Source organism: Neltuma alba, unplaced genomic scaffold, assembly GCF_004799145.2.
Source record: "Neltuma alba isolate B1F8T4 unplaced genomic scaffold, ASM479914v2 tig00007445_pilon, whole genome shotgun sequence".
In the NCBI taxonomy this organism is placed as follows: Eukaryota; Viridiplantae; Streptophyta; class Magnoliopsida; order Fabales; family Fabaceae; genus Neltuma; species Neltuma alba.
In genome coordinates, this window is record NW_021634785.1 from 1 (window position 1) to 120,368 (window position 120,368).

Sequence of the window (120,368 nt, forward strand, 5' to 3'; positions counted from 1 at the left end):
AGTTCCAATTTTTAAATGAAAATTATAACCAATCACTGATTTGCTATGGTTAAATAGTGGAAAAGGAAGTAAAGAATATAACTTTGGATTTTTATATTATTCTGGTTAAATAATAACTCATCATTATTATGAAAAATATAAATTTTAGTGTCTAAAATTTTTGCTTAATTATTAATTCATCCACAGATATTTACTTAGAACAACACGATCTTTATAATTTGGATTAACGACTTATAGGGATTAAATTGTCTCAAGCAAAAATAAATAAATTACAAGAACTGATTTATTCTAAGTAAAATAAGGAATTAAGTTGTTTTAAATCAAAATTTAAAAATCAAATTAATGATTAAGAAAAAAAGATGGGAAACCGGAAATTATATTTATATTATTAGTTAAAAGTTTTATTTCATTATTCTTTCCTGCATGTAATCATGGAAGAAATAAAAAGCCTCATGCTTTATATATAACTAAGCCTTGAAATGGTATTTTTCTTTGAGGTCATTCCATGATGAGCATCAACTATCATAAGTTATTCATTAGAATAATATGACTTCTCAAGTACTATCTCTCACTCAATTTATTAATTTAGATATATTAAAAATTACTAATTATTTAAGTATAGCAGATGTTACATGATGAGATTATCTTTCTAAAATATTTACGTGAATCACTTGATTATATATTAATTTATAAGCCAAACAAATTAGTTTTAAAAAAAATTCTTAATCTTTCTAAATTAGTCAACTGGATTTATATTAAGAACTAGAGACAATATAAAAATTACTACGATGTCGTCCTTTGGTCAATGGATATGATGTTAACCATTTTTTCCATATTGGTTTTGGTTTGAACACATTTTTCCCCTTAAAGTATTCGTAGAAAGGTATTCCGCACCATAAAATTCAAAAATTTGAAGGAGTCATAACTATTTTTATGTTTATGACGTCATATGGCTTGCTAATTGAGCACTGAGTATTTATCACCAGAAGAAGTGTTACTCCACATTAATGATCAAAGGGTTATAACAAATTATATGAATAATTATTAATAAAATCTGTCAATCTTATAAGTATAGACACATTTAATGTGACATCACCTTTAGTTAGCAGTTAGCGTGCGCTGACAGATTTTTTTTTTCTATTTTTACATGAATGCTTAATTGGGAAACTAGTGCAATCTATTTCTTCCTATTTTCTAGCTACATGTTTTGATGTTGATAATTAGGGCAATTTGAAATTTTTTGTTTTTAAAAAGAGAAGTTCTTTATTAACAAGTGAAAACACATAAGAAAACATTGCAAGTTTATCATTACTCCCCGTGGATAGATCTTTTGCTTTTATATCTATGAATACTTAGTTGATAAACCATGTAGTAATACCTTTAGACAAATGTCATATGCTTTAGTGTTAAAAATATTAAAATCTAATTTTGCCTTTGATAAATTTTTTTTTTTTTAACTAAGGCATACCAAGAGGGTGTTTAGATTAGAGACAGTAAAGATGAGGTATAATATATTATTTAATAGGGATAAAATTAAAATTATTGAATTTTAAATGAGAATTAATGAAGTTTAAGATTTCCTTAACATGTGATAAACTTATTGAAAGTGACTTATAAATAAGACTAGAGGAGTATTTTATATAATTTTGTAAACTTAAGTTGGAATAAACGTCAATTAGTTTAATGTAATTTATATTCAAATTGACTTTTGTATAAAATTTCATTTAATAAAATTTAAATTTGTTTGGATGATTAATAAAAAAATAAATTTAGTTATAAAATAATGAAATGAGCATAGATTTTATTAAATAAGTACATATTTATATTATTTGTACATGATGTGATAATTATAAGAGAAGTATTAAAATTAAAATTGCAAAGATAAAAATAATTAATATTATTGGCAAAATTTTGAAATTAGTAAAATACTTAAGTTTTAAGAAAATTGAGAAAAAAGTTTCTCCATTAAAATTTTAATTGTTAAAAAGTATTTAAATCAAAGCGTTTGTATAAAAATTTAATTTGTTACTATTCCAATTAAATTTGTAAAGACTTTTTCTCGAATTTCTCTAAATTTTATTATTAATTTACCCATTTTTTATATTATATATACAAATATATAGTTATTGAGTATTTTTGGAGTAATTTTTTTTATTAAAGTGTGCCCTTTTCTTTCATCTCATGATCATTTTTTTCCTGTTTTGTTATGTGCTTTTTTTCAAAAGTCGATTTGCCCTAATATGAATCCAATCCACGCCTACTTTTGAATAATCCAACTCATGTTACCCTCTTTCAGTTTTCAGGGCGCATTTTGCCTTCCCAGTGGTCGTCCAAATACATGTAAATATCCTAAAGCGAAAATTGATGTGAGGTCACATTAAAAATGGTGGAATTCACAGCAATTTTATTTTGAAAGTTTTCACTTAAGAGTGTTGAGCACTTGAAAGTTTTTTATCCTTATTATTATCCTAAAAGTCGAAATTCATAACAATTTTACCCCATATCATCAAAAATATTAACAATCACTACTATTATTTTTAATAATTAACGTTAGTTTTATAATGATATGGAATAAAATTGTTATGATTTTAAATTTTTTAGATAATATTAAACCTAAAAAAAACTTTTAAATACTCAATATTCTTAAATGAAAATTCTCGAGGTAAATTTACACCTTAGTCCAAAATGGCACAACATTACTCTTCTTTTAAATATTTGTTATTTCAACTAGTCAAATAAAAGGGGATGCAATGCAACGGGATAGAAAAATATCCTAAATTAATTAGTTGAAGTATGTTTTAAATTTTGGGGTTAATTAGTCCGCAAGTCCTTATAGTTTCAACTATTTTGAATCAAATCCTTATAATTTTTTTTCTTTTTATTAAGTCTTTATACTTTTACTTGTTTTTAATTAGGTCCTTGCACTTATTTTTCTTTTTATTAAGTCCTTATAATTTCACTAAATTTTTAATAATGTCCATGTATTTTTAATTTTTATTTATTAATTAAATATAAACTTAATTAAATAGATTAATACTGAAATATAAAATATTAATAATTAATTAAATTAATAATTTATAATAAAATAAAAAATATAATAATTAATTCAGGAAAAATTTTTTTGGAACAATTAATTTTTTAAAAAAATAAATTATTATAATAATTCATTATTTCCAGAATATTATTGTTTATAAACTAATATTAAATAATATATACTATTTTATGCTTATAGAATAGTACTATTAGAATTTATAAAATAAAGAATAAAAAATTCAGGGACTTAATTAAAAATAAGGTAAACTTATAAAGACTTAATAAAAAGAAAAATAAATGCAATGACTTAATTAAAACAGAAAAAAGTATAAGGACTTGAAAAAAGAAAAAAAATTATAGGGACCTGATTTAAAATTGGTTGAAACTATAAGGACTTACAATTAATTAACCCTAAATTTTGAGGATGAAACTTTACTTTAAAAAAAAAGAAATGATAACATTACCAAATTTTTAAGGTAGATAATCTGAGAATTATTTAAGCTTACCAGAGAGCAAACCCAAATTTATGAGACTTGGAAAAAATGCATGGGACCAATAATTAGTAACTAAACAATTATTTTTTAAAATAGAATATATGATCATGTGATTAAAAATTTGATATAAACAATATAAAAAAAAAACACTTGATGTGCATTTTTTTTTTCCAAACTCCTGGGACACTTAACTGAAGACGTGGTTTTTTTCCCCCCTTCTTGGCCAAATCATACGTCTAGCCCAAAAAATAAATTATAGAAACTAACGTATTGATGTTTGGTGATCATAAATATTAATTTTTATGAAAATAAAGTATAGAAACCAAGTTAAAAGTTAGTATTACTTGTAAAGAATGATATTTTTTTAAAATGGAAGATTTTTCTTTTTCTCACGGCAACGAAAAAGGTTTCCCAAACTAATTAATTAGCCAATGCTCCGTTGGGGGAAAATATAAGGGAAATGACACTAAGGTCTCATAAAAGAGAAAATAGTACAAAAAGGTCCACACAAATCTGATAACTATTTAGGAGTCTCAAAAGGACTTGGTTGCAATAAGACAAATCATAAAAAGACAATGTTGTCCCTGCTAAAATGAAATCTGATTTTGAACCCCATTCCTATCTGCACTTTGCTAGCTCACTCTCCTCTCAAAAACTAGCGCCAAATCAACCCTCATCGAAAGCAAGGAACCTCAAATCTGTTTACCTTCACCATAATCATTGAAGATCGTCTAGGTATAGGGCATCATTGAAGCTGTTTATGGTCGAAACAAAGCTGTTGTTGTCAGTATCTCTGTGTTCATCCATGTTCTTCATTTATAGCAATGTATTCCTTTTGTTTCTCTGCAAATTTTTTGAGTTTAAAATGCTACATTAAGACCTTTGGGTTTGTTATTTAAGTTGGGGTTTCATTATGGGTGGATAAGATGATGATGAGTGCTTTATTTTTTGTTATATTGTGGGTGGCTTTGCTCTACTTTAGCATGGCTTAGTGTGAAAAGCTGAAGAAGATGAAAATTGGACTGGGTAGAAACCTCTTCTGCAAAATGCGATATTGTATTGTCAGTGTAGGCTGTAAAAGTTGTCAATGGATGCCACAATACTTGTTAGTAGGGTTGCTTCACTTGTCAATAACAACTGGATGATTGTTGATGCATGTTTATATTAATGATGGCCAGTACGTCTAGGAAGCATCTATTTTGCTTTGTTCATATAGGGGTAAGTTTATAAATAATAGAAAAAATGATATGAGATATATTGGAGGTGGTGCAAGAATAAAATTATACAAGTATAACATATCACAGAAGTTTTTGTACAAATTTATCAAGAATAATCAACAAAAGATCATTGTGAAGTGTAAGGTTGATAGTTGTCCATGGTATATGGGTGCATACTTGATGGGAGCACATCAAGATATTGTGTTTTAACCGTCAGAGCATATAGAAGTGAACACATTTATCTTGCATAGGACAACTTGCTTGTTTCTAACTCGGGAAGGTCAAATTTAACTTCTTCAATTGTGATTGATGACTTAAAGTGCGATATTAACAAGAGTCCAAATCTCAGCAGAGAACATATTGAAATAAGCTATTTTTTATATATGGATGTGAAAGGAATATTTTGTAAATAGGTGTGAATGGATTTTTTTTTTTTGTAAATAGATACATACCAACAATTTGTTTAGTAATTACATTCAACCCATATGGTTCTTTTAGACGGGTTGTAAAATAAGTGTAGTTCCATGTATATGAAAGTGTAAATGAAAGTTGGTTATAAATTGATGTGTTAGACTCTGCTGTCATGTGAGTTGTAACTATTGCATTTTGCATTGTCAATAAACCTGTTTTGACTTGTCACTACTTGTATTATGACTTGTCAATTAATATACTAATATAAGTTATCTAAAATGTGAATTCAAATTATATAATGGGTTTTAGTATCATGAGATGTTTTGAATTACTCTGACATGTTATATTTTGGTTATAATATTGTATATAATTATTATTAAAAGTATATCATTACTGATATAAAATTATAAAATGAATTGTCAATAACTACACCATCGCTTGTTAATGGTGATAATGTCACTTGTCATTCACTGCACTATCACTTGTCAATATAACTGTAGATATAAGTTTTAAAAAATGTGATTTTAAATTATTCTGGATTAATATGACATTTGTTAACCTACAAAAAAATCAATAAATCGTAATTACCATTTGATTTGTCAACGGTAGCAATATGACTTGTCAATGGTGGCACTGTGACTTGTCAATGTTCGTACTGTGACTTGTTAACATTGAAATCAAGGGTATAGAATTTCGCCCAGGTGCGAAGGTGCTGTCGCAGAATCATCCAAGCACTGCGATGCCTATTACAGAATGTCTCTCTGTTTTTTTTTTTGCTTCAGAGGCTGCAGTGGATTGCTTCAGAGGCTGCGACGAATTGAGCGTTATCAAGCTTGTCAACAAATGCACTGTGACTTGTCAACGGTGGCACTATGATTTGTCAATGGTGGCACTGTCATTTGTCAAATTTTGAAAAATTATTATCCAATTAACATAAATTTTGATTATACCTTTTGGTTAATATTTTCATTTTAAGTTACATAGAAATTAATTGAGCATTTTAAATAAATGACACCTTCTATTTGAAAGTTTTTAATATCAGTTGTTAATATCTACACGTTGACTTATTCATAAGGCCATTGTAACTTGTTAAATTTTGTGCTGTTTAATGTCATTTTTAGAGTTACTTTGTTAAACATAATTTAATTGAAAATTTCAAATAAATAACACCTTCATATAAAGTAATAGGCTTCATAGAATTAGATTATCCATGAATTTAATACAAAACAATAATAGTACTTGTTCACTAGTCTATAGATATTAACTTCATAATTTACTTGTTGATGCAACCATATTAAATTGTCAAAAGTGGCAACGTAAATTGTAAGCGCAATCTCATCAACTATTTTTATCATAGCATTTAATAACTTCAATATAAAATGTCATTTTACAAGCACAATCGATATAACCAGTTTCAGTTACACTCTTCATTACTTGTCCCTTCTTTTATACTTGTTGTTCTTGCACTACCTCCAATATATCTTATATTATCTCCTCTATCATTTATAAACTTATCCCCTATATGAACAAAGCAAAATAAATGCTTCCCAGATGTATTGGCCATTATTAATGTAAATTTGCATCAACAATCATCCAGTTGTCATTAACAAGTGAAGTAGCCCTACTGACAACTATCGCGGCATCCATTGATAACTTTCACAGCCTACATTGACAACACAATATCTCATTTCGCAGAAAAGGTTTCTATCCACACCAACTTTCACCTTCTTCAGCTTTTCATGCTAAACCATGCTAAAACAGAGCAAGTCCACCCACAATGTCACCAAAAACAGAGCACACATCATCATCCTACCCACCCATAATGAAACTCCAACTTAAATCACCAACCTAAAGGTCTTAGTGTAATATTTTAAACTCAAAAATTTTGCAGAGAAACAAAAGGAATACATTGCCATAAATGAAGAACACGGATGAACACAGAGATGTTGACAAGAACAACTTTGTTTTGACCATAAACAGCTTCAATGATGCCCTATACCTAGATGATTTTCAATGATTACGGCAAAGGTAAATAGATTTGAGGTTCCTTACTTCTAATGATGGTTGATTTAGCGTTAGTTTTTGAGAGGAGAGTGAGATGGTAATGTGTAAATAGAAATAGGGTTCAAAATCAGATTTTATTTCAGTAGGGACAACATAGTCTTTTTATGATTTGTCTTATTGCAACCAAGTCCCTTTGGGACTCTTAAGTAGTTATCGGATTTGAAGGGACTTTTTCGCAGTATTTTCTCTTCTATGGGACCTTAATGTCATTTTTTCAAAAAATAAGTTGGTGATATGGAAACTACAAACAAATAGTATTATATAATTAAGGTGTAATTTTGCTTTAAAAATTTTCTTGTGGGGGTCATTGGTATTCAACAATTTTTTGACTCAATATTACCTCAAAATTATTACTCTTTTGATCCTTAATATAAAACTGATTTAACTAATTTGATTAGATTAAAGAAGTATGTAAGGTAATTAATTATAAAAAATATGACATGTTTTTCTTAAAATATCATAATCATCTTTCTTAATATTTTTTCTCTTTCACTTATTTGATTATAGTTGAGAGAGTATCCGGAGGAATATATCAGGAACAATGTCATCCTATTCTATCAACAAACACAAACATCTGCTACGTCAAACCTTAAGCCAAATATAATTCCATGTGGGCATGACTATGCTTTCTTTTATACTCATTTTTGTCTCAAAGTTTTCACCAAAAACCAATATTACCTCGGAAGTGTCCAGGAAAAAACAGCATCCAAATTTGATGGCAAAATGAAAATAGAGCATACAAAAAGCTGTTGAAGATGCACAACCAAGTACTACCTTCGTTTTTTAATATAAGAATTAGTTGACTAATTTGAGTAGATTAAAAAAGTTTATTAAGTTAGTTATGTATAATAAATATATGTTGTCTTCTCTAAAATATTTTCATTAATCATGTGTATTAATTAGAACTATTATTTGATAAAATTTTTAACATGTGCAAGTACTATAGAAACAACTTTAAAAAAATAAATAAATATGACAAACAAGATGGATTTAAGGTCTTATATTAAAAAATATATTAAATATCAAATTAATTATTATATTAATGATAAAAGTAGTTAATGACAAATACGATGAATGGCATACATGTAGCGTTAATCTATTCCCTTCTTATTTGAGCATTACCATTGAATGCGTCAAAGTCAAATATGAACTCCAACTCTTATGATTTAACTCGATAAACTTTTGCATACGTATAATTCTGATTTACTTATTTTTTGGGTATTACCGTGAGTATCACAAATACACGAGCACTACCATGCGCTTTTGCCTTGCGAGATGTTTAAATTTAGATATCATACCAAATAAAATATTGGAAAAATGACAAAAAATTATGCTTAAATTTAGAAATCCCAAATAATTATTCATAATGAAAATTTCTTTTTATTTATACATAACTAATTAGAGATTTTTAAATTTACTAAATTGATCATATTGCCCTAAGTAATTTATAAAAGAAAGAAAGAAGAGTAGAGATAGGTTAACAACTCCTTCAACACATTTAACAAATTCTTCAACATTATTAATAAATTTGTTGTCACCTTTAGCAACGGGCTTTTCAGGAAAGTAAAAAATGGAACTTTTATAGTTTTAGTAATACTGTTAATAAGTCATGTAACTATATTAATAATTCATATAATGCTATTAATCATGTGATTTGAGAGCTTTCTACATTTAGAGAGATTAGTCATAGCATCATAAATGAAGAATTTTACAACTCTTGTGGTTTGATTAACAAGTTTGTTATTGCCTTTAATAGCAAGCTTTCCAAGAAATTAAAAGTGAGGCACTTTCATAATGTCAATAATGCTGTTAATAAATTGTATAATAATATTAACAACTTACGTAATACAAACCACGTGATCTAAGAGGTTTTTGCACTTAGAGAGATTAACCATGACATCACAAATGAGAAATGTTAGCCTTTTACGATACAGTTAACTAGTTGTTTGACGCTACCAATAAATTTATTATCACCCTTGACGACAAGATTTATAGGGAATTAAAGTAGCACTTGACAACTCCAATAATATATCGTTTGAGACGAATTTGTTAATGACGTTAAAGAATTTAATAACCGCATTAAAAAGAATTATTCACCTATTGCGTTTGCTTCTCTTTTTTTCTTTTAAAAATTACTCAGGATAATAGGGTCATTTTAATAAATTTAAAAATTCCTCACTGGCCATGTATGATTACAAAGAAATTTTGTCTTATTTTTCCAATATTCAAACACAAATTAAAGTTCAGGTTGGAAAAAAACACACGAACACACAAATTAAAGCCGTGATCCAGCGCGGGTGTCCCGAATGGAGTCCAACACATCAGCCAGCACCTGCATGCGGTTCTGAGCGTACACGTGTCCCTCCCAACCCCTTTTAACTAAGCCCTCGCCTAGTTCAATCGCAGCCTTCAGCGTCTCCTCGGCGTTATCGTGAGCGGAATCGATGATACCAATCTCCACCGCTCGCTTCGCCGTGACCTTAGCAGCTTTCATGATCAATTCACGGCGAGCCGCCGGTGACCCGATCTTGGCCTTGAGAATTGCCATGAACCAAGGCGGAAGGACAAGCTTGATGTCGAGCTCGCTCATGTAGAGAAAGCCCCTATCGCTCCTCATCAAGACGTAATCGTGGCTCAAGGCGAGGATACAGCCAGCGGCGGAGGCGTGTCCGGACACGGCGGAGATCGTAGGCATCGGGAGTGAAATTAGATCCGTGACCACCGACCGGAGCAAGGAGTCCATGAGAAGCTTGCGGTCTTTGAACGACTGAGCTTCGGCCCAGGCGAGATCGTAGCCGTTGGAGAAGAATTTACCGTGCGCGGTGGTGACGAGAGCGGAAGAGGAGGATGCTTCAGATCGGACACGGCGGAGAGCGGAGCGAATAGCATTGAGAAGAGTAGGGTTAAGCCTGTGCTCGTCGGTGCCGGTTAGTGTTAAGATGAAGATGTTGCCCCTCTTCTCCAACGAGCACATTCTCTTTCCTTTTTTTCTGGGTTCTCAGATTATCCTGCTTTGATTGCGAAAGAGAAGAAAGAATCGGGTATTATTAACTGCAAAATGCGAGGGTGAAAGGTCAAAGTTGCCAGTCCGGCTCCAATTCGTAGACGGCGTCGTTAATAAATTCATCCAGTCAACTCTTCCACATGTACGGATTTTCTAATTGGACAGTTTTGAATGAGTTATCCAAGACATGAATAATAAAATCCAATGTCACTGTCATATACTCATATTGGATAAGTGGAACCGGCTGCAAATCAAAATATTCACAGCTTAATTTCTTTAAAATAGAATTTTTTTTTCAAATATTTATATGTTGTTACTACCTCCGGTCCTAATTATAAGAGCTAGTTGATTAATTTGAGGAGATTAATGAAGTAAGTTGAATTAGTTATTTGTCATAAATAGATGTTGTCTTTTCTAAAATATCTTTGCTAATCAAGTGTATTGGTTAGAACTATCATTGTTGAAGGGCTATTTTAAAAAATATATATAAATATGAGAGACAAAATGAATTGGGGTCTTATATTTAGGATCAAAATAAAAGTCAAATAGAATCTTATATTAAGGATTGGAGGTAGTATCATCGAATTTCTTTTACACCAAGAGTGTTTGGATTAACTTATCAAAAATAATTTTACAAATTTTAAAATAAGTATGAGTTTTATTTTGAATTACATGAAAGTCCGGAGGATTCGTAATCTTTGGAATTTTTTAAAGGAGGTGTCAAATTTCTAACATTACTTGACATACGATACAATTAGTACGATGATAGATACTATAAAAACTGAGAAAAGGTAGATTTGTTTCTCTTTATTCCTTTCCATTTGACAGAGGAACAACAAACACATGTCCAAGAAGAAACCTGAACAAAACCATATGAAAAGAGACTGCATGAAGCAGGGTGAAAATGAACCAATAGGGCAATACCCATACGATGATTTCTTCGGCCAACGGTATCATCTTTGCAATTTTCTCCTTTACGAAGAGAATCAGCCACTAAAACCTGTTGATGGTGATGTTACAAGCTATCTATTGGATTAATGGACTCCATCCCTCTTCTTCCACTAGCTGCTAAGAATTTAGCAGCCTTATTCCCTTGTTTAGCTATCCAGAAATAATCAAGACCAGGCCTTCTCTTAATTAAAACAATAATACCAGATAAGATTGCTGAACTCTGTCACTCCACTTTTCTAAAGCAAATACTAAAGTTGCTGAAATCGTTACTAAACTAAGTAGCTTCTATGCAGACATGATTGACAAATTAGCTTCTAGTAGAAATATTTTAAAAACGAGACATATCGTGTGATTGGAAAAGTTAACATAAGTATTCATATTTCATGGTTTTGCTTTTTCTCCCCAAAAACATATACTCATTTCAAAATTTACGATGTGTGACTTTAAAATATATGCACACATATTTCTTGCCTGTTCATTCCCCAATACTCAAATGTGTATATGTAAGTACGTACAAATTGTGACTTAGAAATATAAATTAAAATTATTCTTGACTAATTCTTAGGCTAGCCAATTTCCTTTTTATGAGAAAATCGAATTTGAAATCAATTCCTGGTTTAACCAGTCCAACTAGCCGGTATCCTCATAATGTTGACTCTCAATTTCACATAGCACACTAAATATACTCCACTTTTTAATAAGATCTAATTATTAGATTGATTTTGGTCCTAAATATTAGATCTATTTGTCATATTTATCATTTTTTTCTAAATTATTCCTATGAATACTCCCTCAATCATAATCAAGTGGAAGAGGGAGAAAGGATATTAAGGAAAATGATTATGGTGTTTTAGGAAAAACATGTCATATTTATTATAATTAACTAATTTACCTAACTTTCTTAATCTAATCAAATTATTTAAATAATTTTTATATTAAGGAGTTGAGGAATAATTTATTACCTGGGTTAATATATTTTTGGCCTCACTTAGAATTTTGATTTGTCTTTTAAATTTTAAACCATAAATTTTGATCTTTTAAAGGGTAAAATGGTTCAGACTTTTATTAAATTATAAAGACTAATATTTTAAATAAAAAAATTTTGAGAGACCAAAAACTTATAATTTAATACTTGAAGAATCTAAATCAGAATTAATGCAAATTTTGAAGAATAAAAATTGTACTAACCGCTCAATATTTAGATATCTGAGTTTCACGCAAGGCCCATCAATCATTGGGCAATGGACACTATATAAACGACGAGAAGGCCTCATCAAGAGCCCAAACGAAAAAAGAGAGCCTATTGGAATTACCAATAGCATTAAATTTAGGTTTTATGGTTCAGCTCAACACGTGAGCCCCAACGGATCCACGACGCTACAACGGAACTCAAAGAAGACAACCGTTCCTCTCAAAGTCAGAGATCTCTCGTCGTTGGCGAACGGTCAGTGTCTTTGCCTTGGCTTTTCTCATCTCAGGCCGTATCTGAAGGGACGATCTCCTTCATTACTCTCTCACACGGCAGGATTTCTTATAAGATCATCATCGATTTTTTCATGCTTCATTTCGTAATGATCTATCTGTGCTAAGTGTCTCTTATAGGTCAGAAAATTTTCTATCCTTCGCAGTTGCCGATTATCTCATTGGCGATTTTCTGGAAAGGTATTTTCCAGAGTTTCTTTGGCTTTGGTCGTAGAATGGATACGGGTTCTGTTTCGTGGCTTTATAGAAACCTCATTTGATCGTTTTTACAAGAAGTGATCGCATAGCGGAGTGGATATCGCGTTAGACTCCGGATCTAAAGGTCGTGGGTTCGAATCCCACTGCGATCGCATCACATTTTTTTGCCTCCTATTTCGTTGTGTATTTTCTTCCGAAAGTTTGTGATATATCAAATTTGGAGTTTCAGTTTTTTCCTAGCTTGTCTGATTTTCAGGAGACCTGCTTTCCTCCCCCCCCCCCCAATCGTTGCCTGTATGGTTTATTTTCTGGCATTAAAACCGTGAAAAATCAGAAATACGTTTTTGGATACAATTTGGTAACTGGACCTCCAATTTATTGCAATATGATGATCCTTTGACAATGAATGTACTCCTTTGCACTCTGAAAGGTCACCTGATGCAACTTATCTGTTTTTGTTCCTTCTAGGTATTAGATATATTAGTATTGGGATCCATAATTTAAAATAATTTGAATAAGAATTTGTATGGTATATCCGTTTACAGCGTGTAATTAAAAGATGTGCTTCCTTATTGTTCCCGTATTGAAAATTTGAAGCTGTAAGTTTTCACTTATCAAGCTGGCATTGGAAGGGATTTTATATTGAACTCGTTCAGTACCAGCAGATGGGACAAGAATATTGAGTAATTTTTTCATAGCTCTCAAGTTGTCACTATTACATATTTTGTACATTGCAGGGCAATACTTATCGTTGAGCATTTAATTTATTTCTAACTTATGTGCAATAGTTTGTACGTTGAAACTAAATGCGCTGTCTACTGTTTCAGAATGTCAAATTGATGATTGGCGATTTATTTATTCCCTGTATATACGGATAACACTTCTACAGATGTTTATATTGTACTTTATTATCATTTCCTATTGCCTTATCAATTTGATGTGTGCTATGCCATGCCGCACTATGGACCATCTTACAAACGTTTGACGAGATTTAATGTTTGGCCTTGCGTTATTGTTCTTGCCGGTATGCTCCCTATCCACTATATTGATTTACCTTAATGGTTGATGGATGACTCCTGATAAATACGTTATGGATTTGATACTTTTTTCTCATATATACCAAGTGAAGATAATTCAAAAAATCTATGGCTTAGTGTTGTGTTCAATAACAATAATGTATGCCTTTTCAGTACTTTTTGAGTGCATGATTGGATTTGCAGTTGGTAGTTCCCTAGTTGGTTAGGAAAATACAATGATCTAAAATGAAGCACATTTAAACCCATATAAGATCATAGAAAAGCTTACTACCAAGCTTCAAGTACTGTCTCTAGGTTTTTATGATATATTTTTAGTCACATTCATGGGCTTGGGGATGATGGCGTGAATGGAATGCATAATTAATTCAGTTTGTTTGGAGATAACTTTGCATACTAACCTTGTTTAGAATGTTAAGGCATTTCCTTTTCTAGAGTTACTTAATTGACACATACTGTTATCATTGAAAAGGGCGAAGAGACTAAAACAAGAAAATACTAATTCACTCAACAACAATCACACCAATCAAAGCCCCTATTTATAGCCTTAATAACTAGATTCCCAAACTACCCCTGACCTTATCCCTAATTCCCACGTATCAATACTCCCCCCAAGAAAAAGATCCTTGCCCTCAAGGATCAGTACAAAAGTAGGGGGGACTTAAACTCTTTCCCTAGCTCTTTCTCTTTGATTTTTTTTTTTTTTGGGTTGCATCATTGTTGCAGGCGCAAAAAAGAAAAAGAACTTGGAAGTAAAATGAGCATCAAAACCCAAGCCTGTTGTAGTATGCCCTTAATCCAAAAACCCATTGTGACGTTACATGCAAGCCCAAGTGACATCTGCTGCTGAAACTTCAAGGACTGCATACCCCTCATCCCATCAAAAGCTTTTGGACCCACATATGCTTGAAGAGCCCAAATCCCATTCAGATAAAAAACCTTACGTCCATTAATGTCAAGCCCAATTTTGATGGGATCTTGCTTGCTACCCCGTGAAACATACGTTAGCCACACATGGAACACTTCTTCGTGAACGCACAAGACAAAAGCGCTAGCATCAAGGTTCGTATAGCAGGGAATTGGCACCGCACTCTCCGGTGCCTCTGGAACCTTCTCTGCGAATTTGAAACCCATGGAAACTTGCAAAGCTCCACCCGACCTGTTTGCTTCAACAACTTTGCCCGACCCAAATGCAAAACCATCTCCATCCTTGATGATCTATTCGCTGCCTTCGTCGATCATCGTTCTGCTTGCGGCCTTGTGATCGAAACCCCTCCCCTTGATGAATAATGCGAATAGCTCCGGTGAATGCATTGGAGTTAGCTTGAGCTCGTTGATGAATATTTTGGCCGGTGTGTTCTCTATTCCTCTGATCCAAAATTTCATGTCAGTAATATTGTTGGGTGCCAATAGTGGGGTGACAGTGGGTTTGGTGTTGTTCGAATCAGACGCCATAGTGACGCAGCGGCCAGACAAAGTAAGGATCACAGTAGATGGAGAAAATGCATCAAACGCAGAGGAAGGAGCAGAAGGAGGAGCACCAATGTGGGCTTGCAAGTTGAATTTGTGTCTTAATGATTGTAGAAGTATGTCGGACTTAGTGCTCAAAATGGAATAGAATCTGGATGCCCCAAACTTGGTAGCCCGAGCAGTGAACGGAAAAGACGTTTGCGACGACGTCTTGTGAGCAGAGAGGGATGGTCGTGCATTCTGGTGCGAAGCTTGGGTGGGTCGAAGTTGCAACGGTTTCGCCATGAATAAACGTTTACCATGAAAACGGAGGATACAACATCCATTGTCATTCTCGAGACTTAGCAGAGGTGTTGATTCTTTCAATTTTTGAGCCGTCTTAATCTTGCCAATCGCATGTGCAGCGAAATCATCACGTGCAGAGGACTCATTCTTGTTCCTGTTTGATTCAGCATCGTCCATGTTCAGGTCAGTAGCATCGGCCTTTGATTCCATAAGTTCATCCTCCCGCTCTTTGGTAATAGCAAGGTTGAGTTCTGAAATCGCACCAAATTCTTTTTCGACACTTCCGTATTCCTCTTGCATCTGAGTCTTGAGTTTGAGTCCTCCATTTTCAAGTGCTTCGTTCTGGTTGTCGACATCCTCTGTTTCTACTAGTGCGTTCTTCGTCACTTTAGCTTCAGCAACAGCAATGGTGAGATCGGAAACCTCACCAGATTCTTCCTCAATTCGTTCAGGTTCAGCATGATTCAGAGTCTTGAGCTCCACTGGCTCGATGATTCCATAATCCTCGTCAGTTAAGGAATTAGTTCCTTGGTCAGCAGCAGGCCACATAGAAGAAATCTGAGCAGATAACTCCTTTGCCATATCAGTCAAACGAGCGAAAGTGTGCGTGAGGTCAGTGATGGCGAGAGTATTTTGATCCAACCGGCTGTTGATAGAAGCAAAGGTGGATTGGTGAAGCTCAAGGCGATGCTCCAAGTCGTCGAGGCCTTTATTGACACAGTCCGGCAGCACCATAGTGGTGGTGGAAATCATTGAGGGGACCTCCGGCAATGGTGACGGTGGCCAGAGGCTAGGCTTTGATACCTTTGTTATCATTGAAAAGGGCGAAGAGACTAAAACAAGAAAATACTAATTCACTCAACAACAATCACACCAATCAAAGCCCCTATTTATAGCCTTAATAACTAGATTCCCAAACTACCCCTGACCTTATCCCTAATTCCCACGTATCACATACTAAATTTAGTACTGAGTCTTTTTTGTTTTTTGTTTGGCCTGAATTTAGTACAAAGTCTAAGCTACGGGTTTCTGTGAAATTTATTTACGACACTATCAGCCTATGATCTCATTGGAACCAACTCGATTTGTTGAAATCGAGATGGGATTTTGGCTTTGTAAGCCTCCTAAGTTGCTTTATGCGTTCTTTTCTGTGTTTACTTGAATGTACCTAGACTGGCACATCCACTAGGGTCTATGGGAAAACTCTGGCTGAAACAAACAGTCTAATTCTGGATGGGACTGACTGGTGAAGTTGAACTGGATAAGGGATTTGAATGAGATCACTTATTTTGCATCATCAACCAACTTAACTTTTGGTTTTGTGCGTTTTGGTTGTGTATTATTTGAGGTGGGAAATTAAGAGATATAGTTAAGAAGCAGCTCTTCATGGAAGCGTAGAATTCAGACTATGCCAAACTGGGTTAAAAAGTGAATACTCAGATAGAGTTGCCTTAAGAAACAAGCAAATCCAAGGTGTTGCATAGTAGAATGGAATGGACGCTCTTGTGCTGTTGCCTTGTCCTGACTATGGTTTGTTTTCTGCTTAGAAGGGAAATTTCATTGAGAATAATATGGATGCTATTCCATGATGTTGCAGGTCCATATAGGCTTGAGATTAGGAGATTGGATAGAAGTTTGGTGGAGAATTAGCTGAAGCCATGGAAGGATGTGGTTTGACATTATAGACTGTCGATATTCCAGCTTGACTTTTCAAAGAAAACTACTCGAAAATTGTGCATTTTTAAATTTATTTTTTAAAAAATCATGAAAAATTCAAGACTGCAACATTTTTTTACCCATAAGATATCAAAGTGTCATTAATGATTAAGAGAAAATTGGGAGGTTGGGGCATTTCAGGAGTCCTTAATGGCCCCTGCCCGTATTTTGTTTCTGGTTTCTTTTTTTTTAATATTTCTAAATCTTAAGGAATAAAAAATCGGATTGGATATTGAACTAGTCGAGATAATGGGTCAATGGTTAATGGTCAAACGGTCATATTAAAATAATAGAATTTAATTGGCAATAACAACATAGAATAATATTTATAAATAATAATCACTCAACAAAATACAAAAAAATTATAAAAGTTGTTTAAATATTTAATTATACCAAAAGCAACATTAATAAAAAATTTCTTTGAGCAGCTCAATTCTGAATTTCATCCAAAAATTTCCTTGCACTTCATTTTTTGGGAACTCTCTCTTGTATTTTGTGTGGGCTACCTTTGAATTATTACTCTGTAGTCACCTCTTCTTGATGTCCATCTGCTTACAGCTTGCCCCTCAATCGCTCCATCAAGGCACCCACAATCAAAAAGCAACCAATCCCTAAAAAAGACTTAGACTGACTTCTATACTTACTTTGGTAATTGGGGCTGTGTATTTCTTGCTTTTATTAACCAAATTCTTATTCCTCGCAAGTCGCATTGAAAATTCCGGCTAGGGTTTGAAGGTGGATTTCAGCTAGGGATTTTAGATTTGGGGGAGGAAAAGAGAGTTGCTGAAGATTCGACAAAGGCAAAGATGCTACCCTCCCTTCCTTTTTAGATTCAGTCTACTGTCTGTGAGTTTGTGATTATGTTTAAATTTTTTTATATATATATTTTAAACACAAAACGATGTCATTTCTTAAAGGTAGAAGATTAAAATTATTAAATTGGGCAATTGTGGTTGAAACAGTTTTTTCCTTTCAACCAGACTGAATCAGAGACCTGTTCATTGGTTTTCTGGTTGAATCAGTCAGTCTGGTCTGGTTTTTATTTTCATTGCTAAATCTAATTCCATCAAAGTATTGTTGTCCATTTGAATTTTGTTATGGGATGAACTTAGATATAACTATCACAAACAAATAAGCACAACTCCTATCCTGCTGTTTAAATGTGAACCAAATTGACATGTCCAACATTTATGCTCGTCTGCATATTATTTTTCAGATCCCATTCATTAAAATCAAGCTTAACCTTGGAAGAGCTGAAAAAATGAGGCTAAAATAAATTTAAATAGGGATCATTGATCATGGATTACGATGCTACCATCTTTCAAAACTTTTTAAATTTTATATATCTATTATATATGAAATTAAATTGTGAATTTTGTGTGCTGGGAATTCAGCTTTGCTAAAATTTCATCAAGATACTTATGCAGTACCTCAGTGTTTTCTTACAAACTAAATTAATACTCACATTATTTAAATTAAATATGCAGAGTATAGCCTTATTAAATGTTTTTTTAAACAAAAAACCAAATTCTTCAGGGTAGGATCATAGACACGGAAGAACATAATTTTTTTTTATTAATCTTTTTTCTGTTAAGTACATATCTTTTTATCATATATGACTTTTTTTTAAAATTTTAATACTTAATTATCCAGATAATTTTAAGTTTGATGTGTATTTTCTTAATACTTTGAATTTATATAACTTAGAATGAATGTGAAAAAATGTTCTGGTATCTAATAAGATCAATACCGTAATAAGAATAAGAAAAGTAAAAAATTGGGAAAAAAATTTAAATTAGAGATATTTTTTTTTTCAAGGTGAAGACATGAAACGCCCCGCATCATGTTGACTTGTTCCAGCTGGTCAAAAAAAATATTGAGTTGCTCCAACGAACTCAAATAATTTTCTGTCATTAAATACTTTCAAACAACAAACTAAATTCACTATCGTTAATAATTCGAGGGAGAACATATTAACGTATATAAAAGAAAATTAAAGGATATACATTTCTTAATTTGTTGTTCTGAAAATTAAGAACCGGAGGTACTATTAAAGAAATAAATTGAAAAAGTAAGCTATCCATATATAATTCTACTTTAAATCCTCAATACTGTATTTTATTTGACCAAAACTGACACGTTCATTTGTTCTAATGTTGAAATGCTTCCGATTTTCAGAGCCAGCCGCAGTCTCGTCATGGGCATTAAGCCTTTGATAGCAAGTAGCAACAAAGATGTACTTCAATGTTCAAGGAGCGTTTATAGCCCCAAACCCATTGAATTGGATTGGGTTACCTAGGTGAAAAGAGAGAAGGAAAAAAAAGGGATGGGTTGGTCAAAACCCTACCAGTCACTAAAACCACAAAAAAAAATTACAATACCCTTGACAATAAGACAAGGAGTCACACTTACTCTGTTTTTAGGTCAATTGTAAAAAAGGCCACATTATAATGAATAATGTAGATAACACAATCGCAAGCCCATAACCAAAAATTGTACTTCTTCCTATCTTAATATAAGAATTAGTTTGACAGTCAATTTGATTCTAAATATAAGACCCCTAATTCACTTTGTCTCCAATATTTATTCATTTTAGCCTTAAATAATCCTTATAGCGGTTGCATATGTTAAGAAGTTAATATATATATAGGTAATTCAAACACACATGATTAATAACGGTATTTTAAGAAATACAATATCTATTTAGTGAAAATAATGTTCAAATTTCAACTAGGGCTTTTATTAAAAGCCGGAGGTAACAAAAGCTATGGTTGTTACTAGTCCATTCAGCCTAAAAGAATAATTACTTCAACAGAAACCGCATGTGGATTTCAAATTTGAAATATGCGCAAGAGACAATACCATTGGTCACGAAAAAAATTGTGCTAAAGGGACGATACTGATCAACATTAAGCTCAATGCATACACACAACAACCATCATATAGGAATATAAGACCGTTGACCCAATGATGCCGAAAAGTGCAATGCATAATTTTTTATACAGAAAATCATACCATGCAAACTATGTACGCCAGAAGATAGCAACGTTCTTCATTGTGAAACAATGTATGGAATTAAATCAATTAATCGTGAATTTAGGGAAGCAGTATATTATCATAAACACAGCAATATTGCATACCAACCCAGGGATGGTCATGGCGGTGAACATTATTAGACATTTCATGAGAAAATACGGAGTATTGTTTCAGCAATATGAGGTGAAAATAGAGAGTCTAGAGACCCTTCATTAGAAAAAATAAAAGCAATAGTTTATAATTGTCATAATCATTCAAAAATTTTTAGCCTATGTTTATAATGCAAGATACATCACGTAGAAAGGGAAACTGCATGAAAACTCAGGTCAATTACCTCATCTTTCATTATATTTTTGACCAATTTGTTGCTGAGCTTTTGTGATCATCAATACGAATGATAAACCTAGGCTATGTTTAGATTGTCATTACAAAAGCTAAAAGCACCTGGAAAAGGCTGTAACCGAGGTTGGTGGCTTATTTGAGGAAAAATGATTGTTTGGATGTGTTGCTTTTGGAACTGACTTATAACCAAAAGCTACTTATTTTCGGACGCTCCCTGTTCCAGCTTTTCCATCGTTCAAAATGCAATTTACTGTTACAGGGCAATTAATGGGTATTATTTCTCTCACCTATCATTTTCACCCAACCCCAACGCCTCAGAATACTTGACCCCTCAGAACACTCGATCGAGCAACAGGGAGGCTCCTCTTGCTCTGCATTCGGCCTTCTATCCGTCACTCTCGGCACTCTCTCGCCGTCTCCATCCATGGGTCTCTGTCCGTCGCTCTCTCCGGCGTCTCCATCCGTGGATCTCGGCGGTTGTTTTCCCTCCATCACTGTCGCGACAAATCTGTGTCATCCTTCCTTACCATCACCGGCGTGTGTGTGCAAAGAATCGCGGCTGTCTTCCTCCTCCGGTCAAGGTACTGTGGTTGCCTTTCTTTTCTTTTTCCTGTTCGACTTCAGATCCTCCGTTCTCCTTGTCGGTGCTGACCGTGGTTGAAGGAGGCGGGTTATTTTTTTTCCCCTTTCTCCTCTGGTTGTAGCTGCTGTTGTGTGTGCAAAGAATCATCTCCTGTGTTTTTTTACCCCTTCTCCTGCGGACGTTCTATTTTGACCGAAGCATATGATGGTTTGGCAAGTGCTGGTGTGCCCTTGTCGAAGTGAACCAGTAGAGTGCATGACTTCTCCATTTCTGATCTCCAATCTTTACGCGCAAACCATCATATGCTTCGGTCAAAATAGATATGTGGATATATTTAGCTAGGATATGTGGATGTATTCCGGCTTGGTTGAAGCTTTTGATTCACACGGTTATATTTGGAATGTGGATATATTTAGCATGTATGAACAATCTGAATATTGGAAAAAGAAATCATTCACACGATTGATTATACTACTTGATTATATTGAGAGTTTGGCAAATCTATTGTGTTTTGTGATTCTGTGTTTTTTGTTATCCGTCCTCATTCATGAGCAATTTTAAATTTTTTTTGGTTTTTCCGGCTACATTGAGCACTGGGTTTGAAATTTTGATCCAAACATGAATTTAGAGCTCTGCCAATTTTCAGTGACGTTTATTCCATTTCAATTCATTGCCCATGTTGAGTTGAATTTGTTATGGTCTTGGTTAAGCTGAAAATTCTAGTATTAAGGTTAGCATACCCCAAGTTTGCTTGAATTAAGGCACTTTTGGTGATAAATTGATTTACATAATATTGTGGATTTATACTGCTTCATTATACTATTTGATTCTTGACTAATTGTGGGTTTGATATATATGTAATTTCAACAAGAACTATGAGTAACGATAAAAGCAAAGCACATTGGGATGTGAGCACCACAGGTGTTTTTCTCAAAATATGTGTTGCCCAGATTTATAGCAAACTGCGTCAAGGATCTTCATTTACAAAACAAGGTTGGGACAACATTCACAAAACTTTCAATGAAAGGACAGGGAGAGGATATGAAAAAAAAGCAGCTGAAAAATAGGTTAGATAACTTGAGAAAAGAGTGGAAGACATTTGATAAACTAATTGCTAAGAAGACCGTTATAGGGTGGGACCCTGAAAGGAACACAGTGGTGGCATTTGATGAGTGGTGGGAGAGGAAATTACGGGTATGAACTAGCTTGTGTTAATTTAGAAGCAGTATTATACTTTTGGAATATATTTAACTTTGGTTTACTTTTGACTTTGCAGGAAAATCCAGCATATGAAAAGTTTAGGCACTATGGGTTAAGGTTTCACACTGAATTGGAAACTATATTCAAGGATACTATGGCATCAGGAGATGATATGTGGGCACCATCTTGGACCGGGCCTGAGCCACAGAGGGGTGATCAACCAAATGACTACCAACCAACAATGAATTGGCAAGAAGGTTCAGGGGATAGGCAAGACGACACTGGACGCCGTGCAGGAGTTTCGGACTATTTGGATGGCATCAATTTAACTGCAAACACATCGAACACTGCACCCACTGTACCTTGTGTTTCAGGGAGTCAAGGGAAGAGGAAGAGAGGTGAAGGGTTGGATAGGTACAAGAAGCAAAAAATGCTAGCGACAAGAAGAATAGCAGACTCAGTGAGTTCGATTGAGAAGGCTTAATTAGTACGGCAGAGGCAATAAACAAAATCTCCAACAATGACAACACTACTGAGCTTACCACTGATCTGCTGAGTATGCCTGAAATTGTTAGTGACACTCATCTATGTGTCATCTGTTGTAATCTGCTGGCAAACAAGACATTCAGGGACATATATGCTGGTTTGACAGAAAATCGGGAGGTATTAGTAGCTTGGTTGAAGCACAATGCTGCAAACCCGCCACTATATGCTGCACTCAAGAATCCTTGAGTTGTGCCTAGTGACTTATTGTGATTTCTGTTTATCTATCTTAATGTATTTGGCTATTGTGTGTCATGACAATGTGTTTAATGATTATATGTGTTTCATGACTTTGTTTAATGTTGTGTGTTTCATGACTACGTTTAATGTTGTGTTTCATGACTATGTATAATTATTATGTTACAATTTAATGGCTATTTATCACTTATCTTTTCTCTTCTTTTTTTGTGAAAATAGTACTCACATTTAGTATTTAACTACTCACAGGTAACATAATCCATGTCTGATTCAACGGAGGGTTGGGACGACGAACAGTTTCAATTACTTCCCGCCTTACATGAACACACAACACAATTATCACAATTAAGTGGGTTAATGGATCAGTATGTGACACTTTTTCTGTGCAAACAACCATGCAGAACTAGCAAACAAACAGGTTATTTATGGGTTCAAGAACTTTTGCACGAGCATGAAGGACGGTCTAAAGAAATGTTTCGAATGGAAACAGAGATATTCCATCGATTATGTTCTAAATTGGTTGAACATGGGTTGCAAAATTCTAAGTACATAGGTGTCCATGAATTTGTTGCCATGTTCTTGAATACAATTGCGCATGGTCAGTGTAATAGGATGATTCAAGAAAGATTTCAGCGTTCAGGAGAAACTGTCAGTCGGCATTTTCATAGTGTTAGATGCTTGCCTCAATTTATCTCGAGAAAATATCAGGCCTATTGATCCTGCATTCTCCTATTGCCACCCAAAAATAGCAAATGATCCACGATACTTTCCATTTTTTAAGGATGCAATTGGTGCAATTGATGGCACCCATATAAAATGTCAAGTTAGTCAAGCTAGACAAGACAAATATATTGGAAGGAAGGGATTTCCAAGTCAAAATGTCATGGCCGTATGTGATTGGGATATGTGCTTCATGTTCGTGTTGGCAGGCTGGGAAGGTAGTGCACATGATGCTCGTGTCTTTCAATCTGCTATTTCAACTCCATCCATGAATTTTCCTCATCCATCTGAAGGTATATTTCTGTAAATTTCAAATCAATTATTTTAAAATTAAGCTTCAATTGCATTATTTGGTTGATGATTTTCTAGGCAAATTTTATTTGGTTGATACTGGCTATTCATCACAAGTGGGATACCTTGGCCCGTACAGACGTGAGCGCTATCACCTCCTAGACTTTAATCGTCAGCTAGGATTTAGAAATGAGAATGAGGCCTTCAATTATTATCATTCAAGTTTGAGATGCACTATTGAAAGAACTTTTGGGGTTTGGAAGAATAGGTTTGCAATCTTAAGAGACATGCCCAGATTCAAGTTTCAAGCACAAGTCCGCATAGTTTGTGCAACAATGGCTGTCCATAATTTTATCAGGCAAAATTCTCTAACTGATGACCGCTTTATACAAGTTGAGCATGGAAGTATAATAGATGAAGACAATAATCATCCAGCTGGTGAGGCATCCTCGTCAAGTTCAACATCTACTGCACAAATGAATCGTGTTCGTGACTCAATTAGAGACCAGATTGTGCAAAGCTTACGATCTAATTAGTTATGTCATTTTATTTACTTTAATTAGAGACCAAATGAATTTTCATTTGATTTATGTTCATGTTCGTCTATTAAATACGATCTAATTACTTATGTAATTTCATTTACTCTAATTAGAGACGAAATGAATTTTAATTTATGTTCATGTTTGTCCATTATATATATTTAATTAATTATCTATAATGTGTTTTTAAATTTTTCTTGGTGACATATTTTTATTTTATAATCTCACAAATAAATTATTTTTATTTTATCATAATAATTTTAGATTTTTTTTTAAAATTATTATATTAAAAATATCAAACACTATTATTCAATATAGTATATGCCATTTTCAGTCATTTTACAACTGAACTAACTTTTATTTATCCAAACAACTTTTACTTTTTCAACTAACTTTTTAAAAGCACCTATCTAAACATACCATAACTGACTTTTATTCTAATTTCAGTTAGAAAAGTCAGTTGGACTATAAGTCAGTTTTACCCAACGCCAATCCAAACATACCCCTAGTTGTTTCCTCTCAGCAAGAGAGTCTATCTTTTTGCAGGAAGCATGCAAAGAAGGAGAATCAATAATAGCCAAATTATAAACACATTTGAAAACCACCAAACCAGCAACTTAACAACACTGACATGCCAAACTTATAGTTCAGTCACCTGAGCCTTCATTATTTTTGGTGCACACAAATTGCAAGACTTCATTGCCTCAATGAGGGTGTACAAGAACAGCAGATGAACATCCTAAGCACGACAGGCACAATCTGAATCGGACAAAATATATTAACTGCAACTGACCAAATACTACAACCAATAGTAAAGACTAGAGATGTTTGGACAAGAAAACCAACTTAAAGGAAGCAACAGTAGACTGATTCAGATGTTTTACTAGTGTTTCAAGTAACTGGGATTGTTATATTAATTTGAAGAATCTTTGCAAATTAGGACTTCAACTGATTCTCTTGCCAGGTAGAAGATATGATAAGGATTCAATAATTACCCTGATATAACAAAGGTAGAATCTTATATATTCTTACCTAGGTACTTGTACTGATAATGATATGTACATATATTTTTTACCATTATTTAATAGATCGGATCCTGTTCAGTTTTTTATCACATGAATGCATTGTGGTTATATCTGTTTAAGCACTTTGAAGATGATTGCCACACACACAATAATCTAGTACCTAATTAGATTTTATACATGGATAACATTCATATACGATGGTCTGTGTATCTCTTTTAATATATTGCTCACGTGAAAGATTAAGACATGATATTATCTGGTGTACATGATTTTAAATGATTATTTTAAATTTTAAATTGTCATATCATGTGATTGTCTAATGCAGAATCGACCTTCACGCGAACCCTATTGGAATCACAATTTATTGTGTTCATTGGTTTTCAATATCAGACGCTATGATAAATTTTAGTGAATGCACAGGATCACAAGGTTGCTAGTGTCCCTTGTTTCTCATTGTGTATACAGGGATCTTTATTTTGAACAGTGAACCCTATAAGGGTCTGATAGCAGACACATTAAGTGTCCCCTGTTGCTCACATCAATAACTTATTGCGTTCAACGTGATTTCTTAGCTATATCAGACAATTTCAAATTTTAAATATAACTTATTGTGTTCACGGGATGATATCATCCCTCTCGATGATATCATGTGATTTCCTAGTCCTACAAATGCCTAAATACATAAAAATATCATAATTTTAAACAGGAAGAAAAAACGAATGCCTAATACTACTTCTCAAGTAGACTGACAGATAGAAGAGATGGAGAGCGGAAGGTCATGGTTGATGATAATTACCCCACAAAGTGGCAACATTGATAGTTCTTGCAAGCTGGTTGCACTGTCACATTTTAATCAGGTGCTTGTCTGATAATGCCCAAGCAAGTAATATTGGTCTATGCCAGCTAAATCACAAAATGGAATTAATTATATCATCGCTGCAGGTTCAAATGAATAATAGCTATGCTTGTGTAAAATACAAACACTAAAATAAAGCACCATAAAAACTACAGACACACAGAGATATCAAGTGCAAACATTAAAAGCACCATTAAAGTAGTCATCATCATTGAAGAAGATAAAAATATAATCCAATAAGGTTATAACGAATTGGGCTCTGCCAGTAATCACTTGATCCCGTCTAAGTTAAATTCTAACACAGATAAAAATGTTAAATGTCTTTGTGAAAGCATCTGTATATCTTGCCAAAGCACCTTTAACTACGTTGACTAAGCACCTTAATGTTGGAAGGTCAGCATACAAATTTAATTATGCTCCTGAAAATACTAAGGTAGCAGAAGCCATTGCCTTGGCGATTCAATGGTGAGGAGACGAGTTGGACCTATTAAAATGCAAATCCTCTCTTGTACTACGTTTTATGCCTTGCAACTCAAGTCTGAGGAAACGATTTGAGCTTCTTGTAGCATACCCTTGTGACTAAGTCCAGAAATAAGTTGATAACAGATGCGTTCATTTAGGGAATAGCCTCTGTCAGACATTTCTTTATACCAAAAGTACGCCTCATTGAAATCCTTCACACTGCAACATCCCTTCACCAGTATGTTATATGTATCAGCTTTTGGAACCACTCCTTTGGCCTTCATGTCATGAACAAGATGCTTTACTTCCAACACCCTTTTATCCGCAAGGTATACCAAAATTAAGCTGTTATAAGTTACATTGTCCGAATTAATCCCCTGCTCAACCATCCGTCGGTGCAAAGACATTGCCTTCTCAACATTCCCTTCTTCTTCAGCGTAAGTGCAAATCATCGCATTATATACAACTCGATCTGGAACCAAACCCATTTCTAACATTTCCTGATACAGCCTCTCTGCTGTCACAACCCCTTCCTTGATGCTTGCATTGATCAAAGGATGAAACGTCCTAACTGTAGGTTTTATGCCCACTTTCTTCATATTATCATACAATTCAAGGCATTTATGGGTGTCACCTGACCTAGCATATCCTGAGATCAAGGAGTTGTATGAGATTACATCTGGATTGTATCCATTGCTACCCATTTGCTGGAAAAACTCCTCAGCTTCTGTTATCCTTCCATCTTTTCCGAGCCCATATATGAGCGTATTGTATGTCACAAGAGTTGGAGCTGGTCCATTTTTAACCATTTCCTCAAAAAGTCTCAAGGCGTCTGTCATTTTGCCCATTGAGCAGCTACCTTCAATGAGCATATTATATATTTCTGCGTTTGGAGAAACCCCTCGGTTTGCCATATCCGCAAGGATCAGTTCCGCTTCAAGAAGCTTGCCTCCTTTGCATAAGCAATTTACCAGAAGACCATAGCTCAAGACACTAGGCTCTATCCCTGCCTTTTCCATTTCCTCGAGAATCTGGAAACATTTCTCAAATTGACTCATGCAGCCGTAACCATTAATTAAAATGTTATAAGTCTCCAAACTTGGGGAAACACCCTTCTCTGCCATCTTCTTCAACCATCTCTCTGCCTGGTCCACCTCCTTTATTTCAAAGAACTTGTTAATGAGGGTATTGAACGTCACATAGCTAGCCTCCACCCCACGTTCTTCCATTTGCTCAATTGTCAGTATGGCTTTCTCTATGTGACCCGCTTGGCAGTATGCATTCACTAACACATTGTACACTATCTTACTTGGTATAAATCCACTCTCTGTTAGTTTGGTCAAAACCTCCTTGGCCTTTTCAACCATACCCGCTCTGCATAATCCATCCAACAAAATACTACAAGTATACTCGTTGATCATCTCCCCTTTGTCCAACAAACCATTATTATTTCCACTTGAAACACCATCAAATATAATTTGAGTGAATCCATCCGGCAAAAACTTGTTAGCCTCCATCTCTTGCAACAATGACCTCGCTTCTGCCATCCTCTGTGAATCACAAAGACCATTCAACATAGAATTGTACGTGACAAGATTAGGCTCCACATTTTCCACCCTCATCCTCTCCCTCAAAGCCAAAGCTCTCTCTATCTCTCCCACCTTGCAGTATCCATCAATCAGCGTATTATAAGTAACCAAATTCGGAACCAGCTTCCTTTTGATCATTTCATCAAACAGATTGTGAGCATCTGTGATTCTCCGCTCTTTACACAACCCACCTATTACCAGGTTATAAATAAACGAAGAGGGGCTCACTCCTCCCTCCTCCATGTCATTGATCAATTCGAGAGCCCTTTTTAAGTCCTTCAGCATCACTGCAGCCTGAACAGCTTTGCCGTATGAGAAAGTGTTGGGTTGAATGCCAGACTCCACAAATTCCGGGAATAGATCAAGAATTTTCTTATACTGTTTCAAAGTAATCAAAGTTTCGAGCAACCGATTCACCGAACCTGTCGAAGGAAGCATACCGTCTTTCTTCATCAAGTAGTATAACTCCATAGCTTCATCGACCATCTCGGACTCGGAGCAAGCCCGGAAAAGCAAATTTGAGAAAAGGGGTTTCAAGGAGGGTGCTGAGAGGGAGAAGTAGTCGTGCAGGTCCAAGGGAGAACAAAATGGGTTTTTAGAGAGAACCAGGGATTTGATGAACCTTTGGACAGCATGACCGCGGCCCTTTTCAAGTAAATTTTGAAACTCACGAACTTGTTCAAGCCGTTCTTGTTCTTGTGAATCGGATTGATTATTAAATTCTCCGGAAGGCTCATTTATTGGGGTATGGTGGGTTTCAGCAGGTGTCTCTGAAACAGTTTCGGAGCAGAAGCAAAGGGAAAGTGGAACATGTATGGAATTGCAGAGGTCTTTTCTGAGTGATCCATGCAACTTTCGAAGAACTACAAGAGCAGCGCACCTTCCCATTTGTGATGCCTTACGGGGTCGGTTCATTTTTCGCTTAAAACCTCTCCTCATCTACGTGATGTTTCTGGCACAAAAACCATTTCTTAAAAAGTGCGTATCCAAAATGACCAGTGTCAAGGGCTATAAAGTGTTTGAACAGAACGAGTTTGAAATTAAAAATTAAAATGAAAAACACTTCAAACATTTCCGGAGTCTCTAACATCGCAGATCAATAGAGATGACCGTAGAAAGACAATTTCCGTTCATATAACGGGGAAAAGAGCAGGCAAGCCAGCGCACTGTCAAAAACCAACACGACCCAGACAAGTGGTAAACCAGATGCCAGAAAAGTGAAGCATATCGGTGGCAGCACCGCTGGGAACGGCAGCTTAAGAAAAGGTACCACCGCTGCATGTCAAATCTACCTGTAGTAATCAAACACCGTTATCAAAGATGTTTCTGGCACAAAAACCATTTCTTAAAAAGAAATAAAAATAAAGTAAGATAGATGAGAACATTCCATTCAAACTTTTACATGACTATCTACTGAAGTGAATCCAAAGCACCCATCATAAATCCTCATAACTCAGAGGCATTCATAATAGAAATTAATATCTATGTGTTTACATTAATTATTTTCTTTCGACATCTAATCAATGCTATATCTTAGCTACGAAATTGTTCTTCATCTTTCACTCACTTCAGATCTATAGATACCAGTACCACCCAAAGCATCAAGGCAAGGCAGATCTTCGACAGCCGTGGCAATCCAACCGTCGAGGTATAAATCTTTCCTTATCCTTAATCCTTCTTCGCCTCCTTCTTAATCTCTTAATTTCGATCATTTCTAGGACTCCCATCTGTTTGTTAACAGTCTCACCGTCACTATCATCCTTTCTTTCTATCTTTCGCTCTCTACTTTTGCGGTTTGTTGAAACAAATTGTAATCGCGCTCAAAATAGCTGCCATGATGATTCTTTGAAGATATTTACATGTTCTCACCTTCACAACAACGACAATTTTCCGGGCGTCTGGATACTTCTTAACACGATTGTTTTGCAGAGAAGATCATGGTTTTGATAAAAACCATTCAAACACCTAGTTAAAACCCAAAAATTCTTATTCATTAATTTTACCATTAATTTTCTTCTCATATTACATTCTTGGATCATTTTCACAACTATAATGAAAGGACATGAGGCATGCTGCTCTGTAAGTGACACAGACTATTCCTTTGCCTTTTGCATTATAATACTTGTCTGTTCCTATTTATAATCTTATTTATGAAGTAGGAAGAAGAGATACCATTAAAATTTATAATATAAATATACTCTTTTACTGTTTATTTATTACTGTGTAGATTTATTTTTTCGAAAGTGTATATTAAATATGGTTAAAATTGAAAAATTATTTAGTTTTAAAGTAATATTAATGAGATCTAAAAATTTTCTTGATTACTGTGAAACGGTGATTACAGAAATACTCTCTCTGTCTTTTATTATAAGATCTAATTTTTTGAATATGTTTGTCTTTTTTTATAAGATCCATTTTGAATTTATCTGAACATTTAATGCATTATTACCTATTTTATCTCTAGTTTAATACGTTTAATATATTCTCTTTTTTCATTTATTTCACTGTTACTTTCTCACATCTATCCATTTATATATAGAGATATATTTAGAAAAATATATATTTGCTACAAATAACAAGTCTTTGCCTTGATTTGTACTGTGCCTCCTTGATGCTTGAAGCAGAGTATTTATTGAAACCCAATTAGAAGGCTTATCACTCTTTTCATGTCAATTTCTGCTTTATGGTATTGTAGAAGCCAAGCCAACTTATTGTCGAAGTTAACAAAACCACAATAAAAGCAGACCACTGTAACTTTGGTGCTAGGAAACTGACAGCTGACTTTGCATCATTTGTAGCAGTAGTAGCACAGTTGTAAATTGTCAAGAGAGATTGCAAGTTTGCATGATATCTTCTTTTTTTTTTTTGCTTTCTGCCTTCTTCTTCTTCTTATATGTTTATATATATTAGGCAACTTTCATTCGTTTTCAACAATGGAAGGCTCTACAGCCATTCCCTTTTCGGTTGGTGTATCTGTGAAATTTAAAATTACAGGACACCATTTAATTGCTGTCATAACAACTTTGAAAATAACGTACCTACCATGTGTCTATTTCCAAACTCATGTTATTTTCGCACTCAGTTCCGGTACAATTCCCTTCTTTCTTTTGGTTCATAAACTTGTGTTTCTGTTCATATTAGAAACTTAATCAGCTTGTTCATTCTTTGTCCTTGTTCTTTATATGTCAGCAATCTTCATGCAAGGATTTCGATTCATCCTTTCTTGAACCTCAGGCTTAGTGGATCATTTGTGAGAGAGAGTCTATCTAAAGAAAGGAAAGGACCCATTCTGTAAACAAGGAAGAAAGCCAATAATGGATTCAGCATATCAGGGCCACGCGTACTAAGTTTTAATTGCTTGATAGTTAGTAAAGGAAGAGAACATTATTTATTTATGTTTGTGTTTTGGGGGTAGGTGAGTTCTTTAAATGGCAAACCCAATGATCTGAAGCCTTATTGCTTATCTATTCTGTATTATGATCCAACATGCCATCGGATTTCCTGAACTCATCGGTTCTATCATCTTTCAAGAAAGACTTTTCAAGGAGACTTATTGCCTTTCATGTACACGATGATTGAAACATAAGTGGAAGATTTATCCACCGCATAATTTCGATTTGCTAGCAATCAAGTGCCCTGCCTATTCGTTATGGATTAATTTTTGAGTCAGATCACTTTAATGCATTTTTTTTTTGGCCAAAGCACTTTAATGCATATTGAACAGTGAAAATTTACGAGAGAAATCTTGAAGATAGAGTGAGGATTCCAGCAGACTTTATATTTTTATAGTTGAACATAAAGTTCTTCACATTCAGTGAAAGAGTTATTTCAGGGCCCATTAATGCACGGGTTATAAATGTTACTACGAGAATGGCCAATTTATAAGCCCCACTGATTAATCATGATGGACAAGCATTAAAGCAAATGCTTGGTACATGGATATTGGAAAAGGAACGGGGAACTTTTAATTATTGACAGCGTGCCATAGGCAGAAGGATCAAAGGCAGAAAAAAGGATGAGAGTAGGCAACTTGGCAATTTCCAGTCCTTTTGTTTGCCTCAATTATGAATCACAGATCTACAGGTGAACCCGATTAGGAAAAACAAGCTCTGAACTGTCCTCAACTATGAGGACTTTGGCTGCAGAAAATAGTGCCTGAGGCTCGTGTTATTCCAAGCACTTTGTCCATAATCTACAGTATCTTCCAGATAGATAGCCCTACATATCCAAGACTCATTCATGTTGTACTTTACTAGACTATATCAGAACTGCCATTAAAAGTCTCACTGTCATCTTTTTTTTCTTCCAAAGAAGACTAGAGTAAATTAACAAAAGAAAGCAGAAACTGGGCATTCTAATTCAAGAATTCTGAGACGGTAAGGTTATCTTTTTGCTGTTAAGGGCTACTGGAGAAATCACACGGATAGTTCCAATCAAGAAGCTCATCAATCATCTGCATTGCCTCTTCATCTTCCACCTCGCTTGCAGCTTCACTGCTAATGGCGTCTGCAGCAGTTTTATCATCACCTTGCTGTGCTTGTTTCTTGCCAAGCTCTACCCTGACGACCCAATTGGAATCCGAGCGAGGTCCTGGTCTCTTTTGCCACACACCAATGTGAGAATTATCAGAATCAAGCCTGAGACAAGTGAGGGAAGGAGATGGGTCCTTGCAGCATTTCTTAAGCTTTGTGGATAACAGCTCTGAGAGAGCCTTGGGAGACAAGAAAGACCCTCCTCCATCTTCAGCTTCATTCAATGGAGCTGGGAAATTTGTCTTTGCATTTCTACCATTCATCAAAATGGCTGCTTGATCATATGCCCTCGCTGCTGCCTCTGCCGTCTCAAATGTCCCCAGCCACACCCTTCTCTTTCTGCAACATACGCAGACACAGAGAGAAATATATATCAGAATCCAGAGTCTTAACGGTAGGAAACGGGACTAGTTATTAATGTACATGAAATGAATATAAGAGAACCATAAATAAACAAGGAAGTGGTGATTACAGCAGAGGATGGCGAATTTCTGACACCCAAGAGCCCCACTGGCGCTGCCTTACTCCTCTGAACTTCTTTGATTGTACCATGCTGACGCGTGGAGATCAAACAAAGAGAGAAAGGGAAAGAAAAGGTTCAAGTTTTAGTACGAATAATGGAGATGGAGGGCATATTAATAGTGGGATGATGAGGGCACAAAGTCAAGGAGGAGAGACTCATTAGAGTTTGTGAGGTGTTTGTGAATTCATAGTGATTGTCGGTGGAATGGTCGGAAAGCGGGATTAGAATAGTACAAATTGCAATAAAGGTTTCACCTGCACAGGTTTGATAATTCCATAGCTCCTTAACAACTCAATTAAATGACCTTCTCTTCTCCCCCACAACAATATACTGATAATAATAATAATAATGTGTAATTTTTTATGAGAGAGAGATAATGTTCTCTCTCTTCAATTTCCAGCCACATTTTCAAAGCAACTTGTGTTTACACTCTGGGTTGTGTTCTTGTGTGAACCCCAAAAAGAAGACACTTTTCCTTGTTGAATTATGAATCCCTCATATCGCTCATGTGATATAATCTGAAACTGCTTGCTTTTTTTCTTTTTTTTTCCAGATTCTCAAGTTGTCTTCTGTGAAAAAATAAAGATTTAAAGATAAAACTTAAGATTTTGAGGGTGTTTGGATAGAAACCAAACCATAGTTTTAAAAGTGCTTTTACGATTTACACAGTAAATATATAGAGGAATTTGTCTCGTTTTACGGAAAAGTACTTCTAAAACTATAGTTTGGAGGTTGCCAAACACTCCCTTTTATCTCCCATACGGAAGGAACAAGAGGGACCATGGATCAGAAAATTATCGAGTGAAATTGTATGGACACAAGAACGTCCCGTTCACTTAGTCATTTGGTGATGTCCAAAAGTGAGAAATGGTTCAGGGAAGTCAAGTCGAAGGTTGTTGTGGGTTGACAGAATTTGGGACACTGCGGCTACATGTTTCTTCGTTATTGGAGCTTTTGCTTCCATCATTTATTGGTGGGGCAAGGGCAAGCCGAAAATTGAACATATATAAAATTTTGGCTGTATAACTTTTTGTTGTTATTGGTTATTCACTTTTATTTTTAAGGAAAAATTTGCCAAAAATACCTCATTAGAAAATTAATCATGTAGACACATCTAAAGATAAGCTCATCAGATCTAGACCATCTAGATCTGATTTGAACGGTTCAGATTTAAAATTTTTAAATAATTATTTTTAAATAAAAAATATTTTTTAAAAAAATAATAGTTAAAAGATTATTTTTATTTTAAATTTTATATCAATTAAAATATTTATTTTAAACAAATAGACACACAAAAAATTGAACATTCAAATTAGATGTGAAATATTCAGATCTCATAATCTTTTAATCAAAGTGATGAGCACCTAAATTAAGGCTATAGAGAGTAAACAACGGGAGAGGGAGAGCAAACTAGCAAAGACGCGATCAGAGAGGAAAACATTTATTTTATATAAAATGAGAAATACTAACTCGCGTCATCACTCATCGGTCCCTCCCATCCATCTCCATGGACGAACAGTCTTGATGGCGAGCACATAACTGGCACAAGCTACTGAATTAGTAGCATCTTCTTTTCACATGTATAGCATGAAGATATACTAACGACTTAGCATGTGCTTGGTTCAAAAGATGGGAAGGAAAGGAAAGGAAAAGAAAGAGAAGAATTTTAATATTATCTTATATGGATTAACGAGGAAAGAGAAGGAGAGGAGGGATATTTTATGATTTGATAAGAGTATAACAGTTATTATTTTTTATACGCATATATGAAAATATTAAACACTAGTTACAAACATATTAGCTAAAGTAAGCTAAAATATTACTCTTTCTCTTTGAAGTTTTCCAATTAGGAGGGCAGAGTTATGATGGGAGAGAAGAAAAAATCTTTAAGATTTTTTTTCCTCCCTTTCAAAAATTTTTAGCAATCCAAACAAAGAGAGGGGAGTCAAATCCCTCTTACCCCCTCCCCTCCTCTCCTCTCACACCAATCAAGCCAATCAAGCTCTTAAGATCTGTTTGGTTCAACAGAAGGAAGGAGAGGAGATGGATTTTAATGGAGAGAAGTAAAGGTGAGGAGAGAAGAGAAATTTTAATGTTATCTTATTTTAATTGATTAGAAAGAAAGGAAGGACAGAGATTTTAATGTTATCTTATTTAGTTCAGGAGGAAAGGAGAGGAAAAATATTTTTGTATAAACAGTTTTACCCTTATTTTATTTAATTTGTTTTAAATAGAATTATAAATGACATTTACTATATAAAATTATAATTTTATAATTATTAAAATTAAATAAATATAATTATAACAGACAATTAATATCTAACTCTATAAGACAAGTGGCCTTGCTTTCTTTCTAGGTGCGTCATTTTGTGTCCCAAAAAAATATTCTCTGGCCTTGTGACTGGAATATTTTGCATTCATATATGTTATATAAAATATAAAAAATTTACAAATAATAAAAAATAAAGCTTATTTTTCTGTTTATCATCCACAGTTCACAGCATCTTTTGTCAATAAAAAATTTTATTGAGACAAAAGATTGGTCAAAACTAAAAGCAATTTAATAATAAATAATGGAGATGTGGAAAAAGTGAGGGAGAAAGGGATGGATAGTTTGGAAACATCAAATATAAGCATATATATATTGGTCATGACAAGGCAAAATATTACCACTCCTCTCTAAGAATGTGTTTGGTACGAAGGATTTGGAGGGGAAGGGAGGGAGGGGAAATGATTTCATTTTCTTTTATTTGGCAACACACAAATTTTAGGAGGGGAGAGAAAATTTTAAAATTTTTTTCGTCCCCTCCCCTCTAAAATTGGGAGAATTTGGGAGGAAATGATAATATTTTGTCATGTTGTAACTATTATACCCATATTTTGTTATGTGATGATCATTATGTCTATATCTTAAATAAAATAAGGGTGAAATTGTCCATGTTAAAATATTTTTCCTCCCTTCTCCTTATGAATCAAACAAGGTAATATTAAAACTCCTCCTCTCCCTTTCTTTTTTATAAATCCAAATAAGGTAATATTAAAACCATTCCACTCTCCTCCCCTCCTTTTCTTTCTATTAAAAACCTTCCCTTCTCCTTTCTCTTATTGAGCCAAACAGACCCTAAATCTCCCTAATTTTAGCGGAGAGGGTTAGGAGGGGAGGAGAGGGGAAACTTTAAAAAAATTTTCCTTCCCTCCTACAAATTTTATAAAGCCAAAGGGAACCAAAATTCCTCATTTTCCTTTTCCTCCCCTCTGATTTCCTCCTACCAAACAAGTCATTAAAGTCACAAGAAGGATGCTATTGACTAATAAAAAAATTTCATACAATATAAAGCATCCCACTGCAATTAGTGTGGTCTCTCGCTATTTCTTTTTTTACTTATTCATAAATTTTTAATTTTGTTTCTTATGTTATATTACTATACTCCTAAATATATTAAATTCATGCGAAGATAAGTTTTCAAATATAATCAAAGACTTTTTTTTTTGTCATTTTTGTTATCTTTTTTAAATGTTTACTTTTCAATGTTTTAGTGCCGGCACCGAAAAGATATAAAATCTACCCTCTTAATGACACTATCAAGAAAATAGAAACGTGCATGAGACTAGTTTAGGTACTATGGATAGAAGAAGTGCACATCACAATGGTCAAGAATTTTTTAAACTGAGATAGAAAATTAATTAGGTGAAGACAGTTTTCAATATAAAAGTTAGATAAAAAATTTATAAATATTAAAAATTAGTTGTCACAATGGTCAGGGATTTTTTTTAAACCAAGATAGAAAATTAATTAAGCTAAGACAATCTTTAATATAATAACTACATAACTAATTTATGAATATTAAAAAATTAGTTAAGTTAGATATATGTAATAAATGTGTGTTGGTTTTGCTAGAATACTCTCTTTAATTAGCTATATTATAATTATCTCTTAATAGATATTCTCCTAGTATGCAATAAATGAGTATATTTTGAAAAATAAATTATAAATTAAAAAAAGTAATACTTTTTACTTAGCACTGCCAATTCTTGAATTAAATTAAAGTACTCTTCAACAAGAAGGAAAGACCCTAAAAAAAAATTACCAGAAAGAACGCTTGCAAAACATAAAAATTTATTTAATTAATTTAAATGGTTTTGTATCATAAAATATAAGCATTGAACTGTTAAAAAATACAGCAAGTATAAAAATAATCAGGCTGTAATTTTATTTTAAAATATAATTAAATAATCTAACTAAATAGTAATACGGTAAATGCTAAATTCTAAATAGTAATATGACATAAATTATTTACTATGTTGGGTCTAAATTATTTACTATATTGAATCCTTAGTATAAGAACTAGTTTAACATTTAATTTGGTTCTAAATATAAGATTACAATCCATTTCATCTCTTAGATTTATCCATTTTTTTCCAATATAATCGTTGTAATAGTTGTACATGTTAAATATTTCATTAAATGATAATTCTAACTAATATATATGATTAGTAAATATATTTTAGAAAAGACAATACCTATTTATTACAAATAATTAACTTAACTAATTTTCTTAATTTATTAAAATTAGTCAACTAACTCATATTAAGTACCAAAGCTAGTATTATTTACTCATCCCGTCCCATTTATAAGGTACTTTTAACATGTTTCGCACAGACTAAATCTGCATTAATTTTTTATTAAAATATAACAACTTTTAAATTTAATGATTATTTACCATATATATTAATTTTCAAAAAAATAACTATTTAAAAAATAAAGTACTTCAAGGTAGAGTCGGTAATGCAGGCAAACCCACTGGTTATGGGTTGGCCCGAGGTGGGCTCAAGGACTGACTTCTAGCAGCCTGATATTTTATCAACCTAGCCCGCGCAGGATGAGTTGGTGGGTTAGGCCTACCAACCCGCCAACTTTTTTTTTTCTTTAAAAATATTTTTTTATTTTTTATTTTTTGTGCCTTTTGTTTTCTTTTAATAAAATATATTCCAATTTTTAAACACCTAAAATAAAATATATAAATAGAAATTACCATAAATAAAATATGAAATCCAAAATTCCAAACATTTCAAAATATTAAGCATATATGATACATCATCCTAAAAGATTAAATATACTTTCCAAATTAAAACATAACAAACCTAAATCAACATTAACACAAACACAATATTACAAATCACTATCAAATGCTCAATCATGAACCATTATTCAATGTTGATATAGGTCGAAGAATGGTATGAAAATGTGAAATTATTTGTTTGAGCTTGATAAGTAATCTTTTTGCTCAACTAACTTTGCCACAAATAAAGTTCAGAATACAAAGTGAAAGATATATTATATTATGATAATTTTAAATAATGAGAATGAGATAAAGGACTAAAGAAGTAAACATAATTGTATTGAAGGGAAGAAAAAATTTAAAATAAAATAAAACAGGTTAGCCCGCCAACCTTTCAGGTTAGCCTGTCATGGGTTTGGTCTTTGAGGTTACGGGCTCAAAAAATCCGTTTTAAAACAAGTCTAATTTTCATCAACTCAATCCCCCACTTCTTGGCGAGTTGAGTTCGCATATTATCAGCTCTACTTCAAGGCCCAAAAAACAAAACAAAACATTACTTTTAATTGAAAATTTAATAAAGTAACTTGTAGCATCATGAAAACCTTCTTCCGTTTTTGACCAAAATAAAAAAATAACACAAAAATAATACTTGAACTTAGAAATACCAAAATAGTCACTTGAATTTGTAAAATTCTAATTTAGTAACAAGTGACCAATTTGACATTTATAAATTTGTTAAAATAACTATATTGTCCTTTATTTTATTTATTGTTTTTTGAAAAACTAAAGCCCCCAGTGCCCCGTCGGTCGCTAGAGCTTCGGTGATTCGTCGACAATTGGTTGTTTGAGCTCCGTTGATCGAAAACAATTTTTTTAAAATTTTTTACAATTTCAGTATGACGGTTAATAACTTTTGTAACGCTATTAACAAGTTCAGTATAGCAGTTAACAACAGATTTTTCAGAAAATTAAAAAAGTAGCATTTTTACAATTTCAGTAATATCGTTAACAAGTTCTGGAATTCTATTAACAACTTTGGTATAGCAGGTACTAAAAGGTTTTCTTAAAAATTAAAAAAATAGAATTTTTACAATTTTAGCAATTACTTTTTTTTGAAAATTTTTATAACTTCAGTATAACAGTTAACAACTTTTATAATGCTATTAATAATTTCAGTATAATAGTTAACAACAGGTTTTCCGAAAAAATTCAAAAAGCAATATTTTTACAACTTTAATAATGCGGTTAACAAGTCATGTAATGATATTAACAACTCTCATGACCATAATGGCTATCTAATAAGTGAAAAAAATTTGTTGTACAACTTTCATAGGGAGCTAATATTAAAAACATCAATATCTATGAGAGTTGTTATTATTATTATTATTATTATTACATGACTTGTTAATCGTGTTACTGGAGTTATAAAAATGCCTTTTTTTTTTTAATTTTTAAGAAAACTTGTTATTAAATATTATACTAAATTTGTTAATAGCGTTACGAAACTTGTAAACAGCATTATCGAAATTGTAAAAATGCTACTTTTTGAATTTTTTAGAAAATCTGTTATTAACTGTTATACTGAAATTGTTAATAGCGTTACAAAAACTATTATTTGTTATACTGAAATTATAAAAATTTTCAAAAGAGAGTAGTTGCTAAAGTTGTAAAAATACTATTTTTTTAAATTTTTTAAAAAAACCTGTTGTTAATACAGTTACAGAACTTGTTAAGACATTACTAAAGTTGTAAAAATGCTACTTTTTGAATTTTCTAAAAAACTTGTTGTTAACTGTTATACTAAACTTGTTAATAGCATTACAAAAGTTATTAACCGTTACACTGAAATTGTAAAAATTTTCAAAAAAAATTTTTCCAGTCGGTCAGCTGGCCAATCAGGACTTTGATTTTTTAAAATAATAAATAAAATAAAAGGTAATATGATCATTTCAGTAAATTTATAAATGTTAAATTAATTACTCGTGACTAAATTAAAATTTTATAAATTTAAAAAACCATTTTAATATTTTTAAGTTTAAGTATTATTTTTGTATCATTTTTTTCAAATAAAAAATCTTCTCCCGCTAGGGATAGGAGCATTTCTTCAGTCCTTGCAGTGCTGTTTTGTCTTATCCCTACTCCAAGTACAATACACGCGAGCGCAGCAAGCAGGGAGGATCCAGGCATCGCAATCAGCCAAGCCGTCGAGGCCTTCTCCTTCTCCCCCGCGAGTGTCGTCTCTTCAGCCTCTCCTCACCCATCATTCCACAGCCCTCACTCCTCACCCAAAAATCTGCTCTCAAAGTTCCCATGGCCGTATCTATCACATTCTCCCGGCTCCTCTCCACCACCGCAACTTCCACCGCCACCGCCACCTCATCTCGCCTCCCTCCCAAAGCATTTTCATCCACCCTCTCTTCTAAATTCTCTATTACGCCTTCATCCCTCAAATTCAACCATCGCCGCCCTATTTCTCTCCCACTCGCTGCTTCTTTCACTACCAAATCCACCATTTCCGCCACCATCTCCGTCGGCGACAAGCTCCCCGAAGCCACCTTTTCCTTCCTCGACCCTGCCGGCGATGTCAAGACCGTCACCGTTTCCGAACTCACTAAGAGCAAGAAGGCCATTTTCTTTGCTGTTCCCGGCGCCTTCACCCCAACCTGTTCCCAGAAGCACGTTCCGGGCTTCGTCGAGAAATCCGCCGAGCTCAAATCGAAAGGCGTCGATACAATCGCCTGCATTTCGGTCAATGACGCCTTCGTGATGAAGGCGTGGAAGGAAAACTTGAAGGTCAACGACGAGGTGCTTCTCTTGTCAGACGGCAACGGGACGTTCACCAAGGCGATTGGGTGCGAGCTCGATTTGAGTGACAAGCCTGTTGGATTGGGTGTGCGGTCTAGGCGGTACGCTCTTCTGGCTGAGGATGGTGTTGTGAAGGTCTTGAACTTGGAGGAAGGTGGTGCGTTCACATTCAGTGGTGCAGAGGATATGCTGAAAGTGCTCTAAAATCTAAAACCATGGTGAGCTAGGCCTTGATTAGTTTCTAGTTTTGCGGATTAGTATGAGATTACTGTTTGTATTTGGCTCAGTGAATGAACAATATGATGAATAAACTGACCCAGTCTTGGCGTTCTCACGAATAACAAGAAGTTTTGTTGTGATTTATTACGAACCGTTAGTGATTTCGTGGTGATCTAGGCTTCATGCACTAACAAAAAAAGAAATGAAAAGGATGGGATGTAACAGTAATTGTTTACGCGCAAATGGTCAAGTGTTTGATTTGATGGAAGGGCGTTTGTAATCTTGCCTGTATGGATTATTTTCTGGCATTAAAACCGTGAAACATGGTCAACAATTCAAAGAAAATAATAAATATGTTTTTGGATACTATTAGGTAATTGGGACTCCAATTTATTGGAATATGATGATCGCTTTGAGAATGAATGTACCTCTTCACACTCTGAAATTTTACCTGATGCAACTTACCCCTTTTTTCTGTGCTGCCTTATCGTTCCGGTATTGAAATTTGGAGTTGCAAGTTTTCACTTATCAAGTTGGGATTGGAAAGGATTTTATATTGAACTTGTTCAGTACCAGCAAATGCGAGCAAGAACCAAATTGAATAATTTTGTTTTTTTAGTTCTCACGTTGTCATTCCCACATAGTTTGTACATGGCAGGGCAATACTTCTAGGTGACTATTTAATTTATTTCTAATACATGTGCAATAGTTTGTATGTGGCAACTAAATGCCTTGTCTATTGTTTTAGAATGTCAAATTAATGATTGGCCATTTATTTATTCCCAGTATAAACGTATAACACTTATACAGATGTTTATAGTGCACTTTGTTATAATTCATATTGCCTTATAAATTTGATGTGTGCCATGCCATGCTGCAATATGGACCATCTTACAAACGTTTGAATTGACCATCTTAATGGTTCTTGGATGATTCCTGATAAATATGTTATGGATGTATGCTTTTTTCTCATATATGCTAATTGAAGGTAATTGAAAAATCTATGGCTAAGTGTTGTGTTCAATAACTTCAATATATGCCCTTTCAGTACTTTGAGTGCATTATTGGATTTGCAGTTAGTAGTTGCCTAGTTGGTTAGGAAAATACAATGAGCTAAAATGGAGCACATTTAAAAACAAATAAGATCATAGAAAAGCTTAATACCAAGTTTCACGTACTGTCTCTAGGTTTTTATGGTTTGCATATTTTGAAGTACATTCATGGGCTTGGGGGATGACGGCATGAATGGAATGCATAATTAATCTAATCTGTTTGGAGATAACTTTGCATACTAACCTTATTTAGAATGTCAAGGTATTTCCGTTTCTAGAATTACTTAATTGGCATATACTAAATTTGGTAGGAATCTAAGCTATAGGTTCCTGTGAAATTTATTTAGGTCGCCATTCGTCCATGATCTCATTGGAACCAACCTAACTCGTTGAAATTGATCTGAGATTTTGGTTTTGTAAACGTCCTAAGTTACTTTATGCTTTATTTTCCGTGTTACCCTGGATGTATCTGGACTGGCACATCCACTAGGGTCCGCGGGAAAACTCTGGCTGAAACAAGGACAAGTGGATAATCTAATTCCGGATAGGTGAAGTTGAACTGGATAGGGGATTTGAATGAAATCCCTTATTTTGCTCCTTAAACCAACTTAACTTTTGGTTTTATGCTTTTTAGTTGTGTATTATTTGAGGTGGGAAATTAAGAGATATAGTTAAGAAGCAGCTCTTCATGGAAGTGTAGAACTCAGACTATGCCAAACTGGGTTAAAATGTGAATCCTCAGCTAGAGTTGCCTTAAGAAATAAAAAAATACAATTAGCTGCATAGTAGAATGGAATGGACGCTCTTGTGCTGTTGCCTTGTCCTGACTATGGTTTGTTTTCTGCTTAGAATGGAAATTTCATTGAGAATGATATGGATGCTATTTCATGATGTTGCAGGTCCATATAGGCTTGAGATTAGGAGTTTGGATAGAAGTTTGGTGGAGAATCAGCCGAAGTCATGGGAGGATGTGGTCTGCCATTATAGACTGCCTATATTCCAGCCGGATTTGCTTGCTTGTTATTTCTGTAGAGCACCCATTTTCCCCCACTTATCTTCGTTTTGTTTTTAATTTGTTGGATGAATTCAAGACTGATGTAAATTGATTGATCAGTGATTTCAGTTAATTCCCAGCTGCAGTTACGGATACAAATTTTCATGAAAGTTCCGGAATTTGACCAGAAATCCCTTAATGTGGGCACCGAATTTGTCACTGTTACCAGTAGAGACACATCTAGATGAACGTTTTAGTTCTTCCCCTTTTGGGCATGAATAGAAAGAAAATATTAGAGTTTCTTCCCCTCGTCTACTGTAAACACACTTTTAGGAAGATTTACTACACAAACATTTTCAAAACTCGAACTTGTTTGGAAATTTGTCTACATCAGGAACAGTTGCTGTTTCATTAATGAGTCCAATCTTCGTATATTGTTGCAAGTTGATCATGATTAGTTAACAGGGATCATGACATGAAATGCCTGCCCCTCCGCGTTGTGTCTTATATTGCCTTTTGATCTGTATAATTAGCATTAGGGAGCTGTCATGTCTTGGTCGGAGGGTAGGCAATTGGGTGAGCTATCTAATCCATTGCATCATCTTCTACGATCAAAATAACTCGTGTAAGCTCATGCTCATTCACTGGCTGATTTGTATATCTTTAATGGCTTGGTAATCACCTGATGATTAATTTGTGCAAAAGTGTGCCTTTTTTAAAAATGTGCTTTTTAGTGAGTGATTTTAGAGTCTATTCCTCTAATTCAAAAGAAAAATATGCTTTTTCTTTTCTTTTGTTTTTTTAAAAAAAATATGTAATCACTAGTGCGAAATCATATTCTTATCTCATCTCATCTATGGCATTTCCTAAAGGAGTTACTTATATGTAATCACTAGTGCGAAAAATATAAGCATTAATGCTTTTTTTTTTTTTTGGAATAAGGTACTACAAATATCCTCCATAACTAGTAATTTTTTTCAAGAGCGTGGAGGAGAAAAAGGGAGATTACTTACAGATAGAGCTGCTCAATATGATGCTAACAGGGTGTTTGTTTCAACTTTTCTGAAGCGCACACAGGCGAAATTCTTTTCATCGGTACAGTCCTGTCCAAGAAACTAATACCAAGGAACAAAAAGAGTCACAAGACCTTGAACCGGTTGAGATAATAGTTCAAAGGTCAGTGAGTAAAATTGAGGTCAACTTGAGATTAAACCGGTCATATTAAAATAATAATTTATTTAAAAATAAGAAAATATAATAACATTAATAATCATTAATAACAAAATATAAAAAAATATAACAATAGTTTGATTGTAACAATAACAAAGCACAACAACATTGAAAATTTTGATATTTACGATTCTTCAATAACTAAAATTAATAATTATTGATATCAAAATCATCATTAAAATTCTACTAACTGAGATGTTAGGAGTTGGATGAGAAAAAATAGGACTAATAGTAATATAATCATTCAAACTGATTTATAACTGGTTTTTGTTGGTTTTTACCGGTGCACACCCGTTTAATTCTGGTTCAATATTTGGCTAGTTTGACACTTGAACCAAATCGAACAATTGGCTGATTCACTAATTTTCTGGTTGAACTAGCCGATTCGGCATGATTTTTTCTTCATGGACTAGTACATACAACCTAAGTTGATGAAGCATTCCTTCCACTACTAAATGTTTATAAACATTGGTGCGCAAGACCTTATTGAAAATTTTGGTTTGATTTTTAATATAAGATTCTATCTTTCTTTTTCACTTTCAATAAATATTTTTTCTCAAATGCTCTTTTTTCCCCCCTTAGTCAACGGAAAGGATTAAATATAGTGAAATAATTGCATGGAAATTTAATAAGAAAATATTACAAATTTTTAATACATTAGTTATAAATATCTAATTTAACAAGGGTAATCAAATTAAAGTTAACGAGGGTGATCAAATTCTGGTAAAAAAAAAAACAAGGGTGATCAAATTACAAATAATGATAATCATGTGAATTCAGGTGGAAATTGAAAATGACAATTGAACTGTATGATCGGGATTCTGGGAAGTGGCAACTTCTCCCACAATGTGGCCTGAAAATAGCATAACCCGCGAAGAACATTTTCACTGCTCTAACCTAACTATCGCTTTCTTCCCAGCAAATCACAGCGTACATGGTAGGCACACTATACAGTAAAAGCATCGGGCTGGACCCACCGAACAAATTCCTCCTTGTGGAACGACGCCGTTCGGCGGATTACGCAGCCTGAAAAATAATGTCAGAGATGAAAACGTGAACCGTTGATTATGAAACAAACGACCCGGAAGCCGGAGAGCAAGGACGTGAACCCTAGGAACAAAAAAGCCGCGTATCCCAGGGATATCGCGATGTCTGCTTGCACACAGAACGCGTTGCTAGCCGTACACGTGTCCGTTAGTCTCAGCCTTCTGGCCATCGACGTCCCCGCAGCACTCGCCGCGAGCAATAGGTACGCGAATACCTGCACACACAGGATCAGCCCACCGCCACAATCATTCTCATTTCTCAGAGAAGAAGATAATCGGGAAAAAATGAGGTTAAAGCACGCGCGCGGGGGCGGGAGGGAGAGAGAGCTTATAATTGGAAAGGAAGGGATTGAAATTTGTGACCTGGTCATGGCCGAAGTCGAACCAGACTTGAAGAACTTCGGGGAAAATCGTAACTCCTCTGGAGATTTCCCACACAGACGCTCCCATTTCGAACACACAGTACACGGCCACAATAGCATTCGCAGCAAGTACGAATCTGTAAGTTTTTTCAACTAAATTCATTAGTTCCCTCATTTCTAAGCTCTTTGTTACTGCATATTTTGTAGTTTCATTCACAAAATTAACGAATGCACAAGTAAGTCTTCGCTTAAAAATTCGCATTCTCAATAATTTTTGGGATTGAAGCCGAGCAATACTGAAAATTGAAGTAGGCAGTAGCTTGCTAAGGTTGGGTTATGAATTAGGATTATATTAGGAACCTTGTTATTTTCGGTAGCAGAAGTAGGGTCGGGGTACCTGAAGGTGTCGAAGTCGTACCAGTGAGGAGAATCGGAGCCGCGAGTGTTGGTGAGCATGAAGACGAAGGCGGCGAAGGAGAAGGAGAAGGAGGTGAGGCGGAAGACGAGGATGAGGGAGTTGAAACGACGCAGTTTGCGTTCGGCCACAGTGGAGTGGAAACCGGGGGTGGGAGAGCGGGTGTCGCCGCCGTTACGGAGGGCCTGGGGGGATCTCATGGTAGCTGACAGTGAGAATTGGGGATACGGAGATGCTGGCGTTGTAAGCAGCAAGATGAGAAATCATGTGGGAATATGATGAGAAATCATATCGGGTAGTTCAAGTAATGAATATGAGCATCAATGGCTGCCTCTGAGTTTCGAAGAAGGAGATAAGAGTCTCACGAGAAAAGGGAGGGGGGGCCAAAGGGCAAGAGTTGCATGAGGAACCCAGAGGAAAGAGGTGAGGAAATGAATGAGAACAAAGATGGTACAAGAAGGGAAAGGCAGAGAGAGAGAGAGAGAGAGAGAGGAGAGAGAGAGAAGTGGCTGATGTATAGAGGCAGCACAATTAAATTAAAGGGACTTTTTCCCCTGAAGAGCATATGAGAGAGAGAGAGAACGCATGGAATGTTGAATAGAAATTGGGGAAAATATATTTATAATTTTGTGAAATATAAATGAAATTAAATTAAAAAAACACTATCGTTCATATTGCTTTCAATGAATCAATGTCATTCTTTCTGAAAGCTGAATGAGTAACGTAAGAAACAGGAGGTTGACGGAGTACTAGCCTTAGCCCAAGCACCAGCAGGTTAGAGCATCTATTCTCTGTTGGTTAGGTTTTAATTGCTTTACTATCAGTATTAAAGGTTTAAATGATGAAATATATATTAGCTAGAAAATAAAGAGAAGAGAGGAAAGTAATTAAAAAAAATGAATTTTGAAAACATATTTTTCTTTAATTTTATTTGACTTTTTTTGTTGTTAAGATAATACTCCCCCGGTCCTTAATATAAGACTCATTTAACTAATTTGGTTAGATTAAAGAAGTTAGGTAACTTAGTTAATTATAAGAAATGTGACACGTTTTTCTTAAAATACCATAATCATCTTTCTTAATACGCCATCTTCCTCTTCTACTTGATTATGGTTGAGAGAGTATCCATAAGGGTAATTTAGATAAAATTTATAAATATGAGAAATGGATCTTATATTTAGGATCAAAACCAACTCAACAATTGGGTCCTATATTAAGGACAGGAGGAGTAGATAGATAGATAGACTGTATTTCGTCCAGCCAAGGAGGTTTATTCCGGCAAATGAGATCTTATGAGTTATTTTAGAATAAACTTTAAAAATAAAAAGAGAAAAAAAATGACGTAGGATTCCCTTAAGTGATATTCCTATTTATTTACAAAAATGATTGCGTGATATTCATAAAACAAACAATTTTTTTTATCCTTCTTCTTCTTTTGGTTTTTTTTTTCTTGCGTCATTTGGGCTTTAATGTAAGAAGAAATCCCATAAAAAAACTAAATCTCGAATCACGAATTCTTACAAAAATGTGTTGAAAATAATATTAATTCAGAATTTAGTAATTTTTATGTTGTTTTTGTGAGATTTTGTTTAATGTAAAATGTAAAGTATTTAAGAAAATCTCAATTTATGATCTAAGGTAGACAAGGAAAAAAAAAGTGCTGAGGATTTCATTCGGGAATCGGCATCTCTACTTTTTATTTTAGCAGAATTACACAGGCTTCTGGCAAAAGAAAAAAGAAATACTTGTGAGTTTTTAATTTTAAAAACAGTTATTCTTGAAAGGATTTAATTATAATTTTAAGAATATCATATTAATCGTTAATCAATGATTCATTCCTTTTCTTTGGGGGAAGCCGTTTCATTATTTTTTTTACAGCTTTCGTTAAAATTAAATTATTTTTAGTTAATGAATATTTATTTTCATACATCCTATTACTATTAGAATACCCTGAGTGAGAAATAGTAATTAGCTGATCGGTGGATGAATTTGAATTGTCAACCCAAGAAGACAGGTGGGCCTAACGATGATTCAGATCGGAATTAATATTCAAATTTTATTTTGATTACTTTGACCCTAGTGTCTCGTGTTGCCTGGGCATTTCATGCACGTCAATGGACGAAATACAAACTATCCACGTTGTCCGACCAAGAATGGAATGATAATCATGGAGATGTCGTGTTACATGATTAGAACTCACCTCAATTTTCTCAGCATGTCTATTTTTACCTTTAACAAGTTTTTTTTTTTTGCCAGAAACTTCTAACAAGTTACAGCTATGAACTGATCTGATCTTGGGTATTCATAAAATATTTAGTTCTGAAGGGTATTCACCATCAAAATTTTAGGGTGCTATAATAATGGGTTTACAATTTTTTTCCTAAAATTTTCACACGCCCTCGTTAGGCTTTAGCTTCATTCCTTGCTAGTTTGTGTGTGTTTATCATTAAAACTGATGAGTCACCCCAAGCTCATCAAATCTGCATTGCATAGATTTGATGGGAACAGTCCATATTTAATTTATTTTTGTTTTTATTTGTTTAAAATAGTTATTTTAATAGGAATGGAAGATCCTTTTTAAAAAAATAATTTTTTCATTTAAAATAATTAATTAAAAATTTTAAACCTAGACCGTTCAGATTAGATCTGGATAGTTTATATCTGATGAGTTTACGGTATTGATCACTTGATGAGCATTCCGTTTATCATATGGTAACTTGTTATTTTGATTAGGTTATTTATATCTTTTATTACCAAAGACATTTCTTCACTTCTTGTATGTTTATGGAATTTAAGAAATTGGTCACGCTATTTTTATTGATGAATAGTGCGATTTGTCCTCTATTTTATAATATATATTGATGATATTGATTATACTGATTTTAATTACTCATTTAAATTTTTATTCTTTAAAAATCTTATAATTGATTGTTGTTTTGAATTTCAATTTTTATTTTCTTTCGTATGTCACAAAAAACATTTTGTGCTCTTGCCATTTTAGTTTTTGTCCGTTTACTATACTGATCTTATGATGATTTATTATCCGAAGTGATTACTAGGATTATATGGATTAAATACTTTTTTCAGACAAGAAATTCCTGCATCATTTGCTTAGTTTTTGGTTTTTTTCTTCAAGAAACTTGAAATATAAAAAGTACTGGAAACTGCATTATTCAAAAGTTATGAATAATATATTTCGTTGCAAACTTTCTACAAATGCAAAAGACCCACTGTTACACGGATAATAAAAGGAATGCACAAATATTGATGGCCATAAAAAGCGCCCAAATATTCAACCTGTTTATCTGTATTTATCTGTATTAATATTATTCTATATTTATACTTCCTTATAATAATCTTGCAGTCTAACATCTCATTGCTGTTTCAACATTTCAGAGGCCCTAAGTTTTCGAATCGATATCACCTGAAGTTTGGGGCTGTGAAGTTCTAGGTAAAGTATTACTCCTTCCGTTCTTTATTATAAGAGATAAATAACCAAATTACGTTGATAAAAAAAACAGTTAAAATTAGTTGAGGACAATTAATATCTAAAAAGTATAATGTTTTTTCCAACAATATCCCCATTAATAAGGAGAGAGAGTATGAGAGAGAATAATTAAATTATTAAAAGAAAGAGAAGTGGGAGGGAGAGAGAGTATGAGTATGAGACAAAATAAATAGGGGTAAAATAAGAAATCAATACAAAAAAATAGAGACAACTTTTAAATGTCTCTTATATATAGGAACATGTCATAAGCATCAAATGTCTCTTATAATAAGGAATGGAGAGAGTAATACTCTATATATGCCTATCTTTATATTATATAATAAGATTTATATATAACACAATTTACTGGTACATTGGGTAGAATTTGAGATGTTAAATTTTAGAGAATCCAGATTCCCTAACTTCCTTACATAAATGCTTTAATAAGTCCTCCTGAATTACGTGTACTTTCCTCCCCAAAAGATCTCTTTACATCTGAAGGCCTCCAGTGTTTATCTTCCATGAAAGAATTCCATTTCTGGCTCCTCCATGCTTTGTTCTCAGCATTCCATTTCATCCAATCATGCAAGGACCAGTTTGAAAAACCCCTCCAGTGTCTCGGGCAGACTAATACTCTCCAGCGTTTCTGTGTTCTGGGCAAAGTGTTTTGAGTTCTTTGTCACTCGTCAGGTATGAAGAATTATATATTATACTTAATTTTTCAAGCTTTCACACTGATAATTCTCACCGTAGCACTCAATTAAAGGGTCTCAAATCAGAGTTTGGTCAACACGGTGAAACAAAAACGGGCATCTAACTAAAATTCATATTGTTGTATTCACTTATTTTAAAACTCAAACAAGTCTCAAGTTATTTTGACTTTTGTGTGCAGACATGAAATAATAACTTCCACTCATTATTCGTTGTCTCCTCTTGAACTGCCTTATTTTTTAGACATAATTAATATTTTATATTACTGCTGTTTGACTTCGAAGGGCTTGCACATTGAACTATTGAACATACACCAGATGATGGATTATAATGGTCACCATTTTTTTTTTTTTCCAATTCAAAAGTTCAGTATTTGAGTTTTTCTTATTAGGTATATGGGGATGATTTCTTATAAAACTTATCCTTCAAAGTGAACTCAGGTGATCAGAAAGATCTTGCATTGGATTTTGGAGATTGACTCTATTCTTTAACTCATTAAATCATCAATGCGAGTTCGTATTTTTGGACATTCTTTGTCTCATGACTTCCTTTAGGTCCTTTCTTTCTTGTTCAGCTCCAGACGACATGAAAGCATTTTGAAGGAAAAGATGCTCCTAGTGCTAAACTATCTCCTTTTTCCTAATTATTGCCTTATTTGCTTCTTTCTTCTGGTTCTTGTATAATAAAAAACTTAAAAACAAATAATTTCTTCTTTCACCAGCATTGATGTTTACGTCGTGCAAGTGTGATAATAGATAAGCGCAATACATGTTCTATTATTCTCTATGACGAGTTAATGATTGATCTTATCTCATTATGAGAAAAACATTCTTTTGGACCTGATTGAACAAGAGATAGATTTTTCATTGCCAATATTTATGCAAGATCGAACATCTGCATGCTGCCTAAAATTTTATGGCCACTGGGATTTATAGTTTTCTATATAGGAAAATTGGGTTATAGTCTTATATTATGTTTTAACTCAATGTAGTTGAAATTGGTATTCTGGTAACTTGATACTATCATATGACTTTGGTATTATTATCAATTTTGGCCAGAGTATTAAAAGACAAAATGGGACCTATTTTGATGAACTAGTCTTGGAGAGCAGTTGACTTGCTACATTTTATATCCCCACATTTTATATGGGATAAGACTTGTATGAATTTATTATATTTCCACTACGAAGTTTTTTTTTAAAAAATAATTTTTTTAAAAATTTTTTCTTTATAAATTTTTTTTACGAACATCAATTCTGACCTAACTCTTTTTTTTTTTTTAACCTCATCTAACCTAATCAAATATAATCAGAATTTCCTGTGTTGGTTGGATTACAAGTTTGGCGTACACCCCTAAGTTTATGGTTTACGGCATCTTTCTTTCTTTGCTTCCCCTTAAAAACTGTTTTTTTTTTTTCAAAAGGAAAAAAACCTTTGTGGGTAATGATGGGACTGATCCACCTGAGTGTGTTTTGGTCTAAAGTGTGATTAAAGCTAAAGTTTCCCGGTAATGACTTGCAAGTGTAGTCATATTGATGTTTTGTGTGGCTTTAAAACTATTAAACGGACTATTGTTACCTGAGGAAAGAGGTTAATTAAGGTATCTATTACTAACAATTTTTGCGTCAAAATGATAAGTTACACTTCCCCCGGTTTTCTTCCATTGAGAGGAGGCTGAAACTGTCAGTTATTACCCACAAAGTTTTACCTCATCACTGGAAAAAGGCTCTGCTCCACTGCTTTTCTTGCTTTTATATATATATATATATATATATATATATATATATATATATATCAATTACTTTTGCACTGTGATTTAAGGATGAAGATGAAATCACTGAGTATTGTGGGCCTTGTTCTGGGTTTAACTTTTGGCTGCCTTCTGATACTTCTGGTGGCTGAGGTTTGCTACTTCTTGTGCTGGAAGAAGAGAACAAGTCATACAGATTCAGAAAAGGACATCAACATTACTGGGAAAGACCTATTTCAAATGTTCTGTGAAGAAAGGTCAGGTTTTAATGATGATCCAGAAGGGCAAGTTCAAACACAGACTTGCAGGTATCCTCGGAGTCCTAGATTCTTATTCACAATTGAAGAAGGAATTAAGGAGGGCTCAGAATCTGAGAGTGTGAACAAGTCCAGTTGTAGAGTTAGTCCATGTGATTCTTTCATTGTGGAGACTCCATATTTCACACCTTTGGCTTCAACTTCACCTTGTTTAACTTCTCCCCTTGCTCTTCCTTTGAGTGTGAATCCTCATTTTCAATCAGCAAATGATGATTCTGCAGATTTTAATAGAGTAAAGCCATCAACTCCACCTACAAGATTCAAGTTATTAAAGCCTACACAGGAGAAACCCAACTGAGAAGTGCAGAGAGGCAAGGAAAGGGACAACACAAGCTAGGCCATAATGCTCAAGGTAGGCTATGATGCTCTTTATGAGTTTACATGTTTTTAATTACTACTTGAACAGACATAGAATGTATAAGATCTTATAGAAAGTACAAGATACTGTCAGAATAATGAAAGTTACTTAAATGTATATAACTAGTTACCTTTGGCCCGTACATTATCTTCCTTCTAAATTGACATGAAAACAAAATTAATGTTTTATGAAGTCTAGATCCTTTCAATTTTTCTTCAAAATTGACAGGGTTGATTTTCTTTCTTTCTTTTTTAAATGTTTTAAAAACTTGGATGGACTAATTTATTCCATCAGTAAATGGGTATATTAGATTCTGATTTGAAGTATCTTATAAAAATAAAAACCAATTAATTGTCAAGGAAAGTTGATTTCCAGTTGCTAAGGATTTATTCATATCTTGCAAAGGTTTCAATAGAGACCTAGAAGGCATAAGACTTGATGAAAAATGATATTCACTCAAGTAATGAAAATAATTTTGATGCATAACATTCCGACCGCATAGATTGTGCATTTTTCTTTATAATTGATTGATATTTTACATGGTTGATTATGGAAAAAAAAAAGTGATATTATAAAAATATTGACCAATTTTTCCATTGAATTGCCGAATTAGGTCTTGATGCAATATATGAAAAAAATCAATTTAAGCCCTTTGCTCCTTTCTAATTTCTTTCAGCAAACAAAATTACAAAAGAGAAACTCGGCTGAGAATAGTAAGATAGTTTAATGGTGCTTAATCCTTTTTAATTTATCCCATAGAATGTAAAATCCAATCAAGTCTTCCGGTCATAAATATAGGACCCATACACTATAAAATAGGTCTTACATTTGAGATTGGGTGAGTATTATTTTTAAATTTTTACGATATTGACACGAAAACAAAATAAATGAAGCATGGGCATTAGGCACCTCAGAAATATTGTAATATGATTCAATAAAAGTCATGTAGTGAATACTCTTAAATCATCACAAGGCAATAGTTTGGTGACTCCAAACCAACTTAGATCATTACTAGACAATACTTTGGTAACTATAACAGTAATATGCACCGATCAAGGTGGTAGGCTTACACTCTTCACCTAATTTTGGAAGAAGAAGAAAAACTATTGACCAAAGCAATTGACTGACACTGGAACAACTGGGCACATCCAAGCCTAAAAACTGATAAATTAAACTCCCCCTGCAGCAAGTCCTGTTATCCCCAGTTCAGGGAAAAGTGATAGCAAATCAGGTTCTTCCAGGAGACTGAAGGCAGTAAATCCATAGTAAGAGTGGTACAGATCCGGAAAGTCTCCGGGGACTTTACCAAACCCGCCATACTGGTGAAGAACCAACATAAGCAGCTAAATTAGTCACAGACAGCCAAGAATCAGGGTCTAAGAGGCATAAAGATTTAATATCATCACATCATTAATAAGTATATATATTATATGTGAAAGCTCATCAAGAATCGCAGTTTTTCACTTCCTAGAGAACAAGGGGCGTGTGGTCCTTCGAGGCGTCACTTTAGTTCTCATTTCAACAATTTCTACCATGGATGACTATGAGGCAAAACACCAATGGATTTCGAAACACAAGTATCCTGATTACCAAGTACTTCCAAAAAAAGCATAGTCATAGCATGTTCGACTAGAACAACCTTGGCATTTGCTTAATGTTTACCAATAGCTGGCAAGTTCCATGCATGGGACAGAATCTATATTATATTATATGGTTTTTTTTCCCTTTTTTTTTTTGGGAGGGGGGTTGGGGAAGGCAAGCTAGGACAAAGAAAGAGGATTGGCAAGATTAGAGGTGTTCATGGGATGGGATAGGATCACGACAACCCTGTCATCCCTATAATTGGGACAATATGGCCTCTTCATCTCGTGTCTTGTCTTGTCCCAATGGTGTCTCCTCCCAAACAGAGACAGGACATCTTATTTATTTTTGTTAAAAATTTTTTTAAAATTTTTTATTTCAAAACTAAATGTATTTATAGCATAAATACTCTTAATAAAAATTATATGAAAAAAAATATAAAAATTGGCTAAAAAATTGACATTAATGAAAAAACTAACAAAGAAAAATGTTTCTTTTTGAAAGACAAAAAATATATAAACTCAAAATATTCCCAAAAAAATATCATATAACCCATACAGAAAAAATCATAAATTGTAGACAACATAATTATAAAATTATATTATTACTATTATATTGATGGTAAGTAAAATAAATTTATAAAATTAAAAAAATAATATATTGGGATGAAACCGAGACAGGACACCCCCTTCTCGTGTCCTGTCCTGTTCCGAGACATTTTTGTCCTGTTCTGATTTTGTCTTCCCAAAAATTTTCGGTTTCAGGGCATTTCGGGACAATCTAGTCCCAAAATGAGTGGGACCGGGACCACACAAGGAGCACCCCAAGGCAGGATAACAAAGAGTCCATTCAGCCCCTCATTGTTCCCTTGTCTCTCTCAACTTTAGCCCTCTCCTTTCCATAAAACCGGAAACTTACCATTTTTCTAATAAACTTTGCAATAAAAGCAAGGTTAACCTATCATTATTTTTCTTGCATTTTCTAAAGATACAAATCTGACATGTCATTTCATTGTTCCATAAAACCAAAACACACCATCTTGTAAACAGAAATTAGTGATTGCAGTACCTCAGATTGACAAGCAAGCAGAAATCCACGAAGAGCTCCTTTGTCAATGAAGTTGTGGGCCCCCAAAATCCTCAAAACTGCTCCAATCCTATATATGCACATGATTCTGTCAAGGCTATGACAAATTTATAATGCTGTACCCTGGAATTCCCAATAGTATCTAATACCACTTACCAAAATGCATAGCACGTGTCGCTAACTTTATTAGGTCTACCTTGAAAACCACCATCGGTCCCCAGCCTCTGAAATAGAAGAAATAATTAAGGTATCTTGATCAAGAAAGAACATTTCAAGTGCTAAAAGTTAACAATTCCAAAATGTTAATGAAGGATAATTATCAAACCATTGTTTCAATTTTCGAAAGCTTTTGCGGAACAAACCTGCACAAGCCAATCCAGTAACAATGGTACATCTATCACAGGAGACATAGCAGAACTCGAGAGAAGATCATCTTCAAGAAATCCCATAAATCGGAGGGATGCAATAGCACAATAAGTTGCCCCACCTATTCCATTAAAAAAACTAATGTTGATAGATATTATTTTGGAAATACCAGCAGACATAAGGCATAATCATGATGAGCCCATTTAGAATGGTTTATAAGTAGCTTTTCAATCACGATTCACAAAATGTGAGATAAGTATGTAAGAGAAATGTTGTTTTGATTTATGTAAAACATGCTTATAAGTGTTTATAATCGCCAACCCAAACGAGCCTGATATTCAACAAACATGAATTCATATTGATGGGACAAGTAAAAAAAAAAAAAATGAAACAAGGGAAGAAGCCGTGGAACCACACAACAGCAATAACATGGAGCATGGATGTAAATGAAGGATACAGGAAGAAGCAAACAGAAGGAAGTTGGTAAACAAACTAGGTATTCTGCAGTTAAAAATGACTTTAACGCTTGACAAAGAACAATATAGTGCTGGACCCAGGTTCGCACTGCTACTACCAACATGAATGTGAAACATATAATTAAACAGATTTATGAAGCGATAAGCAAGTGCGTTTGGAAAATCATACACCAGAGCTGCCACAGCTGATGTAACTAACAACATCGCAACAGCCCGTCTTCCAGCATGGAATACAGATAAGTCAAATAATGAGAATTATTTCCAACTCACCATGTGATTCTGCACCAGGAACTAATCCAAAGCCACCATCATAAGACTGAAAAAGCAAGGAAAAGGTGAAGAAAAGCCACAAATTTGATGCATATTACTGCCAGAACCACTAATATTGTAAACCCCAAGAATAGTTGATGACTAGGTCTACAAACCTGACAGCGTAATATGTAATCCTTGGCTTTTTCTTTGTCCATGCCGCTCCAGTCATTCAACATGAAAGAGATGGCAGCTGATACAGTCCATAAGTAATACTGATACGAAATAACATTGTCATTCCATTAAATAAGCTAAATATCATCTTAATTATAACTCTTACCCGCACAATATATGAATCGCAGATCTTTTTCAGCCCCAGTATGGATGGGCATAAAGCTATCACAAGAGATGCACAATCTTAGTGAATAAGAACTATTCTGAATTACAGTTTACGGAGATCAATTTTAAATGGAATGAAAATTGATTTAAGCATATCATCATGGTGTCAGTTCGAAACCACATACCGAAAAGTAAAGGAATATGGATGCAGGGAATTAATAAGATTATTACTTAAGAAGGTTCCAGAAATTTAAAAGCATACCTTCCATCAGGCTGTTGAAGATTCCTCATTGATGTCAATACTGATTCAAAGTCATTGTTGGACAGTTTATAACCAACAATTTTTAATATGGCAAGGGCACAGTAAGTGCTTGCCAAGTGACTGTTGTTGGGAAGTGAAACCTAGCAGAATTACATTTTGATAAGTTACTTAACATAAAATGATTGGGATAAGAAGTTTACAAGAAAAAGCAAAGCACTTGCTCAACATATTTTTGAAGAAACAAATGTACATTGTTCACCAAAACATAAAACTCGGAACATGTTTAGCACTTTACACGTTTCTTCATACCCCATTATCAACTTGAGGAAACTGTGAAGTCCTGGAACCGAGAAAACCAAAGAATTGTCCTGCAGGAGAAAAAAAAAAAGATAGCCACATCAACTTTACTTATAGGTTCAGTCAAATATTAGAGATAATATGTTGCTAAAAGCCGTATACAAATTTCATAAGAAGCATTTCATACCACTGTTTCTGTCTGCTTGGTTTCTATGGTGAACTTGCAAGGACAAAACCCAATTGGCAACAGCATCCTTGTCAACCTATAACATTTGGTAGAATAGGCATACAGTTCACAAGTTAATTGTAATCTTACGATGGCATCTAATGGTATGTTTGAGTGGAGGATAACAAGAAAGGATGGGAAGAGAACCTTTCCCCTGTTTGAGAGTTATTAATAAGAATGTGAGAATAGTGAAGGATTTTCAGCAAACCTTCTGCAATCCTCCGAAGTACTTCCTCCATTATATATCCACTTCATTCAATTTGTGGGATTTGAAGGAAAACTTTTCACCAAACAAGGAAACGGAAAAGAAATAATTTATCCATTAGCCCCCTCCTCTTTATTTCCCCTTCCTTGTCCTCCAAACTCCCAAACATACCCTAACAGAAGTAATTAAGACAGCCAATGATATTAATAATAGCTCAAACATAATATAGCAGCCTAAAGACATTGAGCAACAACTTATTTTGAGTAGCTTCGTCAACAGGGTATCAGTATCCCGACAAGACACAGACATTTTACCCTAAATGTAAGCTCGTTCAAAAAAATGGAGAAAGGACATGATAGAGGCAAATAAATGCTGTAAGTTTAAATTGACTACAGACATTGAAATAAGATGGTCAAAATGCATAATGGTGTTCTAGGTTTAGAGCCCATAACCCTAAGACGTGCCAATACTTATTGCTTGCAGCCATTTCGGTAAACGCCTATATGGCCATATTAGGTTCACATATGGGCCATCTTCACCTGGATTTATTTATTTATGTTTCACCAAAATGTTTCAAACAATGCTAAAACAAAATAAAATTTGGTTAACTTGTTTCCAACCTGCTTTGAACCCCTGACAAGTAAAAAAATTGAAAACATTATCAAAGGAAATAAAATGGGTATAAACGTTGATAAGTATTCTTTCTTAGACCATTATTCTGACATAAACCCGGGGAGTGCACCTTCAAAGCCTCACCACTGAGACTGAATATGCCAGTGTTAATAAATATTCTTCACATTAAAAAATGTGAAGAATACCTACCACAGCATTTCAGGACCAAAATGAAATCCCAGCTCTCACTGCCCATGTCATGGTTTTCACAAAAGTTGACATTATAACCATATAAGTGTGTCATAAATCAACCCGATGCTGCCAATTCAATTACTATTACTGCCATAACTACTACTACTTATGATATGCTTCATAGAAATGAAAACATGAAAAATGAAGAGGTAAGAACAAGGGAACACAACATTCTATCCTCGCTGACTGCGACTTAACAACAGAAGTAGCACATGAACTTCTAAAATATGACAAACCAGCCCCATTAAGTAATGCTTGATGTCTTAATACATACTAAAGTTCAAGGGGGTGTTATAAGACGGTTAGAAGTTTATATGACAATTTAGAATTCGGGCCATAATTTAGGGGTAAAATGTAGGTGCCCAAAACAATATGTACTTGAACTGATAAATTGTGTTATTCTAATTTTCCATTTCCCTTATTATCAAGCACTCCATTAGTCACAGGAATCTCATGGTCTCTATCGCTAATTACTAGAGCAGTCATATATAACTAAATTCTTTTCACTCGAGTGTGCATGAGAAAAATCTAAACTTGCGACTGCATAGCTGATATGCATGCCCAAAAGGGCAACCGGTTAGCTGTACAGTCAAGTTCAATATGAATAACCCCCTATAACGGTTGAAGGAATATTCAACCTAGAAAAAGAGACCCAGAATTCACATGTTCAAATCCCATTGAATTATCCCCAAGAGAGAGGAATGATAAATACCCGATCGAGAGCCCCAAGAATGTCAAGTCCGGAGATGACAAAGTAAGCGAGGGTAAGGCGATTGATCTCTTGGAGCTGGTAAGGGGATGGCAGCAACTGGTACATCATCTGAAGGAGTGTGATATGACGATCTCGGTCAAATATCGCAGAAAGATGTGACGATGGGGAAGAGGGAAGTCCCTCCGATGAATTCTCCACGGACTCCATGGAGATGGCTCCCAATGTCAACAAGCAAGTGAAGAACGGAGCTACGACTCAACTCGCCGCTTTAGTCATTACTGTCCAACAGTGCAGTGAGCACCAGCAGGAGGCCCTGGGGAGAATCTTGAACGATTGACGCCTTGCGCACAAAAAGCAGAAGGCGGAAGGACTATACAACACATTCCATTTGCCCAGAGTTTCTTTAAAAATTTTCAAATTATTATTTTAACCACTTGAGATCCCCCACCGCCCCTGCCACGGTATTGCATTTTCGGCGTAATTTCCTGTAGACTAGAGATGTTCAAGATGAACGGGCGATGAATGCGAAAATATCCTCTAATTTTGCAACTGACAAACCGGCAAAACAGCAATCAATCACAAAATGCAAGTTTAGCTAAGTCCCCCCCAGTATCATCTAGTTTGTAATTGAATTTTATATTTAGGGGTTTTTAGGTATACAAAATAAATATACGAAAAAATTTATTTCAATTTATGAAAAAATAATTTTTAAAAACAATTCTAATCTAAACACTCCCTAAATACCCCAGGCAGTATATTTACGGTCACCATTGCATGGGTAGAATTGATAGTCACATACAAGAGTCTAAAAGAGTGTTTTAGTAAAAACCAAATTATAATTTTAAAAATATTTTTATGATTTACAAAATAAATATATAAAAAAATTTGTTTCGTTTTATAAAAAATGAATTTTAAAAGTAGTTTTGAGGGTTACTAAACTCCTCTCAAATAGTCCAAACTATGAATCATACAAAGTTGGGCTTCCTCCCAGTTTGTAAGATATAAGATCTGTTTTTTTAAATGATTTGATGGTGCATAAAATAAGATATTTTTTAAAAAATAATCATTTGCTAATGAAATCTATTTCAAAATTATCTATCATTATTTACTTTTTGAATATCCTGATTAAAAGGATATTTTTGGAAGTTCACATTTAGAAAACTTAAGATATTAAACTAATTCATTTCATTTGTATTCGCAATTTTTTTTCAAAAAAATCTTATAAAACGAGGTGGAGGAAGTAGTAATGTAGTAATTTGGTTAAAGTTTCAAATACTTTATGAATTATCTTATCATATATAAGTATAAATGAAATAAAAGATTTTTTTTCCGTGTATGTTTACTATCTTCTGAACATATTCTTTTCTATTTTTACTAATTTTTTTATTTTTTCTATATCACTTTCAAAAGATTAAAAATAATAAGTCAGAAATCCCACACCCCCGGCCCAGACTTTTTAGCAATTAACAAAAATAAGAACTGGCAAAAAAAAATTTTAAAAAATTGGAAAAAAGAAAAAGAAAAAAAGAACAGGTAATCACTTTTCTATGTTCTAAACTAATATGCCCTGATGCTAAACAAATTAATAATTGGATCAGTGAATGAATACCGCGAACGCTAAAACCACCGTCTGGTTTGTTGGTCTCCTCGCGCACCCTTCCTCGCCGTACCCATACAGCCCTCCTTTGCTCTATTGAGCTCTGGAAGCAAGCTCCTACTTTTGTCGAGCAGGTGGTGGGCATATCACTAACATCGAGAAGCCATGAAATCCCGCACTTTGTCATTGGCAGAGAAGTGCAAGGTCCTACTTCTCTATCCATCTCTACGCTTCTATTGGAATTTCTTGGGTTCTGCAGAAGTGAGCATATATTGACTGTTAAATGGTTCTGTTCTGCAGAATATATTGGCATCAAACTGGCAAGGTTATCTCAATACCATCAAAGCAGATGTCAAAGGAAGGTACCTAGTTTTGTCCTGTCTTGTGCTGCTAGTTATGGCAGTGTAAAGAACTGTATAATTTTATTTGACATGATATTTTCTTGGATGCTGTTCGTTATGATGGTTCATTCAGTATAGTTGTTATTTTTATTATGGGGGTTTCAGCTACAGAATTTTGTATTTGCTAATGAAGTGATGTTTACTTTGCCTATGTCAGCAAAAGCGGCATCTATACATCGAAAGTTAAGTACATAATCAGGAGAGGGAAGCCATACATTTGGGTACCGGAAAACGATTTACATAATGTGGTAAGTTTCCATCCTTGTCTTGTTTTTCTCCCGTTTATAGTTTTCATCCTTTCCCTTGTCAGGAGGAAGAAATGTTAAATTTCATCATATAAATATCGTATTGTTTTACTCTGATTCTCAACAAGCTAGAAACGTCACGTTGCACTGCAAGGGCAACATTAACGAGTTTCTTGCACATAAAGGGGGGAGGGCCTTAAGAAAAGTAGAATGCTGAATTCATTTGCCCTGTTTAGAGTCTGTACTTATGCCAATCAAATCACCAGAACCATGGTGTTGATGTCCCTGTTGTGAAGGGTAGGATTTACTGACTTAAATTGCCTGTTCGGACGTGCTGCTGAATGGGAAAAAAGTTTGAGGAAAAGAGCTTTTCTTTTTTGAAACACTGGTCTTTATTCGGCTAACCGAAAGAATCAATGTTAGATGAAAGCCCGATCTGATTTTCATCAGCAGGAAACCTGTTAGGTTCATGGTTTTCAGGAATGATAATTACAGTTATAGAAGAATAGTTGGCTGCTTGCTAGGAGAGAAAATCAGTTTATTCTCCACTTATCTCTGTAAAATGTTTAAATTTACCTTAGTGAAGAAATTGCATCTGTATGTAATCGCAGTTGCAAGGATGATATGATATATTTGTATTTTCTTGCAGAATGCAATGATTGATGAGCGTGGTTCTTTTGCTGTGACCACTCCTTTTCCAGGCCCCCTAGGTGGCTTACTTAAATCATTGAAAAAGGTAGGGTATCATAAACCCTTGACTCCCAATCATTATCCTCTGCATGAGATGGGTAACAAAAGGCTCCTAGTACTAATAAATCATAATTTAATCTTCTCTATGATTGGAAAAATATGAAGATGTTGACTTGTTGATTTATTTATTGACGTGTTCTAGTCACCAGCACGGGTTGCTTTAGTTGGGGATGTTGTTCCACTTAATGAAGATAAGGTAACGTCTCCATGTGCCCACTCACTTTCATTTTGTCGGGCTCTACAAAGTTTCCACGTCTGTTGCTTGATGAGTTATTGCTCCTTCACCAATAAATTTTAAGGCATTTTCTGTAGAAAAAAACTAAGCTTCATTATCTTTACCACCTGGAGGTCTTCATTATAACCAGTAATATGGCGTTGATTGATTCCTCTAAATTGTTAAAGTGGTATACTTATAATTGAACAATGGAACTGATGAAGCTGTACTCTCGGAAAATGGTGGCTTATAGAGACGGTCATCAATATTTCAGTTACTAGACAGGTTGACTCCCAGATCAGGAGGATCTTAGAAGTTAGGAAATACTTAATTTCATTGCAAATTAACATTGTGGTTCTGCTTGATGAAATCTTTTTATCTTCAATTTTTTTAACAGGACAAGGAAGCTTCATTCATAACTTCCAAATATGATTTACTATAGTTCTAGTATCAAAATCCAACAAAATACAGGCAACATTTTGACAGATACAATTGGAAGTGTCGTGTCTATTAAGTGATCTGCATATATAAACTTTTTTCTGAAATTTTGTGTAATGTGCAATTAACATTTAGATTATACTGTAAAGGATGCACTTTTCTGTTAAGGTTAATATCTTTTTAACCTTTCACTTAAAAAAAAAAAACAGAAAATTAATATCTTTTCTACTTTACGTGAAATCAGTAATCAAGGGGATCAGTACTACTAAAACTTCTTGTCAATGAATATTGGAAAAACGACTTGCTTTAATCTTGCCTACATACTTTGAAGACAATTTTTTTATGAACTTAAATTCATCCTTCAAAATAATAACTGAATATTCTTGGTGTAGGTTAAATCTCTTGCAGAAAAACTTGAGCAAGTTGTAATGTCTGAGCCAAAAGCAATGAAGGACTTCAGTTATGTTGTTTCTGGTGTACTAAGCTCTAGCCTTAGCCGTGCATCACGAAGTGATAGTCTTCAAGAAATATTGGGAGATGTAGAAAGATATTCGGTGTATAAATTTGAAATGAGGTAGGAACTTGGGTGCTTACAATTGTAGCTTGACTTTTTTGGCTATGTGATTACAATCATCATCATACTGAATTATAGTATCCTGGACATATTAGTTGGTCACAATCCTGAAATAAGTTTGCCGTGCAAAATATTCCACTCACTGAAAATATGCTCATTATTCTACTAAATTTCTTCATTCTTTATTGTTCACCTCTGCCTCTATCCTAAATTTTTTAGTTTTATTAGTTGTTAAACGGGATGGTTCCTTTTAAATGTGATAAATAATCTTAACCTTGACAAGATTTATATCACAAAGTTGAATGATGTAAAAGAATACGATAGAACTAATGGGGGTTGGGTCTGGTGGAAGGGGTTAGTTCCCTACAACATGGTAAACCAAGGTTCAAATCCCCGTTAGGAGAGGTGCCTGCTCTCAGTGCCTGACAGTGTGTCGAATAGGATTGCCTTTAATAGAAGGATACTTGTGCTTACCAAAAAAAAAAAGAAAGAATAGGATAGAAGGAAGTTGGAGAAAAATGAGAGGGAATGAGAGAACAGATAGAGAGGAGAGAGAAACTGTAGGAACGGAGAAACTGGAAACTGTTCTTCCATTAATTGTCAAAACTGATTTACAAAACTCCTCCTGATAGGATAGGAGGTAACAAGGGTAACTAACACCCCGTGACCTCAATTTATTAATAATTAACGACTGACATTAACTAATACTAATTCGCAGACAATTATAATTATCATAACCTTGGAAACCTGTTTAGAGTATAATATATTGCATCAGAAGTATGGTCAAGTCCATGTTTTCATTTTTTGGTGAGACTGTAGAACTAAGCTGTCGGTTTGAAAATTTGGCTCCTAGGCAATCAACTGTACTTGCTGCCTACATGTGATGTCCCACATGCCTTTTTACCTGATAAAGTATGATCAGGATAAAATAGAAACAGAATTTTGGAAGTTTCAGATGTCAGTTTCATCTAATAGAAGTTTAGCATGCAGCTCATGCACATATATTGATGGCCATGGAGGAACTTTTGAAGTGAATGTTGAAGATTTGAACACATTCAAAGCTGATCCATTGGGTAAAAGAACTGTTAGGATGCCTGAAACTAGTATGTTTGTTTGTGCAACAAATGAATCACATCTCATATATGTTTTATGCGTTGCCAGCATCATTTTCAGCGAAGCTCATTGATGGGATTAACCAAAGCGATGCTAGGCGTAGAGCTCTTGTGCTTTTCTGTTTGGTCTACATGAATGTCGTTGTAAAGGTAACTTTTTTGTTCTTGTTGTAAATTACTATTTTCTGTCCCTGAAAAATATCCACCCCATTAGTTTACTCCTTGAGAGTTTATGATCGTCCAACTAGTCTGAGCTTTTCAAACTACAATTTAATCCTGCCTGAGCTCTGTTGACCTCATATTGACTTTGCTGCATGAATTCTCTTTTTCTAACCAAACGCTAGGGCTGACGTGAATGGTTAGCAATGCATATGGATGTCTACCAAAAAAAGATGATGCGGCTTTGGGTTTTAATTTGGGAAAATGAAACATTGGCAATACATAGGATCCCTGTCAAAATGCTGCGCTTTTTTTTGGTTGGGAAGCATCCTTATAGATGCTGACAGTCCACTTCAGCACTAACGTCCTCCATTGGAGAATGATAACCCAAAAGAGTAGCCCTCTTAAAACTAGGTTAATGAAGCTCAGGTTCGTATTCATATTTTTTAAAAGGCGTGGATAAACAATGAGAACATGTACCTTCTAGGGACAGAACTAGGATATCATTCTTGTAAACCGCTACAATTAGTCAATTACCAGCTTGTTGATTATACGTCTGGACTTGTGTGATAATACATTGAGACCGCTTCTGGATAGTAATTTGGTCAGTGCTTCTCATTTGCATTTCTAAAGTATGCTCAATTTAATTAATTATTCAGTGGCATTTCAGAGGCAGAAAAATAAGTGAGTTACAAATTAATTTGTGTAGAATTTGAAATTTGATTGATTTTATATCGTCATTTTGCTGTACTGAGACATTTTGATGATGAACATGTCTTGTCTTGTAGAATTTCTTTTATCTTCTTTTGGTCTTTCTGGTTTAGCATCATGATCCTTAGACATTAAAAACTTGAATACTGTTCGTTCTGAATCCATCATCTCTTGACATCCTTAAAACCTACAATCATCTTCCATATCTTGTTCATCAATGAAACCACACATGACAACAATCATTTTGCCAAATTTAAAAGTAGTGCCTCTACAGCTGAGGCTAATTTCTTACTGAAGCTATTTACTGCTCTTCTGTTGATGTGTCACGGCCATTGTGGTATTCTTACTGAAGTATTGAATCCAATTGACTAATCCATTGGCATTTTATCAAGGATGCATACGTAACATCAGTGGACCGCAAGGGATTCAGTGTGCTTGGAAAGCTTCCTGATCCTGTTTTGGAGGATGGCAGTGGTCACTACAATTGGAAAGAATACAGGTTTATGTTAAAGGAAGAAGCGAGTGATGTTGAATCATTTTGTCGTCAACTAGTTGAAATGGAAGAGGAGACCATCAAAAAGGTTTCAAGCTTCAGTGGACTAACATGAACAAGGGTGGCTTTATCCCAGCAAAAGAAACAAAAGTGGACACTTTCATTAATCATATTCATTTGTGGTCAAATTTCTTTCACGCCCTTGTATCAGATATAGTCATGGAAGCCACATGAGGGAATTGTAAATCCTGAGTATTGAGGGATATTAATTATCATGCTGTGTATGTTTTGTACTGTCACAGACCAGTTGAAGCTGTAGAAGGGACTCGTAGTGCCACCTCGCCTCCTTACGGGGGAGTTCGTGGATGCACTAGAGGTGAAAGGGGCTAAAATAATAGATTTTGGTGATGAGGATAATTTTTTATTCATAAGGTCATTTTCCATCTTTTTATTTAATTTTTTATTATTTTCTATTCCATGTATTCATTGCAGTGGTTGGTTTATAAAAATCTGGAATTTTCCACATATTAGAAAAATTCAATATTTGTTCCCAGGGTAAGTATAATAAACTTGAATATATATATATATATATATATATATATCAAGCGAAATCTTTCTTATTATAAATGGGTTTCGTGCTCCAAAAATTATGATACAACTCACCAGGCATCAAAAATAAAAAAAAATAAGTAGAAATTTTTTTTGATATTTCACAGATAATATCGCAGAAACATGGGCGTGGATAGGATATGATATTGTTTTATAGATTAAAACCTATTTGGCACCTATTTCAAAACAATCAAATTTAATTAGGTTGGTAAGAGTCAATTCATAATTCACGAGGAAGTGTAACTGCTCTAGAATATATAATTTTGATTTATACCCTAGCAAATTGTCAATATCTTTTCAAATCAACCCTTAAATGTTTAAATTCAAGTATAAATTTCTTTGAAGATATAAAAATTTCCTCCTAAAATATTTTCTGGAAAAAATTAAATATATTTTTATTAAGATCTTTCGGTGTAGAATGTAAATAGTAACTCAACAAAATTCAACTGTAAAAAACCACATCAATTATTATTTTTAAGAAATTTTACATTCATAAAAAAAATATTTTTAAAGAAAAAATATGTTGATTGCAAATATTAATAAGAAAAATATTTAGATCTAGTTTCTTACATCCATTATGTCAAATTCTCTAATTATATGTGGTCATGTCTCTTTCTTTTTTATGTTAATTTATAATTAAATGATAATATTTAGAAAATAGAACACATTTTTACTCAAGATTACCACATCTTAAAGAATTGATTGTACATGCTTGATTGCTAAAGAGGAAAAAAAATATCAACTTTTCAAAACGGGTTTTGGAAAATCATTTTTGAAGGTATCTATCTTTTTTTTTTTTAATTTCAATTTAGTGGCTATATATATTTTTTTCCTCTTAATTAAATCTGTAATTTTGTTCTATTAACAATTTAACATCGTTAACTCTCACATAATCAGTGAGAGCTCAAATAAATCCATTTAAATCTAAATAAGCGATTGTGATGGATGTTTATTTTGTTTGGGTAATTTTTATAAAATTCTGATAAATCATGATTTCATTCTTTCGCCACACTATTAGGATAAGCACCAAGGATTAGCTTATAGGCTTGAAAAATCCCGATCAATTTTTATCAACTGAATTTTCTTCAATTTACCTTTCCGCATTCTTTCAAAAATCTCTCTCCAAATGACTATATTTAATAATATTTATTAAATTCATGTCTTTTTGATAATTATACAATCAATAGTGATTTTAATAAATGAAAATCAAATATAATCACAATTCTTAAAGTTACTTATAAAAGAGATATATTCAAACAAAAATTACGATTAACCAATATCACTTATAGCTAATGTCACTTATAAAATTTACAATTATCTAAAATCATAGTTGTTTACTGCTAATGTAGATGGGCACAGAGACTAAAGATGCTAATAAAACAAAGTTATAAGAGCTAATATGTTTAAAAAGATAAAATTAAATAATTTAATTAAAGGAAAAAAAATGCATTGCTATCAAATTAAAAATATGGTTTTCTTCCTGTTTTTTAACGAGTTCACCAATCTTCTTATAATCTACCGCACATGAATGTTCTCCTGGGGATCTCTGTTTCCCGCAAAACAAATCTCCGCATGGACACATGAATCCTGTTACTCCAATCCTTTTGTTGCAAACTTTGCGCCTCTTTTCCTCTGGAAATTCATTCAATTTTTCTTTTCTTTCTTTTTCCCCCATCTTTTTCAGTGTCATTTTTTCATCGTTTGCTTTGTTTGTTTATTGCTTTTTGAAATAATTTAGAAAATGCTATAAAATATTTTGATAGATTAATGAATAAAATAGCATATTTATTACAAATTACAAATTTTATCTTGACATATTTTTTTGGACCGAAAATTATCTTGACGCAACGGTTAATAGACATTTTATTAATAAGATATTTAAGACCGGAAGAGTATCAAATATTCTAATATTTAGCTATAATATTTAGTTATTCGGAGAATATTTTAAGTTTAGCCATTTAGATGAACTCAATCAAATTTAACAAATATAATAACATGACAATTGTAAATTTGATATTTGAAACATAAGATAATACCGCTTTCGAAATATCTTAACTATAATTATAATAATGTATTGATCATCTTTCCTGATGATTGGATTATGGCTTCGAGCTTGTTTGCTACTTGGTAATAAAACCCATCACCCTTTTCCAGGCTAACGTACCGTTAAGTGGTAATAAAACATGTTTGCATCTCATTATCAAGTAGCACCTGAATATAAAACGTAATTAAATAAAGAGCAGATTTGCATTCAACGGGTCACAGCTGACAACGATAAAACCTCTTAGCACTTGCGTTACAGAGCGATTCAAATCCGAGATCCCAAATTAGCAAAAAAATTTCGATGTTAATTGCACAAAATGATACAGCGAGGCAAACACAACATCGCACAAAATGCTCCTGTATTTCACTTAATAATCGAAGTTTTCCGACTGTTCGATGAAAATAACAAATCGACAGAACTAAAGAAGGGAAGCAATTAAAACCTAATGCGGCTAAAGTCTAATAATAATCAGAACAACCCAAGTCGGGCCGAAAAGGAACCACCAACATCCCCAGACGACACACCATAACCAGCCACTTAATCGACCTCCTCAATTTTGGGGCCAGCGCCACTGCCACCAGATGGGCGAGCATCATCTTCATCCATGCCACCGGCAGCATCAGCTCCACCTTGGTACATCTTGGCTATGATTGGATTGCAGATGCTCTCCAGCTCCTTCATTTTATCTTCAAATTCGTCAGCCTCTGCCAGCTGGTTCGAGTCTAGCCATTGAATGGCCTGCTCAATTGCATCCTCAATCTTCTTCTTGTCATCTGCCGACAGCTTTGAACTGATCTTCTCGTCCTTAATGGTGTTCCTCATGTTGTAGGAATAGTTCTCCAAGGCGTTCTTGGCTTCAACCTTCTTCTTGTGCTCCTCATCTTCTGCCTTGTACTTCTCTGCTTCCTGTACCATCTTCTCAATTTCCTCCTTCGACAGTCTCCCTTTGTCGTTAGTAATGGTAATCTTGTTCTTCTGTCCGGTGGTTTTGTCCTCGGCAGAGACGTTCAAGATACCGTTGGCATCGATATCAAAGCAAACAGTGATCTGGGGAACGCCCCTTGGAGCTGGAGGAATTCCTGAGAGCTCGAACTTGCCCAACAAGTTGTTGTCCCTTGTTCTCGTTCTCTCACCCTCGTAGACTTGAATCAAGACACCGGGTTGGTTATCTGAATAGGTGGAGAATACTTGCTCCTTCTTGGTTGGAATGGTGGTATTCCTAGGAATTAATACAGTCATTACTCCTCCAGCAGTCTCCAACCCCAAGGAGAGTGGAGTGACGTCAAGCAGCAACAAGTCCTGAACCTTCTCATTACCTTCACCACTCAAGATAGCGGCTTGGACAGCTGCACCGTAGGCAACGGCCTCATCAGGGTTAATGCTTTTGCAGAGGTCCTTGCCATTGAAGAAATCCTGCAAAAGTTGTTGCACTTTGGGAATTCTGGTAGAGCCACCAACAAGGACCACATCATGAATGCTGCTCTTGTCCATCTTAGCATCTCTAAGACACTTCTCCACAGGCTCCATACACTTCCTGAACAGGTCCATGTTCAGTTCCTCAAACCTAGCACGGGTGATTGTTGAGTAGAAGTCGATACCCTCAAACAAAGAATCAATCTCAATTGTAGTCTGGGCAGTGGAAGAGAGCGTCCTCTTTGCCCTCTCACATGCGGTTCTCAACCTCCTGAGGGCTCTTGGGTTTCCACTGATGTCCTTCTTGTTCTTTCTCTTGAACTCTTGAACAAAGTGGTTCACCATTCTGTTATCGAAATCCTCTCCTCCAAGGTGAGTGTCCCCAGCAGTGGCTTTAACTTCAAAGATACCCTCCTCAATGGTGAGGAGAGAGACATCAAAAGTACCACCACCGAGGTCGAATATCAAAACATTCTTCTCACCAGAACTTGTAGCTTTCTTGTCAAGCCCATAAGCAATAGCTGCAGCGGTGGGCTCGTTTATAATACGCATAACATTTAGTCCAGCAATAACACCAGCATCCTTGGTAGCCTGACGCTGAGAGTCATTGAAGTATGCGGGAACAGTGACAACTGCGTTCTTGATTGTTGACCCAAGGTAGGCCTCTGCAATCTCGCGCATCTTGATCAAAACCATGGACGAGATTTCCTCGGCGGCAAATTGCTTCTCCTCACCCTTGTAATTAACGACAATCATTGGTTTTTCACCGGCGCCAGCAATGACCTTGAATGGCCACAACTTCATATCACTCTGCACCGAAGGGTCACTGATTCTCCTACCTATCAACCTCTTGGCATCTGCAAAATGACGATTACCACGGTTACTTATCAAACAATAAAAATGGAAAAACAAAACACTCTTCCATAAGTAATCATTCATACACATTAGACTAGAACTATACAAAAACAACAACTTAAATTATTCTCGATTCGGATCAGATCAGCAAAACTTATGTAATGTCAGAAAAATAATCAACCAAGCTTCAGAGCACAATAGAATAAAATAGTTGAATATCTCAACCAAAATTTACACATTACAATCAAACAAGAGAGATATTTACAAGAGAGAGGATAAAATAAGAAGATATTTACAAAAGACATCTAAGGAAGTAGATGAGCAGATCTAATTCCACACCGACCAAAAATCTTGGATTAGATACAGAGGAATAGCAAACAAGATGTAAACAACGCAGCAAAACGTGATGCAGAAATACAGAAAGCTAAAACGCAAATCAAGCATATCAGTATATGGAAACAATAAGCTCAAATAAGAAGGCCCAAGTCCAAAATAGATATAAAAAGCCAGATCAAGAACGACTACAAGATTAAACGCAGTACGGCTCCTAAAGACGAGAAAAAAAATTGAACTCATAAACGAAGGCAGCAGATCCAAAAATAAGCATAAAAAGCCAAGATCAAGATTGACTATAAGACCATTCAGCTCAAAATAAAAAAATAAAAAAAAACAAAGAATGACTATAAGATTGAGTACAGATCGGTTACCAAAAACGGTGTTCGTTGGGTTCATGGCGACCTGGTTCTTAGCGGCATCTCCGATCAACCTCTCGGTATCGGTAAAAGCAACATACGACGGTGTAGTACGGTTCCCTTGGTCGTTGGCGATGATCTCAACACGATCGTGCTGCCATACTCCGACGCAAGAGTAGGTTGTGCCGAGATCGATACCGATCGCGGGTCCTTCGCCCTTGCCGGCCATACTTTAACTAGCAAAAATGCTCCAAGAAAACTAGGGTTACAGAGAAAGAAGAAAGGCAGAATAAGAGGCTGGGAATGAATGAAGAAGCGGCCTGGGAGGGAAGGGAATATATATAGGTTTGAGAGGGAGGGTGTCTAGAATGTTCGAATGAACGTTAAAAAATTTTAAGCCGTTGAGAAAAGTGCGAAGGATGGACGATCTTGATTTGTTTATGCAAGGCGGACGTAGAAAATTTCGAGTTTTGCTTCGCACCGAAGGTTCGGATTTTGAAAGAGAGGTCGGCTACGCGCTATTGGCTCGCCCAATGGGTTCCATAGAAGCACAAGTGGTCTTGTGGTCATTTTCTAAATGCACTTTTTTCTGTTACTCTTTTCTTAAAAAGTAATTAAAAATTATCATAAATTTATTATAAAAATAATTATTAATTTGATCTTAAATATAAGATCATAATCCATTTTATTTCTCATATTTATCAATTTTTTTTAAAATAGTTCTTGTAGTAATAGTAATTCTAATTAATACACTTGATTAACAAGAATATTTTAATAAAGACCATAATACATATTTATTATAAATAACTAAATTAACTAATTTATTTAATCTACTCAAATTTTTGTCTAAAATAATTCTTATAGTAATAGTAGTTCTAACTAATACACTTGATTAGTAAGAATATTTTATGAAAGATAATTGTATATATTTATTACAAATAATTAATTTAACTAATTAATTTAAGTTAACTTTCTCTGATATTAAAAATCAGGTAGTATATCTTTTTAAAATATAAACTTTAGAAAATGAGAGATTTATCTTAAAATTAGATGAACACTCAAGCATTATACAAAATCTTAAACATCATATTTCATCTTATTAGTTATTTGATCTTTGCATAATTTAAAAGCAGTTATTTATAATATGAAAATATTAATTCGCGGCTGTCCCGTCATCCACGCTACCCAGAAAGACCGCTGACCTGATGCTTTAAATTTGCTAACAACCAGACACAAGGAAAAGCAACACTGATGCCCCATCTGGGTGCGGGTCATGGATGGGCTAAGGCCTGAAATACAGACCCAACCAAAATTACCGAGCGTGTTTGTTTCTATTTTTTGTTTTCTTATCCTCAAAATAATCTGAAGTTGTTTTATTTTAATTGCAATTAAGAAAATAACTCATTGGTTTCAAGTCAGAAATTTATGTCAGAATAAAAACATCTCATGAATTAATTTCAATCAACGTGATAATAATTTTTTCTTAGAATTTAGGATTTAGGGTTAAACCCTAAATTTATGCATGCGTCCGGATTTCTGAATATTTCCAGATAAACCACATTAGCTATTTTCATTTGAATGAATAAGTACTCCTCTAGTCCTAAATAAGACCCTTATACTAATATGTATAAGGATCTTATATTTAAGACCAGAGAAGTATATTATTTGTAATGATATTAATATATTAATATAAACCTTCGTCATCACAAATCCCTTATTCATTCCTTCGCTGTGGTATGCTAAAAATACTAAATTTTAAAAATGTTTAAGGTGATATTTCTATCCCCATAAAAAGAAATATGATTCAAATTTTAAATCTTGCAAAAATAATCATAGAGGTCTGTATTTTTAAAATAAAAAATATCAATAATTTAAAAGTGCCGGAAAAAGCCATAATCTTTTATTGCCTAAGTAAATATCACGTATAATGATTGAAGAAATGATATATATATTGAAAATTTGAAATAAATTTACTGAATTACTAAAAATGTGAATCAGGTTTTATTTCTTTAGAAGAAGAAAATCTTCATTCATTCTAAGTTTGGGTTAATTTTTATGAGGCCACATTAAATCCCACACACTCAGCTTGTCATCATAGTTCTTTCACTTAAAGATTTCAAGATTTCCACCCACAAGGATTTTAAGCCAGACAATCAAAACAATTTAACTTCAATATTCACATAGCTTGATTTGAATTCATCAAATATCAAACCGTACAATATTAAAGACAATTTATAGCACTTGACCCGGAAATCAAAGCCTCTTTAACAGTATCTCTGGTTCTTAATAAAAGTTAGTTAATTAATTTGAGTAGATTAAAAAAATTAGTTAAACTAGTTATTTATAATAAATAAGTATTATTATTCCTAAAATATCTTTTATTTGTAATAAATAGGTATTATCATTTCTAAAATATCCTTACTAATCAAGTTCATTGACTAGAACTACCATTATTACAAGAACTACCTGAAGAAAAAATAGATAAATATGAGAGACAAAGTGAATTAGGGTCTTATATTTAGGACCAAATAAAAGTCAAACAAATTCTTATACTACCTCCAGTTCTTAATATAAGACCCTATTTGACTTTTATTTTAGTTCTAAATATAAGATCCCCATCCACTTTGTCTCTCATATTTATACATTTTTTTTCCAAAGTAGTCCTTCTAACAATGATAGTTCTAGTTAATATACTTGATTAGCAAGAATATTTTAGGAAAGACAACACCTATTTATGAGAAATAACTAACTCAACTTACTTCCTTAATCTCTTCAAATTAGTCAACTGACTCGTATAATTAGAACTGGAGGTAATATTAAGCACTGGATATTTATTGAAGAGTGATAGAGAATTGATTGTCAGGGTCCCAACCATGTATTTGTGCTGACCGCTCTTCCAACCCAACAATGTAACCAAATTTTAATTTAAACTCTTGTCCTGGATTATTTTAACCATTTCCGCAAAACTATGTCAGCATTAGAAAACTCAAAGCAATCAAAATCAAAATTTTATCTTAATCATTTCCCCAGACTAATCAATAGTTCATCAATTTCAAAGGATATGACAGGCAAAATTTCTTATACAAACCAGAAAAAAGATTCAACACTAACGTGAGCTCACTTTCCTGTGCCTTTAAGCTCTCTACTGATGCTTACTTCCCTGTGTCATATCATTAAAACTCACTTTCCCTGGGTATATATAAAAAATGAGCAACAATTACATGGCCCTGTTTTGGTAAGCTCACTTAATATTTGAAGAGTTTTGTCTACAGTCTTAAATAACTTCACATTGTTTTGTCATACTTTCAGCCCATGATGATTTATTATCATTAACCATATTATTTTGTTGGATGTGGGTCTATACTCTTGGATTACCTATCAACTACTATCTTTGGAAGGATATTTTGGGATTTGCTTCCTTGTAGTATAACTCCCTTCCCAAATGCATAAGTTAGTCAAGGCTCTGTTTTGATTTTAAATTTGAGATCTTTTTTCACTTTATTTTTAAAATTTTTAATTTTTCTCAAACCATTCCATCTTGATTATGTAGCTTAAATTAAGTATATCTATTATCAAGAATACAAATGATTATTAATAATGTATTTCAAAGAAATTAACAGAATCTTTGTAACACATAATTAACTGAATTTTTAATAGTTAGAAATTAATTATCTAATTCTTACGATTATAAATAGAATAACCATTATTAATGGTTTTTAGTGTTTGGGTTTCTCTCCTTATTTTACCCGGGTTACTCCCCCCATATCAATGTACCCAATGACCCGACCTAATATAAATATAAGCGCAGATTTCATACTAAACTTTGGCATTAGAATGAAATGAAGTATTACATTATTACAATTTAGATAGAGATTGCTGGATGACAGATTTACTCAATTCTTTCCTCAAAATTTTTCCTCCTGCGTTCTTTGGGATGGAACTCACAAATAATACGCGCCTTATTTTCTTGTACGGTGCAACCTGCAAGCAGGAGGGATAATAATATTTGTTTAGTTTGTGATTCGTCCCACCCTCTTTAGTGTATGATGTATTTTAAGATTTATATCAATTTTGAAATATATAAAAATAAAAAATAAAAAATGGAGAGATTCAAGCCCCTCCATTTACCACGCCAATAAGTAAAAACACAACATAAAAAGTAAGGCTGTGCTTCTTTTATCGTTTTAAAAACAGTTTATTATTTTTTTAAGAAATAAATAAAAAAACTTGTTTCGTAATTTGTTTTTAGCTAAGTGTTTTTAAAAACAAAAATAAAAAATGTTTTTAAAAACTAAAAACAAAAAAAAAAACTTAGTCATTTTCCTTATTTTTGTCTGTTCATTTCTTATTTTTTGTTTAAAAAATTGGGAAACCCTTTCTTCTCAACTCGATAACTTTTTCTTCATTTAAGGACTTGAATTTTCACCGAAGTTTCAGTCTCTGATCTCAATATGTTTATTTTAAAATGTAACTTTTAAGAACAATTATTTAAACATATTTTTTTTGTTTTTTCTATTTTCAAAACTCTTTTTCAAAATAATTTTATAAAATTGTTTTGAGAATAAAAAAATTTTAAAAAAAAAACAAACATGCCCAAACACATGATGATGTTCTTTCTTTCTTTCTTTTTTAAACCACAATTCATCCTTTTTGAAGCTATATTTTTTTGGGTCAAATTTTTAAAGCCCGATTTGAATACAAGGAAAATATCACTGGTGAAGATATCCACCAGCAGTCACTCATACGAAAAATTTTGTTACAGTTCAAATATAGAACATGCACAATAGGGATGAGATATGCAAACCTGCTTGGCAACAAAATCAATTACGTCCGCTTCACTAAGTGAACTGTGGGGTTGCCTCACCACAAATGCCATGGGCACCTGCCCTGCTTCTTCATCAGGGTATCTGTTCCCACATTACAACTATATTATGTTAGATGCTAATACTCCCTCTCGCTAACATTCTCAGCTAATTCTCACATACCAAAAAATGATAGTTAAAACATTAAACCTTGTCCTAAATTGATAATTTTTTTTAAGATTATCCTCAACTTAAATGACGCGAATAAATATGGATTTTAACACTAAACCTTAATTATTAACCAGGATAAAATTAAAAAGTAGCAATTAATGCGTTGATTTGTGACTTATAGTATTTATGACCAAAAATTTCTTCTAGATGATGTCCTATGATAAAAACAAAAAAGAGCATAACATCAGGGCACCAAGACATCTAGAGGTTGCGAGTTCAAGCAAGCTAAGATTCAGGTAAATAGTGGAGGTTGTGAGTATGAGCTTCTACGTGGGACAAGTGTAAGGTACGGAAATCACATTATTCGCTGACCATTTAACATATAACTTATCTTCAGTTAAGTGTAAATGCACATAAGCTTCCCTATAATTTAAATAAAATATGGTGTTTTATTTGGTAAATAATATTCTTCTGATTTTAAATGTAAAATCTATTTTACAGTATAAATGACATTACAAAATAAGTTTTACGTTCAAGATGCAGTAGTATAGAAAAGAGGGAAGTGGAATATTACGGAATAACCGCAGCGTCCTTGATCAGTGGATGGGACTGAAGCAAGTTTTCCAACTCCGCAGGAGCCACCTGCAATGTCCAATATCAAAGTTCATTTATAATAGTAATAAATTTACATACAGAGTTTATCATTTATGAATATTGTTAAATTTGGAATTATGAAGATTTTAATGAAGTGTAAGGAACAATAATTACCTGATATCCCTTGTATTTGATCAGTTCTTTCAATCTGTCAACAACGTAAAGGTAGCCTTGGTGGTCAAAGTAGCACAAGTCTCCTGTCCTCAACCACCCTCCAACAAAAGTCGACGAGTTTGCGTCTGGATCCCCAACATAACCTGTTCTATTCCCAGATCATATCTTTCATGTTTGTGGCGTAAAATACTAATTGCCTGCTTGTATAAAATTTACTTTTTAAGTACTTTGAGGAAAAAGTAATTAAAATTAATCATTTGGTCAGTTTTAGAAGTTTAATTCAATGTAACTCGGTCGTTATAATTTTAACAAAAATACTTATATCAAGTTCTTTATATCTATTATGTCAAGTTCTTCAATAACTCAAACATCTATCTTATTTTTAAAATGTTGTCATTAAACTATATATTTATATACAAAAATACAACATATTTTCATATTTAATTGGAGAATTTAACATACTAGATATAATGAACCTGACTTAAATATTGTCTTGATTTTAATTCGATTAAAATTGATTCTCTCAACTTAAACTTGGTACGAACCAATTAGTCCCAGCTTTTTAGAAAATAAGACTACAATGACAAAGATTATTTATTAAATATTAAGGACCAATGTTTTAATTGATCAAAATCATAGGAATTGGATTGCATGAAGTCATATTTTAAGGATCGACTTACATTTAGTTGAAGTTCAGGCACTGACTTGTAATTGAACCAAAATTATAAGTTCCAAATAATTAAATTTTTCTTACTTATAAAACAAAACACATACAAGTGGGAGACCTATCTCTTATATTTTAATATTAATAAAAAATAATATAGCTTTGTTGGGTAAATATGATACCTCTAAAATAAATATACAAATATACCTTTCATTATAGATGGTCCTCTGAGCCAAAGTTCACCTTCTTGGCCAGGAGACAAGGGCAGTCCAGTGTCTGGGTCCACAATTTTGGCTTCAACACCTGCTATTAGCTTCCCGGTTGTTCCTGTCTTATTGGCATCTCCTTCCCCTGTGGTTCGACAGATCGATGCCGTTGTTTCTGTTAACCCATAGCCCTACATTTTCACAGTACTTATATGACTTAGTTTAGAGAGATTAAATTACAGAAAAAATTCTATTTAATTTAGATTGGCCTTTAAATTTTTGCTTTATTTTAATCACTTAAAATTTGAAAATATTTACTATATACTATCTACGGTCCTAATTATAAGACCCAATTGACTTATTTGAGGAGCTTAAGAAAATAAGTTAAATAAGTTATTTATAATAAATAAGTGTTGTCATTCCTAAAATATCCTTGTTAATTAAGTGTATTGGCTAGAAATATCATTATTAGAAGAACTATCTTGGAAAAAAAAAGCATAAATATGAGAGACAACATGGATTGGGGTCTTATAATTAGAACTAAATAAAAAGTCAAACGGGGTCTTATAATAAGGATCGGAGGTAGTAGTATATATGGTGTATCTTTATTTCAATTTCATAGAACATTTAGAATAGAAATCATTTTCTGAATTCTTCAAATGCTATTTGAAAAACAAAATTCTTTAGAAGCTAAAGTTTAATTAAAAGATTGAAACGAATTTTACGGTAACAAAAATATTTAAAGATATTTTGTCGCTTCTTATGTTATAAGTAATAAATTATTACGTTTTATAATTTATCCACTAATCAATATCAGCATATATAATCAAATCCAAATGCCCAAATAATTACCATCATTAGGAAATCATATAGTATGATGAAATTCTCTCTGTTCTTTTTTTTTTTTGTGGCCAAAATGATGGAATTCATTCTCAAAAAAATTCTGCGAAATATCCTTTTATGGTGAAACTGTTAAGTGTGGCGTCGTTGAGATAAGTTCATTGTTGTAATAAAAAAAAAAAAAAGATTAGTTAAAAAAGAATATTGCCGTTTTGCTTTGAAATTCCTCAAAGCGCTGCCAATGAATGACGTAAACACTAACCTGGCCGAGCACGACTCCGGGGAACTTCGATTTGAAAGCCGCGACGGCGTCCTTTCCTAACGGAGCCGCCCCGCAAGAGATGCCTTCCAGCGAGCTCAAATCGTAACCGTCCGTTACATCTCCCTTCGCCATAGCCACCACCACCGGCGGAGTCACCGCGAGGTGAGTCACTCTGAACTCATGCACCGCCCGCAACATCTTCTCCATTCTGAACCTCTCCATCAGCACCACCGTCTCTGATAGCACAACCGACCTGAGACAGTAGGTGAAACCGTACACGTGAAAATACGGTATCGTGTAGAGGAAAACCGCTGGCCTTTCTCTCTGAGGACGAGTGGCGTCGTAACTCGCCGCTAATGCTATCAGATTCCGGTGACTCAGCATTACTCCCTTCACCTTCCCTGTGGTCCCCGAGGAGTACAAAATCGCGGCTATATCTGATTGGCTCACCTCCACGCGCGGGACCACTGGTTTCGTGAGGCTTCTTGCCGTCGTCATCAGCGAGTCGAACTCAGGTGAGTCGAGAAGGATGACTCCGAGGCGGAGGCTGTGCGGAAGGTTTTGTGCTGTGGATGACGTTGTGAAGGCAATGACCGGCGACGAGAGCCGGAAGAGGTGGGAAATCTCGGCGCGCGTGCTGATCGGGTTAGCCGGAGAGACGACAACCCCAAGGGAAAGCAGGGCGAAGTAGAGGATCGGAACCTTAATGAGGTTGGGGGATAGTACAAAGGCTGTGTCGCCTTTGGAGAGGCCAACAACAGATTGTAGATTAGAAGCTAAGGTTTGTGAGAAATGGATGAACTCGGAGAAGGAAACTCGGTGGCTGGAGGCCGCGTCGATAAGGGCGGGAACTGAGTCGGGCCAGGGCGATTTGAGACGGAGAGAGAGAGCGTACTGTGAAGCAGAGAGGGGAGAGTGAGGAGGAGGAAGATGAACGGGAGGTCTGAGGCTGTGGAAGGTTCTAGAATCAGAACAGAAACCGCTCTTTGAATCAACATTCTCCATGGGAAGAGAAGCTAAGCTTGAAGAATGAAGACTTTTCTGGATTCAGGGTTCAGACCCAGCCGCAAGAGACAACACAGTAATGCATAGGCTGAACTTATTTATTTATTAAAAATATTTGTTGATTTTTTTAAAATATATATATTTTAATCATTTGTTGTGCAACTATCTCATAATAATAAAAATTCTCATATTAGGTGTAAATGTGATTGATATAAATAGTTTTAAAAAATAATGTAAATTTGAGACACAAAATATGTTAACGTTTGATATTTATTATTAAAATAAATATCCTACCTAATTGTTATATTTAGTAGGAGTAATAAATTATGTCTTAAATTCTTCGGTGTTATCGCCTAGACCATATAAGAGGAAATATTTGGCTGCTAAGTACTTGTCCAGATTCATGGATTTTGTTTGGTTTGAATTATTTAATTCATATTCATATTAAGTTAACAAGAGGACAAGTTATGAAACAAATTATTACCTTCTCTCCTTGATATAAGTACTAGTAAAATATTTAATTTGATCATAAATATAAGACCTTAATTCATTTTATTTTTCATCTTTTGTCAAAATATATTTATTGATTGTAAAGAATTTCCATAATTCCAGTAGTCATCTGTTGCACATGATTAAAAAGAATAGTTTAAAAAGATCAATATATACATATGACAAATAATCAACTTAATTGATTTTAAATTAATTATCTAATTCTTATATTATCAACCAGATAATTTTTTTTATGATTAAAACAACACAGAGAGTTTTTTTTTTTTTATGATTAAAACAACACACTAGTGCCAAACTTAATAGTTAATACTTTAAATTGATGCCAGATGTTCTTTTGTTTTTTGGTGGTCGTAGACAAGGAAGAATCCTAAGGTAGTTCACATGCTCGTGCAACATAAAATTAATTAGAAAATGATTGTTAGCTATTTACTCCTCCAGTTTTTAATATAAGACCTAATTATCGAGTTAGTTTTGGTTTTAAATATGAGACCCATTTCTCATATTTATTAATTTTCTCTAAATTAATTTTATAGACACTCCCTCAACCATAATCAAGTAGAAGAGGGAGATGGGACATTAAAAAAGATGATTATGGTATTTTAGAAAAAATGTATCACATTTTTTATAATTAACTAATTTATTTAACTTCCTTAATCTAATCAAATTAATTAAATGAGTCTTATATTAAGAATCGGAAGAGTATATCACAACACTCTAATGGTGTTATCGAAGAGACAGAATATACATTAATATCAATTTTTTTTTTTGGTAAAAGAAGAGATGAATGATGTTATATTCAACTCAAAATAATTATGTTAATAAATGGGCATTTTATGCATAGAAAAAATTGGTTTGTGAAACGGAAAACAGATCAAAGCTAAAATGTATTAATATATTAACATTAATTTATATAAAAGAAAATTTATAAAATGATATATTATTTATTGAAAATAATTAATTCGTAGATTCTTATGGTATTACCCGATTTTTATTAAGTTCTTATATTTTCTATTTTTTTGAAGTTTTCTTAATTATAAGCATTAATCCCTAATTTGTTTTTATGTTGATCATAAATAAATTTTATTCCATCATTTTATTTTTTGAAAATCTCTTTTTTATCTTGTTTGGTTTACACAATGACGACAAGACATGTAAGAGCGCAGGTAATCAAATAGAATCATAGGATAAGACCACACAAAATGCCCATTCATTGAGTTTTTTTTTTTGTGGACTGAAATACCATTCATTGAGTTTTCTATGGGAGGAAAAGTCTGAATTGTTAGTTGGAAAATTGAACTTACGTTTCACGTGTTGCTTCCTTGTATGTGTCGTGATTTTGGTGCTCTTTGAAAGCTACCACTGAGTGGCCAGCACTCCACATGATTAGGCCTTGGTGCTTATTGAGTTTTGTTATGATACTGTTTGATAGAGCAGTGAAAATCTTTTATAAATATATTTTATGCAAGTTAAGATAAAATTTTTTTTATATTTTTTTTATATTCCGTAAATCACTATTAAAAAAACAGCTTATAAACTACTTATAAACTGTTCCAAACGAGTTTGGAAGAGTTTCTTATAATTATTTTAAAAAATATTTTTACATAATTCAAGAAAAAACTAATCTCGCGTACTTATTTTGTATATAGTAAAATCACCTCTAAAAAAGTAAATTCAAACACCCTCTTTGCAGAGCCAGAGCCAGAGCCACGAACGCATTTATTTTATTTTTTATAGTCAAAAGCCAGGTACCCCTCTTCCGCGTGGTGTTTCCGGACGCAATATTGTTGTGAAAAAATACAGTAAAATTATTATTATTACTACCTCCGGTTTTTAATATTAGAACTAATTAATTAATTTGAGTAGATTAAGAAAATTTATTAAGTTAATTACTTATAATAAATATAGATTATTTTTTTAAAATACCCTTACTAACAATATACATTAGCTAAAACTATTATTTGATAGAACATTTAACACGTGTAATTAATATAAAAACTACTTTAAAAAATAAATAAATATAAAAGACAAAATAGATTAAAATTTTATATTTATAACTAAATTAAAAGTTAAATTAAGTTCTATACGGATAGGGGGTAGTATTATTATTAGTACTATTATTATTATTGATTGAGTCTGATTCTTCAAGCTTTGTCAGGTACATGCCTGTGAAAGCTCCCAGTCCACCACAACCATCATACTATTAAAAATTTAAAATATAAAATAAATGTGAACTATTTTTTAACCTTTTTTTTTTTAATAGCTCATCCAATATGGTTTTCTGAACCTACCTCACTTCAATTGGAGGTTTTATTTTAGTTCGGAGTAATTCAAATCAAGCCGGACACTGGATTACTCTGGACTTGGATCAATTGAAGTGAGGTAGGTTGAGAAAACTGTAATGTTTGATGGTGAAACCTCAATTCAATTTGAATTTGTTTGAACCCAGATAAATCGTCCCGTTGAATTAAAGTCCAGCAGACTGAATGCTCCTCACAAAATTATGAAAAAAAATTATTCAAAGATGGTTCAAATTTATTTTTAATTCTTAATAACATGATAAGGTGGTGCACTATTGAGTTTTTTTTTTTGTTAAATTAATCTGGATGGATGAGATTCAGTGCCGTTGAGGGACGTTATTTCGCTGCTGAGAGGATCCTGATCCTACAAACTGAAAGTTGTAATTTTAATCATAAACATTAATTTTATACTCCTCCGGTCCTTAATAGAGGACTTATTTAACTAATTTGATTAGATTAAGAAAGTTAAGTAAGTTAGTTAATTATAAGAAATGTGACACATTTTTTCTAAAACACCATAATCTTTCTCAATACCCCCTTTCCTTCTTGTACTTGATTATAGTTGAGAGAGTATCCATAGGAGTAATTTAGAAAAAATTGATAAATATGAAAAATAAGTCTTATATTTAGGATCAAAACTAACTCAACAATTGGGTCCTATATTAAGAACTGGATGAGTAATTTTCTTTTTTAAATAACAGTACTTGTCCGGCCACCATACATTTTAATATTTTATGACGACTCAACAAACTTACATGAAATAACATTTTGTCTAAATAATTATCCTTGTAAAAATAGTATCAACATTAAATAATGTTATCATTTGCTGTAAGTTACTGCAGTATCCCCTAAAACATAACAAGACCTCATACGAGGTACTAAAACTTGACTCGAGAAAAGACACCTTGAACAAGAATAACAACGCAGACCTCAAAATACGTGATAGAATTGATGGGGAAAAAAAGACCAAAAATCAGCCAACTCAATCGAAAAGCAGATGAGCCAGCCAATGATTCGGTCTAATTTAAGTATTGAACAGGTCAGAGTAAATCGATGGAAACTAGTGATAAACTAATTTAGATGATTATATTGTTATTGATACTATATTTTTTATCCAACTTCTAAAATTTTAGTCACTAGGTATTTAAATAAGTTTTAATAATAATTTTGATATCAATGACTATTAATTTTAATTATTGAGAAATTATACAGATTAAAATTCTTAATGTTATTATCTTTATTATTATTACAATCAAACTACTACTATATTTTCTTATATTTTGTTATTAATGATTGTATTAATGTTATTATGTTTTGTTGTTTTCAATTAAATTATATTATTTTAATTTGACAGGTTTGATGTCGAGTTAATTCTAACTGTTAAAAGCTTAACCCACTACCTCAACCAATTTAATATCTGGTTCAATTTTTGGTTCTTTGATTAGAATAGAACAATTAGACCAAATTATAATTCATTACAATGACATTAATAAAAACAAAGGTGCAGCCCAGACAAAGAAAATACATGAAATATTAGGTTAAAATGCAAATTTACGTCCAAAATTTTCAATTACAACCTGAAAGTCTTTTTAAAAATATTATTATGATTTTAAACTTTCAAAGCAAATTAGCTCCCAAAATCCAACGCTCATGAGCTTCCAGGATTAATACTACTACAAATCTAGTTGGAAGAGAACTACAAATTTCTAAACGCAAGAATCAACCCTTTGGAAATTATATTTTGAATGATATTTAGAGTACTTTGAATGCTTTGCTTTCTCTTTGTATCCGCAAAAAAAAAAAAAAAAAAGAGTACTTTGGATGCTTTAACCTATGCTTTACAATCTAGTGATCCACAAACATGCTCATATTGAGGAAGAGAACTTGAGCATACCTATAGAAATCATTTCTTAATGATCTCATACCTTTCATCATGCAGGAAGCTATAAAAGAAAAATAATAGACCAAGAAACTGGGAATGAGGACACGCACAATTCCCCATCCATGAATATAGGGCCTAATTCAAACGAAGTTTGTAAGTTTCATCAGAGAGTGATCCTTTACTATAATGCATTCAAGAGAAAGTATCAAGAGAATAAAAGCATAAATAAGATTCACATTCTCTTCATATCTACTTTCTAGTTTTTCTCTCTCTCTCTGCCTGTGCATTTAACAGCTAGAGTATCGAGATAGGACGTGCATAAATTGCCAAAAAAATGTAGCAAACAAAATTGCAGAGAGTCAAGTAAAGAAATTTAACAACATCCCAAACTATTCACGAATAAACAAGGTATGAACCACAAATACATTTCACAGCCAGAACATAAAATCCACTTCCCTACTCACTTGTGATAATAACGGGCATTGTTTGCATCCTTTAAAACCTTGCATCAAAAAGGAGGATTTGCCTTAAATGTTGAATTTCGTTGGAACTGTATCAAAGTCGTCCATGTCATATCTCTGTCGCTCTCGTCCAGCCTGATAATGAGGTAACCCTTGTCAGTGATCACATCAAAAGTGAGTTGAGATCACAGGACAAGAATAAACACAATTCTCACCTTTGATAAGTAAATCTGATCGCATGAAATACGTTCATCCATCGCTGTTAGCTTCCTTGACAGTGCCATTATTCTGGGAATTAATTTGGAAATTAGATAAGCACAAACAAATGACATGAAATCAGCCTAGACAGAAAGCACAAAGAAAAAGCTCAACTGCGACAGTGGCAGCATATTCACACCCAAGGATTGTATATAAAAAGGCTCATAAGTACAGGAAATAAGGACAACAAGCTTAATTGGCTTAACACTTGACATAAATATAGAAGTGTACCTGTGGATTGATGAATCAATATGCTCAATCATCTCACATGTTTTATACTGCTCAGGATCCTCTAGGAATCTGACCATTCCATCCTTCTGGTTGATTGTTGCATATATCTCACCATCCTGAATCTGTAGTTTGAAAATATTTTATTAGTGGTACAACGTCTATTCCTCATGGCAATTATTAATAAACTTGGCAGTTTGACGGTCACCATTTGTAGCACATGCATCTCTGCCTCCTTAGGGCTGTTTAACTGCACTGTGTTGGCTATATCTTGTAGAGAAAGTGTCAAGTATGTCTGAGTCAATCTCTGAATATTTCGCTTATACATGGATGATACAACCTGCTTAACCAGGCCGAGGTTGTTATCCTGAAACCAGAATGTTTTTGGGGTTATGCAAAACCAGAAATATTCTTAGAGATATTATCATGTCATAAGAATATATAACTAGAGAGAATGCTTCAGTCAAAATGCTTGATGCTTTGGTGGAAAAATAGTCACAAATGAACTTACAGATTCAAACTTCTCAGCATTTGACTGGACATAAGTCTCTAACTCTGCAATTTTCCCAGTCCCGTAAGCATTTGCGAGTTCAATGTAAGGCTGCTCAAATCAAAAGCAATCAAATACAGGAATACAAGAATACAAGAATGACCAAAAACTGTAGCTAGCTGTTAGCTAAAGTAGAATTAATTAACCCCCCGGGGGGGGGGGACAAATGACAAAAACATGTAAAATTAGTAAGGATTGCTTCCCTTTAAGCTGATAGCACCACAAAATTATGTAGAAGACCTATAAATAAAATTCTATCGAACAAAGCTACAAATTGATTTCAAGGGTGGTTCCCGAAAACAGCAACCTAAGCATATTGCAGCGAGGGTTTCTCAGAAGATTCCTCTATAATGCCCATCATACTAGTTATTTGCCATAGGTGTGCCAGTTCCTCTATGTTTTTTTCTTTTTTCTTGTTTTTTCCCCTTTTAAAGCTGTGTTTACAAAGCCCTAAGAAAATAGTAAAATAGATAATATTTTGAACTTATAATGCCTACCTTATCATTTAATGTTAAATAAAAAAGGTAGAACGGGCTTCTCAGGCAGTACTATATAGTTTTTGGGGCCTGGGCTTCTAGTCAGACTCCTTGATGTGCTTAAGGAGCCCAACTTTCTCCATGTAAAAGTAGCCAGAGGTTGCTGCTTCGGTGCCATAGTGAAGCCAACAACTTTCATGATATCAGAGATGCTAGAGCTACTTGGTGCCTTGCCTCAACACCCAACAACAATGACCCAAGACATTCCAAATCACCCAATTAGGAGTGGCTAGAAATCGGGGGCATAGGATGGATTAGGATGGTTTTGAACACGAGATCAACAGTTAAGATGCTCAAACCATTTCATCCTATTCTATCCCGCTTCTAAACCATCCTCCCAATCATGCCAAACAAGCAAGTAAAACCACAGATAGCACCACACACACACACACACACACACACACCAGAGAATTAACTAGGGAAAGCCTTGCAATGCTTAAAAATACAAGAATTGTATTATCGCATAATTGATTTAAAAAGTAATAGGCTTGATCCTTGCAATGCATAATTTAGCAGGATCTTTTTAAATATGCTACAAAAATGAAGTGCTACAATGCTAATAATACCTGACAGAAGCTCTTTAGGTTCCTCTGAGCTACTGAAGAAGCATATTTAGGAAGACTGGTAGAGAACTGCCACCACATTTATAACAGGTCAACAAACATAAAAAGGATAAAAAGAGGGGAAACATTGCAGAAGCAAAGCTCAATTGGCCATGATGAAAAGTTGCAAAAAGAAAAGCGCGTATCACCTAATATTTTAAATGAGAAGCAGAGGGCAACATTTGAAACTTCATCTCAAAAAAGACCGCCTACAAATCACTTTTTACCATTTCCTTTTTAAGAACAGTGGAACATGAATTCTGACTAAATATATGAAGAGCATCACAGATCACAGATTGCAGTAAACAATTCATGGTCCTTCATCCAATTAGCTTTCAAGTTGAAATGGTCCTTAAAAAATGTAAGTGAGATATGATTTCTATAAGCCATCCCAACTTAAGAGAGCTGGAACGCAATGCTTACCTGTCCATGGCGAATGAGAGAAACCAATATATACTTTTTGTAAGCTTCAACAGCAATAGCATTTGTTGTAGACATTGGAGCAGTTACAACCTAGAAAGCAACGCATAAGCTACTAAGCACAAGGTTACAATCAGAAAGAATTATGACCGATATAAGCAATAGCTTTAGTGTAAATGACCTACATTATGCAAAAGCTCCAAAGCCTTTTGGAAGTGCTTCTGTCCAATGCATATCATACCTCTAATACAAATTCAAAAGTCAGACAGGGGCAAATTCCTCACTGTTGCCAAAGAATTCATGACCAGAAGCATAATCTAAACCACAGTGTTGATGCATTAATGATTGAATTCGTAAGTTTAAAACTGATCCACCAACCCTTCTCAATTATTTTGATTAAAACTAAGACTAAATCAGAGGAAATTTTCCAGATTTAAAGTGGCATGGAATTGCAGGGTCTGTGGCAACTAGAAGACGCAAGTCAAGGTTTGGCCAGAAGAAACTGGTACATGCCAATACAGATACTTGATACAGCACAAATCATAAAAGTCACGCATTAACAAAGATAAATCTTTAGTTTTGCCTCTTTGAAATTAAATTTATAGTCCAATTTTGACTAAATTGAATCTCAAATTTGATATAAAGTTTTCCTGTGGCTGTGGTGGCCACGTCATTTCTTTTTTTGCCCTCTCTCTTTACATCCTTCCAACTATGTCGTGATTTTCACTTTACAACAATAAAAACAAGTCAGTTTCTCAAGCACAAATTTTCTTAGTATCAACATGTCAAAAGCCTAAAATCTATGGGCACACTGTGTGCATATGGGTTTCCATAATTGATGTCAAGAGGAAAAAGGTTCTCTAGCACAAGTGTGAATCCAGATAGGAGCAAGTGAAATAAAACATAATCAATGTTGAGATAAATCCACACAAAAAACTCTACCCAGACCCCCCCCCCAAAAAAAAAAAAGAGAGAGAATGTAAACAGTGGGAAATGAGCATACCCATAATAACAGTAGAGAAAAAGGTCTTTTGGTTGGTCTACTTCAAAAATATCATCCTCTAATATTGATAGACCAGTTTTGTAACACTTTGCCAACAAGCAAAGCATAAGAAACTCTGGATGGAGAGGAGTCAAGTGTTCAGTAGAGGTCTGAAGTTTCTTTAGAGCAGTCAGCATAGGAGCAACACCCCGCATGGGGGTTTGAAGTAGCATCACTTGATCCTTGAACCTCTTGCATAGAGATATGACTGCAAAAATGAACAAACTAATACATTATAGATAGAAAGAATAACGGCAGCAATGGTTCAATACTATAATGAAAATGTAACAGGAGAGAAAATTGAATACATTTATCAGGTATGGACCGAATTTGTTCTGCCGCACAAGCATCAATAAAGCTGATGGTGATTGGAACTACTGTCTCTGCTTGCTCTTTTGTAACTGGACCAGCTGTAGATGCCTCTCTGTCAACATAGGTGTATATTCAAGGAAAATGTTTACATCTTCCAATGAGAAACAACTGCAACTTAATTTGACTTACAAAGTGACACTATGCATCACATTATCGGCTTCCATAGCTAGGATTCATAGACATAATCATCTTTACAACCACCACTATGAGGTGACTGAGGGAATCATATCATATCCGACTGGTTATAGTGAATGAAGAGAAAAATAAACTTACAACTTGTAATTCTGCCAAGCACAGTGCCTTGTTTACAATCTCTGAGGAATTAAACAGGAATGGATTATCTTGGAAAGAAAACAGTATCTTAAATCCTCAGGAACAACTTTCTAATCATTGATCACTTGACAAAGCAGGGCTTCGTTAAGTCATAATTACGTTTTTAAAGGTTCATAGCCACTCTTTAATTTTGTTGTTGTTCCATAATTGGAAAATATGTTTGTTAGCACTTAGGAATTCTGAAATTAGTAATTCTCCTAATGCAAATCAAATAAAAGGGATGGTCTTCGATTCTTTACTTCTTTACCACAGCCAGCCAAAGGCTACATTTTCCTTCACTTGTTTGAGAAACACAAATAAAATCATGATTTCATATTTGCACTTCACAACACTAAACCCTAACTCATTACAAAACATATCAAACAAACGAAACATAAAATCACTGAAAAAGAAAACTGCGCAATAATTTCCAAAGACAAAGCAAACAAAAGAGCGTCGGCTAAACTTAGACTTACAGGATATACAGAAAACCAAGAGAGTGCTTGGAGGGGTCAAGTTGACTCAGAACAGCAGACAAGCGAGTCGAGTCAGTGCGAAGCAAGTCATCGGAAGCCTTCAAGATGCCGAGAAGACGAGGTATGTCGGAGTCAGAAAGTCCTACAATTTGCGCAACGAGTTGTTCAAGCGGGTCCATCAATGTTGATTTACTCGCTCACTCTCCGTGCGTGCAACCACTGTGAATTGCTTAGCTTCCCTCCCTGTTCCTGCCCTTTCCGTGCTTCTTTCCTTACGCTTTTCTATTGGGAGACCGAGTTGGGCGATTCTACTCAGTGGAAGCGGGCCGCTTTTTTTTTTTTTTTTTTTTTTTTAAATGATGGCGTGGGCAGATTTAGAGCTTGGGCTCGACCCAAACCCATAATTACATATGGGTAACCATTAAATATTGAAATTTTTTGTTTAGCTGCATAACTCTTGTGAGTTAAAATCTCATTCTCGGTATAAGAATCTTGTTTAGTAAATAATTTGTAAGTGTTTTCTGAGCTTAAAAGCAAATTCTAACTCTAATAAACTCTGAATCCAATTCACTTAAACTACTTTTTGAATACAAAAGTAAATATTGAAATTTAACTTCTATATAAAATTAAAAGGAAATTAATTTTTTTTAATTGAGATGTGGTTATAATTTTCTCTTTTAGCTTTCTTTTTAAGCAAAAATTTTCTCTTTTGATTAGTATGTTGTCACCACCTAATTATTAAAGGATTAAGTTGTTTATATTGTTTTTCAATTACACATACCATGTATTTTTTTTTGTATAAATTTATAATTAAATACTATTATTTCTGATTCTTAATATAAAAGATAGTTGATTCATTTGAATAGGTTAAAAAAATTAGTTAAGTTAGTTATTTGTAATAAATAGGTGTTATCTTTCTTAGAATATCTTTGCTAATCAAATGTATTAGCTAGAAGGACTATCTTGAGAAAAAGTGAATAAGTATAAGAGACAAAGTGGATTGGAGTTTTATATTTAAGATCAAAATAAAAGTCAAACTAATTCTAGTGAATAAACCTGATACCATTTTAAGAAAGACAACATCTATTTATTACAAATAACTAATTTAAATTTTTTTTTAATTTATTCAAATTAATCAATTAGATTTTATATTTAGGACCGGAAGAAACAATAATATTTTCAAAAATATGACACACCTTGACATAATCTTCTTTGCCTCCCGTTCATTCAGTTTTTCAATCAACAACTGCCACCTGGATTCAATGAACACATCATCGTTTAACGGCGTTGCTCCTCCTCATCACCGTCACAAGCCGCACAGCCCCGTTTGGCGCTAAACAAGGAGCCACAGCGGCAATTAATGCGTTGAGGAGATCAAGAACAGGGACAATGATCCGGTGTGTCTCCCCCCCCCCCCGGCTTTCTGGGATCTCTTCTCTGCTATAAACGCAAAACAAACCACGTCTAACATTAATAATCTCTTCAATAACTCTCCTTGATTAGTTTTTCTGCTACTTAGCTCTTTGCTTGCTACATTTTAGTCACACAAATCATATCTATCGGCATGTTCCGTTTCCGCATAAGCAAAATCCTCTTTTGTTCTTAAAAAAATTCTATCTTTTTCTGCATAATTTTTTTTTCCCGGATTCTTCACATAATTTTCTCCGTGGACAAAAATTAGGAACTGAAACGTGATAATCAACTAAACAGGCCTAGGAAAAGACAGCCATACGAGTTAGGGCCCGTTTGGCATCACGTTTGGGGGCCCAAACGTGCGTTTCCATCGGGCTTCTGATGTGGCTGCGTTTTTGAGTTGTTTGGATTCACAGTGGCCCAATCTGACTTCTGGAGGCTCAGATGGACTTATGGGAGAAGTTGATTTGTGGAGCTTTTTTTTGGAGGCCGGTGCGTTTGAGAAACCGTTGGTAGCATGTTAAATATTTTTACCTACCTACCCTCTGCATGTTTATTAGCTAAAAGAAAATACCCACACACGCACTCGGCACTCTGATTTTCAAACCCGATCTGAAGCTGAAAAAGGGAGCTCGCTCACGATATCGTCTTCTGCCATATCCCCGCCGTGCACTCGCCGTCTACCGCCGTGTCTCCGCCGTCTCATCAGTTTCGGTTCTTGTGTGGGAGTGGGTCGTTCGGTCGTTCGGTCAGTTCTTCCAGTTCGTTCGGTCGTTCTTCCTCTTCCTCTGCCCGGTTGAAGCCAGCGTCGCCGTCCATTGTCGCCGCCGTCTCCTGCCGTGTCATCTCCGGTTCTTGTGTGGGAGTGGGTGGCTTGTGGCCGTTCGTTCAGATCCTCCATAGATCGTTCGGTTGTCGCTCTTCTCCCTCTGTTCGGTTGCATTCCAGGGTCGCCGTCCGTTGTCACCGCCGTCTCCCGCCGTGTCTCTGCCGTGTTCCATCGTCTCCTCTGTTCTGGTTCTTTTGGACTGTGGCCGTTCGTTCAGCTCCTCCAAACACTGCTGGGTTGTTCGTTTGATCATTTCTTCCTCTGTTCGGTTGCAGGGCAGTCCGTCCGTTTGATCCGCCGCCGACCGTGTTGCTCCTAATCCACAAGTCTCGTTCGTTCAGCTGGTAAGAGATACATGTTTTTGGTCCTAGATCTGCTGGTGTTCGATTCATGTTGTTGGCTGCTATTGGTAGATAAGTCGGACCCATAGCCTTATTAATTTTAGAAGTGTTGATCTGATGTTCTTGCTCTTGATCTGATGCTCTTTCAATTAATGTGGCCTGGCTGTCGAATGGTAGTAGTGTAGTAGGAAAAACTGATGGTAGTATGACCTGGTAGTATCGTAGGAGGCAGAACCGCTGGTCTTTGATTCTTCTGATGATGATTTGTAGTTCTGAGTACCCCTTTCCTGTTAATTATTTGTGACAAGCTCCGAAAAGTTGGCGTTTTTTTAGTTTGAAAATGTGAAGATCAGTGTTTCAATTAATGTGGCGCTTATTTTTAGTCCGAAAATGTGAAGGTTATAATTCATAAATATTATATATATTAGATATTTCCTGTCATATTTATTTACAAGAGAAACATAAAAAGAATTTTGAAACATAAATATCTGATATTTTTTAGGTGTCTGCCTCTCGGGAAGTTGTTTGTAAAGTGCCTCTAATTTAAGATTGTTGAATTTGTATAATATTTCTGCATTGTTGGAAGAAAAGTGCTCTGGTTCACTGTAACTCCCTTTTGCATTCTTGATTGACATTTTTCAATAGAATTATGAACAAAGATAAAGGTAAGGCAACATGGGATACAAGCACCACAGAGGTGTTACTTAAAGAATGCATGGAGCAAATCTACCGGAAAAATCGTCAAGGAACATCATTTTCAAAGACTAGGTGGAACAACATTCATTCTGCATTCAATGCAAAAACAGGAAAATCATATGAGAGGAAGCAATTGAAAAATAGGCTTGATAGCTTGAGGAAGGATTGGAGGACATGGGTTGATTTGAACAAAGAAACTGGTGTAGGTTGGGACCCTATAAACAATACAGTGGTGGCAACAAATGAGTGGTGGGAGAAGAAAAAACTGGTATATAATTGTTGATCTTGAGTTATGAACTGTGTTATTACTTGTTATAGGCTTTTTATTTTTGTTGATTGTATTCTTGCAGGAGAATCCCCAGTATGAAAAGTTTAGGTACCAGGGGTTAAAGTTTGCTCATGAATTAAACACGATATTCAAGGGTGTGATAGCATCTGGAGAGGATATGTTGGCACCGTCTTTAACCCAACCTCAGACACAAGAGGATGATGAAGAGAATGTGTATAGAGTTGATACAGATCTCCTTGAAGGATCGGGGGATAGCGAAGAAGATCTTGGAGGTGCTAGTATAGGAGTTACGGATGAGATGGCAGGCGTAAACTTAACAGCAAATACTGCACCTAGTGGTTCAGGAAGCCATGGGAAGAGGAAGAGAGGTGAAGGGTCTAGCAGGCAAACAAAGCAAAAACTTCCAGCCTCAAGACAAATAGCGGATTCAGTTAGTGAAATAGCTACTGCATCTAAGGATAGAGCTGCAACTCTTAAGAAAATAAAAGAGGTATCAATTTCTGAGGTTACGGCCGAAGTGCTCTGCCTTGAGGAAATTACAAGTAACTCTGATTTCCGGAACCGGTGCTTAAGACTTCTGTTGCACAAGAGTGTTCGGGAAATGGTTGTTTCACTAAAAGGACAGCCAGAATACTTGGTTGCATGGCTACAGGATATGGCATACAATCCACCATCATGGCTGAAACCCCCGCCTGCTTGAACTATATTTTAGGACGCATGTTATGATTTTATTTTGTCTAACTCGGACTAGAGTTGTTATTATATGTTTTTCAGTTAATGTTTGTGGAACTATGAAATTATGTAACTTGTTAACTGACTATGAATGTTTTAAATGTTTTTAAGTTACATGTGTTATTTATAATGGTAATTGCAGCTTATGAATGTTTTTGGACTAATTTTTATGTCTTTGCATGTTTAACAGAAAGAAATATTTATTTGCACATACGTAAAAATATTTATTTGTCGTCTAAAAAAATTCTTACAGTTGAATTTAACCGCACTCACAGGTGACATTATCTATGGCAAATTGGAACAATCAATTTACGTTTGACTGGATGGAGGAAGATGAACAGTCTGAAGAGGAGTCAGAGGAAGATGAACAGTCTCAATTGATTTCCCTTTTAGATGAAGAGATAACACAATATGAAGAGGTAGCTGTATTGGTGAGTCAATATGTGATGCCTTATGTGTGCAAAGAGCCACGAAGAACTAGTCAGCAAACAGGTAATTTATGGGTGCAAGAAATTTTGCGAGATCATGAAATTCGGTGTTATGACATGTTTCGAATGGAAAAAGAAATGTTCATGCGATTATGCTCTAAACTGGTCAAACATGGTTTAAAAAATTCCAAGTATCTGGGAGTGGAAGAAATTGTTGGTATGTTTTTTAACACGGTTGGTCATGGACAATGTAATAGGATGATTCAAGAAAGGTTTCAACATTCAGGAGAAACTGTAAGCAGGCATTTTTATAGAGTATTACAGGCTTGCCTTAGTCTTTCCAGGGAATATATCAAACCACTCGATCCTACGTTTTCTGTAACTCACCCAAAAATAAAAAACGATAAACGATATTCGCCATATTTCAATGATGCAATAGGAGCAATTGATGGCACTCATGTACGATGTGTGGTGAGTCTTTCGAAGCAAGACAAATATATCGGGAGAAAGGGATATCCGACACAGAATGTTATGGCTGTATGTGACTGGGACATGTGCTTCACTTTTGTGTTAGCAGGATGGGAAGGTACTGCACATGATGCTCGTGTGTTTAACACTGCTGTCTCAACTCCAGCCTTGGATTTCCCTCATCCACCTCCAGGTATATTTTCAGTAACTTCAATTTTAATTATATCAAATTCATTTGATATTTTCATTAATTTCACAATGTCAACATAATTTCATGATTTATTAGGGAAGTATTATTTGGTCGATGCTGGCTATCCAACTCCACCAGGATATCTTGGTCCGTACAGATGTGAGCGCTATCACCTTCCAGACTTCAGGCGACAACCGGGATTTGAAAATTATAACGAAGTCTTCAATTACTACCATTCAAGTTTGAGGTGCACTATAGAAAGGACTTTTGGGGTGTGGAAGAATAAGTTTCGCATCTTAGATAAGATGCCAAGTTACAAGTATAAAACTCAAGTCCAAGTAGTTTGTGCTACAATGGCTATACATAATTTCCTCCGAAGAAATTCTGAAACTGATAAAGATTTCATAGAAGCTCAATCTGAAGGTACAATTGACGAAGACAATCATGATGAAGCTGGTGAGACATCCTCTTCAAATTTACCTAGATCAAGACAAATGAATCATGTGCGTGACACAATCAGAGACCAAATTGTATTGAGCATGGCATCCAATTAGTTATTTGATGTATTTAGTTTAAAAATGCTACGTATGTATGACCTCTAATTTACATATTTATCCATTACATATATTTAATTAAGTTTTTTATTATTTTTCAATTTCCTTCTAGTAATAACTTAATTTTTTTTCTTTTTAATAAATTTTTTTTCAATACTTCTTTTAAAATGGTCACATTATATATATAATTTCTTTATAACAATAAATTAAATTTCCTTATTTTTAATAATTTTATTTTTCATTACTTTATTTATGACAAATAGTCACATTATATATATAATTTTTTTATAATACTAAATTAAATTTCTTTACTTTTAATAATTTTTATTTTTCTTACTTCTTCACTTTTAATAATTAAATATCTAATATTAGATATGTGCTATTTAATAGAATTCATGTCCTTTTAAGTCATTTTACATTCAAACTTACTTTTACATTTATCATCCAAACAAGTTTAGCTTCTCAAACTGACTTTTTTCTGAAACCCAATCCAAACATAAATCACATTACCCAATCTGACTTTTACTCAATCTGACTTCTGGAAAAGTCAGATTGAAAAAAAAGTTACTTCTCCACCGCCAATCCAAACACACCCTTAGTTCAAGTAATTCTTAGCGCAACTCTCACCCCTACCCTATCACTTTCCCGGCCACCAAATATGTTCATTTATGTCAATTGCCTACTGGATCCCAAACTTGAGAGACCTATTGAAGTGCAATCACTCTTATTATCCGCTAGGTCCCAGATGCTTCATTTCTCTCTCCCCTTTGGGTTGAGGTTGCAATTTTAACTTTGAATTCTTGTAATTAAGTTAAGTTTATTGTCTCTTGGAGGTGGCTAAGGGGAGAGGGGTTGCGCTTCTTTCTGGGTAAAGTCATGGCTTTTGGGGGCCGTCTTCTGTAATGGGCTTTTTTTACTAAAATACGATAAACAGTAAAACTATTTATCAAAATACTGTATTTTTGAAACTATTAACCAATATGCTACGCTTAAAATCGTTATTGGCAAGAACGATTTTCAAATTACACACAAATCGTTCTTAGCGTGAACGATTTTATAAATCATTCTTAGTGTGAACGATTTCACTTTTTCCTATTCACCCCCATGCGTCTGAATTGCTGCCAATTATGCATGCAAAACCATGCGTCTGAATTTCTACCAATTATGCATGCAAAACCAATCAATTATGCGTCTGAATTTCTGCCAATTATGCATGCAAAACCAACCAATTATGTGAGCAAGACCAACTAATTATGCATGCTCTATAAGCATCTCTGACATAGCATGTGAGAATCCGTGAGGCTACAGCTATGGCTTTATATATATTATATGTGAATTCATTCTCTTCACGCCTTGCGCTTCATTGCTCTTCACTTCTTCTTCTTCTTCTTCTCGCCGAGTTCTTTTTCTTCTTCTTCTCACTTGTTGTTTCATTTTCATTATTCTCCTGTACTATTATTTTTTCACTCTTGTTTCCAAACAAGACAGGCTCTTTTACTGTTGCTGTGGGCATGTTGTTTCTCTTCTATTTTTTCTTTTAAAAAATTTACAGTTGTGATATACAATTTGATTTTTCATCCATACTATCCTTGATGAGTTAATATTTCATTGTTCTAATTTTCAGGAAGTGAGTGGTGGGTTCAACAATCTGAAATATTTGTACTCTTTCTAAACTAGGTGCCTCTTATTTTAATGGTAAAACTATCATCTGCTATATTGTTTTAAGATGTTAAGATTTTGATATAAGCTCCATTTTTTCTTGGTATATGATTATTATTTTTTCTTATGAAAGTATACTTCTCGATAAGTTTAAATTTGGTAAGATAAAACTGAAAAATAATTATATATGCCCTAAATATCAAATATGTGGTATATATTAAGTTGGTAAATTAAAAAAAAAAGTCTTCTACCCACTTCTAATGAACCATTGCTTTCATATATTTTTTAGGTAAAAATAAGGTGTAAGTAAAATTGAAATGAATGAAGAGCACTCATAATTTCTTTTTTTCATTTTGCCTTTTCCATGCTATTTGTTATGTTGTATTTTTTAATTGATGATGACATGTCATGATATGAGTGTTTTAAATCAAGAATAAAATACTCTAACTGTTCTTCTAGTTTGCATCAATTACATAGATCTTTCCTCTATTTTAAAAGCATACAGTTTAGTCCAATTAGTTAACATTGTTAATAGGAGTATTCTAAAAAATTCTAAAAATATTATTTTTAACTGAAATTTATATTAAAATAAAATTTATTTACTATTTTACTTTTGATTCTAATAAAGTCTTAAATTATATTTTTATAGTTACATTAATTTCAATCAGTTAAGGCAAACATAAAAGATTTGATTAAAATTTTAACTAATTTTTTATAATAAATATATATTTAACTAATTATGTTTATAAATCTTTGTAATAAAGAAGTGTTTAAAAGTTTTGAATTATAAATTGAAATAACTTATAAATATTTTAAACTTATATCATTTAAATTCTATGATAAATAAAAACTAGGAATTTGAAATATATTTTTACAATTTAAAAGAAATCAAAGTAAATAATTTTTAATGAATGTGATAAACTAGAGAAAAAATATTTATTTTTGAACCCTTCTTTTCAACCCAATGGTCTAAAAGATTTTAGTCCAATTAAATGTTTAATTTCATGCAATAAATTAATATTTATTAAATTAAATTTTACAAAAATAATGAAATAATAAATAGGTATTGTAAGGTATAAATAATATATATGTGTGTAAAATAAAAAAAATCTTCATCATATGTTATTATTAAAATAATATTACAAGAAAGAATTTTAATATTAAAAAAATATATGTTTAATGTATTTTATATAGTGCAATAATATATTTATTAATACTTGATGTAAATAAAATTATAGAAATAGAAAAAAAACAAAAGGAAAAAATCTCTATTTCTTAAACTTATTTATTTATTTTAATTGCAAATAAATAATTTACAAAAAATGATTAAAAAGTTCTGAAAATTACTAAATTTGTAATCAAGTTTGTTTACTATACTTTAATAGATTTTGACAATAATAGCAATAACACATCTTTTATAGTAGTTTCTAATTTAGAATTATGCAGTTTTCATTATATATTTTTTTCCTTAGATATGGATTTCATTATGTGTTTGATTATATAGGATATTCTGAGCTAATAATAAATATTGATTTTGCAAAAAAGTAATGGTATAGTGGAGTTAATTTATTTGTATAACTTAATCTTACTTGACTAATGATTATAATGAAATGATTAGGAAGTAGAATGGATCATAGAAAGGAGTTCGTGTGTGTATTCGCAAATAGACAAATTTTTAATGGCCCAACCGGTGTAACATTTGAGTCTATAATGTGAAAATGATCAAAGTTGATGAAAACATTACCTTGGACAAATTGAAGCAAGTTATCAGACGAAAGTTGCGACTTCCTCCCCATCAAAACGTGACAAATTTAGTATATAGGTATCCTACATGCATAAACCACAATACCAAGTATGCAATTTGGAAGATGATACAGATATAAAACAAATGTGGCAAGTGACTAGAAGATTTTCAACTTAATTAACATGTGCAGAGTTGTATGCTAACATATGTGATTTACCAGATAATGGCCATGTTGAGTCACAACCAATAGGTGATTATGTCAAAAATATGCCCCCATCAAGTAGCAATAAGGTGAACATGATGGAACAAGAATCTATGTTTAGTGATCACATGGAAAGTTTCCAACCATTTGAACTCCTCATAGATGGTGGGAACATTATATCATCATGTTCTCTTCTTCACGTAGAAGATATCATGGATGAATCAGAGGATGAGGAAGAATATGATTCTTATTTAAATGCTGGTAATGGGGATGATAATGGTGACAATGACAATGAATATGACGAGATGAATGAGCAAAATCAGGTTGCAAATGCTTCCTTGTCACAAATTCATGTTGAGTCAGTTACAACTCCTGAATTTGGTGAATTAGAAGATATTCTGCATGTTAGTGATAATGAAGAGTTAAATGTTGGGAAAATATTTAGCAATGTCCAAGTTTTAAGACGTGCAGCCAAGCTATATTCTGTTCGTGTTCATCATACATTTAAGGTCTATTATTCTTGTAAAAAGTATGAAGAATATCATTGTGTTAACTATGGAGAAAATTGCAATTGGAGAGTGAGGGCTTGCAAAAAGGAAAGCGAGAACTATTGGCAAATTACAAAATATGGGGGGCCTCACGTATGCTTGAGCACGTCATTAACTCAAGACCATCCAAAGTTGGACGCAGGTGTTATATCATCCTGCATTGTGACAATGGTAACTGACAAACCAGATGTGAAAGTGTCACAAATTATTGAGAGGATGCAATCAATGTTTGGTTATACTGTGTCATATAGAAAAGCATGGAAGGCAAAACAATTAGCAATTGCGATTGCTTTTGGAAATTGGGAGACCTCATATTCCTTGCTCCCAAGATGGTTAGCTGCAGTTCAACACTTCATGCCTGGGTCATGCATATATTTTTCAAACAAACAATACTCTCAAGTCAATACAAATGGTCAACCGATTGAAATGTTTCATTGTGTTTTTTGGACATTCAAGTCATATATAGATGCATTTCTGTATTTAAAGCCATTATACAAGTTGATGGAACATTCTTATATGGAAAATACAAGGGCGCATTGCTTATGGCAATATCACAAGATGGCGATCGAAATGTTGTGCCACTTGCATTTGCTATAGTTGAAGGGGAAACAAGATCTGCTTGGGCATGGTTCTTACACCTTGTATGCCAATGTGTTGTAAAAGATAGAACAGGAATTTGCTTAATTTCAGATAGACATCGTTCAATTTTGGCTGCTGTTGCTCAACCCCAAGTTGGATGGCAACCACCACATGGACATCATATTTTTTTGTCTACGACACGTGACTTCAAATCTTCACAAAGCACATGGAACAAATTGGTTAAAAGAGAAGTTTATAAATATCGGTGAGATTCCTTGTGCTTTTTATGATCTTATAACTATATGATTTTATAATCATTCTAACAAGTGCTAATAATAATATGTAGGGTATGCTTATGAACGTCATGTTGTTGACAGAGAATTAGCAAAAATAGCATTGCACCATACTCCTGCAGCTAGATGGATCGGAGCCATCCCAAAAGAGAAATGGTCACGTGCATATGACCTTGAAGGTCTTCATTTTGGACACATGACAACCAATCTTGTAGAGTGCATGAATAATGTATTTAAAGGTGTTCGAAATCTACCAATAACAGGTTTAGTTAAGACAACCATGTGTAGAGTCAATAATTATTTTGTCAAACGTGCCCAACAAGTTCATGCTCAAATTATGGTTGGTAAGGTATTTTCCGAGACAATGACAAAGAAGTTAGATATAGCAACGCAAAGTGCATCTGCGTGTGTAGTTTGAGATTTTAACAGAATAGCAACATCATTTGATGTTATGGAGCCATATAATGTTCGATGTCATCAATTTCGTTGGTGTTGCAAGGTGAATTTGATTGACAGAAAATGTGATTGTGGAGAGTTCAAGCAGAAAAGTTTCCATGTATGCATTTCATTGCTGCTTGTGCACGAGTAGGCATAAACCATTTACAATATGTGGATCCTGTTTTTCGGTTGGAAACTATGCAAATGGTTTATAATAATGAGTTCCAACCAGTGGGAGATGAGATGTACTGGCCGCAGATTGATTGTCCTCTTCTAATACCTAACCCATCAATGATTAGAGATAAAGGACGTCCTCGCTCAAGTCGAATACGAAATGAGATGATTGGACCACACCCAATGAACCTAACAAGTGTGGATTATGTCGACAAGTTGGTCATAACCGTTCTACTTGTCCACAAGGTGTAGCATCTCGACAATAAATTATGTATTTCACTTTTTGTAATAAAAACATTATGTTTTATGAAGATTATATTATAATTAGTTTGATTTCTTTTATGTTATTTGGAATTCGTCCTTTACCTTATACAGAGACATTTTAAAATGGCACAACTTCCAGAAGAGGTGATAAATCCTGGCCCAGAGGATAACTCTCTTTTGTACTTGCAAACCCAACATATTTCTGAACATGTGTGGAATGATAATGTAAGTAAAATCTATTTCTTATATATTATTTCATTGATGTTTCTATAATAATATTTTTTCCCTTTTCCACTGTAGGTTAATAGGGTCCTACACACTAGACGAGTCATGCACGCTAATCAAATGATTAACCCACCTAATCAAATAATTGAATATCTTATATTAGCTAGATTTTATGATGCTGCTCGAGTAGGACAGTTTGATTATGATCGAGGTTTGGTCTCAGCACTTGTTGAAAGGTAGCATCCTGAGACTCATACATTTCACACTACACGTGGAGAATGCACTATAACATTAGAAGATGTAGCTAAACAATTGGGCCTTCCATGTGAAGGAATGACAGTTATTAGCCGAACTGGCTTTAATTGACAAGACATGTGTGAATGTTTTCTAGGTATTAGACCATCTGCAGATAGACTGTGTGGGCAGCGACTGCTTATAAGTTGGTTGGAAGAGAACTTTAATCACCTACCTGATAATGCGGATGATGTATAAGTTCAACAATTCACTCGTGCATATATCCTCAGGTTGATTGGTGGATATCTCATGCCCGATAGATCGGGTAGCAGGGTGTATCTAATGTACCTTCCACTACTTTTTGATCTTCAAGAAGTTGGAAAATATAGTTGGGGATGAGCAGTTTTAGCTCACTATACAGAGAATTGTGTAATACTACTAACCCAACTAAGGATGGGATTGGAGGATGCTTATCATTACTTCATTTATGGGCATGGGATCGTTTTCCTATGCTAGTACCACAACAACCTAGGTATCTAGATCCACAATCTGATATCTACCCTTTCTTACCTCCTTTGGGTTTTAGGTATGCTAAATTTATTCACTAACTATTTGTTATACTCTTATATTATTAAAATTATATAATTTTTAACATTACTTTTTTGCAATAACAGATGGAAAAATGTGAGACAAAACCCACGTCCACTTGCTGCGTCTTTAATCCGATATAGGAGCTTTTTGGATAAAATGACCAATGATGAGATAATATGGCAGCCATATGAATCTCTTTATGTGCGCCAATTGATTCCTGAGTATTGCTTGACAACACCTGAAATTTGGCGTGCTTCAATTCCTTTAATGTGTTTTAGTATTATAGAATGACATTATCCTGACCGTGTACTACGGCAATTTGGTCGTCAGCAACCAATTCCTTCCATGCCTATTCATTTGAGAAATTACCACACGATCCAATTACGAGGTAAAACAACTACAAATTGGATTGACAAATACGCAGACTTCATTCAAGCATGAGATAGATGGCCACATGTAATTGTTAATGCTCCTATAGCATTTGATGAACTTGATCGAACATCTCAGTACATGCAATAGTATTGGAGACATACAAGATGATGGATTCAACGTATTAGTGGCGATACAGGTCGTACAGTAAGTTTTTCATTTTTTCACCATTAATATTATTTCCTTTTACACAAAAAGTGTTATTATCTTATATCTTATTATTTTTTTCAGTTTGACATAGTAGAGGAGCTATACAGGCTTTCAATTAATTCTCATTCAACATGTCCTAGTTGTGTTGATTATCGAGATAGAGTTGCTCGCGACCAACGTAACATTTTACTTGCACTTAGAGAACAACATTTTAATGTGAACCCTCAGCCTGTTCCACCAATAATTGAGTTGCCTTAGCCACAAATTCCTCGTGATAGACCGAGCAATCAACGCGGTGGTTACTTGTCTACCCAACCTATAATTGAAAATGAAAATACAAGGGAACATGAACTTTCAATTTTTACTCAGGCTTCTGACATATCACCGTCACCATCACCCCCTTTCATCTCTGTCGATCCTACACAACTTGAGTCTCATTACATGGCACCCTCATCATCATCCCCTTCCAACTCAGCCAATCCTTCTCAATTTCAACCATTCATGACTTTATTAGATAATCCTGCATTATTTTCAGTTGAATACAATGCTTCTACTTTTGAACATGGTAGACCATCAAATGAAGCATTTGTCACTCCTCGACAATCTATACATTTAAATGAATCACCTTGGTTTGTTTTGAACACGCCAACTACACAAACAAATGAGACATTTGAATCTCAAGAAATTGACATACACCAACAACGCCCACAACGTATGAGAAGAAGGCCAAGATATGGTATAGGAAGTCACTATTAGTAAGGTGGATAATTTTTTCTTTATAAACTTAAACTTTATTTATTACTTTTTATTTTTAATCTTATACTTATTTTACAATTAGTTTTAATATCATTATAACATTTTTCTCTCATTATATAGTCATGATTTTGTCATTCAAATGATTGATAAATTATTATACTAATCATTTTAATCAGGAGAGAAGGGGAGAAGTCATTCAACAGCAGATGAAGTTTGAAGTTGTTCACCAGAAGAACGATTTTCATTCACCTCATGCACATCAAGGACAGATTATGAAGAAGTCGTTCACAAGATAAATGACTTTAAAAATTATTCACTTGAAACCTGATTTTAAGTGTAATATATTAGTAAATATTTTTAAAAGTGCAGCATATTGATATATAATTTTACTGTTTGTAGTATTTTGGTAAAAAAGCCTGTCGTGTGGCATTTGTTCGATTTGACAAGAAATCAAGTATTGGGCATGGGCCTTTTATACCTGTGACCAAAATAATAATAATAATAATTTAGTCTTACAACTTAATTGCTACAATTAAAAATTTACAATCAAAACATAACTTTTCTTATTATGTACTGTTTGGTATGAGAAAGATAAAAAGAAGAGGAAATGATAGAAAATTTCATCAATCTCTATTTGAAAAAAAAAAAAAAAACTGGGGTTTTCAAATTTTAATCCAATATAAGTTAGATGAAATAATATTTACTATAATGTTGTAGCCTCACGGGAGCATCGTCGTGCATGCAAGGGTGAAATCGTTCTTGGCGTGAACGATTTCTAAAAACGATTTCACTTTTTGATTTAAAAAAATTTTAAAAGTGAAATCGTTCACGTCAAGAACGACTTGTATGTAATTTGAAAGTCATTTTTGTCAAGAACGATTTTAAATGTAGTATATTGGCAAATAGTTTCAAAAGTATAATATTTTAGTAAATAATTTTCCTGTTTATCGTATTTTGGTAAAAAAGCCTCTGTAATGAAATTGTATGTTGAATTGTTGATTGGAAATGACTTGGGGCTGGTAAGCGGATATGGGGTAAGCGACGCTGTCATATGATGATGTGTTTAATAAATCCAATTGGCAATTGTTGATTGGAAAACTAGATGAAAGTTGAGTTTTCTCCATTAAGGGTGTGTTTGGATGAAACCAAACCGTAGTTTGAAAAAGTGATTTTGGAGAATAGATTCTGGGGAAAATAGATTCTGTGAACAATAGATTTTGTAAAAAAGTGATTCTGAAAAGTGAGAGTGTTTGGATAGTTGTTATCAGAAGCACTTTTTATATATACAAATTACTAAAAAAAGATATAAGTTAATATGATAATTACAGAAAAAATAAATTTTATGATATATTTTAATTTGAAGGAATAAAATTGTTAATAATATTTTTTTACCAACATAATTAATACATGAGATAATATAATTAATAAATAATTAATGTGTATATATATTTATAAAATATAAGATTAAATATATTTATAAAAAAATGTGTTTATAAAAAAAATAACAAGATACATATCATATAGGCCCTCACACTCTCCCTTCTTTCTCCAAAAACAAAAAAATTTGCTTTCTCCAAAATCATGGTTTTTGGTTTTTGGAGGGGGTGTTTGGGTAGATTATTCCCCAAACTATGGTTTGAGGTGTCACCCAGACACACTTAAAATATCCCCCACAATTGAACGACTCCCCGACCACCGGAATCAACCGCCGCAAAATCTCTGCCCAAAGCAGAGTAGCGCCAAGGACGCAAGCGCACAGTCATCGGCCATATCTCCGATCTATCAAACGCCAAGGGTGTTCCAACAGAAATACTCACACGACTTCACAATCGATACTTCTGGCTCTTATCTGACACGCCTTCATTTCTTTGCTTTCTCTTCCCCAGTAATTTCCCATTGCTCGCTCAATGTTTCGGTTCCTGGGTTCAGGGGAGTACTCGGAAAAAATGCACAGCACGAGTGATCTTTCATACCATCAAATCTGCTAACACCAAGGCAATCCATCACATCAAGGCTAACTAAGGCAGTTGAAGCTTCCGCCATTCAGGCCTCGGCTTCCACCGTAAGCTTTCCGCCACTTTTCTATCCCGTCGATTGCTTCTTTTCTACGGTGCTTGGTTTTTCCGGATCGTAATTCTGATTTCTCAATCAACTACTCATGATTCGGGAATTTCTGGACGCTTGAGAAGGTAATCTTAGCTGTGTACATCTCTGTCAGCTTACTTAATTCATCAATTCCTAGCTCCACATATTCGATTTCCTGTCGTATTCACACTAGGCTTGTCCAAGTGATCTTAAGAAAGTTTTTTCATCGTCGCGTGATCTTATAAAGATTATGTTTGATTGGCCGATAGCTATATTTCCGTTATATGACTCAAGTTCATTTGCCAAGTTTTGGTTATAAAAGGAATACTGTTGCTCCAGGCTTATCAGAACCTCAATTTTGTCTGCAGTTCTCTATTTCATTTCTGAACTTACCAATGTAATAGATGGCAGTGCTTTGATTGTATTGATATGCTATCTCTTTCGTTAATTTACTGAAATAACTTGTTTTTCAGGGAATGATTGTTATGTTGTTTTCTTCATTAATGTGAACTATGAAAATCTTTTTGAGAAGCTTTGGTATATCTAAACTCTAGTTTGTTTCTTTACTGCTCGTTGAAATCACTTGTCCGTGCCTAGAACTACTATAGCTGCAAATTCAATTTTGGTTGGAATCCAATCGAACAGATTAGTAAAATGTACAGAATTCTAATGAAATGCCTAAAGAAATCTTGTCAGCCATATCTTTGCCAACAAATTTGAAGATAAAAATGCTTACAACTTTACCTCAGGCTTGGTGCAGAGTATAGGGCCGCAATCGTGATGTTAAATTCAATCAGTTTTTAGAATCCAAGTAACCTTCAGACATCAATATAGTAATTTAATCCAATCCGAAGGCTATTAGGATCAGCACTCTGGTATTTCAGCATTTGCTTTCCTAGTTTTCTTTCTACCTTCATAATTCTTTCCTTATTTTATCTGAGAACTACAGTTAGCTGCAAATTCAATTTCGCTAGCAATCCAATCAAGCACACTGTTTGCTGCAAATTCAGTTTTGGTTGGAAGCCAATCAAGCACAGTAGTAAAATGTACATGGTCATTTTGAAATGCCTAAATTAATTTTGTCGGCCATATAATAACCAACAGGTTGGAAATAAAAAGGTCAGAATGGCTGATGTTAAAATTTTGTAAAATTCAATCTAACTCTATGAATCCAAGCAACTTTTCAAATATAATACAGGATTAGTATGTGTTTTCTTAACACGTTTGAATCGAATCACCCTTGTGAAATTCACAGAAGATGCAAGGGGTTTTATGCAAGGGTTTTTTTTTTCCCCTCCTTAGTTTGATCTAATCCAAAGTAAAGGATTTTATGATCAGTTGTTATGTAATCATAGAAAGAATAAATGATTTGGGTGTAGGGCTGGTTACTAAGCCTATAAGCCATGTGGGTTAATAATGGCTCACTAATTCAATAAGGCCGAAGGGTAGTTTAGACAGTCTTTAGTTAGATAACTGATAGGATGTAGATAAATAGCATCCTAACTTTTGTACATAAGTCAGTTGATCATCTAATGAATACTCAGGCAGATTATTCAGTTTCCTAGCTCTCTAGTCTTCTCCTTCTCTCTATGTTCCTCTGATTCCTTCCTCCCTCCTTCCCTTCTTCCTATTTTCTACAATACCACAGTATCAGTCAATCTCTCGTTGCTCCTAAAACAAGATTATACCTGATTTTCTCTTTTCCTTCATAATTTCTTTCTTTGATGTTATGGATATGATAACTGACCCATTTTTTACAGCAATTGCAGGGCTCTTGAATTTGCATAATTTCTTGATTCAAATGTGATGCCACTTGTGCATGTGAGAAGCTTAAGCAATTGAAAGGTTATAAGATGGAAAGTCCCCGCTCTGTCAATAGTCCTAGAAGAATTCTGAGTCTGTCAAAACAGCGTGTATCCTTTCAAGATTCAGATGACAAAACTGGGTTTGGGTTGTCTGGCGAGCATGGACCAAAGCCTTCAGAAGTTTATGGTTTTGTGGGATCCATAACAGTTGTTGTTGCTTCAGGTCATGTTTGATATAATGTTTTTGAAAAATATAGCTTTACTTGTTTCTTTTTATCCTTATTTTTAGTTCCTTTTGATTCTCTGACATTCTTAGAATACTTTCCTGTTTTCAATTGCCATTGAATGATGGTTGATATACCTTGATTTTATTTGCGAATTGTCTGAAATTGTCTTGCAAGAAGCTGTTTATTTTTAAGAAGTCAATTACTCTGTGTTTGGAAGTCAATACATTTATAACTGCATAGATAACTGTGCTGTATATGTTTCTAAAAATGAAATTCGGTTGATCAACTATGAGGTAGTTTAAATGTGCAGTAGTAGCTGGACCTCTTTGTGTTGCATGAAGTTAACCATCTACTTAAAATAAAGTTGGTTTACTTATCATTAGGGAGTTTAGGGGGAGAAAAGGGAAAGGCTCCTTAGAATTTGCAATGTATGCTGATATTTGGTGTCTGTGGGCATGAAATAATGCTGGACTTCATGGGATGATTTGTTTTAGCTTTGTTGAGGGCCATGAGATCTTCTAATCATTTGAGAGAGTTTCTCTGTTAGACATATTGAGAGACTGTTTGTTCCTGTTTAAGAAGTTAAGGTATCCTTTGTTTTGGTACTTCCTTTATACTTATCTCTATTAAAATGACAGTTTCGTTTACTTATTGTTATATGAATTTACAAGATGGGTGGTGGAAATGAAAAACAACATTAGAAGTTATTTGTGATCGCAACGTACTTACTGGGCTGAATGTTAAGTGTTGAAGGGACAACAAGAGTAGAAAGTTGAGATAGTGGAGATAAGGATATTGAGATAGATGTATGGTCATATAAGAAAAGACAATATGAATCGGTTAGTGTGGCATCTGTTGAGAAGAAAATGATAGAAGATTGTTTAAATGGTTCAAACATGTGCCCGAAGGCTGATGAGCACCAGTGAAGAGGGTTGCATAGATGATTTTTACTCTTTTGTCATACGTCGACTTATGGTTTTGTCACTCAATATTCTGGTGATCTTTGTTTGGAATTTTATGATTTTTAAATGTTTTTTCAATTTTCTTTATGAACAGTTATCTTCTTGATATGGGCGTATGTTCCTGAGCATTGGCTACATTCTATTGGGATCACATACTATCCTAGCAGGTTAGAAAGCCTGATGCATGATATGATTGGAAGCTTATGTCACTTTCAGGATTCCCTATGCTACATGTTGTAATTTGGATGAATGACAAACTAAAAAAGCCTGCTGCATGATATGATTGGAAGCTTATGTAACCTTCAGGATTCCCTATGCTACATGGAATAGTTTGGATGAATGATAAACTAACAAATTCTTTGTAAATAATCTCATGTAAGACACATTTTGAAGTGGTTTTCTTTGGTTTTATTAAGGTAAGCTTCATTAAATTAACGTTCATTTAGCTGTTACATGAAGTAGGGCTTTGGGTTATGAAAAACTTGGGTCTCAACTCCTTTTTCTGGGAGTACTTTGTAAAGAAATACATGAAAAAGCATTGTCAATTCTGTTTTTTATGACAAAAAATATGCAGAATTTTAATCTTTTACTTTCCAGATATTGGGCTCTGGCTGTGCCAACGTATGTTATGGTGACCATTGTCTTAGGACTGGGATTCTACATTGGCCTCAACTTCATGTCAACACCTTCCCCTGCATCTTTGAACACAATCTATGGTGAGTTCCATGTTATTTTCTTTGGTGATACAGGCCTTTCTCCCTCATAAGCCTTTTGCCCTCGTCTGCTCAATGGATTACTCTTTGAGTATCTTGGGCATGTCAACAATTTTGACTGTTTGTTTTCCGACATAAGAAAAAAGGGATTCTGTTTTAAGGCCTTTTGGCAATGGAGGGTTTTATTTGGATTTTTCTGTTGTTAACACTTCCGTTGGCCATGTGATCCATTTGTTAAAATTTCATGACTAATTTTGGCATTTCTTAACTCAGATGAATTCAGCAGAGATCCCTCTTGTATTAATTGCTCTGGAGAGGGAGACGACAAGCCCATTGAGCCCATTTCAGATATTGATATCTGCAGAATCAACGATATCATGTTCAGAGATACAACCTCGTAATCCTTGGGGCATACTTGTCTTTGATGCTATGGTGGATTTTACCTCAAGCCAGGGGTGCCGCTGATTTGGCTTGTTGCATCTGATGGTTTCAGTGGTTAGACATGAAGATTAAGCTTCTCCATCTTTAGGACAGATTGGTTTTGAACCTGCTATTAGAATCTTTCTATTGCTCGAATCTTGTAATTTCTGTTACAAGCTAGTCTTGAGCATTGAGAATAACCATTCCGTATTCATACCCAAGGATTGCAGGTGTCTGGGCTCCTAGGAAGTCATAAGAACCGAGGGATTGTTTTGATTAACACATGTAAAAGTGACTTATTTCAATTGACTTTTACAAATTGAAGTTGAGCGAAAAATCAATAAGTGTAATGTAATGTATAAAAATCAGTTTCAGATGGCTTAAATAATTCCTATGTATTTGGATGTTCATCTCACTACACAACTAATTGGAAAATTATTTATTACTTACGTGATTATATCATATTGTTATGAATATTAAGAGTTTTCTGCGTATGTCTATTTCTCTTCTATCGCTTTATTTAAGCAGCTCCTGCTGCTCCTTCACTGTTTCATTATTTTTATAGTTTAAGTTTCATTCACATTCATAAATTTTATTATCCATTATACTAACTCTCATTCTTAATATAAGAGCTATTTAACTAATTAAAAAAATTAGTTAAGTTAGTTATTTGTTATAAATATGAGTTAATTTTTTAAAATTATTTTTTTAATCATTTATCTTTGGATGAAACTTTCTTGATATGTGTAATCAATAAAGATATTTTAGAAAGTAAATTATAAATTTAGAAAACAAAGTAAATTGAAATCTTATATTTATGATCAAGTCAAATTCTCAATTTATTCTTATATTAAAGATTGAAAGTAATATGTCTTTTAATTTAAACTATATTCCTTGTGAGCCAAACACACAATAAAATCTCATTCCCAAGGCCAGTCAGCCAATGGCCTTTTAGCTTTAGTGGTATAGTGGTTGAAAGCATTTTGATAAATGAAGAATGTGGGTTCGATCACGCTTAGTTGTACTATCATGCTATTAGTAGTTACCTTCCATCATCTAATAAATTGTTGGTTGAAATGATAAGTAGTTTCAATCTCATAAGGATAAAAACATAAATTTAAATATACTTGTTGGGAGAGTTTCAATTTTAACACTCCTGATTTGATAGATATTAGTATCAAATCTTAAAAAAAAAAAATTTTGCTAACCCCCAGTGGTAATCTAAAAAAAACTTAGAAATACTAGGGTTGTACCCAAAAAAAAAAAAAAATCTGCCTTCTAATTTTTTTTAATTTAAAAAATTCCGAGAAGCCGCCCCGGCCCAGATCTTCATGACACCAGATTTTATTTTGGCCCGATTCCACACTCTAAAATCTCAGAGAACTATATCCCGATGATCTAATTCCGAGAACCAGAGTATGAATATTTGAAGAGCCAACGTCATTGCATTCTAGACTTTGCGAAAAGTTCCATTCCGGTGCCACTCAGATCTGTTGGGAGTTACCCATGGCGGATCATCACTTTGTATACAAGGATGTTGAAGGAGCGTCCACGCAGTGGGATGACATCCAGAGAAAGCTTGGCAATTTACCCCCAAAACCACCTGCGTTCAAGCCACCACCGTTTACGCCTGCACCAGATGAGGATTCGGTTCCGAAAGATAAGGCCTGGATTGATGACAAAACGGAACAAGAACTCGAAGAGCTTGAAGACGATCTCGATGATGATAGATTTCTCGAGGAGTACAGGTAGGTTGGTTATTGATGTTCGATTTATAAAATATGTTGATTTCCAGAAATTTAGCCAGTTGTTTATCAGATTTTCTTTCTCGGATGAGCGGAGAGAACTTTTTTCTGCTAAGAATATGAAAACTAACGTAGATGGATACAATTTGAAATCCTATGGCTCTGTTGATTTTATTCATCATCCAATGCATGCTTTTCATTTTCGCTCTCTGTCTCCTTTCTTTTCTACTACCACCCACTTAGCACGCTCTTTCAGTTAGAGGATAGTGTTTGGGCTATTTACTGTCTTAAATTTATATTATTTCTTGGGTTCTGGAAAAAAAAAATTGTTCGGGATTATGTTGTGTTCAGGATATAACTTCTAAATTTTCAGAAGGCTGCGTATATCTGCCTTATTATCGTGTTAATTTCTGCCTATTGATTCGAAGTCGTTTTACGTCTTCGAGGGAAAAATATATATGTAGGACAAAAGGAAAATCAGGTCCTGCTTTTGTTTTTATGTTCTCATTTGATTCTCGTGGTTTGATAGGAAGAAGAGGCTAGCCGAGATGAGAGAGCAAGCTAAAGTTTTGAGGTTTGGATCAGTAACTCCGATTTCAGGATCTGATTTTGTTCGAGAGGTTTCACAGGCTCCACCTGATGTTTGGGTTGTTGTGCATCTTTACAAAGAAGGGTATACTTTGAGGCATATTTAAATTATTTATATCATTTCAAATGTATCACTTGATAACGTTCTTAGGCAACTGCTACCGGGTTCTCCAATTTAATATGACGTGAAGAAACTTTTTGGAAGAACCAATTATCCGGTGTTAAGCTGTAAAATATCTTTACTTGTAATGCATTGTTGGAAAATTAGATTAAAAAAACATCTAAAAGCTGTTTTCAAGTTTAGAATGAAGCGTCTCGTGTTGACATTAATTTTACTTCTATTTTTAATCAATTTCATGGCAGAATTCCTGAATGCGGGCTTCTAATGCAATGCTTAGAAGAATTGGCTACAAGATACCCTGCAACAAAATTTGTCAAGATAATATCTACTGATTGCATTCCAAACTACCCAGATTGTAATCTTCCCACTTTGTTGGTTTACAACAATGGAGCAGTTAAAGCTAATTATGTGGGTTTGCATGCTTTTGGGCGGAGGTGTACTCCTGAAGGTATTTAATTTGACTCAGGATGCATATGATATTTGTTTTCTTGCTTTGATTAGTAGTGCTCGTGTGTATTTTATTCTATTAGTCTGAATTCTGAAAAATATGTCAATTGTGTCATGAAACTCTTTTTCTTTGTTATTTTTGTTGCATCAGGAGTGTTTGAATTTTGAATTTCTACACATATCCACTCCACCCTTACCAGCTAGTTTTAGGTGGCTTGAAACATTCCTATTTAATTGTTGATTTCTTTTATTTCTTTCCAACTGAGAAAACTTCTTCATATTCATTTTCTGAATTATGGGCCGGTGCTGTCCTTGAAGTGTTTGACGGAAGGGGAATGACGTCTGTAGATGACTTATTGGAAGTAGTTGAAAGGTGTTTCCATTGTGAAGAGTACTCAGCGCCGTTAAGAAATTGTGTGATTAAACTAATATCTATGTCTATTTAGCATAATTATAGTTGGATTTTCTTTAATCAATATAATTTATATACTGTAACTGTATGAAAGAATGATTAAGTTTTCCTGTACCAGTATTTATTTGTTGTTAAATTCCTGGTACAAATGAGAGAGTATGTGAACCATGCCTCCTCGCACCACATCGCTTCCTGTAAAAACTTGCATCCTGAAACGTCAAAAGAATCCAAAGCGCCAACATATATTCAAGTGTCACATTGCGTCTAATATGTACATACGACGTGTATTGGTTGCAAATGCAGATTATCTTTCGATGATTTCAGGTTTCATAACTTGTTTCTGTTCCTTGTCTGTTGTCTATACAAGAATCCTTAAGATCATATACAGCTGACTGAATGTTATGTTTTTCCCCCATACTAGTAGTATGCATATGGATCCACTAATTGGAAAAATGCATTTAACTGAGACATATCTTCCCATCTTTATATTTTTCATGATTCTCTTTTTTTAATCTGCTCCCCCATTCTACTAACTTGTTTTGGTGAATCCTTTGCATGTTCTGGTGGAAAAATAGGTGTTGCATTAGTACTGTGCCAATCAGATCCTGTGCTAAACGATGGCCAGAGTAGGGATGAACAATCAAGAAAAGCTGTCATTGATGGTGTTCGCAAAAGGTTCATCGAGAAAGTTGTCGCTGAGCATGAGGAGCGTGATGATGGTTCCTCAAGTGATTAGCCTTGCCTGTGTTCCCGTCTTCCAATGGTAGAAATGTTTATTTTCATGAAGAGAAGTAATATGTTAGGGGAATTTTGTGCCTTCCGCAATTTGCTTCTCTTTCTATGCTCTTCCCGTGTCCCTTGTAATTGTAAAATTAAGTAGTATTTTTCCTGATGTGTGATCCCTAGTCGTTAGATCCTAAATTATTCCAGGTCTGTGAGTGCATGTTGGCTTGTTCACCATTATTAATTTTAGAATGTGTTTGGATGGATGGGAAGGAATGGAATGGCTAATATGGTCTAAATCATTACATAGCCAAACCAACAAACCACCAGCAAGCCTTATATGGCTACATGGATCCGTGGCATTTCTAGCAACAACCAAATTTTAAGATGAGTTGTTAACCAAAAAAATCCTGTTTAATGATTTTATTTAGTGTTTTTCTTGATCTTTTTATGCCCTTGTTAAGATTTTACACTGGCTGGTCTACTTTCTTTGCCGACACCTCCAATAGTTTTTTATGTATATGCCCAAACCTCCTCAAATAATATTCAATTATTTTCTTTTTGATTGGCACCACACTTACACTCTTGCTTTGATATTATCGTTTTAAATCTTATATTTTCTTATATAGTTACACATTTATCTTTATATTCTTGTTTTTACTATTCCAACCTTGTACTCTTGGTTTTTCTCTAGTGCCTAACATTTACTACATGTAACATGACTTGAAGTAAACTATTACATTACCATTTCATATAATTTATTTTTGTCGGCAACCATATTTTTTATTTTATTTGATTATTCCTTAATCTGCAAACTTGGCTTTATGAGTTTAGGTTTGATTGAAAATACTGCGAGCGAAACTCTCAGCTTTTACGAACAGGTCCGGCCAATTCACGGAGATGGTGTGAGCTCAAAACTCATGCTAACGGTTGCAGACTGAGTAATGTCATCCTGAGTTCGACGTAAATGGTTCGCTCCAGTGCTTAATAAATGAAAACAAGAGAATTCAATTTCATAGTATCATTTTTCCTCCAAAATATAACGTGACTGCCGAAAAAAATTGTTAATTTAGACTAAAAAAAGTTTTTAAAAATAAAAATGATCCTGATCTAACCTTCAAACATCCGCCCCACGTGGATATACTCTTCCAATGAGTACGCTATATATCATACAAAGATACCTTGTCCCTCGCAAGTTTAACAAATAACAGCCAGACCCATATAAATTGGTGAAAATGAAAAGATCGTGACAGTCAATCTAGCTATTAGAATATAGCAGCACATTTTAATTATGGTGAGTTTCAGTCACACCCCAACAGCCTCTATCATCCTTTCTTACGGGAAACGAAGTGGGCAAATTAACAATTTCAAAGCAGCATCAGTTTTCGACTGGACATCACAATGGTCAATAACGTATGGCAATCCTATAGACTAACCTTGTAAATTTTAGAGCCATAATTTTCATTCCCAAGTCCTGAGAAACTGTCAATCTAGTTGACTGGATTTATATAGCACTACAATATTCTATTCCTGGTTAGCTTCAGTCACACCCCGGCTCCACCTCCATCCTAGCCGCAAGTAAGAGGAAAACGAAAAGGGAAAAAATCTGACAAAATTTCTTAGCCACGATGATCAAATAAACCTCCGTATCATACCAAACATTTCATATTTATTCCACCATGGCGTCAACTGCAACATCAGCGTCAGCTGAAACACCAGCTGCTGGCGCAGCAGGTTTTCTTTTATTCTTACCTGTAAGGCACGACAAACATCAGTCAAACATCGGAAAAGCAGAAGATATGAAATATCTCATTGCATGCTCCTGGACAATATTCTACTACTATATAGTTCCATTTCATCTCTCCCTCTTCTTTTTCTTCTTGATTTTAAATGAACAAAATTATGCTCCCGTAATTCTTTACCCGCCAAGGTGAATCTAGTTTATTCCAACTGTACATGAGAGACAACAAAGATATTTTAGGCCCAATGTTATAGGCTCTTCTTTCTCTCAACTTAGGATACATCTAGCTAGCTGGAGACGAAACAGTAACATACACGACTAAAAAGCTTACCTTTTTGCTTCAGCTGTTTTAGTTTCAAGCCCTTCTTCAAGTGAATCTTCATGGATGATTTGCTACTATTGTGGGAACTCCCTGAAAGCAAAATTGAACATAAGCTTAAAGAAAACCAACAAGTATGTTTTCTGCTATAAGCTCAACATGCAAAATAAAACCATGGAAGGCATCCATGTTTTCCCCCATTAGAAAGGAGCCACACCTATGATGGGAACCATACGGAGTCTGTTTCAAGCTTGGAATTTCTCTCACATGAAAGAAAATTGTAACAACTCAATGACACAGCAAACGTTAATGCTTGATCCCAGAAAATGCTAACCTCGCTAAAGTCACATTGACAATAGAATGCCATAATGACACTTGTTAAAATCAAAGTATAATATCTCGAGGTGCATTATCCACTGTGGCGAGAGCTTTGAGCTAAAGACCATTATTGAAAAATCATCATGCACGAACTCTTCAATAGATCTGGCTCAAATCCTCATTCATTAAGAGAGCTTCATTAACCAGAACTCTTAAAAATTTATTATTATTTTGAATTTTATTCCAACACCTCTATGTTCCTCAACTTAAAATGACATCCACAATAGTAAGGAGTGGTAGGTTGGAAGCAATGGGAGACAAAAATATTTAAGAGGACTTGGTTTTGAATATCGAAATTCAAAAGCCACAAACTCCGGAGCAAAGAACGGAAGTTGGAAATGAGAAAGCTGATTCTGAAGAAACAGAAGATGGATGCAGAGTGCAATGGTAGAAATGGGACATTTGAAAGCACTGATAGGCAAGACAATGGGTACGATTTCTAAAACAGGACATCATAGCTATCCCCTTTAGGCTTTAGTAGTTCCAGCAAGATAACCCAAGGCTAACAACTTTACAAGCTAATATAGTAATACCATTTAATCGACAAAATGAACTTAAGAACATTTCAAACATTGTGTTTAATAATTGTCCTTCGCGAATTCATCAAATGATGGCAATTCTTGAAAGGTACATAATCTGTCCACCGACATATGTAGTAAATATGGATTCCGTGATTTCAAAACATAATCCTTAAAACAAAGCAGAAACATAACACCGATGTGTGTTACCTTCAGCTTCAGCAACTGCCATCTCTACATCTTCCATGGTTACCAAGCCCTTCTCCAGAGCTTCCTTTTGATCCTTCAATCAATTCAAACGTAAGAAGAATTAGCTTCTGAAACTTCAAATACAGGATGATTACGCAGAAGTAAAGACGATTTCAGTTTTATGAGGCAGCTAACAAAAAAAAAACAGAGAAAAGGAGGAAAAGTAAGTACTCGACGCCATTTTTTGAGGAGCTTCCGCTGTCGTTTGCCGGAGATCGAAAGAGGTTGGTGCTTGTTCTTAAGCTTGCCGGTGTTAGGATCGCCATGTAGCTGTCTCTTCTTCTCCGATAGTAGGGCTCTCCTTTTCTTCTGCACCTCATTGAATTTGGCCATTTTGCGTTTGCTTTGTCGCCAAACAACTTCACAAACCCTAACCCCGCTAGCGCAATTAAGCTTCTTCACCTGGACAGCTGTACAGGTTCAGAAATTATTTAAGGTTTTTTTAATTAAAAATTTGAGGCATAGATGTGTCAATTATTTAATACTACTCTCTTTCTAATTATAACTCATTTTCGATATATTTCATACAGATGAAACAAAATTTTAAATTTCATTAACTCTTATTTAAAATTTAACAACTTTTTAGTTTTATCTCTATTTAATATATATTATACTTCATGTAAACAAAGTAATACAATAATAAATGAAAAGTAAAATGGTACATCCATATAAAAAATTTCTTTTAATTTCTTATAAATAGGATAAAAAATGTCTTCTCTCTCTGTCCTATAAGTAAGATAAGAGAAGTACTTCGATCTCCGAGATTGAGTTCTCTCTTGGCCTCTTGGAAAAAATTAAGATAACAGTCAATGATTCAAGTCATTTTAATTAACTTGGGGCTATGGGCTTGTTTGGAAAGGCTTAAAAAATCTTCTATAAGCATGTTTTATGTAAACCGAGACAAAACTTCTCTCATATACTTGCATCGTATTCTGTAAATCACTATTAAAAAGCTACTTATAAGCTATTCTAAACAGGCACATAAATTTGTTCTAGTAGGAACCCAGAAATTTTTTTAATGCAAATTTGCTCTACAAGATTATTTTTTATGGTTAAAAATATTAATGGTTAAAGTCATTATTGCTATGATTTTATATTTGTTGGTTGGGAAATTTGCCTCCAAATAAATTTTCAAGTAATCAGTACTTTTAAGTGAAAATTTTCAAAATAAATTTGCGTATTAATCCTATTAATTATAGTAATTGACTTGTTATATATGTTCCAAACTGAAATTTTTTTCCAACTTTACTCATATTAAACGAGATTGTGAATGATAGATAAAACACAAAGTTATATTTAAACATCATAATTGATATATCACCAAAAAAAATCACAATTGATAATAAATATTAATTATTTTTCAAGTTACTCATAGTTTAGATCAAACCGAAGTTTAACTTCATTATAATTCACTCATGTTGGATATATATATTATATATATCGTTTTATTTT

General features: G+C 34.1%; 14 protein-coding genes, 1 long non-coding RNA gene and 1 other non-coding gene across 28 annotated transcripts; 6 read left to right on the plus strand and 10 right to left on the minus strand.

Annotated features, from left to right (window-relative positions):
• Positions 1–9,158: 9,158 nt before the first annotated feature.
• LOC114752600 (enoyl-CoA delta isomerase 1, peroxisomal) lies at positions 9,159–10,400 on the minus strand. Its single transcript, XM_028941360.1, has 2 exons — positions 9,461–10,400; positions 9,159–9,247 (listed from the first exon to the last, which is right to left on the minus strand). Exon 1 carries the CDS (start codon positions 10,191–10,193, stop codon positions 9,495–9,497), a length of 699 nt encoding a protein of 232 aa, XP_028797193.1. The 5' UTR covers positions 10,194–10,400; the 3' UTR covers positions 9,159–9,247; positions 9,461–9,494.
• Positions 10,401–12,933: 2,533 nt separating this feature from the next.
• On the plus strand, positions 12,934–13,006 carry TRNAR-CCG (transfer RNA arginine (anticodon CCG)). The gene has a single exon. It is a non-coding gene; the product is annotated as a tRNA-Arg (tRNA).
• Positions 13,007–25,310: 12,304 nt separating this feature from the next.
• Positions 25,311–27,105, minus strand: LOC114752599 (uncharacterized). 2 transcript variants are annotated; one of them, XR_003740861.1, is made up of 3 exons: positions 26,633–27,105; positions 25,467–25,570; positions 25,311–25,343 (listed from the first exon to the last, which is right to left on the minus strand). It is a non-coding gene; the product is annotated as an uncharacterized LOC114752599 (long non-coding RNA). The 2 variants fall into 2 exon arrangements; XR_003740860.1 differs by having other exon boundaries at positions 25,311–25,347.
• Positions 27,106–27,123: 18 nt separating this feature from the next.
• On the minus strand, positions 27,124–30,635 carry LOC114752598 (pentatricopeptide repeat-containing protein At5g12100, mitochondrial-like). Of its 2 annotated transcripts, none has more exons than XM_028941358.1 (2): positions 30,613–30,635; positions 27,124–29,695 (listed from the first exon to the last, which is right to left on the minus strand). In XM_028941358.1, exon 2 carries the CDS (start codon positions 29,680–29,682, stop codon positions 27,211–27,213), a length of 2,472 nt encoding a protein of 823 aa, XP_028797191.1. In that variant the 5' UTR covers positions 29,683–29,695; positions 30,613–30,635; the 3' UTR covers positions 27,124–27,210. The 2 variants fall into 2 exon arrangements, with proteins under 2 accessions (XP_028797191.1, XP_028797190.1); XM_028941357.1 differs by lacking the exon at positions 30,613–30,635 and adding an exon at positions 30,311–30,390.
• A 1,971-nt stretch (positions 30,636–32,606) lies between these two features.
• On the minus strand, positions 32,607–33,937 carry LOC114752602 (ethylene-responsive transcription factor SHINE 2-like). The gene is made up of 2 exons (XM_028941362.1): positions 33,748–33,937; positions 32,607–33,614 (listed from the first exon to the last, which is right to left on the minus strand). The coding sequence occupies exons 1-2, from the start codon at positions 33,825–33,827 to the stop codon at positions 33,140–33,142; spliced, it is 555 nt and encodes a 184-aa protein (XP_028797195.1). The 5' UTR covers positions 33,828–33,937; the 3' UTR covers positions 32,607–33,139.
• Positions 33,938–40,995: 7,058 nt separating this feature from the next.
• On the plus strand, positions 40,996–44,092 carry LOC114752587 (peroxiredoxin-2E, chloroplastic-like). Of its 3 annotated transcripts, none has more exons than XM_028941342.1 (2): positions 40,996–41,881; positions 44,049–44,092. In XM_028941342.1, the coding sequence occupies exon 1, from the start codon at positions 41,169–41,171 to the stop codon at positions 41,865–41,867; it is 699 nt and encodes a 232-aa protein (XP_028797175.1). In that variant the 5' UTR covers positions 40,996–41,168; the 3' UTR covers positions 41,868–41,881; positions 44,049–44,092. The 3 variants fall into 3 exon arrangements, with proteins under 3 accessions (XP_028797175.1, XP_028797176.1, XP_028797174.1); XM_028941343.1 differs by lacking the exon at positions 44,049–44,092 and adding an exon at positions 42,401–42,715; XM_028941341.1 differs by lacking the exon at positions 44,049–44,092 and adding an exon at positions 43,834–43,898 and having other exon boundaries at positions 40,998–41,881.
• A 1,806-nt stretch (positions 44,093–45,898) lies between these two features.
• Positions 45,899–47,505, minus strand: LOC114752589 (CASP-like protein 4C2). Its single transcript, XM_028941344.1, has 3 exons — positions 46,964–47,505; positions 46,568–46,703; positions 45,899–46,419 (listed from the first exon to the last, which is right to left on the minus strand). The coding sequence occupies exons 1-3, from the start codon at positions 47,179–47,181 to the stop codon at positions 46,198–46,200; spliced, it is 576 nt and encodes a 191-aa protein (XP_028797177.1). The 5' UTR covers positions 47,182–47,505; the 3' UTR covers positions 45,899–46,197.
• A 5,572-nt stretch (positions 47,506–53,077) lies between these two features.
• On the minus strand, positions 53,078–60,702 carry LOC114752586 (geranylgeranyl transferase type-1 subunit beta-like). 5 transcript variants are annotated; one of them, XR_003740859.1, is made up of 12 exons: positions 60,267–60,701; positions 58,447–58,522; positions 58,272–58,330; positions 57,963–58,102; positions 57,702–57,757; positions 57,538–57,614; positions 57,383–57,428; positions 56,633–56,757; positions 56,427–56,494; positions 56,253–56,340; positions 54,715–54,922; positions 53,443–53,460 (listed from the first exon to the last, which is right to left on the minus strand). XR_003740859.1 is itself a non-coding variant. In XM_028941339.1 (11 exons), the coding sequence occupies exons 1-11, from the start codon at positions 60,471–60,473 to the stop codon at positions 53,368–53,370; spliced, it is 1,035 nt and encodes a 344-aa protein (XP_028797172.1). In that variant the 5' UTR covers positions 60,474–60,702; the 3' UTR covers positions 53,078–53,367. The 5 variants fall into 5 exon arrangements, 3 of the variants coding, with proteins under 3 accessions (XP_028797172.1, XP_028797173.1, XP_028797171.1); XR_003740858.1 differs by having other exon boundaries at positions 53,443–53,496; XM_028941339.1 differs by lacking the exon at positions 54,715–54,922 and having other exon boundaries at positions 53,078–53,460; positions 60,267–60,702.
• A 1,189-nt stretch (positions 60,703–61,891) lies between these two features.
• LOC114752590 (uncharacterized) lies at positions 61,892–67,350 on the plus strand. The gene is made up of 10 exons (XM_028941345.1): positions 61,892–62,067; positions 62,164–62,225; positions 62,422–62,512; positions 63,159–63,245; positions 63,402–63,455; positions 64,304–64,485; positions 65,476–65,558; positions 65,647–65,747; positions 66,860–66,966; positions 67,263–67,350. Exons 1-10 carry the CDS (start codon positions 62,029–62,031, stop codon positions 67,348–67,350), a joined length of 894 nt encoding a protein of 297 aa, XP_028797178.1. The 5' UTR covers positions 61,892–62,028.
• A 2,546-nt stretch (positions 67,351–69,896) lies between these two features.
• On the minus strand, positions 69,897–72,870 carry LOC114752592 (heat shock cognate 70 kDa protein 2-like). Its single transcript, XM_028941348.1, has 2 exons — positions 72,589–72,870; positions 69,897–71,883 (listed from the first exon to the last, which is right to left on the minus strand). Exons 1-2 carry the CDS (start codon positions 72,800–72,802, stop codon positions 70,151–70,153), a joined length of 1,947 nt encoding a protein of 648 aa, XP_028797181.1. The 5' UTR covers positions 72,803–72,870; the 3' UTR covers positions 69,897–70,150.
• Positions 72,871–76,382: 3,512 nt separating this feature from the next.
• Positions 76,383–81,380, minus strand: LOC114752596 (4-coumarate--CoA ligase-like 9). Its single transcript, XM_028941355.1, has 6 exons — positions 80,287–81,380; positions 79,186–79,375; positions 78,315–78,457; positions 78,121–78,188; positions 77,378–77,480; positions 76,383–76,554 (listed from the first exon to the last, which is right to left on the minus strand). The coding sequence occupies exons 1-6, from the start codon at positions 81,289–81,291 to the stop codon at positions 76,429–76,431; spliced, it is 1,635 nt and encodes a 544-aa protein (XP_028797188.1). The 5' UTR covers positions 81,292–81,380; the 3' UTR covers positions 76,383–76,428.
• A 4,801-nt stretch (positions 81,381–86,181) lies between these two features.
• LOC114752593 (COP9 signalosome complex subunit 3) lies at positions 86,182–91,495 on the minus strand. Its single transcript, XM_028941349.1, has 11 exons — positions 91,238–91,495; positions 90,386–90,501; positions 90,039–90,285; positions 89,221–89,278; positions 89,039–89,128; positions 88,580–88,645; positions 87,439–87,528; positions 87,136–87,294; positions 86,931–87,052; positions 86,657–86,729; positions 86,182–86,576 (listed from the first exon to the last, which is right to left on the minus strand). The coding sequence occupies exons 1-11, from the start codon at positions 91,414–91,416 to the stop codon at positions 86,508–86,510; spliced, it is 1,269 nt and encodes a 422-aa protein (XP_028797182.1). The 5' UTR covers positions 91,417–91,495; the 3' UTR covers positions 86,182–86,507.
• Positions 91,496–94,469: 2,974 nt separating this feature from the next.
• Positions 94,470–95,505, plus strand: LOC114752591 (L10-interacting MYB domain-containing protein-like). The gene is made up of 2 exons (XM_028941347.1): positions 94,470–94,784; positions 94,867–95,505. The coding sequence occupies exons 1-2, from the start codon at positions 94,470–94,472 to the stop codon at positions 95,503–95,505; spliced, it is 954 nt and encodes a 317-aa protein (XP_028797180.1).
• Positions 95,506–107,142: 11,637 nt separating this feature from the next.
• On the plus strand, positions 107,143–112,132 carry LOC114752594 (phosphatidylinositol N-acetylglucosaminyltransferase subunit P). 5 transcript variants are annotated; one of them, XM_028941354.1, is made up of 5 exons: positions 107,143–107,652; positions 109,309–109,576; positions 110,637–110,709; positions 111,140–111,258; positions 111,529–112,132. In XM_028941354.1, exons 2-5 carry the CDS (start codon positions 109,402–109,404, stop codon positions 111,654–111,656), a joined length of 495 nt encoding a protein of 164 aa, XP_028797187.1. In that variant the 5' UTR covers positions 107,143–107,652; positions 109,309–109,401; the 3' UTR covers positions 111,657–112,132. The 5 variants fall into 5 exon arrangements, with proteins under 5 accessions (XP_028797187.1, XP_028797183.1, XP_028797185.1 ...); XM_028941350.1 differs by having other exon boundaries at positions 111,542–112,132; XM_028941352.1 differs by having other exon boundaries at positions 109,318–109,576; positions 111,542–112,132.
• Positions 112,133–113,069: 937 nt separating this feature from the next.
• LOC114752597 (phosducin-like protein 3) lies at positions 113,070–115,983 on the plus strand. Its single transcript, XM_028941356.1, has 4 exons — positions 113,070–113,423; positions 113,950–114,093; positions 114,372–114,577; positions 115,564–115,983. The coding sequence occupies exons 1-4, from the start codon at positions 113,182–113,184 to the stop codon at positions 115,722–115,724; spliced, it is 753 nt and encodes a 250-aa protein (XP_028797189.1). The 5' UTR covers positions 113,070–113,181; the 3' UTR covers positions 115,725–115,983.
• Positions 115,984–116,970: 987 nt separating this feature from the next.
• Positions 116,971–119,304, minus strand: LOC114752601 (uncharacterized). Its single transcript, XM_028941361.1, has 4 exons — positions 119,088–119,304; positions 118,878–118,950; positions 117,784–117,864; positions 116,971–117,463 (listed from the first exon to the last, which is right to left on the minus strand). Exons 1-4 carry the CDS (start codon positions 119,247–119,249, stop codon positions 117,381–117,383), a joined length of 399 nt encoding a protein of 132 aa, XP_028797194.1. The 5' UTR covers positions 119,250–119,304; the 3' UTR covers positions 116,971–117,380.
• Between the last annotated feature and the right edge of the window lie 1,064 nt (positions 119,305–120,368).

Bases quoted from the DNA above. Each gene is read 5' to 3' on its own strand.
- LOC114752600 (XM_028941360.1), bottom strand. From the start codon at position 10,193: ATGTGCTCGTTGGAGAAGAGGGGCAACATCTTCATCTTAACACTAACC.
- LOC114752594 (XM_028941350.1), top strand. From the start codon at position 109,402: ATGGAAAGTCCCCGCTCTGTCAATAGTCCTAGAAGAATTCTGAGTCTG. The intron at 109,577-110,636 runs GTCATGTTTGAT...CTTTATGAACAG, and splicing joins AACAGTTGTTGTTGCTTCAG to TTATCTTCTTGATATGGGCG. The intron at 111,259-111,541 runs GTGAGTTCCATG...TGAATTCAGCAG, and splicing joins ATCTTTGAACACAATCTATG to AGATCCCTCTTGTATTAATT.
- LOC114752591 (XM_028941347.1), top strand. From the start codon at position 94,470: ATGAACAAAGATAAAGGTAAGGCAACATGGGATACAAGCACCACAGAG. The intron at 94,785-94,866 runs GTATATAATTGT...GTATTCTTGCAG, and splicing joins GGTGGGAGAAGAAAAAACTG to GAGAATCCCCAGTATGAAAA.
- LOC114752587 (XM_028941342.1), top strand. From the start codon at position 41,169: ATGGCCGTATCTATCACATTCTCCCGGCTCCTCTCCACCACCGCAACT.
- LOC114752590 (XM_028941345.1), top strand. From the start codon at position 62,029: ATGAAATCCCGCACTTTGTCATTGGCAGAGAAGTGCAAG. The intron at 62,513-63,158 runs GTAAGTTTCCAT...ATTTTCTTGCAG, and splicing joins AAAACGATTTACATAATGTG to AATGCAATGATTGATGAGCG. The intron at 65,748-66,859 runs GTAACTTTTTTG...CATTTTATCAAG, and splicing joins ACATGAATGTCGTTGTAAAG to GATGCATACGTAACATCAGT.
- LOC114752586 (XM_028941338.1), bottom strand. From the start codon at position 60,473: ATGGAGTCCGTGGAGAATTCATCGGAGGGACTTCCCTCTTCCCCATCG. The intron at 58,523-60,266 runs GTATTTATCATT...CAAATGTTATAG, and splicing joins TTCTTGGGGCTCTCGATCGG to GTTGACAAGGATGCTGTTGC. The intron at 58,103-58,271 runs GTATGAAGAAAC...TAATTCTGCTAG, and splicing joins TTCCTCAAGTTGATAATGGG to GTTTCACTTCCCAACAACAG.
- LOC114752589 (XM_028941344.1), bottom strand. From the start codon at position 47,181: ATGAGATCCCCCCAGGCCCTCCGTAACGGCGGCGACACCCGCTCTCCC. The intron at 46,704-46,963 runs GTACCCCGACCC...AAAAACTTACAG, and splicing joins TACGACTTCGACACCTTCAG to ATTCGTACTTGCTGCGAATG. The intron at 46,420-46,567 runs GTCACAAATTTC...CTGTGTGTGCAG, and splicing joins TCGACTTCGGCCATGACCAG to GTATTCGCGTACCTATTGCT.
- LOC114752596 (XM_028941355.1), bottom strand. From the start codon at position 81,291: ATGGAGAATGTTGATTCAAAGAGCGGTTTCTGTTCTGATTCTAGAACC. The intron at 79,376-80,286 runs GTTAGTGTTTAC...GTGAAAATGTAG, and splicing joins CCGGAGTCGTGCTCGGCCAG to GGCTATGGGTTAACAGAAAC. The intron at 77,481-78,120 runs GTAATATTCCAC...ATGTGGGAACAG, and splicing joins AAGGACGCTGCGGTTATTCC to ATACCCTGATGAAGAAGCAG.
- LOC114752601 (XM_028941361.1), bottom strand. From the start codon at position 119,249: ATGGCCAAATTCAATGAGGTGCAGAAGAAAAGGAGAGCCCTACTATCG. The intron at 118,951-119,087 runs GTACTTACTTTT...AATTGATTGAAG, and splicing joins TCCTCAAAAAATGGCGTCGA to GATCAAAAGGAAGCTCTGGA. The intron at 117,464-117,783 runs GTAAGCTTTTTA...CGTGCCTTACAG, and splicing joins AAAACAGCTGAAGCAAAAAG to GTAAGAATAAAAGAAAACCT.
- LOC114752598 (XM_028941358.1), bottom strand. From the start codon at position 29,682: ATGAGGAGAGGTTTTAAGCGAAAAATGAACCGACCCCGTAAGGCATCA.
- LOC114752593 (XM_028941349.1), bottom strand. From the start codon at position 91,416: ATGGACCCGCTTGAACAACTCGTTGCGCAAATTGTAGGACTTTCTGAC. The intron at 90,502-91,237 runs GTAAGTCTAAGT...CTATGTTGACAG, and splicing joins CTTGGTTTTCTGTATATCCT to AGAGGCATCTACAGCTGGTC. The intron at 88,646-89,038 runs GTAAGCATTGCG...ATGTGGTGGCAG, and splicing joins CTCTCATTCGCCATGGACAG to TTCTCTACCAGTCTTCCTAA.
- LOC114752602 (XM_028941362.1), bottom strand. From the start codon at position 33,827: ATGGTACAATCAAAGAAGTTCAGAGGAGTAAGGCAGCGCCAGTGGGGC. The intron at 33,615-33,747 runs GTAATCACCACT...CGTATGTTGCAG, and splicing joins GAAATTCGCCATCCTCTGCT to AAAGAGAAGGGTGTGGCTGG.
- LOC114752592 (XM_028941348.1), bottom strand. From the start codon at position 72,802: ATGGCCGGCAAGGGCGAAGGACCCGCGATCGGTATCGATCTCGGCACA. The intron at 71,884-72,588 runs GTAACCGATCTG...GTCATTTTGCAG, and splicing joins CCCAACGAACACCGTTTTTG to ATGCCAAGAGGTTGATAGGT.
- LOC114752597 (XM_028941356.1), top strand. From the start codon at position 113,182: ATGGCGGATCATCACTTTGTATACAAGGATGTTGAAGGAGCGTCCACG. The intron at 113,424-113,949 runs GTAGGTTGGTTA...GTGGTTTGATAG, and splicing joins AGATTTCTCGAGGAGTACAG to GAAGAAGAGGCTAGCCGAGA. The intron at 114,578-115,563 runs GTATTTAATTTG...GTGGAAAAATAG, and splicing joins GCGGAGGTGTACTCCTGAAG to GTGTTGCATTAGTACTGTGC.